General features: G+C 44.5%; 1 protein-coding gene across 1 annotated transcript; it reads left to right on the top strand.

The window, feature by feature from the left end:
- Nucleotides 1–29,362: 29,362 nt before the first annotated feature.
- LOC147628630 (Rhomboid-related intramembrane serine protease family protein) lies at nucleotides 29,363–128,205 on the top strand. The gene is made up of 8 exons (XM_086814211.1): nucleotides 29,363–29,543; nucleotides 83,393–83,489; nucleotides 102,916–103,031; nucleotides 103,148–103,233; nucleotides 108,711–108,751; nucleotides 109,228–109,394; nucleotides 127,705–127,767; nucleotides 127,862–128,205. Exons 1-8 carry the CDS (start codon nucleotides 29,412–29,414, stop codon nucleotides 128,048–128,050), a joined length of 891 nt encoding a protein of 296 aa, XP_086670337.1. The 5' UTR covers nucleotides 29,363–29,411; the 3' UTR covers nucleotides 128,051–128,205.
- Nucleotides 128,206–144,179: the final 15,974 nt, after the last annotated feature.

Below are 144,179 nucleotides of genomic sequence, written 5' to 3'. Positions count from 1 at the left end.
TATCCTTGTGATGTGATGAATGATTTCATCATTTAAACTGAGTGGAATAAGTCCCAATGCTTTTTCATTCCTACTCTTCCACTCATTTTCCCCTCTCACCTCTGGGCATTCATCTCTTCCCTCAACTAGCCCCCACAAATTTTTCCTCATGAGAGCAGATACATGGTTTTTGTCTGCCACATATGTAAAACTGCTCCCCATTAAATTTGGCTATTTCTTGTGCCGTACTCATGATAATGTGAAGGGGGTATTACCTCTTGATCCAATTTTAAGATTCAAGGGCAGTGTCTACCCTTTTACAACTCAATCTAGTGTTTAGGAGATGATTACAACAGATTTATCAGCATAAATTCACCGGAAATTACATTAAATCAAGGGTAACCAATTTGTACAGAATGGTTGGAGTATCGAACCATCTCCGAATTGCAATCTAAAAATATAGGGATCTGTATCAGATACCTAATGGTTAATTGTATCAAAAAATAGTGATTAGCACTGATTAATCATTGATTAGCAAATTAATCCTCTGTTTTGTGTGCAGAAAACAGAGTATGCGGGGAGCCCAGATCTGAGGCCTTAGAGTTCAAATGAGCTCAAATGCATTCAAGGCCATCAATAGCAATTAGTCTAGTAGAGGATTAAGCCAAGAAACACAAGATTTGACCAAACATTGAATGCTTAATCTCTGTTTTACCAAAGTCACCTCCAGATTTGATGAAGAGCTTGGATCTCACTGTAGACACTCACACCATGATGAGAGTAGAGGGGATGCTAAGAGCTAGAAGGTAGGGAGAAGGCTGGAAAAAACAAGAAATAGTTTGGCAAGGTGTAGAAGAAATAGTGAAAAGTGAGATGGGGGCCCTCTGTTTTATAGTATTTACTTGGGAACGTATGAACACAATGGGTATAAACATTTGTAGACCATTCTTGGGAATGTGCATATGCAGAACAGTGCACATGCATTCAAAACTTTGAACATAAATGGTGAGATGTGAATGTGCATGCGTTAGTGGAAACAAAGGTGTGAAAATGTGAACATGCATGCAAAAAAGTGAAGCGTGTGCACAGAAGTGAACATGTGTGCATAAAAGTGAATGTGTGTGCATAGAAGTGAACGTGCGTACACAAAAGTGTGCATAGAAGTGAACGTGCGTACAAAAAAGTGAAGGAAACATGCATGAGCAAAAGTGAACGTGTGTGTGCCTAAGGTGGTGGTATTCTAATCACTAGAAATCAAGGTGATGGGCCATGTTTTCACCCACCATGCCCCCCCATCCTGAGATGTACTGAGAAGGCCAGTGAGACTAGAGAACCAAATGTTGGCATCTGGGTTGACTCTCCATCCCCCTACATCCTTGTGTTCCTTTTCTTTGTTACTCCTTCTCACTGCTTTCCTCGACTCCTTTCTTGCTTCCTTCAAAAAAAATCAATGAGATTTTTTGGTTGGTGCCCCTCTTTAGCTGGCAAGGGTGAGGTACCTTTTTGTGGCCCCCACTTAGCAAGGCTTGAGAGGGAGGTGAGTGGCGGTAGGGAATTTTGTGGTGCAAGGCTCTCTACTACATGATAGGTAGCTGAGTGCAAGATGGAAGGAATATCATTTTCCAAGTATGTTTGGAGATGGTCCTAGGGCTCTATGAATTGGTCAAATTTTTCCTTACCCTTTTTGTGAGGTTTGTGTCAAGGGTTTCCGTGTTTCTAGGAACCTTGGGTTGCCATTGCCATTGCCATTGCCATTTCTCCTTGTTGGTGCATTTGCTAGTGAGAGGAGTTTAAGGGAAACCGATGGTGTGACCTTAGGGAGCCAAATTCTTCTGTTACCTTTATAATACCCTTGGACCACTAGAAGCGTGTTACATACCCACCATCTATCACAATAGCATGGTTTTATGGAGGTCATCTTGCTCAGGGAATTGTGCATTGCACTGCTTTGGGTAGCCATAGTTGTTTTTACCCGACATAATAGCCTTGGGCCTCTAACAACTCCCTTTTGACTAACCAAGTTTTTGGTTTGGGGTTGATGTTCGGTATTTGGGTATATGGTTCAATCATGGCATGTCTTTGACTGGTAGATGTTGGAATTTTTGCCTGCGTACTCAAATTTTTTGTTGCCCTTCATAGTAACCTTGTGCTTAAAGCAATCCTTTTGGTATCCCCACCACATGTTGCCCTTGTCATGGAAACATTAGGGTTGTTGGGGATAGATGGGTGGTCTTGATTCTACAAAGTTAGATATGTTAGAAAATAGTGATGTTAATGGGATTAGTTTTTGAGAGGCTAATCATGTGGGGGGTACTCAATGAAACGAAGGTTGATGCTACATAGAGGAGGTTTTTAGTGGAGCCTAGCCACTCATCACCCCTATAGTCAAATATAGGATAAGCCTCTTTTTAAGTGGTTTGAGTGGTGTGGGGGTACCTTTGGATGTTACAAGTACTTTTTTGATGGGAGAATGGTTCTCTGGTTCTCTGGTGTCATTAGGATAGTTATCTATTTGACGGTGATTAGTTGCAAAGGTAGCAGTTTGTGAGTCCTAGTTTATTTGGCATTGGTTGTGCCCCATCCATCCTCATCTAAGAAGCAATTTTTCATGCATGGTACTTGTAGTCATAACATAGAACTTCCCTTCCAAGTGGTTATTCCCAATGTAAAACATAGTAGTGAACGATTTTATGCATGAGGATTTGAATGTGTCTACTCCAACTCATGCATTTGTGGGTATCATGATACAACAATTGCTGTAGTGCACACCAAGTTACTGGGACATTAGGGTATGACAGGCACTCGTGTCAACAAGTGTAGGCATGTATTTTAGTCCATTCTTTGTGGTTATGCCCAGCCAGAGTCTAGCAGGATCTACCTCAGTCATTCTCTTCCAAGTTAATAACCTGGGCTAAACATAACAGAGTCGCACAACTTTTCTTGTTGGGCCTTTGCTTCTCGTTGGGCCTCTCATTTTAGTGCAGTTTCTTTTATTTTCTCTTCTTTTTTCTATTGAATGTCCTTCAAGGCATTCTCTTAGTCAAGGGGCCATAGTAACATCTAAGTTTGCCACCATTGAAGAAGCCTTGCATTTTGACACTTCTAAGTGTTTCAATGTGTGATTATCCTTGTAGGGAGAGTTCGCAGATAAGGAATGATCCCAACCTCTTATATTTGAGCTTGCGCGTTTGGTTTTTTAGGTTGTACATAACTTTGATATCTTTGTCCTTGAGCTTTTCATCATCGAACCATTCCTTGTGCACCTTAGCTTTTCGACTACTATCATTCCATAGATGGCATCCAATCTTGCTTCTTCTAAGCGTTCAAGGTCAAACAGTCGGTTAGTCAGTACATTCCCTATTAACCTTTCCTTAATGGCAATTCTTGAGCTTGGTACTAAGAATTCCATAGGCATGACAATGTGTGTTCCGTATGTCAAGTTAAAAGGTGTCATGTGGATGGTGTCTTTGTAGGCCATTATGTAAGCCCAAAGTTCACCTAACTAATAACTTCTTTTCCTAGTTATTACGTGAGGCTTCCACATTCTTGGTAAGGATAGCACATATAGTCTTATTGGTACTTTTGCATGGGCCTCTACCCACTTAGTATAATATAGTCCAATTGTTAGGATGATAAATCGTGCTTGATTATCGAGCCACTAGTCTTATTGGTACTTTTGCATGGACCTCTACCCACTTAGTATAATAGTCCAAAGGTTAGGATGATAAATCGTGCTCGATTACCTCAAGCCACTAGCCCAACAAAGTCAATGCCCCGCTTCTCAAATGGTTGAATAGACACTACAGGAGGGTGCAAGGGCATTTTATCACAGTTGTGTGAAAACCAATGAATCAGTAACATTAATTGCAACCTTTTATAAATTCGACCGCATCTCCAAGCAAAGTGGGCCACCACAAGCCTACCCCAATATAACTTTTTTGGTGGTGTGGTGACTGCCTGCTGTGAGAAATTTCCTCTAGCTATCCCGGAGTGAGGTTGTTCAAGGATGTCTATGTATTCAAATTCTTGTGATCCGGTCTTGTCCTAACTTGCATGATCGCCCCATAATTAGTTACCTTTTTTATAAGACATCATATGCGTTGAGGGGTATTTTTTGGGAAAAACCATTAGCTAAATAATGGGCAATCTCTTTAGCCCATTTTGGAACAATGTAGAGTTTAAAGAGCAAGGCATTAGAAAGTTCATCCTCCAATATGACCGGTGATTATCCAGTTGGGATGCACGACAAGTGATTGGCATGCATATGTTGTGAGCCTTTCTGGCGCATGGTCACTATGAAATCAAACTCTAGAAGGATCAAGAGCCATCAGGTTATTCTTATGGCATAAGGCTTATGGTGGAGACTAAGTAGAGAAGTGCATGATGGTCTATAAAGAATACCACTTTGTCACCAATAGATAATGGTGGTACTTCTTTATAACATAGACCCTTAAGAGTCCTCTTTCCATGATGGTGTAGTTTTGTTCAACATCATTCAACTGGTAGAGTATAAATTGTCTATAGTATCTAGCATGTCCCATGAAACGCTGGACACCCTTGTGGTGGGTAGTGGAAGCTTAAGAATTAGATTATCCTTATTATCGTCAATAGTAGAGATGCCATGCTCAAAAACAATGTGGCCCAGTATTACTCCATGCCTCACCCAAAATTGGCATTTGAGTGGGTTAAGGAATATTTGGTATAATTTGTGTTTTTTCAGTACCCTTCTAAGGCACCAAAGATGTGCTTTCCATTTGGAATTGATCAAAAGGTCATCCATAAAAACCTCAAGGAACTCCCTAAGGTATTCCTTGTGTGATGTGCACATAAAACTTTGGAATGTGCCTAGGGTATTGGATAGACCTACGTGTAAGTTTCCCATTCTATGGCAAATGCAATGTTATGTTGATCATTTGGGTCTATTTCCACTTGGTTATAGCCTGAGAACCCATTAAGAAAGCTTTAGGCCTCCTTGCTTGCTACATGTTAATTGTCCTTCTCATCGTTGCTACAAGAACCTTTTCAAGGTTAACGCAAACCTGGATCTTCTCATTTTTCTTAGGTAGTATGACTATTGGGGATAGCCATGCTGTGTGCTCTATCTCATAAATGAATCTAGCTTCAATGAGTTTATCAATCTTGTCTTTGACCATTCTTGTGAGTACTTTGGATCCATTTGGTAGGTCCTATGCAAGAAGAAGACTGGTTGTGTTTGTGCAGTCGCATGAACAGTTGTGTGAGGGGAAAAAAAAAGCATGTTCGCTTTTCTGAGAGAGAGAGAGCGAGCGAGAGAGCGAGAGAAGTGATTGATTGGCTATGCATGGTCGCGTACTGGTTGTGGACTACCAGCTGTTGGAGGCACAAGCGTGCTGGCGGCCAGGCGTATAGGTGCCACGCCTACGCAGGCAGGCGCCCAGGCCTACACCGGCATGTGGCCAGGCCTACGCAGGGGCCACGCCTACGTAGGCAGGCAGGCACAGGCGGCCATGGACACCCGACTTGATGACTGTGCTCCTTCCTCCACAATAGGAATTGTGCGCTGAGTTCTTTTTCTTCTTCTAGAGATAGGTCCTGCCCAATGTATATAGGTTTGGGATCCTCATCAGGCTTTGCTAGGTTGACCTCGTTAATCTCTAGCTCTGCTACTACTGTCCATCATAAGATGTTCTAGGCTTTCCATTAGGCTTTGCTAGGTTGACCTCTTTAATCTCTAGCTCTGCTACTACTGTCCATCATAAGATGTTCTAGGCTTTCCATCAAGGTTTCTCTTTTCCCAAAGTGTACAAAAGGGTCACCCACATTACATGTTTTGAAATGCTCAAGCACATGTCTAAGGTTTTCAGCACTAGTACTCTTGCAATGCTCTCTTGTAGGGCATGCTTAGCTTCTTTTTCAACTTCTTTTCTAAGTCTTTGTTTTTTCCCCTTATTGTAGAGCTTCTTTTTCAACTTCTTTTCTAAGTCTTTGTTTTTTCCCCTTATTGTAGAGCAAGAGAGATTTATAGACTCATTTGATCTTGTGGGTTCATCTCTCTCCATGATAATTAACCTGACCAAAATTTCAAATGGTCTTCTTTCTCTCCTTGGAAAAGACTCATTTGATCTTTTGGGTTCATCTCCCTCCGTTGATCATTAACTTGATCGGAATTTCAAATGGTCTTCTTTCTCTCCCAAGAAAAGATATAAGTCATCCCTTTTTTATCTTTTTGGGCCCCAAGCTACCACGTCATAGTCACAGATATTGTCTTCAAATTCTGGCACATGTTACATTATTGTACACTCAACATATATACGAAAGTGATTTCCTCACCATCTTTTGTGGCATATATTTTCCTTGTTCTCTTAGATAATGTCCATAGTTGCAAGGATGTGCATCCAATTTTTTGAGTCTCCGAAGTGAGGCAAACTCCAAATTTTCACATTCCTCATCCAACATTTTGTGACAAGTTTAGCACATGTTTAGCTTAGTAGTATTGTCAGTGAATATGGAGTCTTCGACAAAAGGTTCACCACTCATTGTTGGATGAGTTTTCCATGTTTATAGGTTCAGTTTGAGGGTTTCATTCTTTTTCTAATCATAGATGTGGTTGGTGTCCCTATCATGGCCCATTCGAGTCTCTCTCATGAAGGGTCAGCCAAGGATATAGTCCTTAGGAATTAGGCTTTGCTAAGAAAAGTTCATCACCACAAAAGAGTGGCGGGAACTTAGGCCGAAAGATTTAATTATCAGATTTTGCAATAACCTCATGGGTTTTATTGTGGCTATGTTAGTGAGCTTGACTATTAGATTGGTAATGCCAAGTGATGGTTTCCCCCACATTTCCTAGAAATGCTTGGTAATGATGGTTTTCCCCATGTTTCCTAGCAATGCTTGGTAATGATGGTTTTCCCCATGTTTCCTAGCAATGCTTGGTAATTATGATGACCCCAGCCCCTCCGCCTAAGACGGTGACTTGGTTGTCCTTATATTTTACAAGGAGGATGGTATTCATATTTACCATTACCTTTTAAAAGGCTTGGTGAACTACCTCTTCCTTAGCGAGTTTTTAAAATTTTTACTTATCCTAAGAGTCTTGAATCAATTGTTCTTCCATTCTTGCTTTTAACTTTCTATTTATCTAATCCTTTAAGTCCTTCCTTGGGCTTGGGACTCCTTGAAGTAAGGAGCCAATAGAAATTTACACTTGGGAGGACAGGAAGGTGATGAGTCTAGCTATGTTTCTAGGTGCTTCTCCATTATCACTCACATAGCTTTCAGGGCCGGTAATAGTGTATGGAATGTGTATATTCCCCCTTGAGTGTGGTGCTCTACGATCATTAAAGAGTTTCGAGGCCATGGCCTCAAATATTTTTCCCTCATCCCCTAATCCCAATTCTAAGTTTTCTTAGGTCATGGGGGATGGATTTGTTCTTTTGCTTGTCTTCTCCTAAGAGCATGGTGAAACTAGTTTTTGCATTGGTGGGGACCACTAGAGGTTTGGTCTCCATTTGTGCTTGGCATGCTCTTACCAGTTCCTAGCCTCCTTTGAGCCTATGTTTTTTCTCAATAGGATTGGGATACTCTATGAGCTCCTTAGGCAAGTTGCTAGGGTTTATGAATAGTTCCTCTAGGTCTCCTGGTGGTGGGTTGGGGATTTGATTCTTTCTCCGAAGAGGAAACTGTAACCTTACATGATCCCTCTTGAACTATCACACACAGCCTTCCCCTTGTTCTTGGTTCTTTGTCTTTTTTGGGCTTAGGGAAAACTCTAGCCTATTTCGAAACTTCGTCGGCTCTGGTAGGACTCAGGTAGGCTTACGTGCCCTTTGAGTATTAGGATATGAAGCCTATCCAACTGTTAATCCATTCCTAGGGTTAACAAGAGTTACTACCATTATCTTATATCAAGGAGTCAAGGTAGATACACCAAAAGGTCATACATCCCAATTCTTTGAAAAGGTGGATTTTGGATCGAACGAATGTCACCTGAGGGAGTTGGCTCCAACTTGTGCTACGGTGGACATTGATGACTCGCCTGGGTGATAGCTTCCACATCTACACCACTGGCATGGCTGGTGAGATTATGGGTGATATGTGACCAGTGGGATGACAAGCTATGTGACAGCCATTTTGGATTACTAGAGACTGGCATAGTTATAGCGCCAGCTCATTTAGTCAGGTTCACATTATGAACCGACCCTTGTATGTTGTAGTAGTTGAGTAATAACCCAAATATTGTGTACTCTTATCTTTATGTTATGTTGGTTGAGTAGAGAAGAAGAAGATAGAAGAAAATTCAGCTATCCATCTTTCTCTTGTCTTGCTCTCTCTTGTGTGTGTGTGTGTTTTCTTGTTGCTAGGGTTTAAAGCTCTCCCTCTCCCCCACATTCTCTTTATGGTATCAGAGCCTAGTTTGTGTGAGAGCTCAGGAGGCAATCAAGAGGCAAGAACAAGCAAGGAAGGAAGCGGTACTACACAAGTAAGAGCACCATCATCTCTTTCCCTTCTTGGTTTAGGTACAGCACCCCCTCAGTAACTCTAGGAGCTACACATCTTCAATTGAGGAGCTGTCTTTGTTGCGGGAGCGGAGCTACAGAGCAAGTATACCATCTTATTAGACAATGATTTTTCAGTCAGATTTGCCTTTCGGGTGCGTTACGGGCTCCGTTTTGTCACTGTAGGGTATTTTTTATAGTTTTTGGAAGTTCTGGTAAAGAACTGGTTCTGCCTTGCAATCTGGTTATTGCAGTATAGCAGTGCATTTTGGAAGTGCAGACAGGGTTTGCATATGTATTGTTGATACTGGGTGTATGTACATGTACTCTAGTCACATTTGGTGACACACATGATGTGCGTACCGTTGTTGTGCAACAGTTTACAGGAGATACTGCTGTATTACAGGTTGCATACAGAAGTTGTCTATTTACAGATTATTTGATTACTATAGAAAAACATGTCTGACGGAATTAATCAGATTGTTAGTAAGAAGCTGGATAAGAATAACTTCCATGCCTGGAAGTTTAGAATGGCCAATTTCCTAATGGGTAAAGACTTTTGGGATTATGTAGAAGGAGACAATGAGAAGCGTCCAAAGTTATCTGCTGGAGGAGAATGCCACTCTTGCAGATATAAAGGCATTCAAGCATTAGAATCAGGGTGCAAGAAAATTCATGTACTGGCTTTCAATTAGTGTCACATACACTATGATAGGACACATACATGATGCAAACACTCTAGCAGTGACATGGCAGAATCTGGTTCAGATGTTCCAGACTAACACAAAGGCAAGGAAATTGCAGTTAAAGCAAGAGTTACATACTGTGGAAAAGAAAAGCATGTCCATCAATGAATATGTCTTAAAGATCAAGGGCATTGTTGAATCCCTTAGGTCTATCAATGTATCAGTGGAGGATGATGATTTGGTGAGCGTTTATCTGAATGGGCTTGGCAAAGAGTACAAGCCATTCAAAACCTCCATTGTAGTTAGGGAGAATATTCCCAACTTTCGGGACTTGATATCTATGCAAATCATAGAAGAAAGGCTTTAGGTGAGGATTATTCTTCACAAAACAAGAATACCTCGGAACAGACCTTCTACTCTAATTCAGGTAGATTCAGAGGTACAGACCATGGTTGAGGCCAAGGTGGTGGCCGACAAGGAAATCAGAATTTTGGACAACAATAGTCCAATGATTCATAGCAGCAACAATCATACACAGGTGGAAGAGGCCAGTCTAGAGGCAAGGGGAGCCAAAGAGGCCGAGGTGGTTGTTGGCAAAGAAATCAAAATGCAAATAGCATAGAGTGCTATTACTGTGGCAAACCAGGACATATGGCAAAGGACTGCTACAAAAAGCAGAATGACATTAAAAGTGGGAAGTTGCAAGAAGGCAACTATGTATCATCTAGCAAACATGGAGGTGATGACAGAAGTGAGCAGCGATTTTAGATGCAGCACATGCTTAGTTCCATAACAGGGGATGTGTCAGGATCTCAAGATATAGGGTATGTGGATTTTGGCACCTCTAACCACATGACCAGTCATGCTGAGTGGTTTAGATATATGTAGAAAATGGAAAAACTAGGTTACGTAGAAACAAGTGATGATACTGCGCATCCCATTGCGCATGTTTGTAAAGTGCCATTGTTTATACGGGATGGAAAAATTAAGTACTTGGTTGATGTACTTCATGTTCTAAATATTATAAAGAACCTGGTTTCTGTTGGACAAATGGTTGAGTAGGGTTTGCAAGTGAGGTTTAATCCTCAAGGATGTTTTGTGGAAGACTTTAAAAATAGATGTCGCTTGGTTGCAAAGAGTAACAAAAATGGTAGGATGTTTACTTTGGATGTGAACATGCTTGAGATAAAGGTAGCCATGTTTGCGTATGGAACATGTGTCATTGCAGATATTGACATATAACACAAGCGCATTGGTCATGTGAATGTACAGCGAGGGACTGAAGTCTATGCAAGCCCAAAATATTATTACAGGTTTGCCAAAGTTTAAGGTTGACGGTATGCATAAGGTATGTGAAGCATGCCAACTTGGTAAGCAGGCCAAACATGCTTTCCCACATGAAAAGCATGTCAGTGCAAGGCCATTGGATGTCATACATTCAGATGTATGGGGACCAACCAAGACCAACAATTGCAGGTTGCAGGTACTATGTTACATTCATTGATGTGACCACACTAGAAAAGTGTGGGTTTATTTCGTGAAGGAGAAAAGTGAGGTGTTTGCTCACTTCCAGAGATTTAAAGCCTTGGTTGAGAAGGAAAAAGGCATGCAAATAAAATGCCTAAGATCAGATGGTGGAGGATAAAATTTCTCCAATGAGTTCAGCGATTTCTTGAGAAAGCAAGGAATCAAGAGGCAGTTTACGTGCAGGTACACTCTGCAATAGAATGATGTTGCATAAAGGAAAAACAGGCATATTGCAGAAGTGGCACGTGCCTTGATGGCTGAAAAGAATATGCCACATTACTTTTAGGCAAAAGTAGTAGCAACTGCTGTGTACATTATGAACAGGACACCCACTGCAGTTGTTCATGGTATGACTCCTAAACAGAAGTTTACAGGCATAAGACTAGATGTGTCTCACTTGAAAATGTTTGGGTGTATTGCATATGTACATGTTCCTGATGAAGCAGTAGCAACTGCTGTGTACATTATGAACAGGACACCCACTGCAATTGTTCATGGTATGACTCCTAAACAGAAGTTTACAGGCATAAGACCGGATGTGTCTCACTTGAAAGTGTTTGGGTGTATTGCATATGTACATGTTCCTGATGAAGTGAGAACAAAGTTGGATCTAAAGGTAGAGAAATGCATCTTCATTGGTTATGCTATGGAGCAAAAAGGTTATAGATGTTATAACCTTACAACTCTCGTGAGATGCGAGTAAGCAAATATGTTGTCTTCGATGAGATGAGTAGCTGGTATGCACTAGTAGTGAAGGCAACAAAAGATGCATATGTAAGAAGTGATGATGTTGCACCACATGTAGAGCAGCAATCACAGGTGTTAAGTGGACCTGGAGAGTCCTTGAGTAGTGGATCCAATGTTAGCCCATGGTCAGTCCATGGTCAGGGAGGTTGAGGAATGATGCAGGTACACATGTATCATGGAAAGGGAAGGAAAAGGTAGATCAACCTTTTGTGCATGATCTATCAGCAGGTCACTCATATATGGATGGTGAGTCTAGTGACTCTAAGCAGAGCCTTGATGAGGAGCTTGAAATTCCATCTGTGGTTACTCTTGGTGTAAGGAGAACCATGGCTGTTTTGAGGACACTTGGCAGTGATCCAGGTGTACGCAGGTCTACGAGGGTTAGATGCCCTATTGACAGGTTGAGATATGATGGATATATAGCCCATCATTATGCTTACATGGTAAAAGCAATATAAGAGGTTGAGCCCACTTTCTTTGAGTAGGCAATTGAAAATAAGAAATGGGAAGGTGCCATGGATGAGAAGATGGCAGCATTGGATGTGCAAATGCAACATGGGAGTTAGTGCATTTGCCTAAGGAAAAGAAGGCAATTGGATGTAAGTGGGTGTATAAAGTCAAGCATAATGCTAATGGTTCAGTGAGCAGGTACAAGGCAAGATTGGTTGCCAACGGCTATGTGTAGACTTATGGCATAGACTATGAGGAGACATTTAGCCTGGTTGCAAGAATGGGAACCGTGAGAGTTGTCATTGCTATGGCTACAACGAAGGGTTGGTCTTTACATAAAATGGATGTAAAGAATGATTTCTTGCATGGTGATTTGCAAGAAGAAGTGTACATGATGCAGCCACCAGGTTATGAGAGTGATGTACATCCAGATTTTGTGTGCAGGTTACGCAAAGCCTTGTATGGCTTGAAGCAAGCACCCAGAGCATGGTCAAACAAGATCAGGGAGTATCTTGTTACCATTGGATTTCAGATATCCAATGTATATTTTTCACTATATGTGAAAAGGAAAGATAGAGGGATCATGCTATTAGTCATCTATGTGGATGACTTGATTATCACTGGTGATAGTGATGCAAACATACATGATGTCAGGATGCTTTTGAAGCAGAAGTTTGAGATGAAGGATTTGGGTGAGCTGCGGTATTTCTTGGGCATAGAGGTGGTGAGATCACTTCATGGGTGGCATTTTGCTATTGCATAGGTAGTATGGCTTGGACGTATGACAGGCTATAAGCCTATTTCAATGCCATTGGAGCAGAACACAAAGCTTTCAACACATACAGGTGAGCTTTTGGAAGACCCCACTACAAACAGGCACATAGTGGGTAGTTTGATCTACATGACCATTACAAGGCTAGACTTAAGCTATGATGTTGGACTTGGTTGTGAGTTGATTTTTGTAGGCCCCTAGGAAGCCACACTTGGATGTGGCTAGACGGATCCTCAAGTACATAAAGTCCACAGTTGATTATGGACTTTTCTATGAGGCTGGTACAGAGATACAGTTGCATGGGTACACAGATGTTGATTGGGTTGGTAGTATTGCAAACAGGAGATCTACTAGTGGTTTTATGTTCTCATTTGGGAGGGTTGCTATGAGTTGGAGCATTAAGAAGCAACCAACAGTTACTTTGTCAAGTACAAAGACGGAGTATAGGGGTACTACTATGGCAGCTTATGAGGTAGCTTGGATTCAAAAGCTACTTGTTGGTGACATGGGAGAGCTCGTGGATAGGGCACTTGTCATATATTGTGACAACATGAGCAGCATACAGTTAGCCAATAACCTAGTATATCATGCTAGAATGAAGCACATTGAGGTGCATTATCTCTTTGTGATGAGGGAGAAGGGTCTAGCTACATCTGGTATATTTCAACACAGAGGATCAGATAGCTGACATCTTCATCACAAAGGCATTGGGCACAGAGAAGCTCCACAGGTTTAGGAGCTTACTTGGAGTGCAGTGTGTGGAGTTGAGCTGGAGGGGGAGTGTTGAGATATCGAGCTCAAGTTGTGCTATGGCGGCGGACATTGATAACCCGCCTAGGTGATAGCTTCCGCATTTACACCACTGGCATGGTTGGTGAGATTATGGGTGATATGCGGCCAGTGGGATGATAGGCTGTGTGAGCCATTTTGGATTACTAGAGACTGGCATAGTTATAGTGCCAGCTCATTTAGTCGGGTTCACATTATGGACCGACCCTTGTATGTTGTAGTAGTTGAGTACTAACCCATATAGTGTGTACTCTTATCTTTATGTTATGTTGGTTGAGTAGAGAAGAAGAAGATAGAAGAAAATTCAGCTATCCATCTCTCTCTTATGTCTTGCTCTCTCTCTTGTGTGTGTGTGTTTGCTTGCTAGGGCTTGAAGCTCTCCCTCTCCCCCACATTCTCTTTAGTTTGCATATGGGCCTTGATAGCTTCTACAACTCACCCACAACATCAACTAGCCATCATCTCATTGATTCTCATTTACTTAGAGCGACTCATTCATTGCATTAGATCGGGAAGATGATGTATTGTACACACATACATGATGATGTATTGTACACACACACATGACGATATTGATGTATCGCACACACATACACATGATAATAGTGATACACATACACATGATACCACTGACACATATACACATGATGATGATGTATGTGATAGTGATAGCGAGAGTGATGTGTGTGAGTTAGATCATGTGGGCATGATCTCAAAGGAAGAGATGGCAATGAGCATACCAAGCACCGACACTTCTAATTCTATCATCTTTCCTATGGATCATGAGGATATTCTAGTTGATTGTGGTGACATCTTAGAGGATCGGGTGCATTTGATTAGTGATGCATCCATTAGCGCATTTGGGATGGGTGTATCCATTAGCACACTTAAGGATAGTGATACTCCACATACGAGTCACGGAGACACCTATGAGCATACGCCTAAGTTACTAGTGTTAGATGCATCATGCTATTCTTTTAGGATTTCTGTTTGTGGAGATATTGCTGTTAGGACCACTTCTCCTGGTATTCATAGCATTCTTGGTAGTGTTCATGTGGATAGAATTCATGTATTTGAGCAGTCAGCGATAGTCCATGAGAGTAGTGAATGATGATTTTTCTCAGGTTAGACCTTGTAGGAGAGGTAGGATTGTGCATATGGATCTAGAGAGCTTTTTATTTAATTTGGGTACTTTCCTAGATCCAATGATTAGAGAGATTGACCTTTGGATATAGTTTATACATGGATTCCATTGATGCATGCAGACAATGATCTTGATGAGATGATTTAAGAGATTGTGAGGATGACATGGTCAATGATTTGATGGTTGATGATCATATCCATAGTAGATCATATGGTATAGATCTTGAGAGATTTGCATTTGATCTAGACATCTCCTTAGATCCTTATACTATTGGAGATAGATTTATCAAGGGATTTAGGTCACATAGGGGCATCATTGATGAAGATAGACCATGTTTATGAGGATGACCTTGGAGGCCTTGGAGATGTCATAGATGAAGATTCAGGAGATGATACCATTTATCTTTCATGTGAGGATACCTCTTCATTGTTTTGTGATGACTATGATGATGTTGATGATTATGTTGATATCTTGGATGATCATACACACATAGAGGATCTTGCACATGGAGATATTGTGCATGGGTCGGATCATACTCATACATACATTGATATGGTGGATCATGCCTTCGACTTTTCAAGTGGTGCTACATGGGATGATGGCCTAGGTTTTCATTTGATTCTACATGAGGCCGACCTCGAGATGAGTTCATTTGGCTCCCATGGGTGTCTACACGATCCTATGATCTTTTGAGCTAGGATATTCATCTTTGGGTGCATTCTATGCCACTTGAGATGTATGGTGGATGATTATGCGGCACGACACTCAGATTCACCTACGCCACACCTTTGTCTTGGCCTACACGATGATTCTTTTGAGCTAGGACCATTTTTCATTCCAACCATGTGTGATGGTTACATTCGGTGGACTCCACATATGTCATATTTACATTATGGCCATGAGGATAGACTTACAAGTTTTCCTTATGACCCAGGAGCTACTACATCGACATTGGAGGTCCATGATGTGCACCATATCTATCTGTTTGACCTAGGGGGGTTGACCAATCGCATCATCGACATTGGCTCTTGACATTTTCCATTCGATGGACAGGTGGTTTGAGAGCCATTTCTTTGGAGTCTACATGGCTTGGGTTTCTCTTTTATCCAGGCAAATGCGGTTGTATGGATTACTTCATCTTTACTTCATCTTCGACGCGACATTCGTATCTTTTCCATTTGACCCTGGAGGATACCCGACTAGCCTCAACATTGACAGGAGTTCTTTATCTTTTCCATTTGACCCCGAGGGTCATGAGATTCATGTATTGGTATTAGTGCTCTGTGATGGTCACATTTGGTAATATATTTGGTTCATTATATATATCCTTTGTATTTGTTTTATGCGCATGACCACCCTTCAATAAATCATTATAGGAGTGGATGGTTTGTAATGAAGTAGATTTGGTTGCACATGCACATGGGGATTAAAGCCTAGGCATTTGGGCTTAGGGTGATTTACATGTGTACTTCTGGGGGGCCTTGGGCTATATTAGGCATAGGGCTCATAGTCATTGTACCTTTTTGATCATATTCACTCTATAGACATCTATGTCTTCTTGGTGCTCATGCCCAAGATTTCATGGCCTTCTTGGCTATTGCCTTAGGATGGTGACCCACACCCATGTTGTCACTCCATGATTTGAGTGGCCAACCCTAGTTTCTTGCATATTTGATTGAGTTGGTAAGTGACCAAGTAGAGGACACTTTCTTAATGATGTGATCCAAAGCTGAACAAAACAACGTAAGATCATTCATAAGAAGTCCTCAAGCAAATGGATAGAAAGCATCCAGTACTAATCAGGTGTTGCTTGAGGACTTATAATCATAAGAAGTACCCAAGCAAATGGATAGAAATATTTCACCATTAATTAGGTGTTGTAAATAATCATGAAGAAAATAGTCAATAAAAATAGATCCAGATCAAATATGTTTTTATATGGGAACTAGAGGTGGATTTCAGAGGCAGAATCAAGCCTATCTGTGTCAAATGGGAGTGAATTTGGTCAGCTGGATGTCAGTTAAAGTCAGGAGAGGCTAGCAGGAGGAAGAACAAATTTTCTAGATCTAAAAGCTAACTAAGGAGGATAGTTGGAGAAGGGGGTCTGAAAGGGAGGCTGGGTAGGTGTAGAAGTGTCCCAATCAGTTAATTGGAGGGTTAGGGGAAATTATAGGTCTGGTTGGAGCCTTTGGAGCTGGAATCCTGGCATCCCCCAGTTCTGATCCCTTTTCTTTTCTTCCTAGTGTGCCTATCGGTGGTGTATAGAGGCCATCACCTGGAAACCACACAACGTACTCCTCAAAACCATAGATTTCACCTGGCTACGCATGTTTCCAAATCACATAGCCACACACATAACTACTTAGAATGTACATACTCAACTTGTGAATGCACATTCATAAGTTCAACAAATAACGTTTTTTTTTTAATCAACTGAATCAAGAATATCTAGGTCTATTGGACTTGTGTGAGTAGGGGGAGTGCTCTAAGCGGATCATCCTCGCATGAACACGAGGTCAAGTAGGGTTTTTGAACTCAATCTCTACATGCTTTACAATCCATGAAAACCCTGCAAGAGCCAAGCAACCTTAGAAACTGAGCATATTAGGATGCTAGCTTGAGTGAGGCCTATTCTTGGGAACATATTTCTTCAGAGACGTGTATGAACCAAGAAGTTGGATAGCGTAACTCCCCTATAACTAAAAGGAGGTTTGTAGACATATTAGAAATATCATCACAAGTGGTCCAACTGAGGAGTAGGAGTCAAAGATGCATCAAGGGAGAGACTTGTCCATTATAGAAAGACCAAGTGTGGGGGCCCCTCCACTCCCAATATGGATGCTAACCGGTCCAGCTAGGGAAAAGAAGCATCAATCCTGTAGAAGAAGGAGTAATCCTTCCTAGAACTACACCTGGAATAGTTATTGAGACAGTGGCAATTACATATGTGGCTTTTAGCTCGGCCAGTGCATAGAACACGAACCTTGGAGTGTTTGGAATAGCATGGAGACCCACTATCCCTTTTGACTTCACTACATCAAACCTCGATACGGATGCTAACTAGTCTAGCTAGGGAACAAGAAGCATCAATCCTATAGAGGAAGGAGTAATCCTTCCTAGAACCACAACTGGAATAGTTACTGAGATAGTGGTTCTAGTAGGAAGGAGTAATCCTTCCTAGAACCACAACTGGAATAGTTACTGAGATAGTGGTTCTAGGAAGGAGTAATCCTTCCTAGAACCACAACTGGAATAGTTACTGAGATAGTGGCGGTTACATATGTGGCTTTTAGCTCGGCCAGCGTATAGAACACGAACCTTGGAGTGTTTGGAATAGCATGGAGACCCACTGTCCCTTTTGACTTCACTGCATCAAACCTCGATACAAGGACAGCTTGAGGAGCAGTGCGCAAGGTGATTCAAGTTCAATATGACTATAGAGGCCACAGCATCACAACAATCACTCAAGCCACTAGGGCTGAGGAGTTAATCCAAGCTATCAAATACACAACCATGGGAGCCATGCAGCATAGAGTAGGGAGCTCCAGGCTAGACTTAAGTCTAGGAGGAGCATGCATGCCACAATATGAGCCAACTTTGCATGCAATACCCCATAGTACCCAAACTTGCCTCAAATATACAAGGATAACACCGAACATATAACATGCATTCACCCACCTACCCATGCCCATACTATCACCCACAACCCATAGTACCCAAACTTGCCTTAGATATAAGGGCAACACCTAGCATATAACATGCCTCCACCCACCTACCCATACACATACTATTACCCATAGCCCACTACCTCGACCTCCTTTGCTTGTGCACCACTACCTCAACCTCCTTTGCTTGTGCACCACTACCCTCTATTCTAACCACCACTAAGGATATCTTGAGGATAGCAACCCACATAGGGAGGGGGTAGCCAATAGGGCTACCCCCTCCCTAAGGATATCTTGAGGATAGCAACCCACATAGGGAGGGGGTAGCCAATAGGGCTACCCCCATCAGCATCTACAATAGAGCAGCATGCCTAAAACCTAGACACTAACCTACTATTAGCTAATAGGGCTAGAAATAACACCACCATCAGCATCTACAATAGAGCAGCATGCCTAAAACCTAGACACTAACCTACTATTAAACCCATCTAATCATGAAATTGATGTCCAAGTTCAATAGGACTAGAGACCCCATTGTGCATCTGGAAGTGTTTGATTAGATGTGCACCACATGTGCATACAACTTGATGACCTTGCATGGGTATGTGCAAGGTAAGTGCCTTCCATGGTAAGTGTGTCTTTGGCCTTACCATGGAAGGAAATTTGGGTCAATGGTTTTGATCACTAAAACTAGAAGACAAGGTTGACTTTGACTCCTTGAAGACGACCTTCATAATTGGGTACTCCTGCCAGGAAACTCGATGGAGCCCAGTTGATCAACTTTGCCATGTCAAGTAGCAAGAGAAAGAATCAATCAGGGACTATATCAATAGAGTGAAATAACTTCACTCATGATGCTTGGACAATGATAAGGTTTTTGATGAACAGTTAATTGGGAGATTCTTAGAAGGAATCCTTGATAGAACCTTGTATAATGAAAAGCATAAGAACTTTGAGCCATGCAATAGAAGTGCCATAGACTTTAACGAACTTCATGGGAACATGTTCAAGGAATCTCCTTGAAGGTGCTACATCTAAAGAATCTTTTGGCATAGTACCTTTAAATGTTGGTGTCAAAGGATAAGAGCCATAGGCAGCACCATGATCATGCAGCAAATGACTGAGAAATGGAAGGCTGGTGGGTAAGGAAAGATAACATAGGCCAACCACCCCAGACGTGAGTTGGTCTGGTGTGTTCAATATGCAATCCAACCACACAAGCGTGGAATGCCCCCACCTAAGACCAAGGCAAGGAGGTATCTGGTGCACATACTACATGCGGATGGGAAACCACGGCACTATCCATTGCTATAAGAGTCAGCCTTAAAGGCATGCAACCACCCCCACACTTGCTGGTTGCACCAACTCCACCCACCCAACACTTGTTGGCCTTGCCGGCTCCACCGACAAGACCCATGCTTGCACCTCACTCAAGGTAGTATGTGCCCCAAAGAGGAGTCCTAAGAGTCCTAGAACTATCCCTATTGCCTCTCCAATATTACCACAACCACCCATTCCCAAAGTGATGGCGATGAACCAACTGACTCTCTCAAAAATCCTTGAGGGGGAGGAAGAGGGAATAATAGGGAACACTAACTACCTAGAATCACTAGAGGCTTAGAGTTCCCCAAGTCAAATCCTAAGACACTACATTTAGGATAGCAATAGTGTCTATCCTATATATATAGCCATAGTAGTGCAATTGAATAGGGGGAGGGACATCAATTCCCTAGGATCCCATATGCCATTATGGTGCCATCACTGTAAGGGACCTCATCGGGTGGCAGAGTATCCCATCATGAAGGCTATGGGGCAGCTACACCAATCAACCTAAAGCCTTAAGTACCACTCTGCACACGAGATGTGGCAATGAACACATGTACAAGGATTGCTCATTAAGAGTATCCAATCTGGGTTCAACCCATGAGCACAAACCAAGTACGAGCCTTAATTTGCTAAGCATAAAGGATGGGCTGTTACAAATGGTTTCTCTCAATGTTGTGTGACTAGAATGTAGAATAGAAGGAGAGCTACTGCTCATGAAGGTGTTACGGCTCACCCAAAACCCCCCTTTGGAACACATCCAACAAGAGATTACCTGTGAGCCGCAACAACTATCGTGGGTGATGAGGATCTTTCCAATGGCCGAGCTCGTAACCCTTAAGGTCTCCAAGCTCTACAACTCCTTGAGAAGCAATTCCACCATGTCTCCTGCGAGCGTTGTCACACTGCTGCGTTGCACTACGTGTACTCGTCCCTCCTCTCACCTCACTTCACTCACACACACTCACTAGCATGCATTAGAGAGAGATATTAGCAAGAGGATTAGCAAGAGCAAGACTCTATTGCACAACGGAAGAGTTCTTCGTATTATGAGAGATATTCACTTATATACATAGCCATAAGTGTTCACACTCACTTAAACTATGGCCGGCCGGGAACTTTAGGATCATAAGAGGCCTAATGCTATTACAATGACTACTCTCATAATATATCCATGAAGTATATCACTTGGGACTTCATCTCCTAACTTAGTACCACACACTCTTAAAGCGGAAATTGCCATATGTATTACATAGGACCATTACAGGCGCTTGTCCAAGTTATAGATTTGGACACCATTGCTTCAAATCTTGAATTTATGATCTTTTGGCGTATCTACCTTGACTCCTGGATATAAGATAATGGTACTAACTCTTGTTGTCCCTCGGAATGGGTTAACATTCCCCTCTTCCTGATACTGATCGTGTTCTCCTCGTGATCACGTTGAAGACCTTTGTGTGGGGAGAATTGGTAAGCTTTGTTGATGGCTCTCAATGGTCATTGTTCCTCCGGAATGAATATGAAAGGCTAGTTAGTAAATAAAAAGGTTAGAAATTAGCAAAAATTTCTAATGGGGTGGGTGGCTAGGGGTATTTGTAAATGATTGCATTTTTATACTTTTGTTAGCTTTCTTTTTGTTAGTATTCTTTGCTCACATTGTTTTTTGGCAATCATAATCAGAGTTACATGTGATTTGTGTTAGTGGGGAAACTAAGAGATGTTAATAATGGGGGAGGAGATAAGGAAGGATCCGGAGAAACGTAGACAAAATCATCACAAGATTTTGATTCTTAGTTCCTCATCTGATTCATTGAAGCAACATTCATCATTTAAAGAATTTGGCCTTCGATGATGTCTCTTTTTGTGGCAAGATTCTTGTCAACTTGTTGAGTAGGATCTATTCCCATATGCTTCTTCTCATGTGCTTTTTATGCTTTTATGTATATTTAAGTGCTCTATGAAGCAGATAGACATGAAGTACATTAAAGTAGTCAATTGGACTCTGATTGAGCTACTCTTGTTGAAGTAACCACTTATTGGTGAGGCATTAAAGAAGTACGTCGACTTGCAAGGCTAATTTAGATATCTTCACCAAGGATTAGAGATCAATGTGTTGTGAAGTCTTATGTTTGGAGAGGTTTACAATTTAAAGGAAAGTTCTAGGCTATGGGTTGTACCATGGACCAGGCTTTCGCCCTCCATGGCCCCCCATCCAGAGATGTACCTGGAAAGTTGTAGATGATAAGGCCTTGGTGCAAATGTCCTCTAGTGCATGAGTATGGATATCTACTCACATGGAGTAGCTGCTACATTAACTTAGCCAAAAGAATAGGAAGCTATAAGCTTAACATAAATGTAATGACTATTGAAGATCGTTGGGAGTTGCTTGTGATATTCTATCATTTTTAGGTAGGCCATGTGTGTGACTCCCTTGTGTTTGTGTCTCTTTTTTTTGTGTTCTTCTTATTTGTTGCCCTGAAAAATAGTAATTCCATTAAAATTAGAGATTTTGATCGAATTTAAGAATTATCGGGCAAAATTGAAAAATTTCGTGATTGATGGGATTCTCGGGGCAAATTTTTTTATAATTACCAAACTTAGAAAAATTTTAGAAATTATTTTAAAAATCTTAGAAATTGGTATTTTTGAAATATCAATTGTATTTTGGTAAATTTTATTGCTAAACTTTTTCTGAAAATTTTTAGATTTGGAGTGCCATAAGATAGAATTTGGTGGATTTCAAAATCAGTAAATTTTGAGGCCCTAAAAAAATAGAAAAAAAATCACGATAATTCTTTTTTCTCGAGAATTTAATATTTTCGGGGGTTATTTAGTGTTGAAGTATGCTTTTTTATGTGCTGAGATTAGATAGATATGGGTTATTTGCATATAGTTAATGCGAGTGTGCCTCGTATTTGTAGTTATTCCCGTTTGGATTAATTCTAGACGGTGTTTTTATGATTTTTTACTGTTGTTTAGCCACCAAATGCTAATTTAAGCATTTTTTTTATGTGCAGTCTGTTTTAGCAAATTGATTTACTAGATCTTTTTGGTCAAGGGTGGTCAAGAGAAGTGTAAATCGTGATTTTCGGAGAACATTATTACCATGGCTCATATTGACTTCTCAGTTAATGATAATGTCAATGACATGAGTGATCATCCCAACTCAGGTAGGGAAGATCTTAAATTCCACGTTGAAGAAGAGGAGGCTGTTGGAAAGAGTGAATTTATGGAAGTGACAAAGCATCTAGAAGCAAGTATTGCCAAATGCTAGGACAAGATAGAGTCACTGAAGATGTAGATCTTGACTTTACAAAAAGCTTTTTTGGCAACACCTCCTGCTCCTACCAAAGCATTTGCTCCATCTTTTGCACCAAAGGTGTACGACGGTGAGAAAAAGGAGGAGACTTAGGAATGTGTAGATGCATGGCTAAATAGGTGGACTACATAATTTGCCTTTCATCCATTCACTGATACGCAAAATCTGTAGATGGCGTAGGGGTTATTGAAGGGGAAGGCATTAACTTGGTGGAAGGATCTCAAAGAAGATTCCATTCCTACCACTTGGCAAAGTTTCGAGGATGCCTTCAAAAAAGAGTTTGTCTAACCAGAGAATGAATTTGAAATAATTGCCAAACTTGTTAAAAATAGCATGGGAAATTAGTCTTTTGACAATTATGTGTAAAAGTTTAGACAATTGGCTGCCAAAGCCAAGTCTAATGATCATACCTTGTGTGGGATTTTCATCAATGGTCTAGCTCATGACTATTAATACAAGGTTAAAAAAATGCAAGGTCAAAACAGGTGAGGATACTATTTAGGTAGCTCAGTTTTTTCATATAAGACTATGGTCGGCGCCGCCAACACTTCAAAACCATCATCTAATGAAAAGAAATCCACATTCACTTTTTCAAATAGTGGATAAAAAAGAAAGTTGGTTTTTATACCAAAACCAAAAATTTTTGACAACACCAGCAAGAAGCATAAATTTGTGAGCAGGGATAATATCACATGTTTCAAATGCAAGAAAAAAGGACACATGAAGAAATTATATCATTTGAAGAATGGAGTTACAACACCTTTAGCGCCTGGATAAAAGGCGGCACCGAAGAAGTTTATACCAAAGAAATTTGTGCACATTCCAGAACTTCAAGGTAAATTTTTTGAAATTAATATTATGCATCTTAAAGGAAGCCAATGTTTAGATTGTACTTAAAGATATTTTTGGTCCAAACGAATTATTTCGTGTTTATGGATCAATAAATGGACATCAAGTTCATATTTTATTTGATCCTGGTAGTATTCACAATTTTATTGACAACATTATGGTACAGAGGATGCAGTTGAAAACCACACAGAATGATCACATGTACAAGGTGAGGATGGCTGGAGGACAAGTCCAATTCTGGGATGACAAGAAGGTCTCAAAACTACCGTTAAACATCCAATTGTACTTAGATAGACTTGATTTTCATGTCAATGAGCTTGGGTCATGTAGACATCATTTTAGGGATGGAATGGTTTCATCGAAAAAATAAGGATTTTTCTGCTGATTGGGTTAAACATTTGATGTCTTTCCATCACAATGGAAACCTTGTTACTCTTAAGGGAAACATTGTTGTACCCAAGGAAACTTTCATTAATGAGCTTGAGTTAATGGAATTTTTTTAAAACTATGAACTTTTCCAATTGGTTATGTATCTAGTGTCTTCATGTGTTTATTTTGATGTCAACACTGTTTCTTTAGATGTTTGGGAAAGTAAAGCGTTAAAGTTCATTAAGAGCAAATTTTAGGATGTATTTCCTGATGAGTTACCTCATGGATTACCTCCCAAGAGGTGGACCATAAAATTGAGCTAGTGTCGGGTGTAGAATCTGTTAGTATTTCTCCATATCGGCTTAGCCAGACTAAGGAAGATGAGGTATCCAGGCAGCTAGTTGAATACTTGAGGATGGATTAGATTGGACCAAGTAAATCTCCTTGGGGTGCACCAGTTCTCTTGGTTAAGAAAAAAGATCAAGATACCTGGCAGATGTGTATTGATTACAAATGTCTTAACAAGGTTACAATTAAGTACAATTGCCTAGATCAGACAATCTTATTGATAAGTTGCAAGGAGCTAAGTATTTCACGAAGCTTGATTTGCGAACCGGTTATCATCATCAGATCCGTATTGCAGAGGAAGATGTTTCTAAAACTGCCTTTAGGATATGTTACGGCCATTATGAATTTTTAGTGTTACCCTTTGGTCTCACTAATGCACCAATAACTTTTCAACATATGATAAATGATTTATTTTGGGATTTGTTAGAAAAATGCATGGTGGTTTTCTTAGATGATATTTTGATATACAGTAAAACTTTGGTTGACCCATGAGGTTCATCTTAAAAGAGGTTCTAGGAAGGCTCAGGAAGGAGAAAATGTATTGTAAATTATACAAGTGTGATTTCTTCAAGAAGGAATTGTTATACTTAGGTCATAAGATCCCTGGAGATGGCTTAAATATAGATTTATATCGGATCCAAAAGATTTTGGAATGGCTAGTTCTGCGTACGATCAAACAATTAAGATCTTTCTTAGGTTTCGTGGTATTTCTTTGAAAATCTGTCAAGGATTATTTGAAGTTGAGAGTGCCTTTTACCAACCTTCTTAAAGGTAAAAATAAGAAGCCCAATTCTTCGATTGAGTGGAATGAGAAGCTACAAGGAACTTTCGATACTTTGAAAAATAAAGTTTGAGATGCTCCTGTGTTAGCCTTGCCGAATCCTAGCAAGCCTTACATTGTTGAGAGACTCATGCTAGTGATTTTGCGGTAGGCGCAGCTTTGTTCCAGGATGGGAACCCTGTGGCCTTTGAGAGTAAGAAACTTAATGATACGTAGACTAGGTACCCAGTTCAGGAAAAAGAGTTATATGTGATCATTTATGCTTTAAAGGCATGGAGACAGTATCTTTGCAGGTCTCAATTTAGATCACTAGTCATTTGCAGTTCATTTGTGATCAACCGGACTTAAAAGGTAGAAAGGCCAGATGGGCTGAGTTGATGCATGACTTTGATTTCATGATTAAATACAGGAAAGGTAGCTTGAATTGCATTGCTGATGCGTTGAGTCGAATTGGTGAAGTTGATAAACTTAGCTTCGTGGAAATTACTTCTAACTTGTACGATTCACTCAGGGGAAAATACAGTACATATATTTTCTTTGGAAAATATTAGAATTTGGCAAAATCAGGGTCCAACTCTGAGTAGATCAAAACCTAGTGAATGAAGCAAAAGCCAACCAATTTTTTTATTCGGAATGGTCTTTTATTTCGAAATGATAAGGTTTGCGTGCTAGATGTGCCAGAAATTAAATTGAGGATCCTATTTGAGTGCCATGATGCACCATCGATGAAGGACATCCTTGCATACAATGTACCTTGGCTTTGGTTAGAAGGACATTTTATTGGCTAAAAATGAAAATTTTTATTTAGAGTTATGTGGTCCGATGTCATCAATGTTAGATAAACAAGATTGAACGCCTTAAATCTGTTGGGTTATTTATATCCTTTGGATATTCTGTCTCGAAAGTGGAAAAATATTTCCATGGATTTCATTATGGAACTTCCACGTACCAACAGGGGTCACGATGCCATTTGGGTAGTCGTGGATAGATTGACAAAGATGGCTAGGTTTTTACCCACAAAGACAACAGTTAAAGCGTCGAAATTGGCTTACCAATTTGTTGAGCAACATTTAGACTATATGGTCTACCTTTTGATATTGTGAGTGATTGGGACTCTAAGTTCACGGCTCATTTTTTGGCAGGAGGAAGTTTTCAAGAAATTGGAAACTACTTTGAGTATGAGTTCCTCTGATCACCCGTAGGTTGATAGGCAAATAGAGCATGTAAATCAGATTGTAGAGGATGTGCTTCGTACATATGTCTTTGGAAAACCATTGAGTTGGGAAAAGGTGGAATTTGTCTATAACAGTTCTAAGCATACGGGACGACTAGTTATAGTCCGTTCATGCTTATGTATGGGTATCAACCCAAGGCACTTGTTGATGTCGATCTTAAGGACATTGAGCTTAATGCATCAAGGGATTTCTTGCATGATATGCAGGAAATGTTGACCCAAGCTTGGGGTTCTATCAGAAGGACATTGAGCTTAATGCATCGAGGGATTTCTTGCATGATATGCAGGATAGAGCACGATTTATACTGATAGGGGACGCTCATCTCGGTCTTTTGAGCCAGGAGCATGAAAGTGCTCAAAATTATCTCCTAGATATTGTGCTCAAAATTATCTCCTAGATATTGTGGTCCATTCCGAGTTATATGTCAGATTGACATGGTTGTGTATGAGCTAAAACTACCTTCACATGTCAAAGTTCATCCAGTCTTTCATGTCAGTAGACTGAAACAGAAGCTGGGAGGTGAGAATAACACAGTTACTCCTCAAGAACTCGTTGAAGTCGAAGATTTATCCTATGTTTCACATGAACCTGAAAAGGTACTTGAATTCAGGGAAAGGAAACTTCATAGTCACTTAATCCCTGAGGTTAAAATTAAGTGAAAAGATAGGGAAATTGAGGATTCGACTTGGGAGTCAGTAGAACGTTCAACGTAGGTTTCCTTCTTTTCATTGTAAGAGTGCAATGTTTTGAGAGAGGGAAAGTATGTTAGACTAACTTTTGGGTATATACTTAGACTAGGAAATTAGCCTAGACTAACTTTTGAGCCCCCGGACATTACTTGGGCACGACTGAGCATTGTAAATATGAGTCTTGTATATAAGACATTATGACTAATGAGAAAACACATAATCCCATTCTCATCACAATTAAGTTTGAGTCTTTCTTGCTCTTGTGGGTTGATGCTTGCTTGTATGCTATCTCTTGAGGATTGTGTGGGTGAGTGATGATGTGGTGATGCTAGTTCTCTTCTCCCTTTCTCCTTATCTCCCCTTCTCCTGCATGCTCTCACTCACTAAGGCATTGAGGTAGAGGTTGAGCTTTTCAAATAAGCTTGAGATTTTTCATTGAGAAATTACACCCAAATCTTTATGTTCTATTAATGACAAGAAGTAGCGCATGGGTGCCCATTTCGCATGAAGAGAAATTCTACACAAAATCCTTGTAATGCATCTCCAAATGCATTGTTAAACTCTAGTAACCAAACTTTTTATGTCATAGCCTTTGACCCAATGTCTCAATCAATGCACTACTGAAAAGAAAAGCTCATTGAAGTTGTGGATCAAGCTTCTGTTCCAACCGTCTTGCCAACAATGATTACTCCCGTCCAATAAAACTAAAATTCCATGTCATGGTTAGTGCGATGGCCTACCATCATCAAAAAGAGATTCCTTAACAAAAAACGTATAGTAATTATTTAGAAACCCTTTCTTCATAAAAAAAGTAATGACATTGTGCTTATTCCTTTAATCTTACACCATGCATCATTTTTTATTACCATATTTGATTCAATTTCTCTAACGAGGATATTCGAATACCACTCTTATTATTTGATCATATACCATTATTAATGATCCATGTGCCATATCAACTTCTATTGCTATGTTGACATCTTGGAAAAGCTCTTTCAACATCATGAAGAAGAAGTTAGATTCCGTGATGCTACATGAAGCAAAACGGAATGGAATCCCATAGTAAAAGTAGTATACGAAAGGATGAAAATCTTTGTATGAGTGATAGCACATGATTCCCCATATTGCCATTTCATCACGTAGAGCTTTCATTCTTGTGAGAAAAGAATCCACCAATTCCTCCTCTTTCATTTTCTCATTCTAAAATTGAGTTTGTTGATTTTAATCCTCACTAATAATATATGCAAACGTTTGCAACTTGCTTGATGTGATAAAGCATTGTTAAGACACTTTTTAGTGAGGATGGTATTTGATAATGTACAACGCATGCATTCCTTCAATTTCCAAGCTACTCGTAGGCCTAGAATTGGAAGGTTAACATCACACGCGACAACCATTTCGAGCTTCTAGGTGAGCTCGGGCAGGGCAACCATCATACCAATGGGTGATTACAAAAATTTCTCATTTTGAGCACGCAGGCTCGGGCATGGTTACCCATCATAAATCTTGGTGAGAGAAAATACAATCATTTTGGCGGAAGTCGGGTAGGCAGACCCAATTTTTTTTAAAAAATCATCCATGGGTTTGTATTTGTGAAGCCCATGTGAATGACACTTACAATAAAAAAGTGTGTGTGTAAATCATGCCATTTTTAATGGTGTGATGTGTGAATGAACCTTTATTTTCAAAAGGTTAAATTATTTTTGCTCTCCAAAAATTCAAGAAGATGTTTGTCATTTGTGTTGCTGGCACACGCCAGATTCAACCTTTGGAGCATGTGAACAGGGTTTAACCTTCAATGGTGTAAATGCACCCTTACATCACTTAAGGGTTTAAAGAACCAAACAAAAAAAAATTAATTTCTTTAGTATCCAAGTATTTCACACTAATAATAAATAAATAAATTATAACTTAAAGATTAGTCAATTATGGTGGGTATCGTTAAAGAATTTGTTTAATCCCTTCATTTGGAGGGATATTCCCCATTCTCTATAATATAGAATATAGAATTATTTTATAATATGTACATTAGTAAATAGATTGATTGAAGTATTATGTGGAATTTTGTAATATGTACATTAGTAAATAGATTGATTGAAGTATTATGTGGAATTTTGTTAATAATGTTTTAGTAGAGGCACCTCTTACTATACAGTTAATTTTTTTACTAGAGCCACCTCGATTTTAAGGTGGTGGTGTTTTTTTTTTTTGGTGAAGGAGAGAGGGAGAGAAATCCGATGATCAATATGTTAGACAACACACGGCATGGCTGCAATGCTTGGACCGAGGCCACCTTGCACTCGTCACTGCCATCCAAAGCTAACTCAGGCTCCCTTGGCAGCCAGGGCTTACACCAAGCTCTTCAACAGAGATAGCTTCGCTCGCCGCAAACTTCAGGTATTTCCTTTCTTATCTTATTCTCAATCTAAGTGGCTTAAGTCTCCTTCCATGAGTGTGCTTATTCTGTATGCATAGCACTTCTCACTCACTCACTCACACACACAAAGGAGAAAGAAAGTCATATTAAACGTCTTCAAAAGACCCAGTGGGTCGAGAGAGAGAGAGAGAGAGAGAGAGAGACTGTTATATTAACGTCTACAAAAGGCAAAAAATGACATATGAGACCAAAAGGATTACATCATGTCCATGGAATACATCATCATGGGTACTAAAATGAATGAAAATGATGAAGCAAAAATGCTAAATCTGAGATGCTAGTACTGATCCATGTACAAACAGCATAAGGCTCGCAGATCATCCTAAGATATCCCGCATGAAGCGCCGCAACATGGATGGCATGTAGAGTGGTAAAGCTTAGCCGGTGTGAGGAAGTCCTTTGATGGTGTAAGATGATGGCCCTGATCCTCGTATGGTGGTGCGGGTGTGGGCGTGGTCCTTTGGGTTGAGGTCGTCGACCGCTGCATAGCTCGGTGACTCTGTCTAGTGTCACTCCTCTGGGTCCAGATAGGGTGGGTGGGTCTACCCTTGGTGATCGGGTTTGGAAGAAATCAGTGAGAGCTCTCTGTGCTAGTCCTCGGGTAAGGTGCTACTGGTCTGGGCCGCAATATTGACTCCCTGTGTTTGCGAAGCTCTGGAAGGAAGAGCCCTAGGCATCTCTAATCCGAGAAGTCCATGATCCTGGACAGTGGTCCAAACACGTCTCGAGAGCATATGTAGTGCTCCTCCGTCTCGGCCTCTGTATCGCAAAGCTGATACATCCTATCCTTTGGTGCAGCTGTCCATGGTCCATATCTAGCTGTCTCCACTCTCTCAACTGGTGGGATGAGGTGCGGATTTGGCCAATCGCACATCTCACTCCAAATGTGTCCATGTAGCGTGGGTGTGCGATAAAGCTATTCTGCGTCAACTGAAGAAGGTGATCTCTGTAGAAGGCCATCTTCGTTCTCCCAAGGAAAAGACAGAGAGAATATCATGGAAAAGAAATTGTCTATGTAGTAAGAAAAAAAAGGTTGAGATGTGCTATATAGTCGGAGTTGTTGCCACTCGTTGATCTCAACCCCTATTTTGGAGGCAGGGCCCATTCGTAGGCGAATACAACCCTCATGTGAGGAGGTGTCCATAGGTTGTACAGCAAGTTAGGATTGCACCCAAGACCTCTCGCTCAAGGACGTTATCTTTGTAATTTGTCCCCATGCTTGCATTGCAATGCACTATTTATTTATTCTGAAAGGAACAAAGTACTTGCTAGAGAATACCACCAATCTCAGAAAGGCCAAAGAAAATATGCCCTCCACTTAATCTCTACAAAATGCAATCGGGAGGACCATGGGTGGGCTTGATCGCCCATCCATGAATAGTTGCCCTTGCTTGTCATAGGGTTCTATGATGACAGAAAAGATGGGTGGCTGTATTTGTTAGGGGCCTAAATTTACTTCACATCATAGAATTTCAACTTCTCCTAGTGCAAGTTTTTATTAAATCACATTCCAAGAGGTATGCTCAAATTCAAGATTTATGCCCATCCATGAATAGTTGCCCTTGCTTGTCATAGGGTTCTATGATGACAGAAAAGATGGGTGGCTATATTTGTTAGGGGCCTAAATTTACTTCACATCATAGAATTTCAACTTCTCCTAGTGCAAGTTTTTATTAAATCACATTCCAAGAGGTATGCTCAAATTCAAGATTTATTAAAGATAAAATCTCATTAAAGAGACAATGAAAAGTGGCCATACATGAGAAGTGCATCATGCATAGCAACATGAGGAGGTCTATGGTGAATACTAGAGGACCATATGGCAGCACCATACAAGGTGTGCATGCTAAACAAAGCAATCTTCAAACTTGAATGCATAGTTTGCATGGACCAACCGATTTTTTCTTGAGATTCGTTTTTCTTGAACCCCTTAGATGCTAATATGCCCTCTTTAAGTGAAGCAACATGTAATCCCCATCTTGTATATGGACGATATCATCATCACTTGTAATCACCTCAAGAAGACCTCATATCCAGGTGTTTCTCGAGAGTGAAGATGACACGTCTTGTCCTCATCGAGGACTTGTAAATACATAGTAGAGAAGTAATGCATAGATTTGGCATGGCTGGTATCTATCCATGGTATCATTGTACTATTCATGGTCTTAAAGGCCCTTCGGGTCTTTTGTAGATGTTAATATACCTTTATTTCTTTCTTTTACTGGACTGCGTTTCTCTATGTGGAAGGCAGCGGAAACCAGATTGATGTGTGGCTATGCAGCTTTGGGCTCATTTCAGAGGCAGTGCTCACAGATACAGTTTCAGGAGCTGAGGATGAAGCTATGGCTATTTGACACACTAGTCACACCTGCAGTACTATATGTATTATGGACTGTCAGAATACGCAGCGGAGATGATGACCAAATCTGGGAACACGAGCAAAAAACGCAGGCAGAAAAACAGCACAAGAGAGAGACAGATGTAGGCGTGTAACTCTGCTCTATATACACAAGAAGATCCCGAGGAATGATACAAATGAGGTATGGGGGCTGAGGACCTATATATACCCCCCTAGAGGGCAGTCGGCCAGCATAAGGAAAAGCCCACGACTGATAAAAAGGTCCACGACTGCATAAATGCAGTCGGCCAGCAATCTGGTGCCCAAAACTGATCAAAAACAGTCGGCCAGCAGCAAGAGTGCCCACGACTGATAAACATCTAGTCGGCCAGCACTGTACTGCTCTTGGCACCCTCTGGCAGCCCTCCCAAGCCTCAGAAAAATGGGAAAAAATAGGGGAAAAATACGGAGAGTGGGGAAAAATGGGAAAACACCTCATAAGGGCGGGCACACCCCAACAAAGGCCCTGGTGTATAAAACTAGACAGGAGATGACTTCTAACACCCCCTCTCAGCTCCTGGCTGTGTAACCAACCACTGGGAGTTGGGGTGCCGCCTGAGCAAATCCTGAGAGCGACTTCGTGAAGAGGTCCACCGTACTGTCCTCCGTCGAACAGAACTCCAGCAAGATGTCATCAGCAACGATCTGTTCACGAACAAAGTGCCTCTGGATGACCATGGGTTCCTCCAATGGAAGCCCAAACCTGCCATGCAACCTCCTCCTGCTCCGTAAAACTGCTCCTGGGCCATAAGTAGATCCCCTCGTGTCTGAATCTCCTCCCCAAACCGAGTCACTCCAACCGCGGAGTCGGACTCCATCCAACAATCCCCCTCCTGTGTACAAGAGTCCATGATCCTTCGCATGTCGCAGAAACCACAGGAAACGCAATCTTGTCTCACAAAAAGACATCTGCAACCAAGAGCTCAATTGCCTCATCAGGAAGCTCCGGTCCAATCCGGTGTCCATCAACCAGATCAATGAACCATACAGCTTCTGAGTCACAGAGACATCACACTGCTCACAAGGATCAACACCTGTTACGGTGCACAAACAAGTCCTGGAGACCTGATGAAACCTGTCAACCACCCCCTCTGAATCCGGAACCACAAAGCCTGGAGAAACCACCTCCTTCTGCAAGTAAGCACCTACCACCTGCCTGGCTTTCCGAAAGGTCCCCGTGGAAAGAACATCCTTAACTACTGGAAGTTCTATGTCCCGAACACGACGAGACATCAGAGCATAAGTGACCTGTTCAGCTTCCTCTGACTCACGAACACAAGAACTACCAACCTGAGTACTGGAAAGTTCCTGCCAACTGCTGCCATCTACTGGCAAGCTATCCACCATCTGGTCCCGGAAAGCCCGCACCTGCAGCGTATCCACACCTGAGTAGCTATTACCAGACTGCCACTCATCACAACCCTGAGGACCTGGGAGAGAGAGTGCTGAAAGCCTGTAAACTCCATTCTCCACTCCACCTTCCCAAACCACTTGCCCTGTTGCTTTGTCCCGGAGAGCAACAAAATGCTCATCAAACTCCACCCGTACGCCAGTCTTGCAAACCTGATGCACTGACAACAGATGAAAACCAAGTGCCGGAACATACAACACCTGGGAGGAATGCTTCCCTCCTCTGCCATCGGGAACTATCTCCATCCTACCCTCACTGTGAACTGGGATAGTGGACGTATCCCCAGTAAGAATATGACCAGAAAGCCTGCAGAGATCCTGTAAACCGGAACGGGAAGGAGTCATGTGCCTGGAAGCACCACTATCGAGAATCCACTCCCGAGTATCCGTTGCGGAGAGTCCTCCAGTCTCCTCCCTGCCTGAAGAAAATGAAGCATCGGTGTCCATCACCTCCAGGTGCACAAAAGCCGGAGTCTTCATGATTGCTGAGGAGTCTTCACCCTTCTCGGTCTTCCGCTTGGGACACTGCCTCCAGTAGTGGCCTCTCTCGCCACAATCATTACAGGTCCTCTCTGCCTTTAGCTTCTCGCGGTCAGCGTCGGACTTCTTCTCAGAAGACTTCTCCGATGAAGCCTTCCCTTTGCCCGAGTTACGGCCTTTCGATCGTTGGCCAGTAAAGGCCTCCGAACCTCCACCCTGAGGAGGGTTCGTGAATCGTTCCTCCTGGTCCAGGACCATGGGCACAAGCTTCTCCCACGTGATGGTGCTGAGCCTGCCACTGGTAATCAAAGACGAGTAGAATGCTGAGTACGAAGAGGGCAAATGTGACAGCAACGTTATGGTCATGTCCTCTGACGATATCTCCTTCCCAGCCTGGAGAACTTCCTGCTGAAGAGCCTGCAGCTTGTTAATATGCTCCCGCATCGTCGACGACTTTGCAGGGCTCATAACCCGCATCTGTACTTCCAAGGAAATCCTCTTCATGGGCGATACCCTGTTGTAAAGTGAGGCCAAATGCTGCCATATACCTCTGGCCAGCGTCATGTGCTTTACATGGTTGATTACCTGTGGTGTGCAGTTGAGGAAAATAAACGAACGGACCCTGGCGTTGACACGATCCCACATCTGTGTCTGGGCCTCCCGGTCCTTTCGGGTTGACGGTAACTCCCCTTCCTCTACTTCCGGCCGTGGAACACCAACAATGACGAAATCGGCGAGGTCGTAAGACTCCAAAACGGATTCCATCATCACCTTCCATATGCCGTAGTTGCTCCCGTCCAACTGACGGTCCACCGGGAACGTGGGGAGTGTCGGGATCTTTACATGTCTCTCGGCCATCTCATACAGATCTGCCATAGCGGGGATGTACTCTGAAAAGGGTGGGTGGGCGGGAACAAAGAAGAACTGATACCTGCAAGTGGCTGTCCAGCAAATCAGCCCGCCTTCCTCTTGCTTCTCCTCTTCCCGATCAGCCCAAAACAGTCCACCAATCAGCCACAAAAACAGTCCCCCTCTTGCTCACACAAATCCCAAGACCTATCTAGAGCCTAGGGCTCTGATACCATGTCAGAATACGCAGCGGAGATGATGACCAAATCTGGGAACACGAGCAAAAAACGCAGGCAGAAAAACAGCACAAGAGAGAGACAGATGTAGGCGTGTAACTCTGCTCTATATACACAAGAAGATCCCGAGGAATGATACAAATGAGGTATGGGGGCTGAGGACCTATATATACCCCCCTAGAGGGCAGTCGGCCAGCATAAGGAAAAGCCCACGACTGATAAAAAGGTCCACGACTGCATAAATGCAGTCGGCCAGCAATCTGGTGCCCAAAACTGATCAAAAACAGTCGGCCAGCAGCAAGAGTGCCCACGACTGATAAACATCCAGTCGGCCAGCACTGTACTGCTCTTGGCACCCTCTGGCAGCCCTCCCAAGCCTCAGAAAAATGGGAAAAAATAGGGGGAAAATACGGAGAGTGGGGAAAAATGGGAAAACACCTCATAAGGGCGGGCACACCCACAACAAAGGCCCTGGTGTATAAAACTAGACAGGAGATGACTTCTAACATGGACCTCCCATATGGAGTCCTAGTTTATACCACAGGAGGAGACAGAGAGAGGAGCCAGCCGAGACAGACATAGAGGATGTATATGATGGGTGGAAGTCGATGGAGAGGCCACTAGTGATGATCATCTCACACATGATTAGAAGTAGGTCATTAGTACCACACGAGATTGTGCTGGTGAAGATAGGGGCTGCACTGATTGTGACAGAGGCTATTTTCTAGACAGTGACGTACTGGCATAGATTATGGGAGCTCCCACCAGATAGATACCCCAGGCTCACCCTAGAGTCCTCGAGGTAGCCGTCACTAGACAGAGACACGCAATGTTGGTATGCCGAGGTCAGCACTTGGTTTGGTATGCATGGCATGCATATGGAGGCACTCCCTCCGTTCCAATACAACATAGAGGCGCCTTTGCTCTCAGTTGCACAGAGTTGAATAGGGTCATTAGGAAGGACATCGTGAGACTTGATACTCAGAGGACATGGTGCTCACCCATCCAGCCCCTTGGGACGAAGGTGGCCTTTTACAGGGACCATTTTCTTCGCCTAGCACAGGACGGCTTCATCACACGCTCACGCCACATGGACACACATGTGTCATTTGGGGTGCGATGTGAGATTGGACAGAACTGCACCTCATCCCATCAGTTGAGAGTGGAGACAACCAGATATGGGCCAGGGGTAGCTGCACTAGAGGATAGGATATGTCAGCTTTGTCACACAAAGGCTGAGACAGAGGCCCATTGTATGAAGATGCCCAGTATACCATGAGATTAGGGGGAGGTTCCACTACCTCTTCCAAGATGGATTTGGACTACTTTCCAAGATCACGGATTTCCCAGACTAGAGATGCTTGGGACTTTTTCTCCTAGAGCTTCGCAGACACAAGGAGTCCCTTTTGTAGCCCAGACCAGCAGTACCCATTAGAGGACCAGTACAGAGAGCTCTCACTGACTTCTGCTACAACAGAGTGACGAGGGTAGATTCACCCATTACACTTGACCTTCAGGCTGATGCAGGAGCTCGTCTGAGAGAGTGAGCGTGGTATCATCGCATCGACAAATTTCTACGCGGCCAAGTTTTCAACCATCCCAGTGTGATTCCAATAACTATATCCACACAGATCAAGGGATGGTGTGCTACCTAGTATTGTATGTCGATGATCTTATTATCTCTGGTTCAAATCAAGCCAAAGTGGCCAATATCATGGCACAACTGAGACGAATGTTTGAGATGACTGATCTCTGCCTTCTCTCATATTTCCTTGGCATGGAGGTGATCCAGCATCTTGATGGTATTTTTGTGTCACAACAAAAGTATTGTCTTCAACTCATTACTTCCTATTTTCTTGATTGTGCTATCCCTATGGCCATCATAGTGGATCCAACCATCAAACTTACAAAGGAAGAGGATTCACCACAACATGAAGAGCGAGCCTACCGATGATAGGTTTTTTTGTGCCCAAGAGATGAACCCAATAGATGTGCCTACCTCAAACCCTAGAAAATGAAATAGCTCATAGAGTATGGTTTGAAACCTTAGGAATAAGTGGCTATTGGGTGGTCACTTGCTAAAATGGAGCTAGCCGTTGTTAGCACTAGCCAAAAGAAGAAAGAAGTTAGAACTCTTTCATGCAATAGAGGAGGAGAGGGAAGCGCATAGTTGTGGGAAGCATTGGAGAGAACGTTGTTGCAAAGAAGAGAGTTGTGAGAGAGCCAAGGTGTTTGGTTGTGTAGCAGCTCTGTGATAGCTCGCTATTGAATTTTGTTTTGTTTTGGGAAGAAGGCGACGCGAGATTTGTTGGAGGAAGTTTGGGTCTACCCAAAGCAGAGGTTGCTAAGGTGATAGAGGGTCTTGTAGGAGGTTGGTTCCCTAGGACCTTTGAAGCTGCAACTCTGTTGGAACTTGGACCAGCGTAAAGCTTTGCTCAAAAATTCTCTGTGGTGTGTGTTGGTGGAAGCGTGCAGGGTGTAGCTGCAGTTCCTTTTGTGGTTACTGGTTTCTTGTGGAGTTGAAGTTATAAGTTTGAAAGGGTTTTGTTGGGAATAATCATGTGGAGGTCCATTGGGTTCATGGTGTTCTCTCTTTTCAGTTCGATCCCTAAATCTCAGGGCTGTTGAGATTGGCCCAGTTTTATATATACACAGAAGGTCTGATTGTGTTGGATTTATGAATTCTTATGCTTTGGTGTTATCTGTGTTGTTTTGATGGAGTTTGTTGAAAAGAACCAATTGTGAGTGAAGAGATGAACTGTATTGAATCAGAGTAGCTTTGTTTTTGAGTTAGCAGGGTCTGACGATCAGCTGGAGTCAGCTGTGTTTCTGGATTAGTCAGCTGATGTTGTTAAAGTATTGATCTGGTCTTGTTTGACACTTGTGAAGTCTAGGTTGCCAACGAGAGGTTTGTTGAAAGTCAGACTGATAGTAGGTGGTGGACTGAATAGTCTGAGTCAGTTGAAGCAGCTAGGTCAGACTTGACTCTTGAGTCAGCAGGGAGTCAACAGGAAGTTAGCAGGGGTGTGTTGACAGGTTCAGCCCAGTCGAGGGAAAATATTTTTGAAGTTAGTTGGGTTTAGAGGACATCTTGGGTTGCTTAGAGAAAATTCTTCTGACTAGGGTCAGCAACCGGAAACTAACTCAGTGTACAGTCATAATCTGATTAGTCGGTGTCAGCTAGAAGTGTTTGTGGTCAGCTGGTGGTCAGATAAGGGGAGCTGAAGGTTTGTAAGTGAAGATCAAAGCTCTGGGAGGTCAGAGCTGACCTGGGAGGACGATTGCAGTTGTCAGCTAGGTTAGTTTGAAGAGTTTGGAGAGTGCTCAGGTATCCGCTTGTGTTAGCTAAAGATCAGGGACCATCAGCTGAGTGGATTGGTGCTTTGATTTGTTGTTTTCTACTGGTGTTGTGGTGTTGGTGGTTGTTCCCTCCTCACGGTGGTGTGGTTGGACGGGCTATTCATCTAGGTGAATTTGGGCATGTTCTTGGATTCATCTAGGTATATAATTCAGCCGTATTAGCAGACATGCAGATTTCACATTGTGAAGTTTTCGTCCGAGTTGCGGCTAGTTGATATTGTGCTTATTCTTTCTATCTTTAGCGGCGCATTTGCCCTATCAACTACTTATTTGCCCTATCAACTACTTATTTGCTGTACTAATTCTTTCTATTTGCTACTTCTCTTATTGGGCACTGATGACGTTAGTGGGGATGTCGTAGTATCTAGTCCATATTATGCATAATGGAGTTGATAGTTATATAGTCTTGTGGGTTGACTACCATGAGTATATAACATGCACGTTCCTAAAAGGTGAATTTGGGCATGTTCTTGGTATATATATATATAACATGCACGTTCCTAAAAGGTGAATTTGGGCATGTTCCTGGTATATATATATATATATATATATTCACCACCGTGAGGAGGGAACAACCACCAGCACCACAACACCAGTAGAAAACAAATCAAAGCACCAGTCTACTTAGCTGATGTCCCCTGATCTTTAGCTGACATAGGCGGATACCTGAGTACTCTCCAAACTCTTTAAACTAACCCAGCATGATTATTCCCAACAAAACCCTTTCACACTCATAACTTCAACTCCACAAGAAACCAGTACCCACAAAAGGAATTGCAGCTACACCCTGCAGGCTTCCACCTGTTGGTCATGACCACTCCCGGCTAGTTCAGGTGTGAACACAGCTTACTCACGGGTACTTTTTCCCTGTGACTGGACACTGTTTTTTTCCTCGTGTGAGCATGCTTATGTGTGTTGGGCACTTTGCCCTAGGCTACTTTATGTACTCACATTGTACTTTCATTATTATCATTTAGTACATCTTTTCCAGCACTCTTGCGCTTCACACGTTCTCTCTTTTGCAGTGTGTGTGTGTGACGGAGGTGGCATCTCCAGGGAAGGATCTACGCTTTAGATGGTACGAACGTGGGCACAGTAGATGGAACGGACATGGAATCGGGTTGGTACGGCCGTGGCACTTGACGTTGGAATAGTCGTGGCAACCTGGATAGAGAATGGTACGAGTGTGGCTTTGGTTTGGTACGGCCATGGCTAATTTTGGTACGACTGTGGCATTTGCTTTTATTCTTTTGGGGCACCCTACAAACAGGTTTTGTACCCCTGGGCTATGTGGCCAGCACCCCATTGCGGGTTTTGTACTGACTCTGTGCCCAATTTGCCAAAGTGAGAAGACGGTTCCAATTGAGTGATGGCAAGGTTGGTATATCCCTTGGAATTTCAAAGGCTTTCAAGAGGGAGTAGTTGAGGGTGGAGAGGCCAAGGGCTTAGTAGGAGTACTCAAAGGTACCTAGATAACAAGAGGTGGGAGGCTTCTTCCCCCATACCCAACATTGGTATCAGAGCATTAGGGTTAGGGTTTTTGAGCATTAGGGTTAGGGTTTCTGAGCATTAGGCATAGTCACAGGGGACGTGGGGACGAACCCCTGGGATGGGGGAACGCCGTCCCATAACATGCGGAAACGGAACCGGACAGGGGACGGCCAGGGGACGTGTGAGCCCACGCTGCAACAAGGGGACGGCGGGACGGCGGTTCGTGTGGGACGGAGCTGGACGGGACGGTCAACGGACCATTGCACAGTGTGCCGTTGTGCCCTGTAGCCGTTGGGCGCCTAGCCGTTGAGCAGCCCTCCCCACTTGGCCCATGGCTATAAGAAGAGCCCCCATTGGCAAGGCTCAAGCAACTTGCAAGGCTCCTGGCTCAAGCTCAAGCCTCAATGCTCCTCAACTTTCAAGGCTCAAGTGGAAAGCTCATTGGCAATTTGGCTCAACACTCCTCAACTTTCAAGGCTCAAGACTCAAGTGGGCATTGGGCAACCCGGCAAGGCTCTAGCTCTCCTCAACCCTCAACTTTCAAGGCTCAAGTGGCATTGGGACCTTGGGTAAGTTGTAATTTCAAGTTCACTTGTAGTCTTGTTGCTCTCCTACACTCACCTTTTGCTCTAACCTCTCCATTGGCAAGCCTCTCCTACATCTCTCTCCTACTCTCGAGTCTCACCTCCATTGCTCAAGGCTCAAGTGACAAGCCTCTCCTACATCTCTCTCCTACACTCATCACGGTCTCACCTCCTCTTGCTTTAGCCTCTCCTACATCTCTCTTCTACTCTCACCTCCATTGCTCAAGGCTCAAGCCTCTCCTACATCTCTCCTACACTCACGGTCTCACCTCTTCTTGCTTTAGCCTCTCCTACATCTCTCTCCTACACTCACCTCCATTGCTCAAGCCTCCTTGGCACTTGCCTCCATGGCATCTTCATCGCAACCATCCCCCGCACCTCGTTCTGGCGGCGCCAATACGAATAGAGGAAGGAGGACCGAAGGTTGGTCTTGGTGGGAAGAGGTCAACTCCGATCATCCCGGAAGTGGAGGAGGCTCTCGCGCATGGTCCTGCAAGCTATGTCCATATAGGCGAACGGGTGGCGGATAAAGTGAGAGCTCACCTCTTGCATGAGCCCGGTCATGAGGTCCGATTTTGTGATTAGGTCACACCAGAGACGAGAAGGAGGCTTCTTGAACGTGTCGCCGCACATGAGGCCTTGCTTTCAAGGAGGAGAGTGCCGCATGTGGCCGTGGATACTGCAACACTAGTGAGGCCATCCCAAGGTTCGGCATCCACATCGGCATCCCCATGTGCATCCACTTCATCGGCACCCGCGGGCGCATCACCCGCCCCACAAGAACGGGCCCCAACACCATCCTTCTCCATGCCGACCGCATCCACACACTCACGCCGGCAAAGTACTCTTGAGGGTAGTTGGGACCCCAAGAAGAAGGAAGAGGTGGATACGGCCATAGCCCGCTTCTTCTTTCATGACCACATTGCTTTCCATGCTGCCAGGTAATCAAGAATTAAGATGTCTAGCTTAGGATCTATCATTTTACAATGTTCCTCTTACAAGTTACTTGAACTTTGAACTTTGAAGTTGATCGGTTATTAAATTATTAATTTTTTGTGGATAGATCGGACTACTTCAAGGTCATGGTGAAGAAGATAGGGGAGTATGGTCCAAACTATACGCCCCCCTTATCAGAGTCCTTGCACACCACATTGCTAGAGAAGGAGAAGAGGCTTGTGGAGCAAGCAACAGAAAACACGAAGTGACAATGGGCAAGGAATGGAGTGTCCCTGATAGCCGATGGATGGAGTGATACGTGGAAGAAGTCCATCCATGGCCTTGTCGCATATTCCCGCGGTGAGATGTACTTCATCGCCTCACATGATGCTTCTGGGACCGGGAAGAGTGCTGATGTGCTAGCAGCAGAGTGGGCTAGTGGCATAGAGATCATTGGCCCAAACCTAGTTGTGGGCTTTGTTGCTGATGGGGAGGCCTCAAACAGGGCAGCCGGAGCGATCATTGAGAGCATGTACCCCAACATCACCGTGTCATTTTGCATGGCACATTGCTTAAATAATCTCTTGAAGGATATTGGGGACTTGCCATGGATCCGGCCTATCATCCAAGTGGGCAACCAAATAGTGACATGTGTTACAAACCATTTGTTCCTACGCCATGAATTCTCCAAAAAATCTAGCCGTCAGCTCCTCAAATACTCAGATACGAAGTTTGCCTACAACTTCTTGATGCTCCACCGATTGAAAGAGTGTAGTGGTGCATTGAGACAATTGTTCATTAGTGACGAGTTCACTTCTTCACCATTGGCTTCCACTGAGATAGGAGCTCTATGCAAGGAAAAAGCAGAGAGCCCTGATTTTTGGGAAAAAGTGAAGTGCATTGATGCTATGGTTCAACCTATTGTCAACTTGATGAGGCTTGTGGATGGTATGAAGCCATGCATCGGCAAGGTATATGAGGCTATGGACAGCATGATAGAGAAGCTGAGGGATTTGGAGCCAGATGAGGACAGGTACGAGGAGATCCGTGCCCTATGTGTGCGTAGGTGGAACTCCTACTCCTCTCCTTTGCATGCAGCAGCCTATGTGGTGGACCCTGAGTTTTAGGGTAAAGGGCAAGAAAGTGACGCAGAGGTGAGCAAGCTATGGAGACTTGTCGTGACTCGACTTGTGCCTGACCCAAATGTTAGGCGGAAGATCCGTGACCAGATGTTCCAGGTATAGGAGCTTTCAGGGCTCTTATGGAGACATGGATGCACAGGATGATCGCTTCAAAGTTGGGGCTGCTTTGTGGTGGGAAGATTTTGGTTCGGATGGACCTAAGCTTCAGCATCTAGCCATCCGCATTCTCAGCCAGGCAGTGAGTTCCTCTTGCCTAGAGCAACTTTGGAGCTCATACAGTCACATTGCATCGAAGAAGAGGAACCGTCTTGGGGTGGAACGGGAAATGATCTAGTCTTTGTGAGTGCAAACTTGCGAATGCTTTGCAAGAGTGCAACTGCAAAGGCTGATGCATTTACCGAGTGGGAGATGTCTCAAGATGATGATGAGTTGGAGGAGCAAGTGGAGGACATCTCTATGGAGCTTGCAGGCATTGCAAGGACCCATGATCGTGAGGCCAGCACTTCACATGCCCCTTGAGGCTTTTTGACATATGTACTACTCTAGTGATAGTCTCTTTTTTGTATGCCACTTACGTGGTTAGGGCCTAGGCCTTTGCCCTTGTCTTTTGCTTTAGTCTTTGGTGACTGGGTCCTGGTGCCCGATCTCCTTTTTTGTAACACCCATTTTTTTGCTAGTATGACTTAATATTGATGCTTTGGAAGTGTAAAGTGACTTTGTTTTAGTATTGTTAAGTTTCTTAAATGAGTGCTTACTTAAAATTGCATATTTTGTATGCCGTCCCATGCCGTCCCCCGTTCCTCGTCCCGGTTCCCAGGAATCCCCGTCCCCATCCCCGTTTCCCGTTACGTTCCCCGTTCCCATTCCCCGTCCCATGTTACTATGGCATTAGGGTTAGGGTTTCCCCTATTGCCCTTTGCATCCGCCCTTAGATTTGTTGCCGCCCTTAGATCCGTCCCCCGACTGTACCAGCACCGCCTGACTGTACCTGCGCTGCTTGTATCGTACGGTGCCGCCTCTTTGGACTTCGCCGCCCCAGATCTACGCCACCCTGCCCCGCCCAGTTTGCTGCGCCGCCCTGCATTGTACCTGCGCCGCCCCTACGTTGCCCGCATTGCGCCGCTTGGTGTACTTGCCCGTACGTCCTATCCTGCCCGATTGAAGTTGCTCCACAACATTGGTATTTTTGCAATTTTTTCAAATACTCAGAAATTGTTAAATACACTGCATTAATTTTGGGGCTTTTCACCATTGAGCTCAAAATTGCAAAATTGGCATACATTGGCACTGATTTTGCCTGATTCAGTGCGTAATTGCACTAGAAATTTGGGGATTTTGCAAAAATTGACACCATTTGCAGGTCTTTTATAGACATTTGAAGGCATTTTGGGTGTTACCGGTAGATTCAGTTGACATTGGGGCATTTCTCCCAAATTTTTGGGTGTTACAGGCAGGTTCAATCGACATTGGGGCATTTCCCCCAAATTTTTGGGTGTTACAGCATTAATACTTGTTTGTACACACTTGTGACAGCCATGTCTAGGAACACTAGTGATTTATTTCGAATGCTCTCCGTTGAGGATAAGTTGGATGGCACCAACTATCCTGTGTGGGCATACATGATGAAACATGTACTTGTTGCAAAGAATTTGTGGGTTTATGTATCAGGGACTGATATCAGGCCTATTGCTCCTGCACGAGCAGCAAGTACTTCAGGAACCATTGATGCAGGTGATGATGTATCTGCAAGTGGTGCTACATCTTTTGCACCTTTGCCACCCACTCCAGAACAACTTAGATGGGATGCCAAGGATGCTCAGGCACATGCTTTGATTGCCTTTTCATGCAAAAGGCAGGTTATACCACACATTCGTTCATGCACTTCTTCTAAGGGTGGATGGGATGTACTGGCTTCTTTGTATCAGGTTCACAATGAGGCTCGTGTTGCCTATCTTCGCAAGAAGATTGAGTCTGAGCATATGGATGAGGGTGATTCAATGGACAAGTTCCTTACCTGCAGCAAGGATTTGCGGGAACAGCTCATCAACATTGATGAGGTCATTCCAGATGGTTCACTTGTATCTACAGTGCTTTAGGGTTTGCCAGAATCCTGTCAGGGTTTTGCTACTACTCTTCGTCTACTCATGAAGGGTAACCCAAACTTGTATACCTTTGATGAGTTGGTGACTCTCTTATTGCAGGAGGAGCAGTCTCATTCTAATAGGACCACTATGCTTTCTGCTGATCAAGCATTTGGTGCCTTTGATCAAAACAAAGGTAAATCTAGGGCTGCCTCTAGTGGTAAACCACATGCCCATTCAGATTCTACCTCGTCTTAAGAGGGTGACAAGAAGAAAAGAAGAGATGCAACTATTGCAGAAAACCTGGCCATCTTATTGAGGAATGTAGGAAGCGCATTGAGAGTGAAAAGAAAAAGAAGCGGCAAGGTTTGGCTGCTACTGTGGACACTAAAGAAGAGGCTAACTTTGCTCATGAGGGATATGCATTGGTGGTTACATGCAGTTTGCCTGCTTCTTGTATGTCTATCTCAGCTGGAGATTGGTACTTTGATAGTGGTGCTTCTAAGCACATCACTTATTTGCCAATTTGCAGGATTCACCTCTAGGTGGCATAGTCATGTGTCCCAATGATGCCTCTTACTCTATTAAAGGCATTGGCAATGTGGAGCTAACATGTAATGGGGATAGTTTTACTCTTTGTGACACTTCATATGTACCAGGCATTAAGAAGAATCTCATTTCTGTTTCAGCCCTTGTATTATCTGTGTTTAAGGTTCAGTTTTCTGACCATTGTTGCTCAGTGTATGACAGCAGAGATTTAGCTTCTCTTATGCTTTCTCGGACATTATGCAGTGGCTTGTATAAGCTTGACATGTTAGATAGGAGTACTTATTCTCATGATGCTATGCTTGCATCCACCTCCTGTGTGTTGAGTGACACTAAGTTATGGCATTGCTCGGTTTGGTCACTTGAACTTCCCATCTCTTGTATGCTTGCAGAAGCAAGGTATGGTGCATGAGCTTCCTCCTATGCAAGTTCCTCCCTTCAAGCATGTATGTGAGGGATGCATCCTTGGAAAGATGCATAGGAATTCCTTTCCTAAAGATGGTGCTATGAGGGCTGTCCGTCCATTATAGCTCATTCATAGTGATCTTTGTGGCCCCATGAGGGCTCCATCTTTTGGAGGACACTTGTACTTCATCACGTTCATTGATGACTACACTCGGTCATAGTTGCATTCCGTACCCGTACTCATCCGATGAGTACCTTCAGTACTTTCCGTACCACTCCCTACGTACCGTACCTCGTACGGATAAGGTCTTCGTACCAAATATGAGGTTCAATGTACAACACTTATTTGGTCCATTTTTTAATTATTTTAGTTAGTGGTCATTGCTCAGTAGTTAATAGATTAGTTTTCATTTAAGTATTACCATTTTCTTTCATGCTATTTTTGTATGGATGCTAGATATTTCTTATTTTATATACATAAATACATACATATATAAATATATATATACATATATATATACATATATACATATATACATAGAAAAAACGTGAACGTACTTAAAAGTACTTATCTTGATGCGTACTTTATGTACTTGTACCGTACACGTACCATACTGCACCGTACCTAAAGTACTCAACCACTATGCACTTGTATGGTTTAAAAATGAAGTCAGGTGCCTTTGTAGCTTTCAGAGACTTCCGTCCCATGGCTGAAAATGCTTGTGGACACAAGCTTGTCACATTGCGTACAGATTGAGGGGGGATTCGTCGTTGACAAGGCCACACTGCTAGAGATTGTCCTAGATCGAGGGGCCATGCTAGGAGGCGGCGTTCTCCTACCCATCAGATGCCTTCTGTTGTTGCCGGGACTCCAGTTGCTCCTATGCCACAGCAGACCACATAGCGTTGGGTTGTGGTTAGGGATGGCGGGCACCCTCAGACCCCCACACTTGCCCCTTCACCCACACCCCTAGTGGAGCACCCCAACCCTTAGGGGGGAATATTTGTCAAATGAGTTCACAGCTTACATGCAGTTACATGGTATTTCTCATTAGTGTACTACCCCCTGTACTCCTCAGCAAAATGGAGTTGCAGAGAGACGTAATCGTACACTTATGGAGATGGCACGTTGCATGCTCAAGAGCAAGGATCTGCCCATTAAGTTTTGGCTTGAGGCGGTTATGGGTGCCAATTATGTGCTTAACCGTTGCCCCATTAAAGCCTTGGAATCTATGACTGCCTATGAGGCATGGAATGGCAAGATTCTAGTGGTGACTCATATTTGTGTTTGGCATATATGCATGTGTCCACACAACAAAGACATAAGCTTGATGCAAAGACAATCAAATGCATTTTCATTGGTTATAGTACTGAGAGTAAGGGATACAGACTCTATGTGCCTAATACAGGCAAGATCATTGTGTCAAGAGATGTTATCTTTGATGAATATGCATCTCAACCACTTGTCTCATGTACCAGACACATAGTCACAGGGAATGGGCATTTTTAGGCTTGGGAATGTTGGGGATGGCAGCATCTTCCCGTTCCCATTCCCGTCCCATGTCACTCTATAGTCACAAGGAATGGCCATTCTCAATCTTTTCCGTCCCCGTTCCTCGTCCCCATTTCGCGTCCCATGTGATTATGACCAGACAGCCATCTATTGGGCCGGAAGATGTGTTTGATACTTTGTTGCCTTTATTCAATTCAAATGTGGACAATGTAGAACCAGTTTCAGCTCATTTATAGCCACCTATGTCTGCTGAAAACCAGCAAAATCAGCAGCTGAACTTGCCCCAAATTGGTCCTAAAATGCCTCAGATTGATCAGGATACCTTGGGTGATGCATTGGCAGAGGAAGATGTAGATACTAGGAAGTCAAAAACTGTTCCTAGATGGCTGATTGACACTTTGCGTGATAGCAAACAGTCTACATTTTTGCCAGGTCGTACACGTGCTGCTTCTCGCCATGCATCTTCACATTATGTGGATACAGCTCTTGTTGCCACTGCTTGTAATGAGGAACCCATTTCTCATGTTGATGCATTGGAGGATGACAATTGGGTGGCAGCCATGTGTTCGGAGTTGGACTCCATTGACAAAAATGGTACTTAGGAGTCATGTGACTTGCCTCCAGGCAAACGTGCTATTGGCACAAAATGGGTTTTCAAGCTTAAGCGTAAGCCTGATGGTTCAGTTGATTGCCATAAGGCTCGCTTGGTCGCCAAAGGGTATGCCCAACGTGAGGGCATTGACTATGAGGAGACCTTTGCTCCCACTTCACGTATGACTACCATACGTACTATTATTGCATTGGCTGCCCACAAACAATGGCATGTACATCAGTTGGATGTCAAAATTGCCTTTTTGAATGGCGATTTGCAGGAGGAAGTTTATGTGTCTCAACCTCCTGGCTTTGTTCAAAAAGGTGCAGAAAGTAAAGTATGCCGTTTACATAAAGCAATGTATGGTCTTAAACAGGCTCCTCGTGCTTGGTACCACAAAATTCATGCATACTTGACTTCCAAAGGGTTTCAGCATAGTTCAGCTGAGAGTACACTTTATGTACGTCACATTGGGAACAATGTTCTCATCCTTATTCTTTATGTGGATGACATGCTCGTCATTGGCCCTGAAGAGGGTGATATTTCAGCTTTTAAAGCTGATTTGCAGCATGCATTTGATGTCACAGACATGGGGCATTTACAATACTATTTGGGCATACAGTTTATACCTTTTGAGGGGGGTATCATGTTATCTCAGTGCAGATATGTTGAGCAGCTCCTTGAGCGTTTTCACATGACAGATTGCAAACTTGTTTCTACTCCTATGGAACCAAGTTTAAAACTGTCACTTGAGCAGCTCCTTGAGCGTTTTCACATGACAGATTGTAAACTTGTTTCTACTCCTATGGAACCAGGTTTAAAACTGTCACTTGAGCATGCTGGTGAGCCTTTTGATCATAGTTGTCTGTGAAACTAGTCCCGCTCATTAGGTACGTAAAAAACGGTACGGTATGAAACTATGTAAGCGAAACTATTTTTTTTTTTAATGGTCGTTTTTTTTTGGGTGACATTTTTTGTCCATTTTTTTTCTTCTTATTTTGTTTTACTATTTTTTATGGCCGTTTGGGCAATGGGGGATTTCTACCTTGCCACCTTCTCTCGACTTTGCATCTCTAAATGTGTACAAATATCTATTTTTCAAGTATTTTTTAAAGTCGATCGTACCTCTATCGAACTTATTTTTCCGAAATAAAAAGTCCCGTACCGGTACCGTTTTTTCGTACCTTCGTACCTGACAACTGTGCTTTTGATGTTGCCACCTATTAGCAAGCTGTGGATGCCTTATCTATTTATGCTCTACTCGTTGGGACATACAGTATGCTGTTTCTCGGTTGAGTAGATTCATGCATTGTCCGAGCACTATGCATTGGCAAGCGTGTAAGCGTGTCTTTCGCTATCTTAAAGGCACTGCAACCTTTGCCTTGTTTTATGGCAGTTCTTCTACACTATGCTTGCTTGCATTTACAGACAGTGATTGGGCAGGTTGCTATGACACGCGAGTGTCAACCAGTGGTAACTGTTTTCTTTTTGGTGACTCGTGCATCTCATGGCTCAGTAACAAGCAGCCTACAAGGGCTACTTCTAGCTGTGAAGCTGAATACAGGGCAGCCTTTACAGCTACTGTGGAATGTGTTTGGCTACGACGCCTTTTAGCCGATCTTGGTGCTGGACAATAGTCCCCTACCACCATTTACACTGACAGTCAGAGTGCTTTGGCAATTGCACGAAACCCAGTATTTCATGTCCGCACAAAGCATATTGAGGTTCACTATCATTATGTCAGGGAAAGGCTCCATGCAGGAGAGATTGACTTGGCTTATGTGTGTACACATGCCAATATAGCAGATGGGTTTACAAAGCCTCTTTCGAGGGAAAAGTTTGAAGCTTTTTGCAAAGCTTTGAGCTTACAGCCTCTACCAGGGTAGTCTGCTACACCCTATCTTCGTTCACACCACTCACTTGAGGGGGGTTTGTTGGTCATGACCACTCTCGGCTAGTTCAGGTGTGAACACAGCTTACTCACAGGCACTTTTTTCCTGTGACTAGACATAGTTTTTTTCCCGTGTGAACACACTTATGTGTGTTGGGCACTTTTCCCTAGGCTACTTTATGTACTTACATTGTACTTTCATTATTATCATTGATAATTGAGTACATCTTTTCCAGCACTCTTGAGCTGCATACGTTTTGTCTCTTTTGTAGAGTGTGTGTGTGTGTCTGTGTGCAGGCTTCTTCCCCCATACCCAACACCACCAACACACACCATAGAGAATTTTTGAGCAAAGCTTTGAGCTGGTCCAAGTTCCAACAGAGTTGTAGCTTCAGAGGTCCTAGGGAACCAACCTCCAAGACCCTCTATCACGTTAGCAACCTTTGCTCTGGGTAGACCCAAACTTCCTCCAACAAATCTCGCATTGCCTTCTTCCAAAACAAAACAGAATTCAATAGCCAGCTATCACAAAGCTGCTACACAACCAAACACCTTGGCTTTCTCACGACTCTCTTCTGTGCAACAACGTTCTCTTCAATGCTTCCCGCAACTATGCGCTTCCTTCAACAACCACTCCTCTACTACATGTTGTAGGAAAGAGTTGTTAGGGTTAGGGTTTTGGAAGGCACACCAATAGGAAGCGTGAGAGAGAGAGAGAGGAACACGTTTGCTCATATATTGATCATCATAAAAAGGAGTACAATAGCCACATATAAAAGATGTGACCTAAAGTGTGTTCACATGGTCCGGCCATAAACTGTGCCAGGTGGACCAAACCACTTATAAACCACTATAAGTGAAACTAAGCTAAACTGGGGGAAAAAACCTCCACTAACTGAAGTAAAAAGTGCCCCAATAACCTACTGATGATCACTACCACTCCCTTGGGTGCATACACAGCATAAAACCCAACAAACCCCCCTGGAGTGATATGTGATCACTGTACATTATCCACCAAAAGGAAACAAATTGAAAGCAGTGCGGAATGCTTCGAATTTAGGATGTGGTAGTGCCTTGGTGAAGATGTCTGCCACATTCTGATCTGTAGGGTAGTAAATCAGATTGATATCACCTGCCTGGAGTCTCTCTCGAACAAAGTGATAGTGAATCTCAATGTGTTTCGTGCGAGCATGAAACATAGGATTCCTGGCCACGGCAATGGCACTCTGACTATCAGTATAGATAGGTGTAGGCCATAGTTACCACGAAACGTCGTTCTGCCTTCCTGGAACGCCGGAACGCCGTTCCGGGCGAAGGCACGTTCCCGGAACGTCGGGACGTTCCGGGGGGGGGGGGGAAGAGGCTTGCAGAAATGTATGTTCATGTCTTGGGGGAGCAAATATTATGAAGCATATTTGGCTATCCGTATACAAAAAGTTACATTTTTTTGTGTCTATGCTGACATGTCATATGACGTGGCGTTCCGCGATGTTCCCGATCTGCTCCCGTTCCCGTTCTAGCATCCGACGTTCCCGGAACGTTCCCGTTCCGTGGTAATTATGGTGTAGGCTCCTCCACTGAAATATCCATATCAGTCATAAGACGACGCAACCATACACACTCAACGGTAGTAGTGTAGGCTGCTTTGTACTCTGCCTCACAAGACTAAGTGGCCATTGTGGTCTGTTTCTTGCTTAGCCAAGAAATACATGAAGAGCCGAGAAAGAAACAATTTCCACTAGTGGAATGTCTGGTATCAAAATCACCAGCCCAATCTGAATCGTTGTAAGCATATAGCTGCATGTCACCCCCCTTAGGATAAAGCAATCCAAGAGACAAGGTACCCTGCAAATACCAAAATACACGCTTCACAGCTTGCCAATGTGACAATCGTGGGCTGTGCATGAATCTGCTCAACTGAGATACGGCATACTGAATATCTGGCCGTGTAGTACACAAGTAAATAAGGCACCCAACAGCCTGAGCACATATAGTGGCATCAAATAAAATACTGTCATGTTGTAGTGACAGTTTCATCCTAGGCTCCATAGGAGTGCTGATAGGCTTGCAATCCTGAAATTTGAACTTCTCCAGAAGTTTAGCAACATACCGAGATTGCAACAACCCAATGCCTCTATTATCCTGCACAAACTGTATGCCCAAATAGTAGTGTACGAGCCCCAAATCAGACATGGCAAATGTCTGTTGCAGTATCTCTTTAAAAGCTGCAATTTTGTCATCATTTGATCCTGTGAGCAAAAGATCATCTACATAAAGATTGATGACCAGCAGATCTTTCTCTTCTTTCTTTTCATACAAAGTGGTTTCTGATGGACTGTTCACAAAGCCTTGAGTGAGCAGGAAAGCATCTATCTTTGCATACCAAGCTCGTGAAGCTTGTTTCAAACCATACAAGGCCTTTTTCAGCCTGCATACTTTCCCTTCATGACCATGTTCTGCAAAACCTATGGGCTGATGTACATAAACTTCCTCCTCGAGGTCCCCATGTAGGAAAGCAGTCTTGATGTCCAACTGATGAACAACCCAACCACGATGTGCAGCCAATGCAATGACACTCTCAAGTGTCGACATACGGGATGTAGGAGCAAATGTCTTCTCATAATCAATGCCCTTCTTCTGTGCATAGCCTTTTGCAACTAGACGGGCTTTGTACTTGTCAATGGATCCATCTGCATGTCTTTTCAATGTCACGTGCATCCCGCACTTGGATGCCACGTAGACATTCTGTACAGAAGGTGCAGGACCTGGGATGGTGAACTGGTCCCATGTGAGCCCAGTCCGGGACGAGTCAGCCAGGGATCCATCTCAGTCGTCCGAGGTCAGGTGTGCATTGTCCTGCACATGAGTCCAAGGTCAGGTGTGCATTGTCCTGCACATGAAGCAGTGCCAGTCCGCGCTGTGAGTCTCCCTCTGGAATGATGTCAGATGTTCTGAGTATCTGGTTTGCAACTGGATGCCAGGCCTCTGTAGGCATGTAGAGAAGGGGCCAGCCCATAGGGCTACCCCAGTGTAGGTATTTGCATTTGCACTTGTAGAATGGGCATGGGGGAGGTATAGAACCACCCCCAAGGGGCCAGGAGGGCCCAAGACATTGCCCACCAGCCAAGGCAAGGGCTGGAGGGGCAGTCGGCCAGCTCCAGAGCCTCTGGACAGGCAGCCGACAGGGTGTAAAACCCTAAGACAGCAGGCGGCCAGGTGTGGGGGGCAGTCCCACACCTCTGCGCAGCATGTCCAGCAGCCAGGGTGCTGCCCAGAGTCATGCGCAGGCTGGACAGGGTCTAAACAGGTGTGAAAACACTTTATTAAAGTGTGAACACAATTTAATGATGAAACTCAGTCGTGGGTTCTTCCTGAAACCAGCCGAGTGCATGAAGGGAGGGGTATAAATACCCCAGCCCATAATCCCATTATTCATCTCACAATTCACCAAGAGCCTCAAGCATTCAAGGGCCAGGACAGCCAAGGGTTTGCTAAAGCTAAGGGGTGAAGGACTGAAGGTCAAGGGCAGGTTTTCCAGCCAAGAAAAGGTCAAGTACTTTGTATTTGTTTCAGATTTACATCATTCTAATAAAGCAAATACACCATCCGTGGTGGGGGCCCTACAGAGGGTAATTGGGACCCAATACTGTGTCCTTCTCCATCTCCCCCTTCTCTCTCTATTTTCTGCACATCGTCTTTCAGTTTGTGCGTTAATTCCGTCGCGAAAAGAGCGCTGTTTTCTGAGTTTTGAAGTACCGATCCTTCTCCGAAGCTTCCGCATATTACAGTGGTATCAGAGCCTACTTCAAGGACGAAGATTCAGCAAAGAAAACCAGAAAATTTTTCGCTCGTGTGGTTGGTTTTTAGACGCCGGTGGACTACCCTTTTCGGAGTGACTCCTGTCCCTCGAAGGACGGTTGGTTTTTAGCCTCCGGAAGCCTCCGGAAGTCTCCCACACAGATAGTGGATGGTCAGATTGCGTTCCGGAAAGGAACTGCATTTTCCCGCTATGGCGAACTTCGGCGACGAGAGAGAACCAGAACCATGGGACCAGAGTGCACCAGGCAGCCCAGCTAGGGCACCCGGCTTGAGTGTACAAGACATGTTCCAGCAGATGATGCGAGCAATCGCAGACCAGACAACCAAGTTGGACGAGCAGAAGGCGCGGATTTTGGCTCTGGAGGAGCGTTCTCGCTCTCCAGCGTCGCGTTTTCCATCTCCTCCTCCCTCTCCTTCCGTACCCCAGATACCAGATCCTCGTCACAGGGACCCTCTCGAGGGGTCACAGCCGCAGTCAAGCTCCTTGCTTGAGATGCAGATACGGGCATTGGAGATTCGACAACGAGAAGACGAAGCCATGCGACGAGTGGAACACGAGCGTTACCTCCGAGCTTTGGATGCCAGATTGACACCGGCGGCGCCCTCGAATCATGTTCCCGAGAAAATGAACTTCAGTAAGTATAATGGTAAACTCGATCCCACTACTCTGTATTCATGGTTACATCAATTTGAAGCTTACTTTGCCGCAGTTAGGAAATCAGATATTGACAAAGTGATCTTAGCCAGTTGGTATTTGGAAGGTGAGGCCATTCCTTGGTGGACTCAGTGGGCTCATGCCCACACCAGATCAGGTATGGCAGCTTATGGGTGGGACGAGTTCGTCCGTGACCTTAAGCAGCGGTTTTTACCGCCCCACTACCTTGAGCGACTCGAAGACGAGTTCAGGGGTGCGCGTCAGAATGCGCAACCAGTCCTTCAGTTTGCCAATAGAATTTCGACCTTGTGTCTACAATTAGGCTTATCTGATGCGGACAAGAAAGGGCAGTTTTTGTATGGCCTGGACACGCACATCCAATGGGAGGTGCGTATGTTTAGACCAGCCACCTTTGAGGACGCACTCTCGCTTGCGCAGAGTGCAGAAATGAAACACAATGGTGGCAAGCTCAAGACTTCCCAGCCGGCTTCTCCCAAGGCTAACACCTCGGGGGGCAAAAGCCAGAACCAGACGGGGTCTTCCCCAGGACAGAACCCAGGAGCCTCTGGCTCCAAGAACTCGAACAATGCGTCTAAGCTTACTCCAGACCAGAAAGCGGAGGCAGGCAAGACAGGTGGCAAGTTGAGTGCTGAGGAGCTTGCTCAGTACAGGAAGGAGGGTAGATGTTACTTTTGTCACACAAAAGGACATACTTCTCGGGATTGTCCGAAGAAGCCTCCAAAGCCCGCCGCCGCCTCCACAGCTTCCGTGGTGAGCACAGCTCCCACACAGACCCCAGTGGCTACCCCTAGTTCTTCCACCCCCGGTGCTTCAGTTGGAGCAATTATTAGCCGGGAGCTCGAAGATAAGCAGAAGGGCGCCCATGACCAGGAGTATGAGCGCAACGAATTGCTCAAGTCCTTTGGCTACATAGGTGGCCAGAGAGTCGTTGTCTTGTTTGATAGCGGCAGCACGGAGGATGTGATCACGGAAGAGGCCGCTAGGCGTGCCCGTTTCGAGCTCACTCCGGTGGACAAACAAGTTGAGGGTTTTAGCACAGGTATGACAACGAGCGTCAAGTATGAAGCTCTAGGTGCTAAGTTAGTAATTCAGGGCATAGAGTTTGTGCGTGACTTTATGGTTGCCCCTCTTGTAGGAGTAGACATAATTTTGGGTATCCAGTGGTTTCACAAGTTTCTTCCTGATGTCAAGTGGGACAAGCACACGTTCCAGATTGATCGGAATGTGTCAAACACCCCGGTGACCATTAAGTGTGAGCCAGGTATTCCAAACTTTCCGCTCATAAGCCACTTGCAGGCTAAGCGAGAAGTCAGGAAGGGCGCACAGTGTGCGATGATTTACGTCCAGACAGCCCAGACGGTGGCCAGTGCTTCCGAGAAGTACTCGGTTCTCCATGAAAAGTTCCAGAAGATTTTTCTTCGGGACAGTCTCCCTCCCCAGCTTCCCCCGTCCAGACCGGAGGATCACAAGATTGATCTCCTCCCAGGCTCGGAACCCCCGAGCAAGTTTCCGTATCGCCTTTCTAAGGCAATGGAATCGGAGTTGGACCACCAACTCCAAGAATTGTTGCAAGCAGGCTTCATCCGCCCCAGCGTGTCGCCATTTGCAGCTCCGATCTTATTTGTCAAGAAGAAAGATGGGTCTTCTCGGTTGTGTGTCGATTATCGTGCACTCAACAAGCTGACTGTCAAGAGCCGATTCCCGATGCCTCGAATTGACTATATTCTCGAGGGGCTGAATGGAGCTAAGGTGTTCTCTAAATTGGATTTAAAGAGTGGGTACCACCAGGTTCGGATTGTTGAGGGGGACATCCCCAAGACAGCTTTCCGTACAGAACGGGCCCACTATGAATTTGTGGTCATGCCATTTGGTTTGACGAACGCCCCAGCTACATTTAACCGCATGATGATGCGTATATTCCGGGAGTTGATCGGAGTGTGTGTGTTCATATTTCTGGACGACATACTCATATTTTCAGCTACAGTTGAGCAGCATGACATTGATGTGGAGAAAGTCCTTAAGTTGCTGGAAAGCAACGAGCTCTATATCAACGAAAAGAAGTCAGAATTTTATTTGTTCCAGGTACATTACTTGGGATATATAATCAGTGCCGAAGGCATTCGACTTGATCCGGCTAAAGTGGCCGAGATTGTTAACTGGGAAGTACCTCAGACTGCTTATGACATTAGATCATTTGTGGGTATATGCCAGGCATATTCCACCCACATTGACAAGTTTTCTGATCTCTCGGCAGACCTCACCGATCTGCTAAAGGGAGTGAAAACAAGGAGGCAAAAGATTCGAATGACTCCACGAGCGTTGGAGGCATTCCAGAACCTCAAGGTGGCTTTGTCTGAAGCGCCTTGTTTAGCCCTTGCCTCGTGGGACGAACCATTTCAGGTGATCACCGATGCGAGTAACATCGCAATTGGAGGTGTATTGCAACAGAATGGTCATCCAGTAGCTTACATGTCTCGTAAGTTACTGCCCGCCGAAAAGAATTACTCAGTCTATGATCGCGAACTCCTAGCAGTCATTCAGGCCTTGAAACATTGGAAACATTTCCTGTATGGCCGTGACTTCGAGGTTCGCACTGACCATCAGGCATTGCGCTGGATTCAGACGATGCCAAGTGCACACCGCTGGAGTCAGATATTCCAGCAGTTTGGTGGCATGATTGAGTACCTTCCAGGAAAGGCCAACCCAGTGGCCGATGCTTTGAGCAGGAAGGGACAAGTATCTGCGATTCAGACCACTAGACTTGACCTTGTTGGTACTGGACTAGAAAACATGAAGCACACGTACGCGGATTCCGAGGAATTCGGTACTCAGTGGGAACAGGCATTGGATGCCACAGGACCATGCCATTTTCTGATACGCGATGGTTGGCTTTACTACAAAGGCCGACTGTGTGTCATGAAATCATTCCGGGCAGCTCTTCTCCATGATGCCCATGACGCCATTACAGGTGGTCATAGGGGCATGAATTTGACTCTGGAGAAATTAGAACGGCAATACTATTGGCCAAAGATGAGGCGTGATGTGTTTACATATGTACAACGCTGTGACATTTGTCAAAAGGTGAAAGCTCCTCGTGGAAAGAAGATAGGGTTGTTACAGCCTTTGCCAATTCCTGAGGGTCCTTTCCAAGACATTTCGATGGACTTTGTCACAAATCTGCCTCCCAGTCCGAGTAAGCGTAATACACAGTGTTTGACTATTGTTGACAGGTTCAGCAAATTTGTGATGCTTATTCCTTGCAGGGCCAATGTGACCGCCGAGGATGTTGCCCAGTTATTCATTCGGCATTGGTACCCGATTGGTGGAATTCCTAGGACCATAGTGTCAGACCGAGATGCCAAGTTTACCAGTCATTTTTGGAGGGCATTGTTTGATAATTTTGGTACTAAGTTGAATTTTTCCAGTGCATTCCACCCACAGACAGATGGCCAGACAGAGATATACAACCAGTTGGCCTTTGATGTGCTGAAGTGTTATGTCCACGATCAGCAAGGTAAGTGGGAATCGTTTTTGCCTTTAGTTCAAGCTGTTCTGAATGACTCTTTTTCTTCAGCTATTGGCAGGACTCCATATGAGGCAGCGTTTGGAAGGCCTTTCCAGTCGTTGTTAACCAGGACGTCGTCTTCAGTACCGGAGGCGAACAGAGTGACGGAGTCTTACCAGGAGATTCTAGAGTCTGTTAAAGACAGATTGGCTAAAGCGCAAGAGGCCTACACTCGACAGGCCAATAAAGACCGAAGGGACATGAAGTTTTCGGAAGGAGATTGGGTATATCTTCGGATTATGAAGCAAAGATTAAAGCAGGTGGGCAAGCGATGCCCAAAGTTGTCTTTCAGGAGCTTCGGACCATTCCCCATCCGGAAAAAGATTAATGAGGTGTCTATGCAGTTAAAGCTACCTCCGAGTTGGACTATGCACGATGTATTTCATGTCAGTTGGTTGAAGCCATATGCAGGTCCACCCCCTTCAGAGGTCAAAGACGAAGCGGAACCAGACATTATAGATGAAGCAGAGGTAATGGTTCCAGAACAGATCCTTCTGCACCGTTTCAAGCATGGCTCAGGCCGAAGACTACGACAGTTCCTCACGAAGTTTCAGGACCGAGGAACTCATGAAGCGGTATGGCTCGACAAAGATTTTTTCGAAGATTATCCGGCATTATTGACGGATTATTTGGAGGCTATGCAGCTTCCGTCAAGTTAAGCAGAAGGGGATGTCACGTGCATCCCGCACTTGGATGCCACGTAGACATTCTGTACAGAAGGTGCAGGACCTGGGATGGTGAACTGGTCCCATGTGAGCCCAGTCCGGGACGAGTCAGCCAGGGATCCATCTCAGTCGTCCGAGGTCAGGTGTGCATTGTCCTGCACATGAGTCCAAGGTCAGGTGTGCATTGTCCTGCACATGAAGCAGTGCCAGTCCGCGCTGTGAGTCTCCCTCTGGAATGATGTCAGATGTTCTGAGTATCTGGTTTGCAACTGGATGCCAGGCCTCTGTAGGCATGTAGAGAAGGGGCCAGCCCATAGGGCTACCCCAGTGTAGGTATTTGCATTTGCACTTGTAGAATGGGCATGGGGGAGGTATAGAACCACCCCCAAGGGGCCAGGAGGGCCCAAGACATTGCCCACCAGCCAAGGCAAGGGCTGGAGGGGCAGTCGGCCAGCTCCAGAGCCTCTGGACAGGCAGCCGACAGGGTGTAAAACCCTAAGACAGCAGGCGGCCAGGTGTGGGGGGCAGTCCCACACCTCTGCGCAGCATGTCCAGCAGCCAGGGTGTTGCCCAGAGTCATGCGCAGGCTGGACAGGGTCTAAACAGGTGTGAAAACACTTTATTAAAGTGTGAACACAATTTAATGATGAAACTCAGTCGTGGGTTCTTCCTGAAACCAGCCGACTGCATGAAGGGAGGGGTATAAATACCCCAGCCCATAATCCCATTATTCATCTCACAATTCACCAAGAGCCTCAAGCATTCAAGGGCCAGGACAGCCAAGGGTTTGCTAAAGCTAAGGGGTGAAGGACTGAAGGTCAAGGGCAGGTTTTCCAGCCAAGAAAAGGTCAAGTACTTTGTATTTGTTTCAGATTTACATCATTCTAATAAAGCAAATACACCATCCGTGGTGGGGGCCCTACAGAGGGTAATTGGGACCCAATACTGTGTCCTTCTCCATCTCCCCCTTCTCTCTCTATTTTCTGCACATCGTCTTTCAGTTTGTGCGTTAATTCCGTCGCGAAAAGAGCGCTGTTTTCTGAGTTTTGAAGTACCGATCCTTCTCTGAAGCTTCCGCATATTACATTCAACTTATAGACCCACTTAGTATCAATGGCTTTCTTGCCTTTGGGCAGATCAACCAAATCCCATGTTTGATTCTTTTTAATAGAATCAAGTTCATCTTGCATGGCTTTGTTCCAATGCACATTGTCTCGTGCATCCACAAATGAATCAGGCTCATCATCATCCTGTAAACTAGCTGCCATAACCATATTTAAATCCATGATGTGTGCATGCTCATTGGTCCGTGTCTCCCTACGAGTATGGCCAGCAAGAGGAGCATCTAGATGGCTGTCCTGTAATGTCCTCAAATACCATCTAGGTATATGTCTGACCTGTGGAGCCTGTTGCCCCATATTTGGCTCAACTTCTGGCTCAATCTCCTGCTGAATTTCTGCACCACCTTCATGATTAGCTGGCTGCCCTGCACCCTCATGGGTTGGATCACCAACTGTGGAATGAAACTCCATAGGTAGTAGGTCTTCAAACACATCATTTTCAGTCGGATTTGCATCATAACTAGCCATGGATATTTCTGATTTTTCATCAAAAATCACATCCCGACTAGTGAATATCTTCTTGGATAGTGGGTCATATAACCAGTAGCCCTTGCTCTCACGGTTGTACCCAACAAAAATACATTTTGTGGCTTTATCATCCAACTTCCTCCTGAACTCTTTGGGTATGTGTGCATATGCAAGACACCCAAAAGTACGAAAGTGTGATACCGAAGGCTTGCGGCCATGCCAAGCCTCAAAAGGAGTAATCCCTGTCTACAACAAAGGAAGCAGTCTCCAGAGGAGCTTTAGAGGCATCTTTTATAGACATCCCAGACTCCTTCTCCTTCTCTTTGGCAATCCTCTTCCTACACTCTGTGATGTAGTGACCTGGCTTTTTTCAGTAATGGCATTTGCCCTTCTTCTTGGGCTGTCCATCACCTTTCTTGGTATCCTGAGATGAACCACCATCACCTGAATTCGGATTTGAACTCTTTGGCTGAAACTTGCCTTTCCCTTTTTGACCTGTCACAAATGCTTGTTCAGCACTTGTGTTCATGTTCATGTTCTTCCTGATTTGCTCTTCCTATAACAAGAGAGCAACAAGTTCTTGATACTTTAGGGGCTCAATAGCATTCCTCATGCTAAGGTTCAAAGAGGTATGAAAAGCCAAGTAGGATCTTGGCAAAGAGTTTAAGATGGTGGATACAAGCTGTGTCTCAGGAATAATCTCATCCACATTGATGAGTTGCTCTCTCAAATCCTGCAGCTTGTTCAAGTGGCTAGACATATCATCTCCTTCATGCATCTTCTGGTTTTCCAGCTCTCTTTTCAAAAATGAGATCCGTGCCTTATTACGAGCAGCATACATCTGCTCCAAAGTCACCCATGCATTCCGTGAAGAGCCAGCTGAACGAATATGAGGTATAATAGACCTCTGTACTGACAATGCAATAAGTTATAAAGCTTGTGCATCTTTGGCATCCCATGTCTTCTGGGCATTTGTTCTTTGAACAGACTGAGGCTGAACCGGTGCCTGTGCCTGTTGTCCTCTTCCACGAGCACCCCCTTGAGGAGGAGTCTCTGGAGCCAATGGACCTGGACGTGGTTCATCACCACTAACAAAATCCCAAAGACCTTTTGCCACGAGCACATTTCTCAGCATGAAACTCCACAAGGAGTAATTCATTGGATCCAGCTTGTCTTCCTTAGACAAGTACGTGAACACATCACTCTGCTATTGATTTGCCATTATGCCAGTGCACAATGTTATACCTATGTATCAAAAACCCAAAAACAACAACCCTGAAAGCAACTATACTCCAGTGAGTGTAGGCATATGCTCACTTATGGTAGTGCTATGTGTGAACAGGGCTTAACCAAGGGCACTTTTTCCCATGTGGTTTTTCCCCTTGGACATCAAGTGTGAAAGGACACTCGTAACATATAATATTTTGTACTTCTATATTATATGGATGTGGCACACATGCAAGGGTTGACTTGCATTTTGTGGATACCACACTTTTGGCTCTCTCTCTCTCTCTCTCTCTCTCTCATTTCTGTGTGTGAGCTTCTCTACCCTGCACCTAACCCTAATGTGCAGGTTTGTGTGTGTGAGTGTGTGAGTCCAACACCCAACATTTGGTATCAGAGTTGGGAGCTGGGAGCTGCCTTTGGATTTCAGCCCCAGGAAAAACTGCTGCTGACTGTGGAATTCCGTCGAAATCTGCCGTTCCGTCCGTCGCTGGACTGCCTGCTTCCGTCGGCGCTCCACCGTCCGGCCACCGGAAACGGGCGGCACTAGTGGGGAGTCCACCACCGCCGCCCAGCTCGCGGGTGGCACCGCCCTCTGCAGACGGCGTTTTTCAGTTAGCGCTCCCATCCGGCTGCCCAGACCCGTCGACGGTCAGCACCGTTCCGTCCCGGCTGTTCCGTCCCCGTCGGCTTCGTCCATCGGTCTCCTCTTTCGGCTGCCCACCATCGCCTGTTCGTGTTGTTGCTTCCTTCCCACGGCTTCCGGCCGTCGACTACCGTGCGTGCCAGTCGACCCGTCCGTTCGCTCCCGCCAGCGACTCGTGCTAGGTAACGACTTTCGGCTCCAGCGCCGTGCTCGCCTCCCTCGTATTGCTTTTGCCCGCTGCTCGCACCCTCCGCCCGTTGTGTGTTCCACTGCCGCCGGGTCTCTGGCGCCGCCTCGCCTGGCTTGGCAGCTGCGTGCGCCCTCCTTGACACCTACAGCTCAGGTGCCTATGCGGGTCCGCCGCCCAAAGGCCACCACCTCCGTCTGCCCAAGCTCAGAGCCCAGGCTTCTTCACGACTGGATTGCACGTCCCCATTTGCGATAGGTAACGCTGCTGCTTTCTGTCGTCTGCACATCAACCAATGGGCTAAGAGTCCTCGAAGTGTCTCCTAGCCTAAGTTCATTCTTCCCGACTGTGCATCAGTGCTGCCCACACGTGCAGGTACCTTTGTTTCAGCAAACAGAAATATTAAACAAAGTAAACAAATAAGCTTTGCAGGCACTCCGCTCCAGATTCGACAAATTTTGGGGGTTTGCCAGGAAGATTTGAAAGCTTGCAGGTGGTACATTATTCAGGCAAATTGGGGGATTTCTCAATTTGAGGCAAAATTGAAAATTGCAATTTGGGGGTTTTCGAAATTGAGGTCAAAATCAGCAAATTGAACCTCTTTCATTTGTAGAAATTTAGGGGTTTTCGAAATTGAGGTCAAAATCAGCAAATTGAACGTCTTTCACTTGCAGAAATTTGGGGCTTTTGTGAAAATTGGCCAATTAGATGCAAATTGAAGTGATTGGAGTGCATAAAAATTGGGGATTTTTTGATTGGAGCATGTAATTGGGCATTACAGCTGCGATTTGTCGCGTATGTATACACATTGTGTGTAATTGGACAATTTGGTGCAGGTTTACACTTGCTTTGGTTTGCAGGCATACATTTGCACAGGACATTTGTTTGCCTTGCAGTGCACATTGGTGCTTGGTTTGCTTGCAGATATATTTTGTTGACATGGCACAGAATGCTACAGATGTATTTGGTGTGCTCACCCAGGAGGACAAGCTGGATGGATCTAACTACTCCCTCTGGAGTTTCATGATCCGTAATTTGCTGGTAGCCAAAGGGCTTTGGGGCATCGTGTGTGGTGATGACACACGCCCACTTACCATACAGCCAGCCACGCCTCAAAGGGGAGGTGCTCAAAGAGCTCCTGATGTAGATCTTGCTCCCACACAAGAGCAGAAGAGATGGGACTCTAGAGATGCATAAGCCATGTCATTGATAGCCCTTTCAGTGAAAAGGACTATTATTCCGCACATTCGTTCTTGCAAGACATCGAAGCTTGCATGGGATACATTGGAAGCAATGTATCAGGTACGCAACGAGGCAAGAGTTGCCTACTTGAAGAGGCAATTGGATCTTCTTTCTATGGATGAGGGTGACTCCATGGCAGATTATCTCACCAAAGTGAAAGATTTGCAGGAACAATTGCTCAACATTGATGAGGTTATCCCAGACAGATAGATGGTCACCAACACTCTTCATTCTTTACCGCCTTCCTACTTGGGCTTTCACACCTCTCTCAACCTCTCAATGAGAGGAGGTGGTGATCCCGTCACTTTTGAAGAGCTCGTGGGTTTACTCTTGCAGGATGAGCAAACAAGAGCAAACTTATCGAGCAACCGTGGTGGAGAAAAGGCATTTACAGCCAAGGATAAGGGTAAAGCAAAGAGCTTTAGACATGGGGGACAACAGTCTAGCAAGGCTGGTCATGGACAGCCCTCTTCTAGTAGTGAAAAGTCTGACAAAGGGGATGCAAACAAGCCCAAAAAGAAGGGCAAATGTCACTACTGCCATAAGCCTGGACACTACATCAGTGAATGTAGGAAGCGGATTGCAAAAGAGAAAAGGAAAGAAGCAGTCAATGCAGTAGCAGACTCTTCTGATGACAAAGCACAGCAATCAGCTAATGTAATCTAGGAAGAGTACACTTTTTTGGTCACATGCACTAGTGACACACCAAGTGCTTCAGACATTGATATGTCTTGCATTGCATCTGACAGACAGAATGCATCATGGTATTTTGATAGTGGTGCTTCGAGCCACATCACTTCATGCAAAGATGTATTTCAGCACTTGGTTTATGCTTCAAATGGCCGCACTGTATCATGTGCAGATCATACCACATATCCAGTAAAGGGAATTGGTAATGTCATACTTATTGCAGCCAATGGTGTCAATATATGTATGAAAAATGTATTGTATGTTCGAGGGATAAAAAAATCTGCTCTCCGTCTTAGCCATAAACGACCAAGGTTTAAAGGTTGAATTTGAAGACGGGAAGTGTTTGGTAAAAGACCCATCAAAGGGTTATGAAATAGTCACTTCTGGAACACGATACAAAGGCTTGTATAACTATGACAAGCGCACTTATGATGCAAATACAGTGGCTGCCCACACTCCTGCTATGCATGATGCAGATCTATGGCATGCTCATTTTGGGCATGTAAATTTTCGGAGTTTGATGCTTTTGCAGAAGCATCATATGGTTGATAATATTCCGCCTCTTGAGTCTCCACCAAGACATGTATGTGAGGGGTGTATTTTGGGAAAGATGCAACGAAAACCATTCCCCAAAGATGGAGCTGTTAGAGCTGAAAGTAAATTACAGCTCATACATAGTGATGTATGTGGTCCAATGCGGACACCATCCATAGGGGGGCATCTTTACTTCGTCACATTCATTGATGACTACTCCAGGTTTGCTTGGGCTTACCCTTTGAAAGCGAAAGCAGATGTGTTTACATGTTTTCGACACTTTGTAGCAATGGTTGAAAATATGTGTGCATGTAAAGTCCAAACACTCCGCTCTGATAGAGGTGGAGAATACATGTCAAATGCATTCAAGGATTATATGCTTCAAAAGGGCATGAAACACCAATGTACTGTGCCTTATACACCGCAGCAGAATGGTGTAGCTGAAAGGAAAAATAGATCTCTCATGGAGATGGCAAGATGCATGGTGAAAGCACAAAAGTTGCTTCACAAATTTTGGATGGAAGCTATAATGTGTGCAACTCATGTGTTGAATAGGTGTCCAACAAAAGCTTTGAAAACCATAACACCATTTGAAGCTTGGTATAGCCGAAAGCCAACAGTGGATTATATGCGTACATTTGGGTGTTTGGCATATGCACATGTGCCAGAACAACTCCGAACAAAGCTAGATGACAAAGCAATTAAATGCATTTTTGTGGGCTACAACAATGAAAGCAAAGAATACCATCTTTATAATCTAACTACATGAAGGATTTTCAGTAGAGATGTGGTATTTGCTGAAAATTCAGAACAGTCCATGTACAGCTTGTATAAAAGCAATGATACAGGCATACAGGACATGTTTGATGGACTTTAACCCATTGCACTTAGGGGGGATTCAGATCAGCCAGCCCCTACACAAGAAAATCCACATGTAGAACATGTGGACCAGCCAGCCATTCAGTCCCCTTCTATGGAAGAAGTGGAAGATCTTGTCAGGGAAGAGCAAACAGCCATAGACACAGCCAAGTCAGTGCCAAGATGGTTGCTGAAAACTTTGCAAGAAAGCAAACTTGCAGCTCCACTCACAGGTAGAACAAGGGCTAGTTCCAGCCATGCTTTGAATGTACATCGTGGGGAGTCTGCATTCGCAATGGGTGGTCTCTTTGATTCAGAAGAGCCTTCTTCTCACATGAGAATGAGCATTGGTTGCAAGCTATGCAAGCTGAAATTTCTTCTATCATGAAGAACAATACATGGGATCTTGTGGAATTGCCTAAAGGCAAGCATGTAATTGGAACAAAGTGGGTGTACAAAGTCAAAAGAAAATCTGATGGTACTATTGACAGGTACAAAGCAAGACTTGTGGCTAAAGGCTACTCCCAGAAAAAGGGAATAGATTATGAAGAGACTTTTGCTCCTACTTCGAGAATGACCACAATAAGATCTGTGATTGCATTGGCTGCACATAAAGGATGGAAAGTGCATCAATTGGACATCAAAACTGCATCAGTACGACGTTTGTACGGAATAGCTGTACGGAACAGACGGCGCCTGTATGGACAGACAGCAAGCCTGTACGGACTGTACGGCTGTCTGTGCAGGACTGTACGTGGGCTGGAGATCGGGCAGATGAGTGGCTGCAGCTGATGGCGAGGGCCTGTACGAGCAGCTGATGGCAAGCTGTACGAACAGGGCAGGCGAGGCTGCTCTGATACCAAAGTGTAGGAAAGAGTTGTTAGGGTTAGGGTTTTGGAAGGCACACCAACAGGAAGCGTGAGAGAGAGAGAGCGGAACACACTTGCTCATATAATGATTATCATAAAAAGGAGTACAATAGCCACATATAAAAGATGTGACCTAAAGTGTGTTCACATGGTCCGGCCATAAACTGTGCTAGGTGGACCAAACCACTTATAAACCACTATAAGCGAAACTAAGCTAAACTGGGGGAAAAAACCTCCACTAACTGAAGTAAAAAGTGCCCCAGTAACCCTCAGCACCAGCACCAGCAAGCCAGCCACACACCTCCTGATACTTTCTCCATTGGGCCATTAGGGCACCGACCACGCTCCTAGGGAGTCACCACTGATAGAGTAGTTATCTTATGTCATGCTCGTCGGCCACGCCCACTAGGATCCCGACCACGACATCCTCACCATCGCCAGATCAGAGCCATTATTGCTCGGCATCGGAGGCGCCTACCTCGCTTCTACAACCTCTCCATTCTAGACAGCCCCATGGCGTAGATACTTGATCTAAGGAGAGGGCAACACTTCAACTGATCAGCATACATGGATCTACCTGATATACATTTTTCAGTATTTTCCAGTATTTTCTACTTAGTATCATCTCGGAGTCTTACAGTTCTGTTCTTATAACTGTAGGACAATCTATTCTTATAACTGTAGGACAATCTGTTTATTGTACTTTTTAGTCTCATTTAGTTGTTCTCTTTAATGAGACACCAACTTCAGATGTACTCTCAGTTTTGGTCTCATAGGCCATTATGGCCTCTTAGAGACGTTAATATATCATTTCATTTCATTTCATTTCTCTCTCTCTCTCTCTCTCTCTCTATATATATATATATATATATATATATTGTTGGCTATCACATCTCTCTCCATACCTGCGTGCTTCCCCCCCCCCCCCCCCCCCCCCCCCCCCCCCGCGGTGCACCCTCTTGTCACGTCACCATCCGGACCGTCTCTCTCTCTCCATGCCTGCTGTATTTAGGATTTTTAGGAGTTCGCTGCTCACCATGCCTCTGTTTTTAGGGTTTCGCTGCTGTATTTAGGATTCGCTGCTCACCATACCTGCGTTTTTAGGGTTTCGTTGCTGTATTTAGTGCCTGCGTTTTGGGGTTCTCTCTCTCTCTCTCTCTCTCTCTCTCTCTCCCCCCCAAGGCAGCAACTAGTAGGGGAAAACATGTCTCAACCACTAGAGGGGGAACAGGATGGTGAGACAACCTTTCACACCCCCACGAAGGCACCAAATGCCTATCGCAGAAGACTGAGGGAAGGAATCATGTCCCCTGGCTCACGAAGGTTTACGAAGATGGCCCGACGAGATGAGGCCCTTTATGAGGAGCTATAGCTTCACATAAGGACAGAGATGAACACCATGCGACAGGAGCGTGAAAGGAATGGACCGAGCAGATGCATGCCCAAAGGAAAGTGATATACGAAACGCTGAAGGAAGAGATATATGTCCATTTGAAGGGAGAAATGCAAGCCCAAGTACAGGTTGAAATGGAATTAGCCCAAGCCTTGATGCACACGGAAATGAAAAAAGAGATGCAGAAATGGAAGGATGACATGCTCCGAGAGATTGGCACAACAGTTGCATCGTACGAAGGCACCTTGAAGTCATGTATGGCTGACCGCGAAAAAGACATCACAGAAATGCAAAACACTTTGGAATCACGTAAGGCAAAAGTGGCTGCAGGTGAGAAGGAAATGCATTCATGGGCTAAAATTGCCACTGCCACAAAGAAACAAATTGAGGAAGTCAACCCATGGATTGAAGTAGAAAAAAAACAGAAGGATACACTATTCAATAAAGTAGAGGTGATGAATGCTACATCGGAAGGGGAAGCCAAGAGACGGGCATGTGCCTTACATGTACGTGTAGTTGGGTGGGAAGATAAGGGAAATCCCCAAGAGGATGCAAAAGCTCTTGCAACAAAAATCGGAGCCACTGATGTACCCATTACCGGAGCATGGCGAGTAGGCAGAGATGAAACGAGGGCGAAGATATTGATCATCAGGTTTGGTGACTTGGAGAAGAAGGCCTTCCTCTCCAAAAGGATGGCCCTTAAGGGGGAAAAGATTTATTTGGATGAGGACCTTACACCGGCACAGATAGCACACCGGAAGGAACACATGCCGCGTGTGCTTGAGGCAAGGAAAGAGGGGAAATGGGCGGTATACAGTGATGGCCGAGTCATCATTACGGAGAGGAGGCCTGCTTGACGGTGCGCGGCCTGTGAGACCTTGCGATTCACGGTGTGGAATTGCAACGGAGCCCTTAGAACAGATGCAGGATACTTTGAGGATACTTTCAGACACAGTGATATTGCTATGTATACGGAGACCCATCAGTGCACAAACAAGAGGCTTCCTGACGTCCGGGGTTATAGATGGGAATCAGTTTTCCGCCCTCAGCCACGCACAGTGGGAGGTACCAGAGGATCTGGAGGAGTGGCAATACTTTACAGGGTGCAGCTTCGTGACAAAATACATGTGGTACATAGAGATGCAGATGCGAGGTACATGTGGGTCCGAATATTCAGAGAGGGGCTCCGCGAGCTATATGTGGCGGTATGCTACTTTCCCCCAGCCCACTCCAGGTTTGCACCATCAGGAGAGTCGCCATATATACCACTATATGATGATATCATGAGGTTTGCCAGCATGGGAGACATATTACTATTGGGAGACTTTAATGCACGTATAGGCACAGAGCAGACAGAGTTGTATGATACTCAAGAGGCTATGTACCGGGAGATCACGACAGAGAATGTAGGGTTACAGAGATTAGCACAAGATGAGGGGGAGATTACAGATTATGGCAGGCATTTTCTCACACTCGGGAGTGCACATGGGTTGGTGATATACAATGGCTTATCGAGATGGCAAGGATCAGATGCTCTCACACACTGGAACTCTAAAGGGGGAGCGAGCACAGTGGACTACTTGATGGGATCTCCTTCATTGATACCTGGGTTTCACGATTTCCAGTAGGCCCATTGGCATAGCAGTCGATCATGCATACCTGAGTTTCACACTAGTAGGTAGATCCCCGAGAGATGGGCCAGCCACTCATCTACCTAGGTATCCGAGATATCAGTTTACACCTGAGACAGTTGGGGTTTATCGGGATGCAGTATCCGATGGCTTGTTCGCTTTAGACCCGCATAGCCCTCTGGACGAGATCACGAGAGGATTGGCAGGTGTTCTACATGCATCCGCCTCATATGCGTTTCCCTGCACTATGATCCCTTCCACCCACCCCCGCAGCACTGCCCCACAGAACAGTTGGTATGATGATGAGTGTCGTGAGACACGAGCACAGCTACATCGTGAGATTGCCATTGGGTCTCACACACATAGACAGGCCACGATGATCTTTCGGCGCCTTGTGCGGAGGAAGAAACGAGCCTATTTGGCTAAGCTAGAGGAGGAGATCTACCAACTCTTCCTGGGGAAGGACAGCAAGAGGGCATGGAAGATGTTTCAGGAGAGACAGCCTGGTACTCCGATTACTGCACCTGAGGCATGGCATACTTATGCTAGAGAGCTATATGATGCACCAGGACAGCCCCCCACCCCCCCTCCACTGGGAGCTAGACCGCCTAGCAGCACCTTTTTTACTATGCGGATGGTGCTAGATGCGATAGACAGGTTACAGAATGGAAAGGCACAGGATCATGATGGGCTTGTTGGAGAGCACTTCTCATATGCACGAGACACTTTGGCTTCCCTCATCGTACATGTGTTTAATCGTGCCGTTTGTGAGGGTTTCCCGACAAGCTGGACAGAGCATATCATTGTACCATTCTTTAAGAGTGGGGACCCCATGGTACTAGGCAACTACAAGACGATCATGATTGGTCATTACTTGGCCAAATTATATGGCTCTATATTGGAGTCGGAGCTAAGCCGATGGGCAGAGAGGCATGGTCATCGAGCACATGGACAGGCTGGCTTCAGGAGAGGATTTACTACCTTGGATTACATACTGACACTTCGGGCACTTATTGAAGAGGGCAGGGCATAGAAGAGAAGGATATACTGCTGCATTGTGGACTTCCGCAAAGCCTGGAGTCTGTGAGACAGGCAGAGTCCGAGCTCGAGGCGGACTATCTGATAGGGTGACCAGCACGATAGGGGTGAAGCAGGGATGCCCGCTATCGCCCACCCTCTTTGGACTGTACATTGATGCGGTCTCTGATTATGTAGATAGATTGGGAGGAGGCCCAGGGGCATGCCTGGCAGGGGTGTTGATAGCCATCTTGTTATATGCTGATGATATCGTTCTAATCTCAGACTGTCCGGGAGGACTGCAGAGACACCTGGATGCATTACAGGCTTTCTGTGCGGATAGAGATCTAACAGTGAACCTTGGGAAAACCAAGGTTATGGTGTTTAACACCACACAGGGATGGGTGACGAGATCAGAGCCTCAGTTCACTTTCCGAGGGGAGCCGGTAGAGTATGTCAGGTCATATGTCTACTTGGGAGTTACTTTCACAGGACCGCGTTTCTCCCTGAAGGAGGCAGCAGCAGCTAGATTAGCTCGAGGGCATGCAGCCTTGGGGGCACTTGAGAGGCAATGTGCACACATACAGTTTCAGGAGCCACGCACCAAATTGTGGCTATTTGATACGCTTGTCACACCGACCCTCCTGTATGGAGCTCCAATTCGGGGGCCCATTATACATCACAAATCTCTGAGAGGGACAGATGAGGCATGGAGGCAAATGGAGAGACCACTGATAATGATGATTGCCCGCATGATTCGGAGCAAATCATCAGTACCACATGAGATTGTTCGGGCTGAGCTGGGTGCCCCACCAGTAGTAACCGAGGCCCTATTCCAAGCAGTTACCTTTTTACAGCGGCTATGGGAGCTCCCTCAGCAGAGGTACTCCCGTTTGGCATTGACCTCATCCATACAGTTGGCAGAGGATGGAGATACTCATTGTTGGTACGCTCAGATGAGATCATGGTTTGACCTACATGGTTTGCGGATAGAGGCACTACCACCCTTTCAGTACACTCTGGATTGTCCATTTTTGGATCTCACCCGCTCAGAGCAAAATCGCGTGATCAGGATGGATATCATCAGAGTGGACACAGAGAGGACATGGACTAGCACCCTTGAGCCCTTGGGCACGAAAATGACTCATTACAAGAGCCATTTTCTACACCTCTCACAGGATGATTTTATCACCCGCCCGGCGTACATGGATGTACACCTATCACATGGGATACGTTGTGCCATTGGACAGATCCGGACCTCATCACACCAGCTGCGGATTGAGACAGGGCGATATGTGCATCAGATTGTGGACCGCATTTGTCAGCTATGCTACCAGGAGGTAGAGACAGAGGAACACTACATTTGCCGATGTACAGTCTATTATGAGATCCGAGGGAGATATTACTGCCTCTTCCGAGAGGGTTTTGGGCCGATACGTAGGGTCATGGAGTTTGAGGATCAGAGATGCCTCAGATTGTTTCTACTTGAGCTCAGGAGACATAGAGAGACCCTCTTGGCAGACAGGAGGCCGAGCCATGATGTACCTAGACAGAGGACCCTGACAGATTTCTTCGGCACCATCACCAGCAACCCAGCCCACACACCTCTTGATACCTCCTCCATGGGGCCATCAGAGCACCGACCACGCTCCCAGTGAGTCACCACTGATAGAGCAGTTATCTTACGTCGTGCTCGTCGGCCACGCCCACCAGGATCCCGACTAGGGCATCCTCACCATCGCCAGTGTCACTATTTGGGCATTCTCTGCGCTTCAGGCCTATGGACGAGTTCTGTAGGATGGACTGGCATCTTATGGTTGGGGACTTATGTCTACACCGAGAGCCAGTAGGCTGGATATATGGGTTGGGATTGTGTATCTGCGCCCAAATCCAGAGTGTGGTACCACGGACTACAAGCTAAATGAATAGGGAGACTGTTCAATGCATCCTTGCATAACATGTTTGCAAGTTAAAAATCCTGTCTTTGCATGAACTATTTGATTGCATGCAAGATTTGTTTGTGTAGTTCACATGTAGGGGACGCCCTCTTGTGAACCGTGCGAGTGAAACTGTATTCTGACCTCGTTTGTGGGCTGTAGACAGGTGGTAAGTACACCACTTTACTCTTTTATGAGTTAAAGCAATGTATTCTTTGTTTTGCAGGTCCACACTTTAATAAGTGTGTCCGCCCAAGTTATAAGTGAGATTGGGCGTCCACACTTCATTAAAGCTCGGGCGGACAAACTATAAGTAAGAATAGACTAGAATTTCCTTCCGGTCGGCTAGGCGAGTGTCCAGGCACCCTTCCCACTAAATTTGTGTGGAAAAGGGATGGTTATGGACTGGGTGGCAGTATGAGAACCTGCCACCCTGCTATTACTCATTTTGAAAATTACCTCTCTCTACACTCTCTCTCTAGAAATAGGCGCCCCCCTTCAAGAGAGCCTATTTTTGTTATTCTCTCTAACTTTTTGCTTGGTGAGAGTGCTGATTTTCATTCCCTCTTGCTCCCAGCTCCAATGGAAAGCTTGAGGATTCTTCCTTTCACAGTTAAGCCTCCAGTTGCTCACCTTTTCACTCTATCTCTCTTTTCTAAATGAATATGGAGTCTCCTAACCATTCTACCGCCCCCAAATTCTGCTGAAACCCTAATTTTCAGAAACCCTAATTCTGCAGAAACCCTAATTTCAAAAACCCTAATTTTGGAGGAAACCATACCAAGCTGTGCCCCTTACTCATAGGCATCTAAAGAGCCCAAAATGCCCAATTTTGGACTCATATAACCTGCTTAAAACCCTAAAAATCAGAAACCCTAATTTCAGCCGGAAGTGGAAAACGGTCTCATTCAAGCTGTAGTTCGTCCGCACGGAGGTGGAGCTCGACATTGATCGTCCAATACTTGGTAAGAGCATTTTGCAAGCAATTTTCAATTTGAGATTCGAATGCTTTGTCAATATGGTCTCCTATGTCTCGGTCCTGGCACACACATGTGTATGTGTATGGATGCCAGTGGAGCATAGCTGCGTTTGACAAGCTTCAAGGAATCAAGGAACGAAGCTACTCTCAAGTGAAGCTATGGATTGCATCGTCTACGACAAATTTGTTTGCAATGCTGTTTTCATGATCATGGATGCACTTGAACAGTTTGGCATGTGAATGCCCGTGAGGCTTGTAACAGTTTTCCTTGATAATAAAACCTATTACAAGGGGGGGTCGGCCCTTTCCGGCCCTAGTGCAGTGTGCAAAAATAAAATTCAGCTTCTTACTCTATTGTGTTGCGCCATTTAAAATTGTTTAATTATGTTAATAGCTTAAGTGTTTGCCAAGATTGTGCTCAACCCCGACCGGGGGAATCTCATTGGTATCAGAGCCTAGGATCTTCCTCCTTTCTGTGTGGAAGGCGGTCCTAATCTAGCTTACACTAGCTGTTAGCATTCTTAAGCATTATGGCGAGCCAAACAGGTACTTCACGGGATGTAAATCCAAGGAAGAGTACATATGTGAAGCCAAGAGGAGACAATGTGCATGATGATACTCAAATGCATGAACAATACACTGCTGAAAATGTTTTTCTTGGGTCACATGATGGTATTGCACATGCCGGACAGCCATCTTATGTTAGAAGGGAAGGAAATGCAACTCATGTATATATGGGACAGCCATCCCGAGGTAAGGAGAAGGCTATACAGAGTGATGCACATGATGCTATGCAGGCTGAAATTGCAGACCTCAAAAGGCAATTATGTATGATGCAAAAACAACTCAAGGATATGCATGAAGACTCACAGTCAAGGCATGTATCTCGTGTGTCAAAGCATTCTCCTTTTGTGAATGATGCATTGGAAAATGTTGCCATGGAATTGGGGGTTCAACCAAGAGATATGGCTGTCTCTTACCTCATGGGACAAGGTGATGTAGTTACTCGAAAGGAAGGAGGGCTTAGGTTTAAAAAGCCTCCTCTTATGAATCAACATGCAGCTGAAACATCAAAGCTTAAATCTATTGTGCGACAGGAAAGAGAAGAGGCGTCTGCTACCTCTCATCATGCCTCTACCGCACATGTTTCTCCTCCCCACAGGTCATCTATTAAAGCTCATGAAAGCCTTCTCAAGGAACCGACTCATAAATCAGCCCCTCCTCATAATGGAATTGAGCGATATGTTCCTACTAATGAAGCAAATAAGCAACCACTCGAGAGAGATGAAGAGGAAACGCATCAACATAAGAAGAAGAAGACTAAAGAGTTTACTGCAGGTGACAAAACAGTTAAGTTTGAGTATTTTCATGGAGAATATGATTCTACCAAAGCTCTATCTTTTATCTCCCAATTTGAAATTGCTTTTCATGAGGGAGAATTTTCAGAATCATCAAAACTCAGACATGTGGGCATGTACATGAAAGGCACTGCTGCTCATTGGTGGTTGGCCGAGAAGCTTTCCGGCAACACCATTTCTACATGGGCTGAATTCAAACAAAAGTTTTATGATCAATTTCTGCCTCCAAATTTTACTCAGGATATATGCAGGAAGTGGGACAGGTTGTAAGAAGGGCAATCCATTACCTCTTACGTCTCCAAATTTTGGGAGGTATTAATGGAAGTGTTACCCTTCATGACCGTTACTGAAGAAGAAAAGAAGAGGAAATTTGAGTCAGGATTGCAACCCATCTTCCAAAGAGGACTACAAATCTATCCAAACCAAACTCTTCGTCAACTCATAAACTCGGTCTTGGCTTCCGAAGAGCTTAATGTCAAATGGGTGCAATCTAGAATTGACCAAAGCTTGGGCAAGGGTAAGGAGAAAGCTGGTTTTAATGTGCAAAAGGGTGGACAGCCCTTTAGAAGAGATTTCAAAGCCATGCACAAAGCTGAAAATTCAGATTTGAAGGATGTAAAGCCCCCTCAAAGAGCTGAAAATGCAAAAGAAAAGAAACCGTGGCAGAAAAAGGGTGTTTATGGCTTGACTCCTCAACAAAGGGTACAATACATTCGTGAAGGCAAATGCTTTAGATGTGGTAGTAAAGATCACATCTCTCCACAATGCCCTAACAAGAATAAGAAGCCAGAAGAGCCTAAAGTGCATGTCAACATGGTATATGATGTACAGGGCAACACGGGACATGCAAACATGCATAGAATGGTATGCAAAGCATGGGGACAACTAAAAGACCAGCCAGCTTTATTCATGTTTGATGACTGCTCCACTGACAACTTCATCTCCACTGATATGGCTGCTGCCTTGGGGATTGAAGTAGGTGACATGGGACCCGAAATTCATGCATGTTCAGCTTTTCTGGAAAAAGATGTGAAGGTTACACCCCTTATTGGAAAGCTGCGAATGCATATCCAAGGATACCTCGACCACGAGAACTTTCTCGTTGCCCCTCTTAGTGGATGTGATGTATTACTGGGAAAACCTTGGCATGCACGCCTTGAGCCTACCAAGAATTACAAGACCAACAAAATCACTTTTATGTATAAAGGTAGAGAGCATCATTTAGATGCAGGTGTGTCGGGTGATACTATCCCCGTTGTATCTCATATACAAATCAATAAAGCAATGAAAAAGAGTGTTTCTTCGTACTTGGTTTTTGTACGTGATAATGTGGAACACAGTAATGTACATGTGGACACTCTTACTAAAGAGAGGCTGAAATTTTTAAGCGAATTCGGGGATTGTTTTGCTGACTCTTTACCTAATGTAATGCCTCCTTCACGGCCAGAAGATCACCGCATTGAATTAGTTCCAGGGAATTCACCTCCAAATAGGTCAGCATATCGTGTTAGTGCTTGCCAACAAGAAGAGATTATGAAACAAGTGGGTGAACTACTTGAGAAAGGCTTGGTGCGGCCTAGTTCTTCGCCATTTTGTTCACCCGTTCTTCTTGTACAAAAGAAAGACGGTTCATTCCGTATGTGTGTGGATTACAGGGCATTAAATAAGATTACCATCAAGAATCGGTTTCCCATACCGAGGATTGATGATATCTTGGACAAGCTGGATGGATCATCTTGTTTTAGTCGCATTGATCTTAAAAGCGGCTATCATCAAGTGCGAGTGATGCCACAGGATGTACATAAGACAGCATTTCGCACTTCTTTTGGTCTCTATGAGTATTTGGTTATGCCATTCGGTCTTACAAATGCCCCGGCTACTTTCAATCGCATGATGGACCGAATTTTCAGAAATCATAGAACTTTTACAGGTGTGTTCTTTGATGACATTCTTGTATTCTCCAAGAATGAGGAGGATCACAAAAAGCACTTAAGAGTGGTCTTTGAAGAACTAAGGCAGCATAAGCTTATGATCAACGCCAAAAAGAGTGAATTTTTCCTTTCAGAGATTCACTACTTGGGACACATAGTATCAAAGGATGGTGTACGAATGGATCCTGCAAAGATCCAAACCATCAAAGATTGGCCAGAACTTAAATCTATTCATGAAGTCCGAAGCTTTCTTGGTCTATGTTCATATTACAGGAGATTTATCTTTCACTTTGCAATGATTGCTTCGCCATTGCATGAACTCACCAAGAAACGTCCTATGTTTAAATGGACAGAGGTTGAGATTAATGCTTTCAATAAGCTCAAAAACGCCATTATCACAGGGCCAGTCTTAATCATTCCAGACTTGCAAAAGCCATTTGTGGTAGAATGTGATGCTTGTGGCAATTGCATTGGAGCCGTCTTAAATCAAGAAGGACATGCCATTGCATTTGAAAGCAGGAGATTGCAAAATGCTGAACTTACTCTTGATGTTTATAAGAAGGAATTATTGGCCGTCATTCATGCTCTCACAGTATGGAAACATTACTTATTGGGAGCTGAATTTGTTGTCAAAACTGATCACCAAAGTTTGCGGTACTTTCTTACGCAAACTAAACTCTCTGAGAAACAAATGAGAATGGCCAATTTTCTCTCAATGTTTCATTTTCAGATTTTGCATACTCCTGGCAAGAAAAATGTGGTAGCAGATGCATTGTCCAGAAAACCATATGTGGCTGCAATTTCGGTTGCTTCTCATCAAGACTTGTCTACTATGCGAGAAATGTACCATTTGGATGCTGATTTTTCAGATTTATGGGCTGATTTAATGACTGGTCATACACATGCTTCTTATGTGGTCAAAGATGGTTATATCATGAAGGATAACTGCTTATGTGTGGTTTCAAACATGAGACAAAAAGTTTTGGATGAATGTCATGCACCACCTTATGCAGGGCATAGAGGGATACTCCCTACTACTCAAATGATTGAGAGATACTTCTTTTGGCCAGGTATGAGGAAAGATATAGAAGCCTATGTACGTGCATGTGTCACCTGCCAAAAGGTAAAATTTGATAGGCAAAAGACTCCTGGTTTGCTTCAGCCTTTGCCTATTCCGGACCAGCCATGGGAAAGCATTGCAATGGATTTTATTATGGATTTGCCCCGCACCCCAAATGGCAATGATGCAATATGGACAATTGTGGACAGGTTTAGTAAACAAGCACATTTTCTACCTGTCAAAAAGACCATAAAACCAGAACATATGGTCAAAATTTTTGTGTCACAGGTATTTAAACACCATGGTATGCCCAAATCAATTGTGGGAGACAGGGATCCCCGAACAACAAGCCTCTTTTGGAGAGCTCTTTTTGATAACATGGGCACAAAGCTGAATTTTTCTTCAGCTTATCATCCTCAAACGGATGGACAAAGTGAAGCTGCAAATTCAGCTGTGTTGGATTTGCTTAAATGCTATGTGACAGATCAGAAATCTTCTTGGGAAAAGTATCTACCGCTTGTAGAATTTGCATACAATAATACGGTACATGCTTCTACAGGCAAGGCCCCATTTGAGATCATTTATGGCAAAGTGGTATTACCACCTATCTTACGCACAAAAGATGAGATATTTGCTGCTGATGACTTTGTCAGGGACCTTGATATTGCCTTTTCACAAGTTCGGACAGCCATTGCACGCTCTCAAGCAAAGCATAAGAAAGCTGCCGACAAGCATAGAAGGCAATTGGACATTAAAGAGAATGACTTGGTATTGCTAAAATTTGAGAAAGCTAGACTCAGGAAGAGGTCTGGCAAGGAGAGAGCATGCCCAAAACTCTCTACCAGGTATTATGGACCCTTCAAGGTGATCAAGAAGATCGATGATGTGGCTTTTCGACTTGCTTTACCGGATCATTGGAAGATTCATAATGCATTCCATGTGAGCCTCTTGCGCAAATATGTGGGACCGGAACCTTTGGAACCGGTTATGGAAGATCCACCAGAGGTGGAAGAGCTGGAAGAGGTATTGCAGCCAGAGCAAATTGTGTTTCATAAGGAGCGAAAGTTTGCAGGTGGCAAACTCCAGAGGCGCTACCTGGTGAAATTCAAGAACTATTCTCCTATGGATGCAAAATGGATGGATGAAACATACTTCCAGGAGTATCCGCAGCTCCTCCAAGCATATTTGGAAGCATTTCAGTTGCGGTCAACTGTTTAGAAGCAGGGGAGGATGTCACTATTTGGGCATTCTCTGCGCTTCAGGCCTATGGACGAGTTCTGTAGGATGGACTGGCATCTTATGGTTGGGGACTTATGTCTACACCGAGAGCCAGTAGGCTGGATATATGGGTTGGGATTGTGTATCTGCGCCCAAATCCAGAGTGTGGTACCACGGACTACAAGCTAAATGAATAGGGAGACTGTTCAATGCATCCTTGCATAACATGTTTGCAAGTTAAAAATCCTGTCTTTGCATGAACTATTTGATTGCATGCAAGATTTGTTTGTGTAGTTCACATGTAGGGGACGCCCTCTTGTGAACCGTGCGAGTGAAACTGTATTCTGACCTCGTTTGTGGGCTGTAGACAGGTGGTAAGTACACCACTTTACTCTTTTATGAGTTAAAGCAATGTATTCTTTGTTTTGCAGGTCCACACTTTAATAAGTGTGTCCGCCCAAGTTATAAGTGAGATTGGGCGTCCACACTTCATTAAAGCTCGGGCGGACAAACTATAAGTAAGAATAGACTAGAATTCCCTTCCGGTCGGCTAGGCGAGTGTCCAAGCACCCTTCCCACTAAATTTGTGTGGAAAAGGGATGGTTATGGACTGGGTGGCAGTATGAGAACCTGCCACCATGCTATTACTCATTTTGAAAATTACCTCTCTCTACACTCTCTCTGTAGAAATAGGCGCCCCCCTTCAAGAGAGCCTATTTTTGTTATTCTCTCTAACTTTTTGCTTGGTGAGAGTGCTGATTTTCATTCCCTCTTGCTCCCAGCTCCAATGGAAAGCTTGAGGATTCTTCCTTTCACAGTTAAGCCTCCAGTTGCTCACCTTTTCACTCTATCTCTCTTTTCTAAATGAATATGGAGTCTCCTAACCATTCTACCGCCCCCAAATTCTGCTGAAACCCTAATTTTCAGAAACCCTAATTCTGCAGAAACCCTAATTTCAGAAACCCTAATTTTGGAGGAAACCATACCAAGCTGTGCCCCTTACTCATAGGCATCTAAAGAGCCCAAAATGCCCAATTTTGGACTCATATAACCTGCTTAAAACCCTAAAAATCAGAAACCCTAATTTCAGCCGGAAGTGGAAAACGGTCTCATTCAAGCTGTAGTTCGTCCGCACGGAGGTGGAGCTCGACATTGATCGTCCAATACTTGGTAAGAGCATTTTGCAAGCAATTTTCAATTTGAGATTCGAATGCTTTGTCAATATGGTCTCCTATGTCTCGGTCCTGGCACACACATGTGTATGTGTATGGATGCCAGTGGAGCATAGCTGCGTTTGACAAGCTTCAAGGAATCAAGGAACGAAGCTACTCTCAAGTGAAGCTATGGATTCCATCGTCTACGACAAATTTGTTTGCAATGCTGTTTTCATGATCATGGATGCACTTGAACAGTTTGGCATGTGAATGCCCGTGAGGCTTGTAACAGTTTTCCTTGATAATAAAACCTATTACAAGGGGGGTCGGCCCTTTCCGGCCCTAGTGCAGTGTGCAAAAATAAAATTCAGCTTCTTACTCTATTGTGTTGCGCCATTTAAAATTGTTTAATTATGTTAATAGCTTAAGTGTTTGCCAAGATTGTGCTCAACCCCGACCGGGGGAATCTCAGCCAGATCAGAGCCATTATTGCTCGGCATCGGAGGCGCCTACCTCGCTTCTACGACCTCTCCATTCTAGACAGCCCCATGGCGGAGATACTTGATCTAAGGAGAGGGCAACACTTCAACTGATCAGCATACGTGGATCCACTTGATATACATTTTCCAGTATTTTCCAATATTTTCTACTCAGTATCATCTCGGAGTCTTGCAGTTCTGTTCTTATAACTGTAGGACAATCTTGTTCTCTTTGATGAGACACCAACTTCAGATGTACTCTCAGTTTTGGTCTCATAGGCCATTATGGCCTCTTAGAGACGTTAATACATTATTTCATTTCTCTCTCTCTCTCTCTCTCTCTCTCTCTCTCTCTCTCTCTCTCTCTCTCTTAGCTGTCACATCTCTCTCTATGCGCCTGCACCCTCTGGTGTGCGCCTTGTTCTGCCTGTGCGTGCACCCTCTGGCTGCGCGCACCCGGCCCCCTCCGCCTCCTGTATCCCACCCACCCTTCCTCAGGCCCCCAAGGCAGCAACATAATTTTCTCTCTTAGATCCCCAAGGAGGCAGCAACATAATTCTCTCTCTCTCTCTCTCTCTCTCTCTCTCTCTCTCTCTCTATTGCACTCTCTGTAGAAGACTCTGAGCTTCAGTGCCATCATCCGCCTCCTCTTTTGGAGTACAATGGCACCTACACCTACCCGATCATCCAAATGGGAGGGCTTGTATGGCAAGTTCACCGACATCATAGACAAGATGGAAAAACACATTTCAGGACAGAAGGAGAAGAGTGTGCTAGGGGATTTATTAAAGGACGGGTTGAAAGTGATCAAGGACATACTGGTATGACAAGAAGACACGTATTTAGGTGAAATCAAAGCATTACTAGAGGAACGGTCAACCATGCAAACGGAGATCTCTCAGCTTAAGGAGAAGGTGCAAGGGATTAAAGAATGGGAAGATGGAGAGATCAGCCCTGACATCGAAGAAATCAAGGCCGAGCTCAAGAAGGCTTTTTTTACCGCCATTCATGCTGCCTTCACTTTGGGCATCTCTTGTTTGCAATGTGCCACTTGTGCCTTGGTAAGGTCATCATCCAAGTAAATTCTGTCCCCAGGTAAACCTCTAGCTACTACCCTTTTTTGCAAGAATGTAACCCTGCCTGTGTCATCCTCAAACTGTAATATGAGAGGACGTGGACTAGAAGTGTCTCTGCCTGCCCTCCAAGCTTTCTTGAAGGGTGTCTCACCTTCGTCGTATCCCAATTTCTTGCATAGCATTTTCCCATCCTCTTCCGGAGTAGAGGCTTCCCCTTCGGGCATGCCTATCACGCGTACGTTCAATTGCCGTACCTGACGCATTCTCTCCTCCTCAAGGGTAGCATTCATCAAAGCCATTCGCCCTTTCATTTGGACCACCACCCAATCCTTTTCAGCCTCTTGCTGAATTTCCTGTTTCACCTTAGCTGTCTCCTCCTTCAGAGCATAGGGTTGCGTGTGGGAGTCTTCAAGCTACTCATCGGTGGTACTAGCATTGAAATACGTTAACCGAGCTTGTAGAAATTACAAAAACTAATCTTTATCCCTACTTCTTTGAATACTTTTGCAGGCCTTGAGAGAGCTACTTGCAGATCATTAGCTTACATACTTGCAGTATTTTGGGGGTTTTGCATCACTTGCATTTAGTTGGGTGCAGAGAGTACACTTGCAGACAGTATGGTTGGTGTTGTTATGTGTGCAACATATGTGCCTAACAAGTGTCCAACAAAGGCATCACTCCTTACGAAGCTTGGCATGATAGGAAGGCATCAATAGCTCATATGCATGTCTTTGGATGCTTGGCTTATGCTCGTGCCTGAGCAGCATCGCACGAAGCTTGATGATAAGGCAATGAAATGCATTTTTGTGGGCTACAATACAGAGAGCAAAGGGTACCGTCTCTACCGTCCTACCTCACAACGGATTATGGTTAGTAGAGATGTGGTTTTTGTGGAGAATTCATCACAGCCCTTGCTTGATTGCAAAAAACAGCCACATGAAGGCTTGAAGGGTCTCTTTGATACTTTTCTTCCTTTGTTTGGTACAAATTTGCCACGCATTTGGACACAGCCTATGGCTGGAAATCAGCCCATACATGCTGAAAATCAGCCCATAATAGCTAAAAATCAGCAGTCACAGATGCCTAATGTTGAGCCCATTGGTTAGGCAGATGTTGATGATGCAGTGGGCAGAGGAAAGGAGAGCCATGCATGCTTTCAAAGCTGTCACGTGCATCCCGCACTTGGATGCCACGTGGACATATTTGCACAAGGTGCAGGACCTGGAGTGGAAACTGGTCCCTTGTGAGTGTTAAAATATTGCATCTCTCTTAATGTTGTCGTGGAGGTCCTGTCGGCCTGTTTTCGACAGCCGACTGCTTCATGCACAAGTATATAAGAGTTGCTCTCTTTTATTCATTCAATCATCTTTCATTGCGCTATTTGCTGGCTCTTGTACTCTGTAACCTCAAGCTAATAAAGCTCTTGTTCTTGCTTGCAATCTCTCCTTCTCTCTCTCATGTTTATTTGCTTCCGCTTGTGCACATTCTTTCAGTGAGCTCCAGTTTGGGACGAGCAGCAATTGGCCGCGAGAAAAGCTCTCATCTGAGTCACAGTTTCATCGACATTTCAATAAACTGTCTAAGATAGGCCCTCTACTTGCAAGTCCACCTCAAGTTACTTGCTTGGTTCACTCTCGCTCAGACACATTGGCACCCTTCTTTGTCAGGTTTCCAAAATAGCCACCACCTCCAGCCTTTTTGATATTAGATAGTGTTTGTATATTGTAACCCTTCTTTGTGTTCTTCTAATAACAGGGCCCTCTAGACTTCTTGCCTTGCTATAACAATCATTGACTACAATTGGACCCTTTGCGTACATCGTGGATTGGACCCTTCTTTGCATTTAGGTTTCCAAAATAGCCACCACCTCCAGCCTTTTTGATATTAGATAGTGTTTGTATATTGTAATTGTTCTTTGTGTTCTTCTAATTACGGGGCTCTCTAGACTTCTCGCCTTGCTATAACAATTATTGATGACAATTGAACCCTTTGTATACTGTATCATGGCTCTCTATTTATCTACTTCTCATGTTCAATCAAAACTTATATGACTTGCTGTTTATAACTTCTCATTAAACACGCGTACCTTGTTTTTTAGGTCTCCACAATTGCTTTATCCAAACTTTGGCGAAAAAAATGCAATATTTTGACTGTACAGAATAAAAAGGACTCTGCTATGAGAAAGCCCAGTTCAGGTACACGTTTTCGTTTCCCTAAATTTGTGCTGTAAAAGCCCTTACATGCTCTAAACACCTATGTTCATTTTTTTGGGTGTGAGATAGAGGGCAAAAAAGTTGTGAGAGCATCATGCTCCATTCCAGATGTGTGACATTAGGCTAGCCATTTGCATGCAGGCACATGCACTCACACATGCATGCGTGGTGGATGGCATGTGTGATGCATTTTCACGCATTTGTACTTGTTAAATAGGTCCTATAGACCATATTTTGATCTCTAGAGGATGGTAAAAATAGTGGTGTGGGGCCGATGAGACCAAAGAGACCATCTTCATGTCACTATGGAATTCTAATGGCGCAATGTGGTTTGTCTGCAATGGGCAACTTCACTGAGACCCTTACAGACCGAAACAGTGCCCTTTATGCAGGGACTCATCAGAGCACAGAAAGAGACATGTATGTTAGGAGGGGCCAAGGGGTGAGGAGTGTCCGTGACTCTGTGCAATACATGCCACATTTGAGCAAGATGTTACTGGTAGTACAATGATGCATAAATACATCTGGGTTCAGATGCAAAGGCAGCCATAAGATGTATACATAGCAGTATGCTTCTTCCTCAGAGAATTTCACATGCTCAAAGGCTAGAAAACTTTAATGCAAGGACAAGAGAAAGAGAGGCAAAGATGCTAGACTTTCATATGCATTGATGCTTTTGGAGGTCATGCGGCATGAGGTAAGACACAAGCAAAAATACAACACATGATTTTCTCATGTCTAATTTAATGGGATGTATCATGTTGGAGCCGGGAAAGACTCAACACGCAAGCGAGCCCTCATCCTACAGTTTGCAGGAGAGACGGAGAGGGTCACCTTCATGAGAAAGAGGGTGATTCTACGAGGATTACAGGGAGATCCCATCTATTTGGATGATGGCCTTACAAGGATGCAGATAGAACACAGGAAAACATGCATGCCCTACTCTTCAAGCGAGAGCTACAGGAGCGCCTACAGGTGGTAGCACGTGACTAGGAGGCTAGATACATGTGGATTAGACTGCAGCTCTCAGCAGACAGGGTGTTATACATTGCTCTATGCTACTTCTCCCCTAGAGGATCTAGATATGCCATGACAGCAGAGGATGAGAGTAGAGGCGAGGAGGGGGACACAGGGCCATTGGGAGAGTCACCATATGCAGCCCTTTCAGATGAGATCATACACTACTCCAACCTGGGGGAAGTCCTCCTTATGGGGGACTTCAATGCACGGACACAAGAGCCGACAGTGCGACATTTATGATTTCGAGCACCTTGAGGTGATGCACACACTAGAGGTGGAGGACACGGGAGCCTGCAGGGTGTCAGAGGACATGGGGCCGGATAACACCAGATATGGTCATCACGTACTTGAGCTAGGAGCGCGACACCATCTCGTTATTTATAACGGGATGAGACAGTGGTAGGATTCAGGAGCACTGACATGCTTTCCACGATCGCGGGGGCGGGGGGGGGGGGGGGGGGGGGGGGGGGGGAGCACAGTGGACTACATCATGGGGTCTATGGAGACCCCTTGTCCTATTGGTGCGGATCACACGTACCTCTTACTGTCACTGGCGAGCTCCACACCAGCACCCACATAGCCCACACAGGCATCGCATACAACCTTCTTCACCCATGACTTAGCAGACATATATGAGCATCATGTATATGACAGGCTATTCGAGATGGATCCCCTGTCACCTCTAGACACACTCACCACCCAGCTGCCATCTCTACTACATACGGCCGCCACCCGCAGCTTCCCCCATCATACACACATTGTGCACACAGATAGATCTTGGAGCATGCCCCAGAATCGGTGATATGATGATGAGTGCAGAGAGCTATATAGACACCTCCGTGCCCAGAGAGCACTGGGGACCATTACACAGAGACAGATGAGGATCCTCACACGCCGTAAGAGGCGTGCAGATGAGGAGGCACAGTACTGGGATATATACCACCTACTCATGAGCAGAGATGCAGCCACTGCATGGCGCAGGATGAGAGAGCCTCACCCTCGTACCCCGATTGAGGATCCACACACATGGCACACATATGCAAAGAGCCTCTACCATATCCCTCAGCAGCCGCCCACACCACATCCACAGGAATCCCGCCCTACCACCTCTACTTTCTTTACTGCCTCGATGGTAGAGAGAGCTATCCGCCGGTTACAGCATGGGAGATCGGCTGACCACACAGGTATACAGAGTGAGCATCTTATTTATGCAGCTGACACATTGGGACCCTTTGTTGCTCACCTCTTTAATAGGGCACTAGTGGAGGGCCTACCAGCTGAGTGGACTATGCACACCATCGTGCCTCTCCACAAATCGGGAGACATGCTAGACCCCAGTAACTACAGGACTATCATGATTGGTCATATATTGGCCAAACTTTATGGTGCAGTGCTCGAGGCAGAGTTGAGCTTCATAATGTTTAAATGGTTTAATACTAATCTTTATGCTTAATTATAGTATTTTTATTAGTAAATCTCTCTTTTTGGAAAGATTAATCATCTTTCTGATTAGATCCTTGTTAGAAGGATGGTTCTTAATAATAAACTAATTATCTTAAACAAAACTCTAGGCTTGACAAGCTAGAGAAAAAGATTAGGTATTTTTGTGATTTAATCTTGTTAAAAATGATGATTAATTTCTTTAAGCTTGTTTATGATTAATAAAAATCATATTAATTCATTTTAAGTTGAAAGAGGTTTATGCTAACATTTTTGGAAATGAGGAATGGATATTTAAGAATAATTGAGAGATTTAATCGTAATTATGCTTATAATTATGTTTTGTATGCATAAATAAATTTTAGTTTAAAAGAGGAGTTCTTATCATATTTTAATTATGAATATTCATTTAAAGAAAAAAATTGAACATTCTCAGAAGTTGCAGTGAAGCTATGGTAAAATTTTTCAGAAAAAAGATAAATCTTATTTTTATGCATGAATTTAATAAAGAAAAAAGAGAAATTCCCATCGTATTGTAGGCATAGATATTTTTATGCTAAAAGAATGATTTTTCCATATTTATGAAAAATACTTTTATAGTATTTATGCATAATTGTTTAAATAGAGAAAAGAGAAATTTTTGTTATATTTATTTTTACATGCATAAAAATTTAGATGCAAAAAGAGGAATTTCCACGATATTCTAGGTACAAACATTTTTAATATTAAAAGAGGAATTTTTGACATATTTCAAATATGGATATTTTTATTTATTTAAAAGAGAAAATTTTCATCGTACTTTAATAAAAAATGCATAAATTAATTTCGGTGTTAAAAGAGAAGGTTTCACCATAATTTCATGTAGAAAATTATGGTATATTAATGTTGAGGATCAAAATGGAGAAAAGAATATTCTAAGATATTTCTATGTGAATAAATCAATAAAATGATGTATGCATATTCACAAATGGGTTATTAGAAAAAGAGTTATCTTTATAAAATTCCATCATTCTCAAAAAGAACTATTTATAATTCTATTGTGACTAGGAAAGAATAAATTTTCATAATTTTTTTTCTTACGATTGGAAATCATCGTTAATTTATCAGACAAATAGAAGAAAAATCCTTAGGAATCAAAACTAGGATTAAATCCAAGTAATTTATGGTTAGACTACCATCGCGTGAAAATGGTGGGCTAGTAAGATGCTTGCCCATCTCTCGAATCAGAAATTAAGCAAAACCTTGTGACCATTTATATTTCTTCAGTATGAAGAATGGACTACCGGTTGATTTAGAGAAGTTTTCCTTAAGAACTGAAATTGACAAAAAATAAGTTAGAAATTCGTTGTAACACACACAGCACATATCCCGTTCTTTAGTGATCTAGAGCCTCACAAGCATGTTGCGAATCAAGCAAAAGTTATCGCATCAAGAGCTCATCACTGTAATGTCTAACATAAAAAATGACCTATGCAATAATGTGAAAGGGGTGCATAGCTTCGATTAACTAGCTACAAAGAAAGAAATATTAGCTATGGCATTCTTCTTTGAAACAAAAACAAAACACCTTTGTCATAGAACATTGGAAATGTTGTCGATAAGATAACCAACACAACTCCAGCAGTTTGCCATAGGATAGAAGTGATGGATCATAAACCAAAAATCCTCCTCAGTGTCAACACAAAATCCTAAACTACTAATTTGTATTATTTACAAAAAAGGGTGTTACAAGTGTATTTCAAGTACAAAAAGTGGCTACAAATGTTGAACACAATTCGTAGCCCAATGCTATGCTTAAATTTCCACTTGGCCAGCCCTTGCACCAGAGAGTCACTATGTAGGCTGTAATACTGAGAAAATGTAGATGAGAATGATGATTTTCCCAGCATGTATATATAGCACCTTCTAGTGCTGGTCGTTCTATCAAAAGGTTGCCATCCTATTCCAGCATCACCGTGGAAACGCGTTTCAGGAGCCCTAAAATGCGAAACGACTGAAACAGTTGAAATGTTTCAAAGTTTCAATGAAACGCCATCTGAAACTTCAAATCTGAAATAGCTAAAGAAACCTCTTGATTTTATATATATAGGCGTTTCGGTCCGTACTTGTGTTGGGGTGAAACGTTTCGGGTTGAAACTCCGCATTTCGAGGTGAAACATTTCGGGACTGAAACGTTTCGTGGTGATGTCTTGTTCTAAGGACTACCCACGACATGTATACACGTAGCCAACCTGGTGTCTAGTAGCCGGGTGCCACGTGGCACTTGCGCCTATCCAAATGGCTATGGCTAACTGCTCCTATCGGCTATGCCTGTAACTTGGGGTTTCCCAAAACGCTTGACCATTAATGCAATTAAACAATGGAATTGGCCACAACCTTAAACATATGCCACTTAATCACAAAACTGTAAAAGAGAGATGTGCATAGCTGACACCGCATAGAGGCCGGAATGGGCCAACCCCCCTCCTTAGAGTATTTTATTACCCAAGGAGAAAATATCATGTACAAGCTTTCAGGGCCTTACTCTCCCCATGGGAGATGCCGGATTATCCATATACAAACCATAACACAGTCCACCACGAGACAACCATAGAATTCAGCCGGTACACAGGCTGTAGAAATGCTGAGCCAACAATATAATCCATACATTGCTGCGTGGGTATTGATTCTTTCCCAAAATCACGGGTCTTCATGCAATAGAGCTGGTATAGCAGGTACAGCTCTCCATTCAACCGATATAGCAGGTACATGGGCTAGTACAACTAGTACAATGGCTGGAAATCATAATGAAATGGTTAAATACCCTTGCCCTCAGTATTTCTTTGCGATGGAAGCCTTGAAAATAGTCCGCAACAAGCGGTATACTTCATAGGCAGCCTTCAAGAGAGAGAGAGAGAGAGAGAGAGAGTAGCCATCATTAGGGTAGCTTGTAACAGTGGTAGAGGCTAGTGTGCAGAAAGAGAGCCTCTCCAAATGAAGAGAGAGGGATCCAATTTATAGCTTTGGGACTCCCATGAGAGAAAATGGAAAGAGAAGGCTATGATGACAAGTGGAGAGCCACACAATAGCTGAAATGACAAGTGTGAGGCCACTTGTCTCACTTTGATCCACTTTCTAACAAGTGTCAAGCCACTTGTCTCACTTTGGTTCACTTTCTTGCCACATGTCCCAATCGAAGAGATGGGTCCTTTCATAAACTTTATCCATAAAAAATATCCCAACTGGTAGCCCATTTGTCATAGGTACTTTGGCAACTCTTGGTATTTGCTCAATTCCAGACATAATGATGCGAACAGAATTTTCATTGGAGTCGGGCCAAAAATAGCAACTCTCCTAAATTTTAGGAGTGCGATCCTTTGTATTCCAAGATAACCTCCCATTCCCAAAGCTTGTACTTTCCAAAAAATTTGGACGTCCTGGCATCCACCAAACCCCTTTCATACTGGGAAATGTCTAGGCTGGTGACAGTGTGTGGTTGCTCCATGCTTGGGAAATGTGCCTGGAATACATGTGGGTGTGGAATACATGTGGGTGTGTCACAAATGATGTCTGTCTAGATGAAGTGGATTGTCTCTTTGGGAGGGGGGGGGGGGTTGGGGTGACCATGCCTCTATAGCCTTGTTGCAGTGTGCTTGCTAGATATGCCAGGCTGCTATGCTACTGATGAGCTCCCAAATGGGTGTTAGTGGGGTCCACGGATTTGTTTAAACCTTAGCTGCAGGGATGGCGGTGCCATGAAAGTGTGATAACCCCAGTGCATGGCCTGAGCCATCCTCCTCGAAAAGGATTGTCGGTCAGGCCTCTGTGGCCCAAGCTGTGGTGCCCAGGTAAGGAAGCAGACCGCCACTCTGTCCATCATGAAGAGTCAAAGAATCTTCCACAAGACCTGCTGAGCCTTTTGGACAATTCGAAAAGCGGATGCGTTGGGACTACCGAGGGCACATCTGCAGTAAGTTACTGGGCGGCGGCGGCGGGTAATTGCAAGCCACATGCTCACTTTAGGGCCTTTGTAGGTGATAAGCCAAAGAAAAAGGAATAGCTTTGGTGGATGGAAGTTGCACTACATTTTCTTCTAGAAGTCTAAAAGGATTACTGTGGGCCATCTAGTGTCGGGTGGAGACATGTGCATTCCCCATGTCGTGAAGCTGTAACCTACGCCCAAAGCGAGCGAGCTGAGTAAGAGGAAAAAGGGTAGCTTGGATGCTTGGGGGTTTGGGAGGTGTTTGTGGGGGGGAGAGGAGTGGGTTTGGGTTTTTGTCAATGCCACTCATCCAGGTCCTACTACGTTTGGGACAAGGGCGATTCTCCCACAAACGAAACCGATCAAGGGGGACTTTGTACCGTGGTTGCTTGCGGAAGCCAATGACTCAAACCTGCTAGAGGGAACACAACCACCCTCCTATGAAGTGGTTTGTGCTGCCTAAAGGCAGCTGAACTTGCCGATCATGAAGCCCTCGGCGGGTTTGGGGGGGGTGCGGGATGGCGCTGGGTTCCTCCTCAGGGAGACTGAATATTATTGTAACGGGAGAAGATCACCGCCTAGATTGGGGGCTATGGCAATGGGGGTCCGGTACTTTAGGGGAATGAACAAATTGATGTTGTATGAGGGTGCCTCCCATCTGCAACCTGTCTAGGTGCTCTGTTTGTGTCGCAAGGAGCTGGGAGAAGTGAAGCCAAGATTCAAAAGATTGAGTTCCTCTAGAGGTAGGAGAACCAAGTTAGTGCCCATTGGAGGGGGATTGAGGCCCTCCAATCCAAGTGTTGTAGCAGGTGCTCCTCATCTACAGTGGGGAGCGGATTGGATGAGAGCCATTTCGGGGTAGCCCAAGCTCAAAGAAGGTGGGGGTTATGAGGCCTTGAAGTCTGTATCTTGGGCCACAAGGTAACTGCTAATACCATGAACATGAAAAAAAAGGGGGCTTGGGGGCACTTGTGGCAAACGAAGTGAGTGATGGAAAAGTGTTCCTCCTTGGCGTCGTGAATGAGAACTTGGCTGTGTGCTGAGGAAGAGAGAGTTAATGCTCCTTGCACCTAGGTGTCTTTGCATGGGCCAACATGAAAACATCTCTAGCACCCAAAAGCATAGTGAAAGAGTCACATCTATCGCGATAAACCATGCTGTCCAGTTCTGAAATTTCTGTTTTGAGCCTGAAAACACTCGAAAGAAGAGCTTGTGTCTGTATGGGATGAGTTAGGGAAGCCTTGCTTATGCATATGAAGGAGAGAGGGTACTGTAGAGCCTGCTATGGGGCTGTCCAGAACAGAAAAACAGCAAACCACCACCCTGTCTGCCAGTGCAAGAGAGAAACAAAAGCCCATGCTCATGCTAGACATATGCACATATGCAATCGACCAACTGAAATTACCCCCTTCATCAAGTTGGCTAGCTGAAATTAGCTTCCTTGCCTTCTTTTACAAGTTGACCAGCTAAAAATAACTTCCCAGGCTCTTTTTAGCAACTCGTGGAGCTATTTATAGCTTCCAAGCACTCAAACTTGTGTTTTGTCATAAGCGACGACGTGCTGAAGTGACGTGAACCTGCGCTGCTGCCCCCGCCTGCCCTCTGTTGCCTCCGCCTGCTCCTTTGCTGCTCCCGCCTGCCTCTGCTTCCTTCACCTGCCCTTCTGCAACCCCCCGCCTTTCCCTCTGCAGCCTTCACTAGCCTTTCCTCAGTCCCCGCCTGCCCTTTGCTAGCCTTTCGTTAGTCCCTGCCTGCCCTTCAGCTGCCCCCGCCAGCCCCTCTGCTGCCCCCTGCCTGGCCCTTTTGCTGCCCCGCCTCCCCCTTTGCTGCCCGCCCCCTGCCTTCTTCAGTCCCCGCCTGCCCCTCTGCCCTTGCTTCCCCAGCTGCTCCCCGCCGGTGCCCCCCTTCCTTTGCTCCCGTTTTCCCAGCAGCTATTTTATCTGGATTCAAGTCGGCTGCCCACTTTTTCTTGATTGGCCTTATGGCTTTTTTTGCCGCAGCCAATCTCCCATCACCCCCACTGGCCGGGAGAATCATCAATTTTTCACGAGACGAGCTCCTCTCTTCAGCATGACATTGACCTTGAGGTCCAGACTACCCTTGTTGCGAGAGTTTATGGTTCCACCCCTCGTTTGCAGGCCCGTGAATGGCTTCTAGCAGCTCTCCCTTCGGAGCTGATTGTGCACTTTTAGGATACTCGTTTACTTGGTTGAGGCTTCTTCGAGGTGGACTTTCATTCTTCAGAAGCTACTTCTCAGGCTTTGGCTAGCAGCCCCTTTCCTCTTGGTCCTAGGAAGATTTTCTTCTTTCAGTACCAGGTGGGCTTTGATCCAGTGGTGGAGGATCAGCGCCTTACCCCGGTCTCACTACGGTTCCCTGCTCTTCCTCGGTCCTATTGGAAGCTTTTAGCTTCCATAGGGGCATCCTTTGGCCAGGTTCTAGAGGTACCAATCCTCCCGAGCTCTCCGGCCTCAACTTCCGTAGCCGTTACCGGCACTCTTGATGGTGTACCCGGGGTCCTTGTCCTTGTTCCTGATCCATCGATTATTGATGATCATGTTATGCTTCAGAGACTTGACTGATCTCATTTCCGCTAGAGGATGGAGATTGCAGGCAGACCTGACCAGTGTCGGATTTGTCGTCGATAGGGTCACATTGCTAGAGATTGTCCCAGATCGAGGGGCCATGCTAGGAACGGTGTGGTCCTGCCCATCAGAGGTCTTCTGCAGATGCTGAGACTCCAGTTGCTCCTTTGCCACAGCAGACCACACAGCGTTGGGTTGTGGTTAGGGATGGCAGGCACCCTCGGACCCTCGGACCCCCGTACCTGCCCCTTCATCCACACTCCCTATGGAGCACCCTAACCCCTATGCAGCTCTTGCCTCACAGGATGTTGATCCTTTTTTGGAGGATGAGGCCTTGCAGGCACATGATGTGGATCCATCACAGGAGGATGCTGCATTACAGTTACAGGATGATTGTACCCTTGAGGATGATGTTGCACATTCGCATTGTCATGGTACCTCTCCAGTTCTGGAGACTAGCCGTGGCTTTTCCCCGGAGTGGGAGAGAGAGGTAAGGTTTACATCGTCAGATTTTCCCTCCCTTGCCTATGCGAGACGTACTTTCGCCTCTAAAGGAGGTCCTTCGTCGACCACGAGATCTGGTCATTCCTACTCTGAGTCTTTATGAGGATTGTCTCTTGGAACATTCAGGGTCTTGGGGTTTTTTTTCCGCGTCGACGGAAACAAATTGTAAAAACCTAGCTTCATTGTGCAATCACAGGTGGACCTATGGATATATTGCTCTTGCAAGAGCATAAACTGGATGCTAGTCAGTGTGGGAGATCAGGCAAGCTTCTCTCGGCACACACCTTTTGGTCACCGGCTGTTGGTACCAAGGGTGGTGTTTGTATCTCTGTTTCAGCTTTGATCTTGCCTTGCATCATTGGACATGGTGTCATTTTGCTTGCGAGAGCGCAGTGGATCCTTCTTCTGCAGGGTACTACACACACATTGGTATTCGCAACCTATATGCTCCTAACCATAGAGGTGAGAGGATTGTCTTTTGGAAATCTCTCACTACATTGATGCCTCTTGCCGACCATTGGATTATTGGTGGGGATTTTAACATGGTTGAGATGCCAACGGATAAAAGAGGTGGACATGAGGGCTTGGTGCATCCTCTTGAAAGAGTGTCTTGGGAGAGGTTTATACTCTCCATTCATGGTAGAGATTGTTGGCATGAGGATGACATTTTGAGGAGTCCATCCACTCTTCTTTATTTATGGTCTAACAAGAGACGAGATGTAGGATGTATCTATGCACGGTTAGATAGATTTTATGTGGATGATTGGGTGCTTGACAGAGGTGGACATACTTTGATTGCTACAGGCACCTCCAAATCGGATCATTGCCCAGTGGTTTTATGTATTAGAGATCCGAATTGCCATGGATCAGCACCCCATGTACGCATCCCTGATCATTTGTTTTCAGATGCAGAGTTATTGCGTCGTATGCTTGATATTTGGAGATCTCATGACTTCTTACAGGCCTCTCAAAGCCTGGCCTCTGCTCTCTGTGATATTAGTGACTTTTATCACACATGTGCCTTGTGTAAGAGGCAAGAGGCCTGCCAGGCTTCTCCTCACTGGACAGATGCATATGATCCCTACTGTCAGGCCTCATTGGGAGAGCTATGATATTTCTCCAGTGATACAGCGCAGATATTGGCATAGACTTTGGCACTCATACAGAAGGAGCCAGATCTCTCATTTCTTTTGGTTATTCTTACATGGTGGTCTCCCCACCAATCAGTGGAGATCAGTTTTCAGTGTAGCACCTTCCTGTCCTAGATGTGCGGCAGATTCTACGTCCCTACAACATTGTCTATGGGGATGCAGCATTGCATAGCAGATTTGGGGTCCTGTAGCCCAACTTATGGGCAAATTGAGTGGCCGAGCCATGCATGTGACTTGGGGGGCAATTGCTTGGCTCTCCCAGTCTGGTCCGCAGCTTTTTTATGAGGGCAGTGGTATAGATTCTGCTTTTTGCATTCGTAGAGGTATTACCCAGCATGGTTTATTGCAGGATGTTCCTCACTTTGATTATACACCCCCTAGACAGAGGATTGACACCAGTTGGGAGATTATTGCTAGTATTACAGCATGGCAGATCTGGAGAGCTAGATGCACGGAGGCTATTGAGGGTGTCGAGATTTTTGGGTCTTAGTGCATTAGTACCATATGGGGTGATATCATCCACACTCTTATGGCTACTTGGGCTCGCATTCAGTGGCCCTCTCGTTGTGCATAGGCGAAGCGTGTGTTATTTATGCGGGAATGGGACCATGGCATCTTCTTTTTCTCTAGTACCATAGGTCTTACATGGCATCATGATTCTCCTCAGTGGTTGAAATCACCTTACATATTGGGGTGATTCTATTCTTTTCCGGCTTATAGCCACGATTGTTCTATGTTTTTCTCATACTTAATAGAAGTCTCTTTTTGAAAAAAAAAAAAACTTGTGTTTTGTCCATAATTCATTAAAGTAGTCCACCTATGGTGTGTATTCACTTATAAGTTGTTAGCTTTTGGCCGCTTGAACTCCAGTGAGTGTGTACACATAGTACTTATAAACCTTAAAAACATATAAATGAATAAAATCCCTTGAAACTTATGTTTTGTGGCCATTTTTCAGGCATATCCAAGCAAGTTAAACCTCTGTAAAGGCTCCATATCAAATCTTGACCTCTACAAGTGTCTTGCACCGTGTAAAATGTCCATCTCTCATAAAATATGAGCTTGTGCTTGTGTACATCATAACATGTATGTGCGAAACCATAGTCCACATGAATTCCTAAGTGCATGGCGTGGAAAAATTCCCTGTCCACATCCTTTGTAAAAATAAGTTCGGGCTCACAGGACACTGTCCAAATCATAAGGGTGGACCAAATGGTAACATTCCCCCCTTCTCATAAACAGTTAATAACAATAGTTTATAGGAAATTTGAGTTTTGAGTAGCATATCTCATAATGTCAGATCCATCCAAATTGGAATTCTTATCGAGCTTACACATAAGAGCCAATTGTGCGGTTCCATAGAATAAGAGATCAACTACCAAAAATTGAAGCCAAACGTATGGCTAGAAATCCATGAATCCATTAATTACGATGATGACCACTAGTCATCCCAATAGTTGTTTATCTGGGTACCACCTTGTTCATGAGTCTTTCAACTCTTCTGCCATGCCATTGAACTCCATATGAGCACTGCCCATATGATCCATACGCATGCACAAACCATTCTGCTATTTTCGTGGACTCCATATGGGCAGCACCCATATGATCCATATACATTCGTAGACCATCATAAGTCATTTAGGTAGTAGGACTCTGGCAATGACTATAATGTCTTGGATACAAGTTCCTTTTCAGGAATGACCTCATCAATATTAAGTAGTTGGTCCCGAAAATCTTGAATCTTTGTAAGATGATCACCCATACTGCAACCTTCATGCATATCCAGGTTCTCAAGTTCTTTCTTGAGATAGGCTACCTTGACCTCATTTTTTGCCTGATACATAGTAGCCAAATGCATGTTTTGATGTCTTGCATGATTGGATGTGTGGAATAATTGACATCTTGACAGACAAAGAGATCAAAGCTATGGCTTGGGCATCATGTGCATCCCATCTTCTTTGTTCCTTAGTGGTAGGAGCAGGTGTTGGAGCCTGTTGAGCACCTCTACGCAGAGTGGTGGGTGCAATGTTTGCAGGATGGGGCTCATCACCATTGACATACCCCCACAGACCCTTGGCAACCAGCAAGTTCTTGACCATAAAACTCCACAAGGAGTAATTGCTCCCATCAAGTTTGTCCTCTTGGGAAAAAACACCAAATACATCTGTTGCATTCTGTGCCATTTTGCAAAGTGCACAACTCACAAGAACTGACAAGATGCACAAATATGCTGTATGCAACTCATTTGGTGGCAGTTTGCGCAATGAGCACAAACTGCCACCAAATGCAGCCACCTGCACTTCTCCTGCACAAACCTGCTGCAAGGAACTAAAGGAAAGAGTGGGAAAAGCCTCGATTTTTCACTTATAGATGTTATTTGTCAACACTGGAATAGTACTATGTGTAGATTGCCAATGCCGGGAAGCCGAGGAATCCCAAAATCAGAAAAGCCCCAAATTTTGGGAACTTTTGTAGCTTCAATTTTGTGTGTGAAGGTACAAAATGCCATGTCAACATTGTACGACCACCTCCAAGCAGTTTCAGATTTTGCAGAGGTGATGTATAGAGCAAGGCGAACGTGTGTGAAGAAAAAACTGAATTTGAGTTTGGTCGTACAGTTCTGAAATTAGGGTTTGCTGATTTTGATTGAATAGGCAGATTTGGGGTGTGCTGTTTGGGCAGATTTCCTAAAATGAGAAAACCCCTAAAATAGCAAAAACCCTGAAAACATTAGGAACCCTTTGCTCTGATACCAAATGTTGGCCCACAAGAACCTACTGTTAGGGTTTGTGGGGCAATGGAAAGCTCACACATAGAGGAAGCAAATTGATTGAGAGAGAGAGGGAGGAGTACTTGCACATATATTCACACAAGTAGAAGTGATAATAGTAAAACCTAGTCTAGGTGTCCTTTCACACCAAATGTCCACTAGAAAAACGTGTAGGACAAAAGTGCCCTTGGAGTTAGTGTCTGTTCACATGAGCCTTACATATAAGCATATGGCTTCACACACTTCAAACAAAAAGCCCATTGTTTTCCTAGATCAATTTGCCGAATCCGCGAAGCCAACCAAAGAACACGGTCTCAGGCTCGAAGCCAAAGTAATACAAAGTGTGCATGCACCACACCTTTGTCATCGACATACGTCTAGGTACATCTCTGGATGGTGGGGCCACGATGGGCGAAAGCCTGGTCCATGTTCCATGGTATAACCCATCGCCTAGATTCCCTTGAATGGTGCGCGCACAAGAAGTTGTTCTACCATTCTGCTGGAGAAACCATTCTTGTGTCATGTGCATGCTCATCCCACAGCTAATCCCTGAAGGGCAGCAGATAAATAGAGGAATTAGGGCATGAGCAGGGCACAGGAGGATCCTAGAAGGCATCCTATGGATGTAGGAACAGGTCGGCAAGGTACTCTAGGAGCTACTGGTCTGGTTGGCAGCATATGTATATTTTTATGTCTTTGCTGCTGGCCGACAGCTGGGGATACTGTCGGCCAGCTGGGGATTCCTCTTGAGGCCTATAAAAGGCTTTGCCAAAGAACCTTTTGGGCATCTCCCCTCACTTGAGGGCAGGTCTAGACATAGGACCCTTGAGGTCATAGAATAGGGTATTGATACCTTTTTAGGCATGCCTAGGGCTGCGAAGAACTATGTATCTTTTTGTACTATCTCTCTCTCTCTTCTCTCCATCTCTTCTTTGATGGGATGTCCTTCATTGATACCTGATGTGTGGGGTTTCACGATTTCCAGTGGGCCCATTGGCATAGCAGCCGATCATTCATACCTGAGTTTCACACTAGTAGGTAGATCCCCGAGAGATGGGCCAGCCACTCATCTACCTAGGTACCCGAGATAACAGTTTACACGTGAGACAGTTGGGGTTTATCGGGATGCAATATCTGATGGCTTGTTCGCTTTAGACCCGCATAGCCCTCTGGACGAGATCACGAAAGGATTGACAGGTGTTCTACATGCATCCGCCTCATATGCGTTTCCCTGCACTATGATCCCTTCCACCCACCCCCGCAGCACTGCCCCACAGAACAGTTGGTATGATGATGAGTGTCGTGAGACACGAGCATAGCTATTGCGTGAGATTGCCATTGGGTCTCACACACACAGACAGGCCACGATGATCTTTCGGCGCCTTGTGCGGAGGAAGAAACGAGCCTCTCTGGCTAAGCTAGAGGAGGAGATCTACCAACTCTTCCTGGGGAAGGACAGCAAGAGGGCATGGAAGATGTTTCAGGAGAGACAGCCTGGTACTCCGATTACTGCACCTGAGGCATGGCATACTTATGCTAGAGAGCTATATGATGCACCAGGACAGCCCCCCACCCCCCCTCCACTGGGAGCTAGACCGCCTAGCAGCACCTTTTTTACTATGCGGATGGTGCTAGATGCGATAGACAGGTTACAGAATGGAAAGGCACAGGATCATGATGGGCTAGTTGGAGACACTTGTCATATGCACGAGAATGGAAAGGCACAGGATCATGATGCGCTAGTTGGAGAGCACTTGTCATATGCACGAGACACTTTGGCTCCGCTCATCGTACATGTGTTTAATCGTGCCATTTGTGAGCTGGACAGAGCATATCATTGTACTACTCTTTAAGAGTGGAGACCCCATGGTACCAGGCAACTACAGGACGATCATGATTGGTCATTACTTGGCCAAATTATATGGCTCTATATTGGAGTTGGAGCTGAGCCGATGGGCAGAGAGGCATGGTCATCGAGCACATGGACAGGCTGGCTTCAGGAGAGGATTTACTACCTTGGATCACATACTGACACTTCGGGCACTTACTGAAGAGGGTAGGGCACAGAAGAGAAGGATATACTGCTGCTTTGTGGACTTGCGCAAAGCCTTCGATACCGTACCACGTGCCAGGCTTATGCACAGATTGCATGACATTGAGGTACCCGAGGATATGCAGTGGGGGATATATGCTTTGTATGAGTCTGTGACAGGCAGAGTCCGAGCTCCAAGTGGACTATCTGATAGGGTGACCAGCACGATAGGGGTGAAGCAGGGATGCCCGCTATCGCCCACCCTCTTTGGATTGTTCATTGATGCAGTTTCTGATTATGTAGACAGATTGGGAGGCCCAGGGGCATGCCTGGCAGGGGTGTTGATACCCATCTTGTTATATGCCGATAAAATTGTTCTAATCTCAGACTCTCCAGAGGGACTACAGAGACGCCTGGATGCATTACAGGCTTTCTGTGCGGATAGAGATCTGACAGTGAACCTTGGGAAAACCAAGGTTATGGTGTTTAACACCACACAGGCATGGGTGGCGAGATCAGAGTCTCAGTTCACTTTTCGAGGGGAGCCGGTAGAGTACGTCAGGTCATATGTCTACTTGGGAGTTACTTTCACAAGACCGCGTTTCTCCCTTGAGGAGGCAGCAGCAGCTAGATTAGCTCGAGGGCATGCAGCCTTGGGGGCACTTGAGAGGTAGTGTGCACACATACAGTTTCAGGAGCCACGCACCAAATTGTGGCTATTTGATACGCTTGTCACATCGACCCTCCTGTACGGAGCTCCAATTTGGAGGCCCAGTATACATCACAAATCTCAGAGAGGGACACATGAGGGATGTAGACAAATAGAGAGACCACTGATTATGATGATCGCCCGCATGATTTGGAGCAAATCATCAGCACCACATGAGATTGTTCGGGCTGAGATGGGTGCCCCACCAGTAGTATCCGAGGCCCTATTCCAGGCAGTTACCTTTTTACAGCGGCTATGGGAGCTCCCTCAGCAAAGGTACTCCCGTTTGGCATTGACCTCATCCATACAGTTGGCAGAGGATGGAGATACTCATTGTTGGTACGCTCAGATGAGATCATGGTTTGACCTACATGGTTTGCGGATAGAGGCACTACCACCCTTTCAGTACAGTCTGGATTGTCCATTTTTGGATCTCACCCGCTCAGAGCAAAACTGCCTGATTAGGATGGATATCATCAGAGTGGAGACAGAGAGGACATGGACTAGTCCCCTTGAGCCCTTGGGCACGAAAATGGCTCATTACAAGAGCCATTTTCTACCTCTCTCACGGGATGATTTTATCACCCGCCCGGTGTACATGGATGTACACCTATCACATGGGATACATTGTGCCATTGGACAGATCCGGACCTCATCACACTGGCTGCGGATTGAGACAGGGCAATATGTGCATCAGATCGTGGATGACCGCATTTGTGAGCTATGCTACCAGGAGGTAGAGACAGAGGAACGCTACATTTGCCGATGTAAAGTCTATTATGAGATCCGAGGGAGATATCACTGCCTCTTGCGAGAGGGTTTTGGGCCAACGCAGGGTCATGGAGTTAAAGGATCAGAGATGCCTCGGATTGTTTCTACTTGAGCTCAGGAGACACAGAGAGACCCTCTTGGCAAACAAGAGGCCCAGCCATGATGTACCTAGATAGAGGACCGTGACAGATTTCTTCAGCACCAGCACCAGCAACCCAGCCCACACACCTCCTGATACCTCCTCCATTGGACCATCAGGGCACCGACCACGCTCCCAGGGAGTCACCACTGAAAGAGCAGTTATCTTATGTCGTGCTCGTCGGCCACGCCCACCAGGATCCCGACCACGACATCCTCACCATCGCCAGATCAGAACCATTATTGCTCGGCATCAGAGGTGCCTACCTTGCTTCTACGACCTCTCCATTCTAGACAATCCCACGGCGGAGATAGTTGATCTAAGGAGAGGGCAACACTTCAACTGATCAGCATACATGGATCTACCTGATATACATTTTTCAGTATTTTCCTGTATTTTCTACTCAGTATCATCTCGGAGTCTTACAGTTCTGTTCTTATAACTGTAGGACAATCAATTTATTGTACTTTTTAGTCTCATTTAGTTGTTCTCTTTGATGAGACACCAACTTCAGATGTACTCTTAGTTTTGGTCTCATAGGCCACTATGGCCTCTTAGAGACGTTAATATATCATTTCATTTCATTTCATTTCTCTCTCTTCTGTCCATCTCTTCTTTGCATTGTGCATCAGAATGTTCCTATGAAAAGTGTTTAGGCCTAAAAGAAGACAGAGAGCTTCCACGCATGTGACATCTTGTCAACAACCAACCCCCCAAATGACATGCTTCGGCATGAAAAAGCTCCTCTTTTTGTTTCTGTCAACCAAAGTGAAAAAATGTTGAAGAATGTAGAAATAAGTGTTGAAGAAAGCGAGAGTTGTAGTCTTCATTTAGAGGAGAACACACGGGCACACCTTCTAGCCTCAGAGTCCATGCACCACACCTGCATTATTCAGAAGGGCTTTGCATTTTATATCTCTGGATGGGGAGAGGGGGGGGGTGCGTGGTTGGCGAAAGCCTGATCCCCTCTGTACAACCCATCGACAGGCCCGCAGGATCTCGACTTTTCAGTGGCTGGTCGCCCACCACAGGGGCTCAGCAGTTGGCACTTGGCTTGTTTACAGCGGTCTTCCGGCGGCCTGCGTCCGATGCGGCCACCCTATGGAGACACAGAGACACTGTCTTTGGGATTGCCCTCAGGCGCAGCAGATTTGGCTGCGGATGCTGCGTATTCTGGCTCCCCTCTCTCCATAGGGTATGTTTACGTGGGGTGCTGCTGCTTGGTCGACTTCGTCAGGGCCTGCTATGGGCTATGAGATGGAGCAGGGCAGTCAGGCCATCAGATTTATTAGGGGCCAGCCTCGCCTGGTTCCGGCACCGGATTTCTCGTCCGCCAGCTGGACACAGGAGCGGGATTTACGATGGGAGCTCCTCAGCAGCCTCACCATCTGGTTCACCTGGAGGGCCCGGTGCTTTACGGCCTTTGAGGGGAGATTGGAGCCACCAGCAGAGACTGTACGTGGGATTTGGCAGGAGTTTATCCACATCCTGCGAGGACAGTACGACCGCATCCGGGGAGACTCAGATGAGGCGATCTTGCGGCGCTAGGCCTTTCACACCACTTGGCGTTGTGGCCCCTTCTACACCTTACACACGGGATCCCCCCGTTGGCACTACAGGCCACCTGTTTGGCTCTTCCCCCCCCCTATTGTATGATTTAGCCTCTCAGTCCTTTGTACTGATGCTTGTATTTTGCAGCACCTAGGGAGAGTCTCCCGGGCTGCCATGCTGTATTCATTGCTCTGTTTCTCTTATGAGCAGGAGAGATCTTTTGTAGCCCTACGGGCGTTTTTTCTATAACTAATGAAAGGATCTTTTCTCGGAAAAAAAAAAAAGAGAAGCTGTGTAACTCTGCTATATACACCAATAAAATCCTGGAACTATACAAGATGGAGTGTGGGGGCAAGGGGCCCCTGGCTGCTGGTCGGCCAGCCCATAATCAGCCGACAGCAGCCCTGGCTGCCCACGACCAGCAACATGTCAGTCGGCCAGTATAAACACAGTCGGCTAGCACTGAGGAATGGGTCGGGCAGCACCAGAACAGTCGGGCAGCAAGAAAACACAGTCGGCCAGCATGTGGGGCAGTTGACAGCCCATACACACCTCCAGATAAATAGGAAAAAATACGGAGAGTGAGGAAAAATGGGAAGACACTAAATACGGGCGGGCACACCCACAATAGAGCCCCCCCAAAAAATTTGCATTTGTGGCACTTTTTCTTTTTTTTTTTGGGGGGGGGGGGGGGGAGGGGGAGTTTTTGCGTCACAATGTCTAGCAATAACTTTACCCACTCATGAATAATTTGTGGACTTGTGATTTATCTCAGGCATAATGTCACAGCTGGAGCTTGAAAATTCAGACCATGCTCACAAGCCTGCTCAGTCAATATACTGGTTGTTACTTTTGAACCTTGGGATTTTCGTTGCAGATCATCTCTTAAAGGTAATGATTGCTTTGTAGCTCCTGCATAGAATTTTATTTTTTCCCATTCTCATAAGATTCCAGATTGTTATTTTTGAGTGTTGTTTGCAGTTTAAAATGTTTCATATGTTATGCAGATCAGTTCAGTCAAAGCTTTATATTTGTATCATGGCTGGCCAAAGTGGTATCAGTTCTTTACGGCCATGTTTTGTCACATGAGCTGGCAAGATTTCACATCTTTTCTTTGCATAAATGTTATGTAACTAGGAGAATACTCTATTTTTTGCTCAAATATTTGATTCACTTATCTTAATATAGTGGTTAATCTATCCTTATTATGTGAAGGAGCTTTTAATACCATATGAAGCAAAATTTTAATCTCAAGTTTTATACATCCGTCGCTTTCATCAAAACTAGTGAAAGAACCTGTGTTAGCACAAGAGTCTCTCTTCCCAATACGAGTCTTTAACATTGACACAGGAGGGGACTATTGAGATGCTGAGATACATTGAGGATTTCTTTTGGACAGCTCTGGCATAGGCTGTATGTAGTGACATGCTGATGTCACCAGCTGAACATTAATCCCCTGAATTCATGGCAATGACTTGATCAGAGAGAGCTAATGGATTGTGTTCCAATCTCACGACTTTGATGATTCATAGAGATTTACATGAGAACCATGGGTAATGAATGGTCATACAGATTCCATGGTGTGAACATTCTGAGAACTTGTGGTTATGATGGAGTGTTGGTGAGACACAGTTGGGAACTCATCACATGGACTTGGTGCTCAGAACTCCACAATTATCAGATTCTTGTGCTCAAAACTCCATTTTGCTGTGGAGTGTGAGTTGTGGTAATAAGCTTCCCACAAACTCCTTAGAAAGCAAGAGAGTTTTGGTGAAGGAGAGTTCGGACTTGTGCTTGTGTCTAACCCAACATTGTGTACAAGCTGGAAGATACCAATATAATGGTGCATTCATAGTCACAAGAAACATTGAGAGGTTTGAAAGTTTGGAGGTTTTTGGAGTTTTTTTTGGAAAGGTTTCATCCCTCATTCAAAAAACTGTAGGTTCCAAAAAATCAATGATTAATTAATCAGGAACCACTAGGATTACAAATTATAATTATGGGATTAAATAACAAGGAGATTAAATTTATGGGATTAAGGGGGGAAAAGGAGAGGAAGTGGAAGTAGGGAGGAAGGAGAAGAAGAAGGGAAAAGGGGAGGAAGCTGAAGAAGGGAGGAAGGAAAAGAAGAAAGATACATGAACATCTACAAAAAACCCGAAGGGCCTATGAGACCATAAATAGTACAATGATACCATGGGTATATAGTGCCATGGAAAAGTTAAAAAAAGAACATGAAAACTGAAAACTGAAACATGACTCTATAAGCCTCATGATGGCAGATGTGGTTACTGTGAGGGCAAATCATGTCGTCAGAGAATCTTATGGATTTGTCTCTGTGTGGTGGAGATCCTCGGTGCTTTGGGTTGGAGGCGCCTGGCATGTAGGATGGAGTAGGCCTGCCCACTTAGGACTCCTTTGGGACACGAGTATGACTGCTGTGCATGGCTGGTATATGAGCTGATGTCGATGCAGTGGTGTCAGCGTGGGTGGCTGATGTGGATGCTTGTGCCGTGAAGAAATTGGTGATGGATCTTTGGACTCCGTCTTGTATGGGCTGGCCTTGTCTCTCGATACTACATCACCTGTGCCAGTGGCCCAAACCCCTCCTGGAAGAGGCAGTGAAATCTCCCCCATATCTGGTAATTCATTGGGCACCTGAACATGTAGCGGGCCTCGTCCTCTTCCTCCCTTATTGTGCATACTCTGCATATCTTGGCTTGTGAGAGACGGAGAAGAGGATGAGATAGAAGGAAAAGGAGAAGAAGAGGACATAGGAGGAGAGGGCCCAACCTCCAAGGACAACCGGGTTGTAGGAGAGGGCACCTATGCGCAACAGCCTGAAATGCAAAACGGCAGCATGTGTTGGATATGAATGCTTCACCCTTGTTGAGAAATATGGTGCCATAGAGCACAAGGAAGGTAGGGAGTGAGTGTAAGTCTAAAAAACAGCCACATGAGCGAGTATGAAATATCCCACATGAGCTAACAAAGCTAAGTTGTACTCACCTCATATAAAAGGGGTCATTTTCAAGCAATCAAATCAAGCAATCTCTCAAGTTTTTCTATGAGTACAATTCTCAATCTTGTAACGTAATTGAACTTGAGTCCAAGCTTTATTAGTGTTAATCTTTCATCATTATGAGTTCACTTCGGCTGCATCCACCTAAGCTTAGTGTTTTGCATCGTCACATTTGCTCACAACTCCACTCATGTTTTGCAACATAGTATCAGAGCCTCGTCGTTAACTCTTCATAGCTTATCTTTAATCTTATCCACAAACTTTTGCTGGCACTCTAATTGAACTGTTAATTAGCTCACTAATAATAACCTTATCCTCATCCCCTTCTTGTGGGTGAACTTGCAGAGCTCATAGCTCTCTCTCCCTTTCACCATTGCTCTTCAGCTTTTGGGAGGACATCAAGCACACTAAGGCGTTGTTCCACACGAGAGGAAGTGGCGGATTTCGCCTTGTACGGTCTGATTTTTGCATTGAAGGCTGCGTTGGTCTACAAGCTGGTTCTCCCTGTCTGATACACATTGAGCTATAAGCTCTTAGGGGCTTCTTTCTTATCATCTAAGGAACCCACAACTCCAATCTCAAGCCATTTAGAGCACTGGTCACGACACTAGAGTCGTAAAACCAGTCGGTGCTTTTCGCTTTGAATCTGCATCATTTGGGCATTGAATCTCTGGGCTTAATCCTCTCCTATCAATCAAGGTTGAAGTCCCTGTCACATTTCCCCCTTGACTAGCCCCATTGGCAAGCTCAATTTCGGCTTCCATCTTGCAATCCTTTTAATCACTATATTAAGAAGGTAATTAAGCTCATTAAGTTAAGAATAGTAAAAATCAACCTTAATTAAGGCCATATTGAAAAAAGTCCATATTGAAAAAAGTAAGGGTGTGTTTGGGTTTTCTAAGCATCAAAGCATATTACATTGCCCCTTCATGAGTGTTGGGAAGCCCAAAGGAGCACATGCAAAATTTTCCGGTCTTAGGACACATTGCGGATTTGTTAAGTTTGATGTTTTTGGAATTTGAGAAGTCTTCTCTTGCACTCAAATCACTTAATTGCTTGATTTTGCACTTGAAGACCTCTTGCATGGTTAATGTTGTATGCGAGTAGACATTGGCAAATGAGTAGTACTCATTGCTAAGACTCTCTCAAATGGCAGTAAGCACAATAAATCAAGTTGAAAAATTTAATGGGGAAGAGTTCCATACTTGAGCTACACAAATGAAGTATCTTTACATGCACAAAAAGCTATGGAAACTCATTAAAGACAATGCACCCTCTAATCCAAATGATGAGTGGATAGAAAAGGATGAGCAAATACTTTCACTCATTGATGCATAGGAAGCTTCAATTGAGTCAAGAGTTTAGGACTAAAGTCAAGAATTAAGAAATTCATATCAAAATTGAATTCTATGGGCTTGAAATGAACTTCATTGAGTCACTAGTACAATTTGTTAGCAAGATAAAAAGCATAATGACACAACTAGATGACATAAATGCCAAGATAGGAGATAAAGATGCATTAGCCATTCTCTTAAAAAGCATGCCAAAGGAGTATAATGCATTATTAACTACACTAGAAAATTTTCTAGAACCAACCTCACCTACGTGAGATTTCCGCTGCCAACTCTTCTTCTCTGTGTACTTGTCAAGTTCTGCCCTACCTGTATGTGTGTGGTAGCTACTTGCAGCAAGCACTTCAAAGGTCTACAAACCCTAACAAGGAAGATGTTCTTCCTACCATACACCAGCTATTTCGACCCTGTCGAAGAAGACTGGAATTGCTTTCCTCTTACACTCAGATGATTCCAAGGTCTTCCACATGCATATTGACTGATGTTGGAGGCCATTGGGTCACCTTTCGGGCTGTTCCAACGGGTGCCCCCTATCCCTACCTCGCCGACCTCTGCCGCCCAGGTGGTCACTGTCTCGGCGGTCGTTATGCCCGGGGTTATGGTGCTCGCTTATGACAGTGAGCTTGTTGAGTACTTTTTGTTGCATCCGGGACCTAATAGTCCGGTGAAGCAACATATGGAGATTTCAGGTAGGCCTGATCAGTGCCGGGTCTGTAACCGGGTTTGTCACTAGTAGGGGCATTTTGCCCTAGGACTAGGCAACGTGCCTCTCAAGCGATATAGCCTAAGGTTCCGTCTCAACCAGGTTCCGTGAGGAGTGGTGAGTTGTCTCTCATGGCTGCTCTGCTGGTGAGAATGCTAGGACAGGGGTTCATGCATCACCCACAAAAAATGTACTGCAAGATGATGATGTATTGGGTTAGAGTGATGAGGTTGTCGAGTCATCTTCGCAGAGGGATGATTCTCCAACGACATAGGGACACTCTACCTTTGGTGGTAGACATGTTGAGCCCCTTGACAGTCACAGGCTCCCCTATGCTAGATATTCTAGATGGATGAGGATGATACCACACACACATGAGATCTTCCTTATACTGATATGGAGAAGTATTTGCACATGTACCCATCAACATGATTCTCACTATGATGCTGCTGCTAATGATGATGATATGATAGACATACAGCTAGTCTATCCTTTTGCTCTTTTAGTCTTTTCCATGGCTCATTGTCACATGGAATCCTTGTACTACTTTTGGTCTCATTGAGTCTTTTTAAGAGGATACACAACTTTCTTTCTTTCTTTCAGGGGAGGACTCTCAGGGAACAATTAGGGATGCCCGCTCTCTCCTACACTGTCTGGGCTATATAAAAATGAAATCTCATCATTTGTAGACGGATTTGGGGGGACAGGATCATGATTGGCTCAGGGAGTTTAGGAGAGAGAGAGCTGGCTAATCTTTCTGTATAGAGGCGCCCGGTTGGAGTTCATCGTCTCATCTTATGTTTATCTTTGGATTGAGCTTCACAGGCCCAATCTTCTCCATGAGACCAGCTGCCGAGGCGCCCGTGTTGTGAGAGGGTATGCAGCCCTAGCCCGTATAGAGAGTGTTTACAGGCCACTTCCAGGAGCCCCGCACTAAGTTTTGGGTTTTGGACACTTTGGTACATCGTGCAGCAATGTATGGTGCCTCTTTTTGGGGACCATACCTAGGAGGAGTGACCATGAGTCTAGGTTAGGGTTTGCACATAAGATTGCATGTCTATGGGGGGTTTTAGCCACCCAAAGGCACTGAATTATGAGAATTAAAATGGAACCAAATCATGAAGGGACTCCTCTGGTGATTAGGCATTGACTAGGACTGGAGGAGCAGCCAGGTAGGTGTGCGACATGTTGGCAATCAGTTCACGATTGGGGCTGTTCAAAGTTCAAACTGACCACGGGCAGTTCGGGGGTGCTCAAAACAAAGTACGGTGTTGTGTGTGCATGTTAATTGCTATCTCAATGTTTAAATTAATAATTATTTTTATTTAATTGCTTCTGCTTCTCTGTGACAAGGGAAATAAAGGACCTACTCCCTTTGTTACATATAGGATTCCCAACACACAATGTCAATCGTTTCAAGCTTTTCTGTGTAATTTCTTTTCTCAAGGCTCTTCTTTTCTGATCTTACAACTTCCCTACTGCTCTGTGTGCAGGAAACACTTGTCAAGCAATTTGTTCTTCCTATACATTTTTGGTATGTTTGACCACCCAAACTTTCATCTTTTTGTCCTGCCATGGGCAGGCATTAGCATTAGTTCTCTTTGAATGGGCAAAAAGAAGTTTAACCACCAAAAGAATGAACAAATTCTCCTATTGGTCAAATAGCGCTACATAGTATGATTGAGGCCCACTCCTCAGGAAGCCTAATTGTAGGGAGTCTAGATTCTAGAGATTGCACATGTCTTTAAATCTTTGTGCCTAGATATCTTTAGTATCTTGGAGTTTTGTTCCCTTTGATTTCTAATGCCCAACCTTAGAAAATTATGGCAGGCCTATAGTGTTCCCTACACTTGCTGATATGATCAACATATGCTTAGTGTGTCATGTTCCAAATCCAAAGTTTACAGTGCATTTGGTTTTCACTTTGAAAGTTATGCAATGAGATGCTTGGGAGACCTGTTTGAGAAAAATATTCGAGAGTTACCACTCTACTTGTTGTCTATGAAACAGGAAAATTAGTGGAGGAAGAAGAGGGTGGATTAGCCCTATGGATATCATACCTTGTAACAGGAGCTGGTGCAAACCTTGTGTCTTGGTTGGTTCTTCCACGAACAGTGGTTTCCGTAGGTGCATCGGGGGCAGTTTTTGGGCTCTTTGCAGTAAGCGTGCTTGTGAAGGTATATCCTTCTCAAAAAAGACAGACTCTCTCTATACTACAACTTTTACAATTTTGTCTGATTAGAAGTGTAAAGCGTCAAAGCTTTGGAAATGCACTATTCTCTTTTGGTCCCACCACTTTGGGTAAGTGGATGCTTTAAAAATGGATAAGTGGGTGCTTTAAAAAATGGATTCAAGGATTTAATAATTACATCCTCATGAAACTTAATAGACGATTTGAAATGCACTTTGAAGTTTAGCTCCCTATCAAAGTTGGAGCTTATCCAAGGTCATAGAATAAAGGCATGACCAGTTCATATCAAGAAGGCAACCATTTCTTGAGTGCCAGGCTGATTGCGTTTTACATCACCAAGAGGGTACAAATGGCACCATATCACACACTTTCCACGTGGGGGTGTAGTGATGCTCTTGATGAGGGTCTGTGGCAAGCAACTATGATGGCAAGCAACTATGATGAGGGTCTGTGGCAACTATGAGGAAGAGTCCGAGGCAGCACTGATCTTGATAGTCTATGATCCTGTCCACAGGCCCAAAGCCCTCTTTGAAAAGGCAACGAATCTCCTCCGGATCTTGTAGTATACTGGGCAAATGGCAAATGATGTGCTCCTCTGACTCAACCTCTCGCTGGCACAATCTGCAGATCCCGTCCTCCCGGGGTATCCTCTCAGGTCTCCCTGTCTCAATCTGAAGACGGTGTGAAGATACCTGTAGCTGGCCAACCACAATCCACTTGGTGTCGTGTGACATGTATATCAAGGTACCCCGGCCTCCGGATGAAGCCATCATCTGTGAGCCTCAAGAAATGATCCCTGTCGTGCTGCATCTTTGTGTTCAATGGCTCTAACGGTGTAATACATGTGGCGTGAATGTAAAGTCCGAGTAGATCATATCAGATTACCCAGTTCCTGTCCCCGTGCTTGAACCTAAGGAAGGGGGCATCTAGACTGTAATGAAGTGATGGGAGACGATCCACTTCGAGTCTATGAGCCTCAAACCATGCACACACAATAGCATACCATGAGTGTTGTCCCTGGGCTACCAGCTGCTGGGATGACTAAAGAAAGCCTCGGAAGTCATGACGGATGCATGTCCCGATGCGGTGGATGTAAGTGACTCTTTGGAAGAGTGCCTCCACTACCATAGGAGGTGCATCAAACTCTGTCGGAATAATCTGATGTGAGACCAATGGTTTGCTGCGGGTCATGCGGGAGAGCACCATGACTGGGGCCGCTCTAGTTGCTGCTAGGCATCTGCTGAAAGATCCGGTGCCCAGAAGGGTTCTCCATACATCAATGCCGGGGTGACTACGGTGTCAGAAAGTCAACCCTTCGTCCTCGGCTCCTGGAAATGGGCCTGGAAACATTGTCTCTCCATGAGGGCTAGGGCTGCGTATCCTTAGGTCAATCTAGCATGTGCTACATGGCGAATTGTGTGCGCCGAAAAAGGTGACCACATAGGATTGGAGTCAGACAATCTCTACCAGACTGCCCGTGTAGGTGAACCTCATCCTGGGTGCAATGGGGTAGTATTTATTGAAGACCATAGCCTTGGTTTTCCCAAAGTCAACTGAGAGGCCCCATTGCATACTGAAGTCTTGTAGAGCTTCCAAGTGCCTCTGGAGAATCTGCACTAAGAACAATATCATCAGCATATAGTAAAATGGAGACTAGTATGCCGGAGTGATTCTCCTCCTCCTCATGCCCTGTCAATAAAGTCTGAGATCTCGTCTATGTAAAGGCTGAAGAGGGTGGGCAGCCGTGTTTCATCCAATGGTGCTGAAGACCTCCTCTGATAATCCTCTTGGGCATCTCACTCGTCCAATGACCGACTCATATAAGGTGATGATACCCCAAAGCATGTCAGATGGGACCCCTAGATCCTAAAGGCGTTGGAGAAGACGGGCATGAGGCACTGTATCAAAGGCTTTGTGGAAATCCACAAAGCAGCAGTAAATCTGGTGACTGCAAGCTCTGGCCTCCTCGATGATGGCACGGAGGGTCAAGATGTGGTCCAGGGTGGAGAAGGTCCTCTGAAATCCTGCCTGTCCAGGTATTGTATGCTCCTCTCTCTCCTAGTGTGTTGTAATGACCCATAGAGTTTGGCCAATGTCTGACCAGTCATGATAGTCCGGTAATTATTGCTATCCATGGGGTCTTTGGCTTTATGGATGAGGGCGATAATGTGGGATGATCAGGTGGGTGGAAAGCCTTCCGAAAGAGCTCAGTTAAACATATAAGCTAGGAGGGGTGCTAGAGTGTTCGCATGAGAGAGAGGTTTCAGCCATGAGTCCCTCGTGATCCTCAGATCTGCCATTTTTGAGCTTGTGGATGGCTTTGGTCACCATATCGCAGGTGAAGAAGGTGGATGTGGTGGGGCATGGCCGTGGAGGATTTGGGAGGGGAGACTGATTAGGTACCTTCTAGAGAGATTGTGCATAGGAGTGTCATGTTTTGAGGGCAAGTGATGGGGATGGTGTAACAGGCCTTTGGAAGGGCTGTGGCACAGGTGACTAGCTTATCTTTAAGAAAACAACAATTTCACGTGTAACATTGAGAAAATCTGAAAATAAACAAAAGAGAGAGTAGAGAAAGAAGACACCACACTAGGGGTCGGAATAGCCTTGGGCTGAACCCCACGGGCCACACCCCCCTCTCTCTCCGAGTAAACACTTCTTGTCCTGCACTTTGTCCCAAGAGAGGCATAACTCTCTAGCCTCGCATTCCGAAGTGTTTTTTTGCCACATCTAAAGAATTTCCCTTCCTTGCGGTAGATCTCTATTTGCTCATTGGTCAAGTTGTGCTTTCCTCTGTAGGAGTTTGGAATACCCCTTGGCTTCATAGGCTGAAACCTGTTCTTGAAGTTCTCGCACTTCTCAAGTACTGAAGACTTTTCATCTCAAATACTTTTCTTTGGTTCATCTACCATGTAGAACCTGGCAACAGCAGAAGCTGAATGCATCAAATCTTGGATGGTATCATTCGGCCAGACATTCACAAAATCTCGAATGTTGTCATGCAAACTGGCCCGATACTTTCTTAACTTAGGCCTCTCAAAAATATCCTTAAAGGAGTAGTCTTGAAATATGCATCCCAACCAAAATTTCTTGTTGTAGCGATGAAGTGTCTCATCTGTTTTCATCCGCAATCTTCCCATGCATGGTGCACATCATCTTCAAACTTCTTAGGTAAAAACTGATCATAAAACTATTTCTTGAAGTCTTTTCATTTCTTGGGAGATGCTCCCTCTGTTAGAAGTCATCTCGTGTCTTTTTGTAGACACCAGGGCCTTTGTTGTGGGTGTGCCCGCCCTTGTAGGTGTTGTTCTCATTTTTCCTCACTCCCCGTATTTTTCCCCCATTTTTTCCATTTTTTCTGTGGCTTGGGTGGCACTTCTGTGGTGGCAGGAGATCTTGGTAGGTGGCCGACTGTACCTGCAGTACCCGACTTCAGCTCTAGTGCTCGCCGACTGTGGTACAGGTCGTGGACACCCTGGCATTGCTGGCCGACTGGGTGTCTGTGGGCTGGTCGTGGAGATCTAGGCCTGTCGGCTGCCTATGAGCAGGCCGACTGCAGTGTTGGGGCCATATAAAATGGCCCCATAGCCCCCTTGTCATCTTGTATCATATTCTGGATCTTCTTTGTGTATATAGAGCAGAGTTACGCGCCTCTATCTCTCTCTCTCTCGTGCTGTTTTTTTGCATTGCGTTTGCTCGTGTTCCCAGATTTGGTCATCATCTCTGCTGCGTATTCTGACACCCTCAACCATGAGTGCACCCCACCATGCATTGGCTGTCTCCGTAAGATGTAAACTAGCCTTGTGAATCTTGGATGCCTCCGAATAGTTTTAAAAACGAAAAGCAATATCAAATTGGTGGATAATACTGAGGGCTTTGTCTGTGTAACCATAAGCTCCATCATATGTTGTAAACCACACCATCCATCCTTCTTCTTTGAACTCCTTAGCTTTGCGCTTACCTTTCTTCCCATTCTTTCCATGTCATGGAGAGGGTGAGCTAGAAGGGGAAGAAGAAGAAGATGATGATGAGGAAGATGAAAGGCTTGATGAAGAAGATGGGCTCGTGGACCTTTTCGGACTATGTCGGCTTTTCCGACGATGAGAGTGGGCTGATTTGGAATGGCTCCTCTTCCTTCCACGAGAAGGTGGAGGACTGGGATCTCTTTGATGAAGACTTTTGATTTTCAAGCTCATCCTCCTTTGTTGGATGCTCAGCTCCTTAGTTGCTCAAAGATTCTCATCAAGTCGGGATCTTAGAGAATGGTGTCCAAATTGATCATAGTTTCTATGACCATGTGGGTTCTTGGGTCTTCTTGGGTTTGCTTTCCACTTTTGGTGGCTTGGTCCTTTTCTTGGTGGTCAATGCTTCCCATTGCTTGAAGAAAAAGCAAAACACACCACGTGTAAAGATCGTTCTCTCTCGTAGGAGAGAGACATAACCTTTGCTCTGATACCACTGTTAACAGGCCTTTGTAAGGGTTGTGGCATGGGTACCTATAGCTTATCTTCAAGAAAACTACAAATTCATGCATAAGACCTTGACAAAATCTGAAAATAAAAGAAAGAGAGAGAGTAGAAAGAGAAGACACTACACTAGGAGTTGGAATAGCCTTGGGCTGACCCCTCCCCCTCTCCAAGTTATATTAAATAAAGCCCCTTGGAGGAGTCTTGAGTACAAGTTCGTAGAGCTAGAGAGCTCGCTTGTCTTTTTACATGTCTTAACAATGAGAGAGTAGCTGAATATATAGTTCTTGCTCAAAAGCACTTGAGGAAAGCGCTTTAAAACTCACTTATAGCCCAAAAAACATCTTTTAATAATAAAAGCTCTTCCCTTTTAAGTATTTAAAAAGCTTTTAATCTTTTGCTTTCCAAAAGCTGGTCACATCATTCCAAGCCTATAAGGCTGCTCTGCGTTGCTTTCTTGCCACGTGGCAGTGCCACGTCATCTGCACCATTTTTTTTTTGGGGGTTTTTTTTCTGCGTTGCATTTTTGCATGTTAGCAACCTGTGATTCAGTGTGACAGATGGGTGGGCAGTATCCCCCAAGCTTCTTGACAGTTCTTGCTTAAGAAGAGTTGTTGGTATAATTCATCCCAGTGTCATCTACAGTGTGCTCGTTTCTTGCAACGAGTACAATAAAATCTGTTGAGTGTCTTGCTCTTGGATTTGACTAGTAGCTTGCTCATGTTTGAGACGGTCATGTGTGGTGTGACATTCATTATCATACCAGCAATTCAAATGCATGGTGCCTGTGGGGGGGGTTTGGTGGTTGATCGTACAGTATGTGGGAAGGTGGCTATGGCGGATGTGTGTATGATGGTGATAAGTTGAGAGGTTAGGGTGGCTAGGGGTGCTGCGTATCTGCTAGGTGCAGTAGATGTGGCTGGAGTAGATGTCATCACAGTCATGATGGAAGTGGATCTGAGTGTAACGTGTGACAGGTGGGGGTGGTGCAGGGGTGGGATGTGTGCAGATGAGAGTGAGAGAAAGATAGGTGTGGTTGGCTTTGAGTGGGCAGGGTGGGATGGTGGATTCGTGTATTAGTGAGGCTAAAGCTGGAGACCCCATCAAGTAGTCAATTATGCTAGAACTCCGCTTGTGGGAAGCACGTGAGTGCAACCGTAGGATGTTATAGATGATGAGTACATGGGTGGCTCCCAAATCATGGAAATGTCTATCTTTGATTGCACCTCTACCTTGCTATGCTCTATGAAGCGCAATGTCGTCCTGGTCCGGTCTCCTGCATGACGGGATCCTCCAAGTCAAATATTGACACCCTCTCATGAGACAGAAAGAAAGTTATATTAAACGTCTCCTAAAAAACCCAATGGGTCTATGAGGCCAAAGTGATACAATGCTATCCATGGTATGCCTCATGATACTCTTCTGATGACCCTGGTTCCCATCCTGAAGTCCTGTACTGGCCTCATAGTTGTTCCCTTCATGAGGTGCTTGGTCTCCCTCTGCTCTCAACATGGCTCTGCCAACCTAAGAAAGTTTCTTCAAGAGAAATCCTGCTTTGATACCACTGTAAGCCCAGCGGGGCGTGCAGTGAGACAGACTCAACCACGTGTCCAAGAGATAAAGATATAGAGAGAGAGGGGAGAGAGAGAAGGGAATAGGGATCCTGCATAGTACACCACATTGAGCGTGAATAGGCCCCGCCCCCTTTTAGGAATTTATTTAGGAACAATCCACTGGCACGCTGGCCAGGATCATTACAATCAATGAATACAAAACAAACAGATATGCCAATGTAGGATATCCAAGTTCTACACCCACTATTGGGCACTGATGACGTTAGTGTCGTAGTATCTAGTCCATACTATGCATAATGGAGTTGATAGTTATATAGAACCATGAGTATATAACATGCACGTTCCTAAAAGGTGAATTTGGGCATGTTCCTGGATTCATCTAGGTATATAATTCAACCATATCACATTGTTCTACACCCACTATTGGGCATTGATGACGTTAGTGGGGATGTTGTAGTATCTAGTCCATATTATGCATAATGGAGTTGATAGTTATATAGTCTTGTGGGTTGACTACCATGAGTATATAACATGCATGTTCCTAAAAGGTGAATTTGGGCATGTTCTTGGATTCATCTAGGTATATAATTCAGCCGTATTAGCGGACATGCAGATTTCAAATTGCGAAGTTTTCGTCCGAGTTGCGGCCAGTTGATATTGTGCTTATTCTTTCTATCTTTAGCGGTGCATTTGCCCTATCAACTACTTATTTGCTGTACTAATTCTTTCTATTTGCTACTTCCCTTAGTGCTAGGCTTCATTTTTTTTTTCCCGAGAAAAGATCCTTTCATTAGTTATAAAAAACGCCCGCTGGGCTACAAAAACTCTCCTGCTCATAAGAAGGCAGAGCAGAGATGCAATCAAGGCAGCTAGGGAGACTCTCCCTAGGTGCAAAAAAGTACAAATATCAGTACAAATAACTGAGAGGCTATATCATACAATAGGAGGGGGGAAAATCCAAACAGGTGGCATGTAATGCCAGCAGGGGGTACCCGCGTGTAGGGTATAGAAGGGGCCGCTACGCCAAGTGGTGTGAAAGGCTTGGCGCCGCAAGATCGCCACATCCGAGTCGCCCCGGATGCGGTCATATTGTCCTCGCAGGGTGTGGATCAACTCCTGCCAAATCCCCCGAACAGTCTCTGCTGGTGGCTCCAGTCTCCCCTCAAAGGCCTTGAAACACCGGGCTTTCTAGGTGAACCATATGGTGAGGCTACTGAGGAGCTCCCATCATAGATCCCTCTCCTGTGTCCAGCCGGCGGACGAGAAATTCGGTGAAGGAACAAGGCGAGGCTGGCCCCTAATGAATCTGATGGCCTGGCTGTCCTGCTCCGTCTCGTATCCCAGAGCAGGCCCTGAATGACGAAGTCGACCAAGCACGGCACCCCACGTATACATGCCCTCTGGAGAGAGGGGGGCCAAAATGCGCAGCATCCTCAGCCAAATCTGTTGCGCCTGTGGACAGTCCCATAGGCAGTGTCTCTGTGTCTCCAATGGGTGGCCGCATTGGACGTAGGCCGCCGGAAGACCACTGTAGACAAGCCAGGTGCCAACTGCAGAGCCCCTGTGGGCAACCAGCCACTGGAAAGTCGAGATCCTGCGTGCCTGTCGGCTAGCCCAGAGCCTGGTCCAAAATCCTCCAGGAACTCCTGTGAGAGTCCCTGTATAGCCGCCAATGCTCCGATGCAGCTGGAGAGACCATCCTCCTCGCAGACAAAATATGCCTCCCCAACCGAACAGTGTACTTGAAAAAGGTGATCTCTGTGGCCTCGAGGGACGCATAAGGGTCATGCCACTCGTACTCGCCAGGGTCCCAGTGGAGCCGGGCCAAGGGGCGCGCAGCATATGCCCATATGCGCCAATCAGAGTCCACATCTGCAGGGTCTGGATCAATATGCCACTTCCGGGAAGCGGCGGCCACTACCCGTATCCTTTGAAAGATGCACTCTGCAACCAAAGGCGACTCCGCCTCCACTCTCTGAACTCTGCCCTCATCCTAGATCTCATAGTAGAGGCATCTACCATCCTCAGTGCAAGCTCTGACAGCAATCAGGATCTCCAACTGTGTAAAGGCTCCCATCCACCGTGGGGCCGCTGGCTCGAAAGGCGTGAACCACTCCTCAGTGAGTGCCTCCTGAATGTCATCCCTCATAATCAGCCCCCCTCTGAAGTGACTCAGCCTCTCTACCTGGATCTCCTCTGGGAGACTGCAGAACGCCTGCCAGTCTCCAAAACTGCGTGCTGGGCCTACCGCCATTGGTCCCCAGGCTAGACGAGGCCGAGAACCCAGCATATGACCCTGCTCTGTGCGTACCGCGGGGCTCCAGATGAGCGGCTGTCTGGCCCGCTCCTCATCACAAGTAGAAGGTCTCTGAGAAAGCCCCGGTCTCAGCAGCTCCCAAGCTCGCAGGATGCTCAAGGCAAATCTGTCCTCCCATCCTCTACTGAGGCCTGTCCTTCTCATCTCTATGAAGATCCATCGTATCTCTGGTGCCCAAGTGCCCCCTGCTGGGGGAGCCCTAGCCTGCAGTCGCTGAAAAAGAAGCTCCTTCCAAGGCTCAGCGCCTGGAAGCAGCCCCCGAACAATAAGCTTCCCCAATAAGGCTCTACTCTGATCAACTGGATCTATAATGCCCAAGCCCCCCTGGGCCAGCGGAAGAGTAATAACTGCCCAAGCAACCTTAGCTCGGGCCGACTGACCATCCCGCCCAAACCAAAGAAAGTTCCTGATCAGCCTCTGTACCTGGCTGATGCAAGAACTCGAGAAGATCCAGTAAGACGTGATGTACCCTAAGAAACCCCAATCGACTCTATCGTATGCCTTCTCAAATCGAGAAGCATCACGACCAGGTCCTCACCGAGAAATCTAGCTCGGGCCGTCGCCTCCCAGAAGGTGAAAATGTTGTCAAGGATACTACGCTCCTTGACGAATCCTGTGTGGGTAGCATGAATCAGCTCCCCAAGGAAGGGCTGGATCCTCAAACTCAAGGCCTTTGCCAGGACCTTGTAGACAGTATTGAGGATCGTAATAGGTCTCCAATGCCGAATATCATCTGACACTCCCTCCCCCTTGGGGATAAGAAAGATCAAGCCCTCAGAAAAGCTCTGTGGCATCACCCCAGTGTCCAAAACATATTGAAAGCCCTTGCGGAGGCCTGGCCCCAAAAGGTCCCAATAGCGCATAAAGAAGGCATGCGTCAATCCGTCCTCCCCAGGGCAACTATGGTGCGGAAGGACCCTCAAAGCCTCAACAAGCTCATCCTCTGAAAGAGGCTCACCCAGAACTGTGCGCATACGATCTGTGACCCTCCTCTGCACATGGGCCCACACAGTCTGTCTGCAAGCATCACGTGCCTCCGTGGCTGGCTCCGCTGAAAGCAAGTCTCTATAGAACTCAGTGGCAATGGCTCTAATCTCCCCGGGCTCAGTGGCTAACGATCCGTCCTGCCTCCTGAGCTGGCGTACTCCTGCTCGAGCATGGCGGGGTCCGGTAATCTCAAAGAACTCCCCAGTCACTCTATCACCAAGTTGCGTCCACTGAGAGGCCTGGCGATGATAGTAGAACTCATGTCTCTGCTCCTCTGCCTCTCTAACCTCCTGGCGTGCCTGGCTCAGCTGGGACGCCACCCACTCACATGTAGGCTGTTGCTCCTGAAGGCGCTGGAGCGAAGCAAGGCTACGTCTCAAGCGACGCTCCCACTCTCGTGTCTCTCCCAGCCGTGTCAAGGCTACAGCGTGCAAAAAAGAGCTGAGCTCGATGAGTCCCTGGGCACACTGGCCTGCTGCATCCAGGTCAGAGCTCTGGCTATCATGCCATATCCTCTCAATGTCCTCAGAAAGACTGGGATCTGTAAGTATCCTCTCTGGGATCCTCAACTGCAAGCTAGTCTCCTGTGTCCTCTCCTCAAGTGTCAAAATAACTGGCGCAGGGTCTGAAAAAGAGGTGTCAGCGAGAATGCCAACGGAGCCCCCACGCTCCCCGAACATGTCACCCACATAGAAGCGATCAATCCGTGATAGATTAGTCCCTCCCTGCCGGCGATCCGACCGAGAAAAACTAAGACTGTCCTGAGAGCAGGAGAAAGCCTCATGCTCCATGCATCAGTGATCCGCAGTGTCATGCAAAATCGCTCCCAAGTTGCAAGCTCTGTGCCGTGCACTGTAACATGACTGCCTTCCACCCTATTGGCTGGGTCCTCAAGCATGTTGAAGTCTCCTCCGACACACCAATGTGCGGCCTCGGGCAATGCATCTGTAACAAGGGTCCAGAACTCTGCTCTGGCACTAGCATGGTTGGGCGCATAGACATTGAGCACGCCAAAGAGCTCATCGTGCATCCTCAGAATAACATACTGTGCTCTACCAGGCACAATGACCCCGCGATCCACAATGGCCTGCCGCCATACATCCGCAATGACCATACATACTCCTCCCTACCCACCCAAGGGGCCAAACCCTGCAGACCAAAATGTGTCCCATCTACCAGGCATCACCGAACCATATCTCAAATGGTGCTCCTACATCATCAGGATATCAGTACTACCCCCAACCAGGCATCTCTGAAGCTCCTGCCTCAAGCAACCACGATAACGTACATAGTGTGCGCCGCCAAGGCCCTATACATTCCATGAGATGATCCTCATGGATGACTTGCTGAGGTGGAGGCTGTCTTAGCCATACGGCGGGCCTTCGCAAGTGGCTTGGATGGAGAATAGTCCCCATCCGAGCGGCTACGAATCTTCCCACCCGGTGTGCTGCAAGAATCTCGGATCAGGCGCCAGTGGTGGCTGTGTCCCATGGCGACTGCCTCCCGCTTAGAGAGAGCAACCTCGTGTATGCATACATAACCAGGGTCGCGTGCTAGGTCTGCCACTATGCGAACCACCAAATGTCGAATCCCGGAGGCATCCGCACTCCCGGTATCAAAGAAATGAGCCAGCTCCCAGAGTCGGCCTATCACGTCTGTCATCTCCAGATCGCTCACATGGTGAGAAAACTCAACTGCCTGAGTCTTCAAAATGCTAAGAGCGAGATCCAGAGTAGATGGGAAGGAGAAGGCCACCGCTGAATCAAGTGCCTCCTCCCCTTAGGCTAGAGGTATCACCACATGAACTCCAAAAAGCCGTGTGAAGGAGTAGTCAAAAGCCTCCAAGCGCTGTCTAGTGTCAAGACTACTCAGCCGACTGCGGATAGAGGATATCCGTGAAGCCCGAATCGGCATGGTACTCTCCTCTGCGGTGCTCGAGCAAGGTCGGTGCTCAGTGCCCGCCGGACTGCAGATGAGCGCCAGGGTACTGCCAGGGCCTCCCAGGGAGCTGAGGCGAGTGGAGGGGGAGGAGGGGGGGGAGAAGGGGGAGGGGAAGGAGCTGCTGACAAAACGGGAGCGGGAACGGGAGGAGGCGAAGGTGGAAGCGAGACGGGAGGGGGGGGTGGGGGCAAAGGAGGGGGTGCTGGCATCTCTTGATCCTCAGTCTACGCTGGGGTCTCCTCCTGGAGGGGAGCAAAGCTGTTCCTCACTGGAACCCAGTGATGCTGAGACTGTGACTGCTGCTGCATCGGTCTCTGGGCATGCTGCTGGCTGTCTCCCTTTACGGCGCCCCTGTCTAGGTTGCCAATCTGAGGTCTCTGTGGGCTGAGCAGGTGTCTCGGAGGTTGCCTGCCGAGCCGCATCCGTGGGCGGGCCATCGAGGGCGTGCTGCTGCAGTGAAGGTCGGGGTCTCCTGCGAGAGCAAGCCTTGGCCAGGTGGCCGACCTGCCTGCATATAAAACACTAGGTCGGGAGCCCCGAAAACTCCACTCTCTGATCGATCCACCCCCCCCCCCCCCCCCCCTATCCTAGGTAGCTGAATGACCTTCGGAAGGGAGGAGATGTCAGGAACCAAAACTCTAACCGAAGGCAGGCCAGCTGCTCTAGCCACCACTGAAGCTGCTGTGGGGCCAGTCTCAAGCACCGAGCCCACCAATGCTCCTATCCTAGAAAGGAGCGGAAGTTACTCGCGGCGGAGTCCAGGGAAACAAACTGTGACTAGTGCTAGGCTTCATTATGGCTGAGTCTGCTCTACATCTCCGGAGGTTTGACAAAAACTCGGTACGAAGAGCTTTTTGTGAATATATGCTCTTATGTGTGTGTGTGTGTGTGTGTGTGTGGAGTGCTTGTGTGAGAGCATATCTTGATATAGAGTTCTACACCCACTATTGGGCATTGATGACGTTAGTGGGGATGTCGTAGTATCTAGTCCATACTATGCATAATGGAGTTTTGACTACCATGAGTATATAACATGCACGTTCCTAAAAGGTAAATTTGGGCATGTTCCTGGATTCATCTAGGTATATAATTCAGCTGTATTAGCGGACATGTAGACGTCACATTGTGAAGTTTTCGTCCGAGTTGCAGCGAGTTGATATTGTGCTTATTCTTTCTATCTTTAGCGGTGCATTTGCCCTATCAACTACTTATTTGTTGTACTAATTCTTCCAATTTGCTACTTCCCTGAGTGCTAGGCTTCATTATGGCTGAGTCTGCCCTACATCTCCGGAGGTTTGACATAAACTTAGTACGAAGGGCTTTGTGTGAATATATGCTCTTATGTGTGTGTGTGTGTGGAGTGCATGTGTGAGAGTATATCTTGATACAGAGTTCTACACCCACTATTGGGTACTGATGACGTTAGTGGGGATGTCGTAGTATCTAGTCCATACTATGCATAATGGAGTTGATAGTTATATAGTCTTGTGGGTTGACTACCATGAGTATATAACATGCACGTTCCTAAAAGGTGAATTTGGGCATGTTCTTGGATTCATCTAGGTATATATATATATATCCAAGTCGATGTCGAGGCACGAGATCTCTGATGCCGTGCACACCACGGGGATGACCCACAAGTATCTCTCACCGGGCTAGTACCAAATCCAATATCCAATATCCAAATCGAATGAATCCAAGTCCAAGTTCCAAGTCCAAATCAAATCCAAGTCCAAGTTCCAAGTCCAAATCAAATCCAAAACCAAATCCAGATCCATGTCCAAGCTATATGTCTAAGTTTCATGTTCATTTCCAAGCTCCATTCCCAAGCTCTATGTCCAAGTTCTCCATGTCTATGCTCCATGTCCAAGCTCTATGTTCCATATCCAAGCTCTATGTCCAAGTTTAAGTAGTCCAAGTTCAAGTAGTCCAAGTTCCCATGAGTAATCTCCACAACTCCTACAACCTTGTTGATGAAGGAAAACATGGAAAAGCTCTTTTTGGCAAGAAAACTGATATAAAACATGTTTTAATGGTTTTTGGGCGATAAAAATATCAAAAAAGTAGTTTTTTAGGGTTTTTGAAATCTCTGTCCGTACAACTCCGTACATGTCCGTACAACTCCTTACACGCGTCCATATTGCCCATGCATATGTCCATACAAGTCTAGGATTGACCGTACATTTGAAAAGCAAGTTGGAGAAGGTGTTGATGACGAAGAAGAAGCTCTCCATGATCATAATGATGCCCACACACACTCTAGGATCTCCTTCATGATGCTATAGTCTACAAGAGAGGTTCAAGCCTTTTTATACTTGAAAAGGGCTCTGCTTTTTGCCAAAAGTTTGTACATGCTTTTGCTTTGCCTTTTTTGCTTTTTCCTTTTTGCCTTTGCTTTGCTCTTTGTACTTTTATTAATAAAATATTTCTCAACTTTTGGTGCTTTGCTTTTCTGGCTTTAAGGCCTTGCTTTTTGGCCTTAGGAGCTACTTTTTGAGAAAGCCCCTTTAGCTTTTTGGTCCGGCTCAATTTTCTCTTTCCAATGGTGTCCTTAGCTCGTGGTCAACCCTGCTTGACTTTTTGCTTTTTCTTGCTTTTTTGACCAAGAATGGTGCTTTTTCTTAATCAAATCCTACTATCCCCATGTCTTCTTCCACCTATTTGATGTCCGAGCATGGGTTTCATCATGTGAAATAGAGCTAGGAGGGCCAAATAGTTACAAAATACACTCAAGGAGCTTCCTTAGTGATCTAGATTAGCACTTAATGATAAGATTGAGTTTGTTAAATCTAAAATCCAATATACCTTGAAGAGGCTCTTCACTAGATTGTGTACCCAGCCCTGGTTGAGAGGCACTGCCACACAATAGAGGCATCCGCTTGAGGTAAGCTCTTGGGAGCTTGTGGAGGACTTAGGAGCGCATGTTCGCAGTTGGCAAATTAACCCAGAGAGGTCTTAGGCGGTATGCACTAGTCAGAATAACAGAGAAAAAGCGCAGTTCTACAAGCGGCCGTTTTCGAGCTTGATGGCACATTCTGCTCCTAGCAATGTCAAGTTGAGTGTTGGGGCTTTTGAAGCCTTCTTCTTTAACTTTAATTTGAACCAATTTTCAAGCCGATTGGTGCGTTGTAGCTCCTGTGAGAGGTGGATAAGCAGAGCGTGGTCGAGAAGTTTCTTCACAGTTTCAATGGTGATGAAGGGCATTAGTGATTAATGGCAGGCCTAATCCAACTTGGGATGAGTGAGTGATAATGAGGGAGGCCTAGGATCTTGTGGGGCTATGGTACCATGTTAATTGAGGTGGGACTTGAGGAGATGTGGGTGCATAACTAAGCAAGGGGAGAGCTATGGTGGAAAGATTAAAGAAGACATGCTTAGAGCATAATGTTGACACTAATGAAGATATACAAGATATGGATTAGGGCTAATCACATACTCACGTTTTTGCATTGAGAAAATGAGTTTGATACATCCATTTATAGCTCTCATAGAGCTCTCATCCACATGCTCCATGAACCCTTGTGCCATCCATGTGTTCATATATCCCCCATGCCTTGTGCACCCTTGCACTTTCCATGTGCCTACTTTTTGACCATTGACTTCCTTTTATATTCATCCATTCACAACCTCTAATAACCTTAGACGTCATCCATTCCAATTTCATGATATCCTAAGCTCCATCTACCTTGCTCCCATATACATGACATGCTGGGCACCATATTTCAACACAATACTTGTTGCAGGCTCGCTAGTGTTGATGTGGGAGAGATGGTTCGCCATGACGTGATGCTTGCTAGGCTATAGGAGAATCTCAAAATCAAATTCTTGGAATAGAATCAACCACCTCTGGACACGACCAGCCACCTGAGGTTTGTTGAGGAGCTATCTGAGGGCGTGGTGATCCGAAATGACGATGAAATGGGTGCCCAAGAGATAGTGACGGAACTTTTGGCAGGCATAGACAATGGCCAGACCTTCCTGTTTCATGGTGTTGTAGTTCTACTCAGTTGGGGTGAGGAGGTGATTGGCGTTGTAGATAGGCCGGTCCATTTTGTACTCTAGACTCGGTTGGGTGAGGACTGCCACCAATAGTGGTGAGGCTTGCATCTGTGTGGATGTGAAAAATGATTGACCAGTCGGGTGGGATGAGAATGGGTGCTTCGGTGAGGTGCTTTTTAAGGTAGGCGTGAGGTTGGACCAGTGGAAGATGGTGGAAGGTTTGACTAGGCGGGCCAAGGGAAGAGCAACTATAGCATACATATCTAAGAAGCGGCGATGATAGCCGGTATGTCTGACAAAGACTTGGGTTCCTTTGGGGCTGATGGGGGGTGGTAGGCGAAGGATGGCAACGATTTTATAAGGCATGATCCATGAATGGGAGTGGAAATCCATCCTTGATGGTAGCTTTGTTGAGGGACCAAAAGTCCACGTAGACACGGATCTTGTTGGTTTTCTTCTTGGGGGAGATGACCATAGGCGAAAGCCATTCAAAGTGTTCCACTAAGGAGATGATGTGGGCTTCCTCTATCTTTTCCAGCTCCACTTTGACTGCCTCTACATACTTTGGGTTGACCTTGTAGGCCCGTCCATGAATTGGTCGAGTTCCTTCTTGGAGCGGTATGGTGTGAACACCAATGTTGGGTGGAGCACCATCTTGGAAAGTTGGAACACCATCCAAGTCTTTGTATGTCCAGGCAAAGACATCCTTGTAAGATTGGAATAAGGTAGCGGTGCTCAAGTAGAGTTGGGTGGTCCCACAGCCAAGAGGCTAACAAGATGGGCGGGGCTCCTCTGTAGTGCCGAGGTTGAATCCTTGGACAGGGTCTTGGCAAGAGGGAAGGTTGAGGGATTCCCCTATCTCAGATGCTTTGGCGTGGTTGGGTTCTTGTGGACCTTATTTGAGAGGGGTTTGACCATCCTCTTGCGCCCTCTGTTGGCTCATGACAGGCTCCCCTAGCCCTACGGCCTTATAGTGCTCTAAGGGAGGGTTGGTGGAGTCGTTTGGTACCTCCGTGATGTCCACCATGTAGGATGTTAGGCCCTCCGCCGCTTGGAGCCAGTCAAGTAGTTCCGACTCATCACCATGGGAAACAAGGCCTTCTTCAGTCATAGGCCAAGACGTGGTCCTCTAAGGGGTGGGAGATAAAGTGGGGGCTACTGTGGCACATGGATCCCTTGGTCCAGACCTTCCTCCAATTTCAGCTCCTATGGATAGCAGTCTTGGGGAATCCACAAACGGTTAGAACCCAAGTCGTGTAGTACACCTGTACTTCTAAGACATGGTTGACCAAATGAGTTAAGAGTAGGCCCCTTTGTCTTTAGGGAGCCGGATCACCACAAAGTCATGTAAGAATGGGATTCCCTAGATTACTACAGTGACACCTTTCACTAGGCCTATGGGGGTCACCCATCCGAACATAGCAGTTGGCTGGTGTTGTTAACTTGAGACATATTGCATGAAGTGTGAATTCTGGCATTAGGTTTACCCCCGAGCCACCATCCCTGCAAAGTGGGGTGCCATGAATTTCCACAGAGAGGCGGGGACTCTAGTAGTTAGTAAGGGAGGAGTTGGTGTGGCTGATACCCATGCAACCGGCAATGTGTGACCTTGTAGGGAGTGGGAACCCACCATACTACCCAGTACTAGAATTGGTTGGTGTACCATCGAGCCGCTCCAGTAGTGCATTGAGGCATTGTCGAACACTGGAGCTGATCTGGAGAAGGTCGAAGAGGTTCGCTACCATCTTATTTTCCTCGAGTAGATCTTCAATGGAGAAAGTTGGAAGCTGTGGTTTGGAATGTGGGAGGGAGGGGATAGGTGGTTTATCGGACACAGAGGGGTGGTTGTGGAGGTCCTTGAAGGCTTGCAAGAAGGATTGGTCTATGACTGTATGGAAAGGCTTCAACATAGCAGTACTCTAAACCTGTTATATTGCAACTACCAGTCACATAAACATACATCCACCAACACCTGTAATACTTGGGTTCTCTGCACAGACTATCTTGCAACGAGATTTCTGCTCCAACTTTGCACTGAACGAGACGTTGGGTATACACAATCAAAATTGACACTTCACAGAGTGTATGCGAAAAACTTGTAGAGCCAAAATGGGACCTAAAACGCATCCAAATCACGTCGAAACGTGCAATATTGCAGTTAATGAGGTTAACTGCACACAATATGGTCTTCTTTCTTTACCTAAGAGGATGCCTCAATCTAAGACAGCGACTTCAGAGTAGAAGCGCAGCATCAAGCACCAACAACACCCACGAGAGGCCGGGCTCTCTCTCCCCCCCTCCCATCCCGTGCGCCCACTCACACCAAAGGGTTTGTTGGAGGGATGAGAGAGGCCAAGGGTCTTTTTGACCCTTTATACTAAGATGAAGGTACACCAGCTAGGCATATGGGATTAAGTTCTTCCACATGTTAGCAACTGGACGGTGCTCTATGTCCAACAGGCCCTCGATTGCTCGTTGTCTCGAGGCCTCGAGGGCAAGCCTCGGGTCCCTGTGGGGATCCATGTGACTAATGCGATGGAGGCATGTGACTTTGGAAGAGTACTACCATCAGGGCTGCAACAAACTCTGCTTGGATAATCTGGTGTGGGACCGATGGTTTGCTGTGTATCGTACGGGAGAACATTATGACCTGGGGCCTCTCAACTTGCTGGCAATCCTCATCGGATAGATCTGCCCCCCAAAAGGCTGCTCCATATGGCTGGTGTGACTAGGGTGTCAAAAAGCCAACCCTTTGTCCTGGGCTCCTAGAAATGTGCTTGGAAGCATGGCCACTCAAGTAAGCTCAAGGTTTTATATCCTCATGTCACTCTGGCATGTGCATATATTAGGCGTCTACAATGGGCCTAAGAGACCAAAATGATACAATAATGTCCATGGCATATCTCATCATGGAACAGAAAATAAAATAAAACAAATCAAAACTCTCTCTGGAGAGAGAGAGAGAGAGAGAGAGAGAGGTGGCTTTATTGATTAGAAGTGTTTGATGTGCAGATGAGTTGGAACTGGCGTAAAATTCTAGAATTCTTTATATTGGGACAATTTGTCCTTGAGAAGGTAGTACTTGATCTTGATGGTGTTTGTATCAAGGCACTTAACGTCATTATATATACATCAATCAATGTTTTAATCGTGCTTTTCTTGTGTACAGGTTATGGATGCTGCGCAAGCCTCAGCACAAATGGCAAGTCAAGTAAATCATAATTTTACAAATGTTAATCACATTGCCCATCTCTCTGGAGCCCTTGTAGGTGTAGCTCTTATTTGGCTGATCAGTCGCATTCCCCCTCGGGAGCATGCCATCAGACAGCCTCAACAGAAAAGATCAGACCTGAAATAATAAATTCGAAAGTTCTTCAATAGGCTGAGGTCGGTCAAAGAAGCATGTTATCACTAGCATTGCTGTCCTTCAAGGCAGCATATGGTATGATGTTAACCCTGGCAAGAATGGGATTACGTTTGTAATCATATATTCTATTATGCATTGGTTCTAGCGATTGCCTTTTTGAAGGGCTTCATCAGAAAATGGCACACTGGCACACACATTGTATTATCTTTCTTGGGATACCCAAAAACGATGTGGGATGTGTTCAGAAAACCAAGTGCATATGATATGTGAAACCAAAGTATGGTCTATGGGACCTGTTCAGCATGTACAGGTGCATATGCTATGTGCAACGGATATGGTGCGCATTGGTGCAATGCGCACAAGACAAAGGTGTGCACGCCCCTTTTTTGTGTGTGTGGAGTGTGCATGTGCAGGCTTGCACGTTAGTGGCTGATCAAATATCATTACTGATTGAGTATACCGTCTTGATGCTTAAGCACCTTTGGCAAAACAATAGCCCGTAGTTGCCACATATCGTTGCCCAACAAGTATATTTGGCAAACTAAAGGGGAGGGAGAGAGGGAGGAGGAGGAGGGGGAGGGAGGGGAGTGGGGGAAAAGAAAATTGTATCAATGTCTAACAAAAGACCACAAAGGTTTCTGAAACCAAGGTATTACATCTAGAGTGTTTCATGCACATTGGCATGATGCACATTCCATCTAGTGTGTATCATGCTCATCTACAGTGTATCATAACCTGTTAAAAAAAGAAAGATAAAACAACTAGTAGATGATTTCCACATAATAGATGCTGAAAATAGTGGAGTAGGAATGTGTCTTTAACAAGAGTCTTTGAGATGGTGGTTCATCAATACACATTCAATATGCATAGTGGAATATAACATGAAAGCAATAAAACCAAAATTTGACTAATACATATCATAGTGGTCATAAAGAGCATGCAAAACTCAAGCCTAGGGTATGCATGCAAGGAATATCTTTGTGTGTCCTTTGATCATGAGCCTTAACCATAAGTACCTCATGATTAAGAAAGCAGACAACATCACATCTCTTATAGCCTTTGGCCATGACCTCTTAGAAACAAGCTATTTTTGGTTGAGGATAGGCCTTAAGAAAGTAGTGTCTTGACTTCAGTTTTGAGTTGCTCTTGGTGGACGGATGCTTTTTTTTGGTTTTGTGCCTCACAGAAGCCCCCCATTCTCATTCCATCAGACTAGACACATAACTTAACCTTTTTTTTAATGACCCTTCCATCTACCTTTTTCATATCTCTGAAATTTCGTACGTTTTGGATATGACACTTGAAGAAAGTCCCTTTAAAAACTCATATTAGTGGCATTGGCATTCTTATGTAAATCCCTTGCGATGTGCTCTAAAGGCACAGAGAATCATACACTTAACCGTTGAGAGAGAGCTTCGAGGCCAACCGGGGTAAAATCCTATTACTAGAAGGCACCCCTTCTTTCAACCTTCTCAGGAATCATAAGAATATGGTTGTTGCATCGGGACCCAAAGGTGAATCAAACCTCGAATACACGTCTCTTCATGAATAGTTGTGCAATGGATTCGAAAATCCCAAAAAAAGGGGGAAATCTCCTTTGAAGTATACCCATCCAATCCGATCATTGCTAATGTCCTAAGTTTTGGTGGGGAATTGGGACTCGACGACCAAAGCAACTTATCCAACCATCCAATCATGACCGACTGTTGCTTGATATCATCTTCCATGGCCACACAGATGCAAGTCTCACTATTGTTGGCCCGATAGTCGCTAGCCAAGTCGAGAGTACAAAATGGACAGGCCCATCTACCGTGGTAGCTGCCTCCTCACTGTGTCTAAACAAATCTACAACACCACAGACAGGAAGGCATCGCAATCGTCTACACTTGCCAAAAGTTTTGTCAGTATCTTTTGGATATCGACTTTATTGTCATCAGGGATCACCATGTCCTCAAAGACCTTCTCAATAAATCTCATGTGGTCGGTCGTGTTTGCAAGTGGTTGCTCCAATTCCAAGAATTTGATTTTAAAATTCTACTATGGCTTGGCAAACATCATGTTATGGCAACCATCTCTCTTGCATCGACATTGGCAACATGTATTGATGTCGATCTTCTTGATAGTGTTCTCCAATTCCAAGAATTTGATTTTAAAATTCTACTATGGCTTGGCAAACATCATGTTATGGCAACCATCTCTCCTGCATCGACATTGGCAACATGTATTGATGTCGATCTTCTTGATAGTGTTCTCCAATTCCAAGAATTTGATTTTAAAATTCTACTATGGCTTGGCAAACATCACGTTATGGCGACCATCTCTCTCGTATTGACACTAGGAATTGGTTGCTCCAATTACAAGAATTTGATTTTAAAATTCTACTATGGTCTAGCAAGCATCATGTTATGGCGACTATCTCTCTCGCATTGCCTACTTGCAACATGTATTGATGTTGATCTTCCTGATAGTGTATTTTTTAAAGTGGATGCTACCCCAGATTGGTATGGGGATGTTCTTGCTTTTCTCTCTACAACTCCCAATTGGAATAAGCCTCAAAGAGGAAGCTCTTATGCATACATGTATAGAGCTCTATAAAAGCTTGTATAGAGCTCTATGTAAGCATGCATGCATATAGCTCTATGTAAGCTCTTACGTAATTCTTAAGAGCATATATAGTATCTATGCATGCTCTACTACTTTGCTTAAAAGCATGCATAGCTCTATGTAAGCTCTTTCGTAATTCTTAAGAGCATATATAGTCTCTATGCATGCTCTACTATTTTGCTTAAAAGCATGCATAGGGCTATGTATATAGCTCTATGTATGCTCTTTCACATTGCATAGGATAATACATAACTTATGCATAGAGGTTTTGTGCACAAAGCTCTTATGCTCACTTTTTTGTGGGAAAAAAATATTCTTCCAAAAGTCTTTGAAGCCAACAACCACATTGTGTTGAGGTAAGAAGAGTCATAAGCCCCTACTTTTTTTTTTGCCTTTTCCACACCCTCGTGTGCTTTTGAGTTTTATTAAATGTAAATAATACATGCATACATTCTCACATAAGAGCTCTTATGCTTGTGTAAAGCTCTAATAGAGCATGCACAAGAGCTATACATACCTCTTCTTGCATTAGGGTTTTTATGAACAAAGCTCTAATGTAAGAGCCCTATGCATAATAACTCTATGCAGAGCCCTTATACATGAAGCTCTTATTCTCACTTTCATTTTTTGTTTTCAAAAGGTATTCTTCAAGTCTTTAAAGCCAATTGATGGTGAAAGGAGTGGTTTGGGAAGTGGATGCAAGTGAAATGGTACATAGAAACAAGTTTAGAAGTAGAGGGGGTCCAGGTGGGATGGGTGGGCAAGGAGGAGGGGATACATAGGGAATAACAGTGTCATCCTCAATGCAAAAATACTAATGATTGGCACTGTTAGGTCACAATGGAGCTGAACTCACACACACACAATGGATGATTCGGAGGAAGTGTTGGTCACTCACAATGGAGTTAAACTCACACACACAATGCTTAATGATAAGAACACAAGGGTGTAGAGTGTAAGAGAGAATGAGTAGCTCAAACGGGAGGGGGGGGGGTGCGAGGGAATACATGAAGCTCTTTACAAATACAAAGGAGAAAGTATAAATGAGCAGCAACCATAAACAATGGTTGAGGTTTCTTATATACTAGCTCACCCTAGGTGTCCATTCACACCTAAATGGCCATGGGAAAAAATCAATGGGATAAATGTGCCCATGGCATAAGTACATGGCCTCACTATAATAATATAATAAATATCTAACAAAGCCCCCTGTAGTATAAATGTGAGGTTTATAGAGATTGCAGATTAGTCTTTGAAAGATGTGAGACACAAAGCTTTGCAGAAGGCCTTAAAATTTTTATATAATTAGTCTTGAGTTAAAAGATCTGCCACATTATCATGTGTAATGCAATAGATCAGATTGATCTCACTTGCATGGAGTCTCTATTTGCCATAGTAGTAGTGCACTTCAATGTGCTTGGTCCTCAAATGAAAGATAGGATCCTTGGCTATTGTTGCACTTTGGCTATCAGTGAGAATTGTCTTCATCAATCTTCTCAACCATACACATTCAACTATCACAGTGAATGTTGGTCTATATTCAGCTTCACAAAATGAGGTTGCCATAGTTTGGTTTCTTCTTGCTTAGCCAAGAGATGCATGAATTACCAAGAAAGATATAATTTTTAGATGTGGATTATTGTGTATCATAATCACATGCCCAATTCAGAATCAAAGAAGGCTTGTAGTTTTAAATCACCCCCCTTGGCATGGAATAATCCAAGTTCTTGAGTGCCTTAAGATAAGTTTAACTTCCTCTTGCCAATGCTTAGCGCTTGGGGGAAATGCATAAACTTTGAAACCTGTGACATATCAAACTGAATGTTTGGCTGTGAGTTACATAAATATATAAGGCATCCAATAGCTTAACCATAAGTGGTTATGTCTGAATGATTCTCGAGGATCCTACAGACTAGGTTCCATTAGTGTAAAGATTTGTTTGAAACTTTTCATATTGAACCTTTTGAGTAGTTCCTTTATGTTCTTGTATTGCTTAATGACTATATCATCATCTTGATGTATAAATTGGTTAACCGTAAGTGGTTATGTTCAAATGATTCTCCAGGATCCTATAGACTGAGCTTTATACTAGGTTCCATTGGTGTAAATATTGGTTTGCAACTTTCCATTGAACCTTTTGAGTAGTTTCTTGGTGTTCTTGTATTGCTTAATGATTATATCATCATCTTGATGTATAAACTGTATACCCAAGTAGTAGTGCAAAAGACCAAGATCTTGTTGAGATATTGAACTCAACTAGTGCTGTGAAAATTGGTGATCTACCTGGGTGATGGCTTATGCACTTATGCCATTGGCATGGTTGGTGATATTATGGTTGATATGCCACCAGTGGATGACAGGTTGTGTGATAGCCACTTTGGAGTACTAGAGTTATGGCATAATTATAGCGCCAACTCATAGTCGAGTTCACACCATGGACTGACCATTGTATGTTATTGTAGGAGAGTAATTATCCTTATAGTATGTACTCTTATCTTTTTAGTTATATGGTTGTAGAGAAGAGAAGAAGATGGAAGACAGTAGCAACAATCATATAGAGGTGAAAGAGGCCAGTCTAGAGGCAGGGGAAGCTAGAGGGACTGAGGTGGTTAGCAAAGAAATCAGAGTGAAAATAGCATAGAGTGCTATTATTGTGGCAAACCAGGGCACATGGCAAAGGACTTCTTTAAAAAGAAAAAGAACATTAAAAGTGGAAAGTTACAATAAGGTAACCATGCATCATCTAGTAAATAGGGTGGTGATGATAGAAGTGAGCTATTTGTGATGTAGCACATGCTCAGTTCCACAACAAGAGATGTGTCAAGATCTAAAGGTATATGGTATGTGGATTTTGGCGCCTCTAACCACATGACCAATCATGGTGAATGGTTTAGAGACATGCAAAAAATGGAAAAACCAAGTTATGTAAAAACAAGTGATGATATTGTGTATCACATTGTGCATGTTGGTAAAGTGCCATTGTCTATGCACGATGGCAAAGTACCTTGCATATGTACTTCATGTTCCAAATATTAATAGGTGGTGGTGCTAGGAAAAGGTAAATCATGGCAAACAAGGTCATTAAAAATAATTGAGTGTAGAATAATTTTAATAAGAGTTCTACAACTAACACTTTTCTTCAACATTTATATTTCAAGAACTTTTTGATTGATGCATCGATGGGGAGAATTCACAAACACATACCCAGAGTCTTTTGAAAGCTTGCATTAGGAAGCAAGACATGTTGGCTATTGTTCGTGACTCCAATTATACAAGGGATTTCGTGATGTTTTGAAACGAAAGATATCATAAAGGACATTGAGGGAATTTTGAGTGCAAATGATATTCAAAGTGCTTGTGATGATGAAGTAGGTATAAGTCGCAAAGGCTATGAGTCCATCCATGCCATCACAAAGGAGACTCACAAGAGAGGGATCAAAAGCCACTTACTTCCACCTCCGTCTAAAGTTACATTGGCAAAGAAGGCAAACAATGCACATGTAAGATCACTTGTTGTCGGTGAGTGTTTCCATGTGGAAGGAACAAAAGTATTGAAGGAAAAAGGTGATATTAAAGTAGATTACAATGCCTTCTTCAACAACATTTTTTGTAGACTTCAATAAAGCAATGATCCAAATTTATAAAGTATCTTATAAAGGTTAGTATGAATTAAACTTTCTTATTTATGGTGAAAAATCAAATAACACGTATATCTAATCATGTGTTGTTTCATGATTGTAGAGTCTATGGGAGTGGTCACTTTTGTATTGAGACTAGATGAGTGTCAAATTGACAAAGGACGCAAATTGGAAAGAATGGGACTTACACTCATGAATGAGGCAATGGCACATGCAAAGGACAAGGACAAGGTGCCTTCTTTTAGTGTTCAATTTGAAAAAGACAATTGGTGGTTAGGAGATTTTGATATGCCAAAGGAGAACCATGAAATGCTAGATTGGATGCTTCAAAGATGTCCTTGGATTGCTGAGGTCATCAAGCAACAAATAAATAGTGAACAACTTGAAGTTCCAGCTGTGGGTACCTTTGTAGTGTATTGGCATTTCGGAGGAGATTTGAAAACAATCAAATATATGCTTGGTTGTAACACAAGTGCTACCTTTTTACTTCTTTGCCCTCTATGCATGAAGAAATCAGAGCAAAGGTGCAAGAAGGAAGATGAATTGTGATGGATTGATGGAGTCACGTCATGCAACTTGGAAGCACCGCCAGATAGGGATGTGAAGGATCCTACATGGAATCCCATTATTTCATTCCCATGTGAAAGAATTCACTTCTTGCACATTACATGCCATGATGAGAATATTTGATAAGTTTCTCAAATTGCACATTGACTTTACATTCACTACTATGAAGCCGGCTGCTCGATCTATGGAAGCCATTTCCAAAGTGAAGGATCTACTCAAATCTCTAGGGGTGCATGGAGGCAATGTCAAAATAGTGAAAGATGCAAAGATGTATGGAGATAATCACGTTGCGGCACAACAAGTATCAATGAGTGGAGAAAAGGCTAGGCGTTTTTTGGCATCACCACAAGGATAGGTAGTAGAACCTCCACCATAACCTCGCCGTGGCTGCCCCTCATCATTTAAGGCCTCAGAATGTGAATGTGCCTCCACGTGCACCAAGGAGGAGGAGGAAATATGGAGTCAAAGCACTCCAGGAGAGATACATATATTTCAAAAATCTATGGATATCCTTATTTGCAAGATAGCTTTCACATGTCTTCTAAAAGAAATCTTATATAGTTACTCTCAAGACTATTGTGTGCAAAGCCTTGCCTTGGGAGCTTTACAAGAAGCTGTAGAATCTTTTTTGGTGACCTTTTTTGAGGATGCAAATCTCTGTGCTATCCATGCCAAGAGGGTTACTATAATGACAAAGGATCTTAAGTTAGCTAGACTTTTACATCGTCAAGACTTGTAATTAGCAGTGTTGCTATGTAAGAACTTATCTTTATCAATAGAAAGCTAAAGTTTTTTTGTCATGTCTCATTTTAAGCTTGTATAGTCATGGATTTTTGTTTTGGGGCACATTTTGAAATCTGTAAGTTTGAAATATATTTTATTAATGTACCATGTGCAAAATTGAACTCAATTGGACCATGTTTCTCATAGCAAGTTATAAAACACATAAGTGTAATTTTTTGTAAATTCTTCTAGAGAGTTTACAGATTTATAAATTTTTTTCGTTCATTTGAATTGCAAAATTAAATTCTAAATGTGTAACAAATGTTTTCAAGAAAAACTAGATTTTTTTTTCAAAATAACCAAAACATTGTTTTTGAGCCTGTGCACTGGGTTGCATCCACAACCACATTGTTGATGACCCTTCTCCACTAGCCCGTGAGGTGGTACCTTCAACTATTTTGCCTCTTTGTGTTGTTGAAGAAGAACCAAGGCCAGAGCTTGATCTGCCACACTTAATCAAGAAGCTCGGGCTTTGGATCTACCTCCTTGCCCTTAACTAAATCGGCTAGGGCGACGTCACCAACCTCAACCTCATCATCGGAGTCTTGTTCATTCAACATGAGAATGAATTTTGAGATCCATGACAAAAAGTTGGTACCGATGTTTCCCTTACCAAGGGAAGCCATTTTCTGAGTGGAGAGTTTTTATGCTGATTTTTTCATTTCATTTTATTTTTTGTTTCTCCTCCTTGAAGTAAATTTCCTTCAAGGCATTTTGCGTGAGTGGTCCGTAGTAGCATCATAATTTTCTATCGTTAAAATAACCTACCATTTCCATGCCATTGAGTGTTTCAATGCGTATAGCACCCTAAGGAGTTATTTTAGTTACTGGGGAAGGGTCCTAGTCCTCTATATTTAAGCTTCTTCCTGTGAACTTTTATGCTATGAAGAAGGACCATATCCCCCTCACTCGTCTCCTTATCCTTGAGCTAGTTGTCAAACCATTGTTTACACCTTAGTTTTTCTACAATCATGCCATACACAACTCTTAAACATGTTTCATCTAGTTTCTCTATCTTAAAGAGTCGGTCACTTAAGACGTTCCCAGGGAGCCTTTCTTGCACTGCCAGCCTTAGGCTTGGCACTAAGAATTCTAGGGGCATAACTACTTCAGTTCTATACATTAAGCTAAAGGGTGTTATGTTAATGGCCACTTTGTATGCCATCCTAGAGGCCTAGAGTGCAGCTGGCAACTTCTATTCCCAATCTCATTGGTGACTTGCCTCCCACGATCTTGGTGAGGATAGCACATATCATCTTGTTAGTACTCTCTGCTTGGCCATTAGCTTGGGGGTAGTAAGGTAAAGATTTATGGTGTGTGACTAAGAATTCTTGTAGCAATAATCACACTACTTCATTGATGAAGTGGGTGCCATTGTCACTTACAAGCTCAAGAGGACATTTGAATCGAGTGACCACACACTTGTAAAGGAATTTGGTTGCGGATCTTGCATCGATTTTTCTTATGGATCTAGCTTCCACCCAATCAGTGCAGTAGTACGTTGCTACCATGATATACCTTGCTTGGATGCTTTGGGTAGCTGGACTAACGAGCCCAATGAAATCAATGCCCCATTTCTCAAATGGTCAAGGACATTATGGGATAGAGGGGAATTCTATCCTTATCATGTGGAATCAAAGACCATTGATGTTCATCACATCTTTTGACGTATTTGGCCACATTTCCAAACAAGGTTAGCCACCATAAGCCTGCCAGGAGAAGCTTTCAAGCAGTGGCATCTGTTATGAAGTGTCCACCTCCTATAGCCCCAAGTGGGCCTGTTCCAAAATAGAGACGTACTCATCCTCGTCTCATTAATCCATCTTTTCCTTGTTTATACAATTGTCTTGTGATCAATTGATAAGGGGACGCCTTCTTATAATAAGGCGTCTTGCCCGATCCTTGTTGATCAACATTTCGTTAAGTAGGCCATTAGCCAAGAAATGTGCAACTTCCTCTCTCCATTTTGGAACCAAGCATAGTTGGAATAGAGGAGCACTTGGCAAGTCATCATCAATCCCCACCGATGGTTCTCCATTGGGAATGCGCGACATAGCTAGCACATGTTGGGAACCTTTTTGCACTGTGATGGTAAAATCAAACTCCAATAAAACTAGGAGCCATGTTGTGATTCTGCCCATGGTGCAAGGCTTATTCACAAGGTAAAGAAAAGCTTGGTGGTCTACAAAGAAAATGATTTTTTGCCAGAAGATAATGATAAAAAATTTTGACCGTATATATATAATGGCCAACCCTTATGTGTTTGTGGTTGTGTAATTTCATTTTGCTTCATTCAACTAGCGACTAGCAAAGCTAACAAGAAAGTCCTTGCTATGTTCTTTGGGTTGAGCCAGTACACAGCCAATTACAAAAGCTAAAGCATCTATGTGGACATGAAATATTATTTTCCAATTTGGGGATCTCAAAATGGGAGAACTTGTTAAAAAACAACCAAGAGTCCATAAAAAGGACCAGTTATGTTAGCATACATGAAGATGAAATGTTAATAATAACTAACATGCCCCATGAATCGCTAGACTCCTTGAAGTTGGTAGGGGGAGGTAACTTAAGAATGAGTCACACCTTGCTGTCATCTATGGAAATGCCATGTTTTGAGACAATGTGTCCCAAGATCACTGCATGTCAAACCCAAAACTAGCATTTCAAAGGATTAAGAGAGATTCTATAGAGTCTGCATCTCTCTAGCACTTTTCTTCAACACCATAGATGTGCCTTCCATTTAGATTTGACACACAAATCGTCCATAAAGACTTCAAGGAATTTTTGTAGATACTCCTTATAAGTTGTGCACATCAGGCATTGAAAAGTTCCTGGGGTATTGGCTAAACCAAATGGTATGACACGGTATGCATATGTGCCCCATTCTATAGTGAAAGTCATTTGATGCTGATCTTTTGGGTTGATCATTATTAGTACTTGGTTGTAGCTTGAAAATCCATGAAGGAAGCTGTAGGCCTATTTTCTTATTGCACACTCTAGCACATGCTCTGTGAAGGGTAATAGATAGTGATCCTATATAGTGGCTACATTGACATTTTTGAGGTCCACACACACTAACCTTTCCATTTTTCTTGAGTCCTATCATGATGGTGAGACCCATTCAATGTGCTCTATTTTGTAGATGAATACGACATCTATGAGTCGATCAATCTCTTCATGGACCATCTTGGAGTATTTAGGATTCATAGGATACGCTCTTTGCTTTACTGGACTTGCTCCTTCCACCATGGGGATAGTATGTTTGATCGCTTCAGGAGGTACACCTTTCATATCAATGTACTTCCAAGAAAAATAGTCTTGGAATTTAGTGAGTAGGTCAATAAGGTCTCTCTCTTTTTCTACAGAGAGGTCCTTCCCGATACAGATAGGTTTTGGATCCTCACCTAGACTTGCCAAGTTGATCTTCTTAACCTTAGTTGGACCATTATAAGATATTTTAGGCTTTCAATCATGGGATCTTTTAGCCTTCTCATAATGTACAAGGCGGTCACCCACCTTATATTCTTTGAAGTATTCAGGGACTTTTTTGGCCCCCTTTGATTTAGCGCTTTCCTCATCCATTATTTTTTTAGCTTCTTGCTTAGCTTACACTAGCTTTGTGTTTCATGTTCTACGAGCAGAGAGCAACAGAGTTTTTGGGGTTCCGATTGTGTGCTCGATGACTCTTCCCCTTTAGTAGTCACCTTGTTAACTGAAATGAGAAACTCATCAAACTCCTTTTACCACATTCGAGAGAAGTCTAAATGTACATTGTGGTAGTCTCTACATACCTCAGCCAGTGTTCTTCAAATTCATTTGGGAAGATGCAAGCCTCTTCTCCCTTAAAACCTCTAGTTCTAGAGGTCTTATGGGCGGGTAGGCTTCCCTCGTAAATAGCTTTACCTCTTCAATGCCTATATAGGTTTGTTTTCTATGGTTTCAAGCATGCATGCAACACTCAACATGTAGAGAGATGTATTATCTTTTCCATCTACCATGGAAAATCGTGTTTCGGTTTATTTTAGAAGTATATCCATGGTGGCAAGAATGTGCATCTACTTCTTAGAGTATTTTGGCTTTGGGAGAGGTGAGAATTCCATACTATCCCTTTCATCTTCCAATGTCTTATTACATGTCTGGCACAGGTGCACTACTATAGATCTGGTAGTAGTCACTAAATCTTTTGCTAAGGGTCCTTGACTCATTGGATAGAGCTTCCAAGTGCATAGGTTCACCTTTAGCATTTGATCTTTTTTCCGAACATAAATGTGATATGTATCCCAATCATGGATCATTTTGGTCTCTCTCATGAAGGGTCATCCTAGGATGTAATTGTAGGAAATTGGCTGCTAGCCAAAGTTCATTACAACAACGGTGTGTCAAAACTGGTTCCAAGAATTTTAATTTTCAAATCTCATAGAAGACCCATGGGCTTCACGATGGCTCCATCAGCAGCAGCTAGTTTTACAATCAATATAGTGTCATCCATAGGAGGTTTATCCCATTTCTCCTCGCAGCATTGCTTGGTCACTCCTACACCACCATCTAGGATGGCGACGATGACTTAAAGTTTATCGAAAGCTAGGGAAAGTGCTGCATTAAGTTCATCTCCTTCAAAATATTTCCCTAACTTATTCACCTAGTGGGTATGCATGTGGTTCTGTCTGATTCTATAGATCCTTCGCCATGTGACTTGTTTGGACTCCCTGGTTCTAATTGGTCCTCCATTCTAGCTTCAAGCCTTCCCTCCATCCAATCTTTCGAATCCTTCCATAGACTTAGGCTACCTTGAAGCAAGGTGCCAATGGGAATCTAGATTTATAAAGATAAAAAGGAGCAAAGACTAGCAATGTCTCTTGGAACGAGGGTGGAATTATGAGTCTGATGATCCATGCTCATGCTTGGCCTTCTTAGAGTGTATGGTATAGGGATATGAACATTAGAGTCATATTTCCTTGGGCGATCATCCCTCATATTCTTAAGATAAGTAGTAACAAGATCCACTTAATGTGTAGAAGAGTGTATGGTATAGGGATATGAACATTAGTGTCATATTTCCTTGGGTAGTCATCCCTCATGCTTGGGCTTCTTAGAGTGTATGGTACAGGGATATGAACATTAGTTTCATATTTCCTTGGGCAATCATCCCTCATATTCTTACGATAAGTAGTAACAAGATCCACTTGATGCAAAATTGTTAGTGGTTTTGGCTCGTGGATTTCATCAATTGGTTTCATGCTAAACATTAAAGGACTTCCTACAGCTGAACTACCTAATGTTCCTCCTCCAATTGAGCTTGGAATTCTTTGACTAACTCTTAAGTAGCCTTTAGCCTACTCTTCTCCTTGATCGGGTTTCGGTATTTAGCTAACTTTCTAGGCAAATGATCAGTATATATCTGCTCCCTTTTCTAAGGGGAGGTTGGTAACAAGGTCTTATCCTCATCATATGAGGAAGATGACACATTTGTAGATGTCCCCTCACATATCGAAACCACTTTGTATAGTGACATGATTGTCTCCCTTCCCAATCTTTATGGTCGTTTTCTTCCCAATGCATGTGGACACTCGTGCTTACTCCGGAAACTCTCTAGAAGGTAAGACCCGTGCTTGTCTTGGGATTCCTTATTTTTGTGAAGTAGATGCTTGAGGGGGAAGCATGACTGATTTGAGAGGCACTGTGTGGATGAAGCCATCCCACACACTCAACGAGTTAATGCCGATGCTTGGTTTAACTTCATTTCCCTTTCCAAGTGTACCCGTTCTTAATGGGAAATCCTTACACATGTGTTCTATCTCATAACCTGTGCATAAGGAAGTCAAAGTAGGAGTACTCATCACAGGAGTACTTTCCATCCCTTTCTTGATCGGACGCTCAACTATTCGATGAGGTCTAGCGCGTTATTGCATAGGTGGTCGTTTGGACACACTCTTTAAGTCCTACCCTTGTGATGTTGCTGTGTTGCTAGGTATATAGGGTACATGTGCTCACCCTCCATCATATAATGACATAGGATTTGTCAAGGTGGGCTACTTGGTTTCGAAGGCTAAAGAATGATATTGTTAGCCACTTCCTCCTCCTCACCTTCTTAAAAAAATTCTATCAAGTTCAACTAGTAAAGTGGGGCCACTCGGGTAAAGGAGGTTGTTTGGCGGAAGGAATGGTGGTGCCAAGGGTATGTCACGTACCCTAAGAATACCTCGTTGGGCCACTTTACGGCCAGGTTAAGGTACATTATGATGTTCAAGCATTGGTAAGGCCAGCGGTTACCTAAGATTAGGCAGTAAGGTAAAGGCGTGTGGCAGATTGACCAACTCTTTGGTGGTAGCAATTTGTTGTTTCTATGTTAGAAGATATGTGATTTAGCACCCATTCTTAGTGTGATTTCCTTAGTGATACCTTAGAGTGTCTTGTTCTAAGGTTAGAAGGCTCATTTACTAGAGTAACTGAATATAGGTCTAGTAGATACTTTCCTATGATTGAGGCATCAGCTTTTAGGTGAGTCTCGTGAGAAATCTAAGGGAGGTGGAGAGATTCATGGGCCCTAGGCGCCTCCTTCTCCTGAGCCTATATAAACATGCACACTTTAGAGCTAACTAGAGAGCTAAGTGGAGAGTGATCAATATACTAAGTGGTCCTTTGTGGAAATACTCTCCTCTTTGCATTTTCCATTAGCTTTTTGTTAATCGCACTATGGATTAACAAAGATGCTCTTCCATTTGAGGACATTAATAAGTGTTATGCAATGGCACTATAAACATTGTACATTATGAGATACTGGCCAGCCAAGGCTTTAGATTAGTAAGTTTTGGGCACCCAAGTGTGAATAAGGGCCAGATGTATAAAAGGTAACTTCTCAATGAACACAATCCCCCTATGTGCTCTGAGAACTCTTCCCTTGTCTTATGTATGAGAGAGAGAGAGAGAGAGAGAGAGAGTACTCTATTGCATGTGCCTCTTTCATGCTTGTGTATGAGAGAGTGAGAGGAAGAGTTTGCCTTGCATGTGGTGTGAGAGCAACTCTGCGGTCACAAAGTGGAGGTGGAGATTGGAGGTTGGAGCTTCCCAAAGGGAGCTTGGAGAGCCTCAAGGGACATGAGATATCAAAGCATTGGTTAAGTACCCTATGACAGTTGTAGTCTATTGCTTATCCATTTGGTGAATGTGTGGAGTTCCGTTGGGAGGTGAAGTAGGCCATAACATTTTTGGTGCTATTACCAGGGAAACAACCATTGTTTCTTCCATCTTATTAGAGCTCTAGCTCCCATTATGCAAGATTCACTATTACCTTTGCATTTTGTAGGTGCATTGTCAAAATATGTGTAGAAAAGGTTTGCGTGGAAGAGGATAAATTGGAGAAGTTGTGGAAGATTGTGTGTGTGGAACTGTGGGAGTACTTGCTATTGCCTAGAGGAAAGCTACACTTGGTTTCCTCGTTCGATTTTGTTGTTTCGATTTACCAAATTCGCTATCATGAAATAATAGTTGGTAATACTCTATTTTCTATTTTTCTCAATAAAAAAAATCACAAAAATTATAAAAACAAGGAGCAATGCATTGGTTGTGTTGGTGACTTGCATTACATCCCTATACTAGGCACAACCTTTCTGGATCATTTGGGCAAGGAAATCATACTCTAAATCAATTAAAACATCATTTTCTGTTGACTCGATTAAAACCACGGGAAAGTGCAGGAATACGTTTGATGACGTGAAACATAAACCTGCTACTTCACGAGCGACGGGAAACACTATCTGCCATCCACGCCATAAATTTTGAGATTGCCTTACTAAAGTTAGGGAGCCTTCACAATTGACACAAAGAAACAGAAAAAACCTAATCTCATGAAAGTGTAGTGAAACATTTCACGGCATGAAACACATTGCATTTTACGACGTGAAACAAAACCTACTATTTCATGACGTGAAACCTAGCCTGCCATTTCATGATGTGAAACACATTTGCTATTTCACAAAGACCTAATTTTTCATGACGTGAAAAACATTTTGCTATTTTCACAAAGTAAAAAAGGATTATTTTATGGAGTAAAGGATTGTCAGACCAGAGGTATTAGAGAGTCATACGTGCACACAAGACTAGTCCTCGCGACTCAGATTGATGCAATTTTAGACCAAAAATTCAAGGCATGAAGAAACACAAGTCTTTCACAGCGTGAAATGCATTGCATTTCATGATGTGAAACTCATTCTGCTATTTCATGATAGAAAATGTTAGTTCGACAAAAACACGAGCATAATAGTGGAGTAGTGAATTAGCCTACTGAATCGTATTCTCATGCACTTGAGGTTAAGGAAATTTATTAGAGACGACCTGACCCCCCAGATGACAGTGCATCTAATCACCCCCAGGTTATTCCTACCAGAGAAGTCCTAGTTCAGGTCGCTCAAGCCCAGCACTCAATTGAGTGTTGCATCTTGGAGAAATCTGACCACTAAAGAATTGAGTAGCGAAGAATCCATGGAAGAAGGATTAAGGTTCTCTGGACTTGGAGAGGATGGGAAATGAGC

The sequence above is a fragment of the Cibotium barometz genome, chromosome 19, assembly GCF_041138505.1.
Source record: "Cibotium barometz isolate CiBa-2024 chromosome 19, ASM4113850v1, whole genome shotgun sequence".
NCBI classification, from domain to species: Eukaryota; Viridiplantae; Streptophyta; class Polypodiopsida; order Cyatheales; family Cibotiaceae; genus Cibotium; species Cibotium barometz.
This window is presented reverse-complemented; position numbering and strand designations above follow the sequence as displayed.

Excerpts from the sequence above, each read along its gene's own strand:
- LOC147628630 (XM_086814211.1), top strand. The coding sequence starts at position 29,412 with ATGGCTGCAATGCTTGGACCGAGGCCACCTTGCACTCGTCACTGCCAT. Across the intron at positions 103,032-103,147 it reads TTGCAGATCATCTCTTAAAG|ATCAGTTCAGTCAAAGCTTT; the intron begins GTAATGATTGCT and ends TATGTTATGCAG. Across the intron at positions 127,768-127,861 it reads GACAATTTGTCCTTGAGAAG|GTTATGGATGCTGCGCAAGC; the intron begins GTAGTACTTGAT and ends TCTTGTGTACAG.